The 144,179-nt window shown below is 34.3% G+C and overlaps 3 protein-coding genes across 3 annotated transcripts; all 3 read left to right on the top strand.

Annotated features, from left to right (window-relative positions):
* The first annotated feature begins 10,508 nt into the window (after positions 1-10,508).
* On the top strand, positions 10,509-11,776 carry LOC149940518 (uncharacterized). Its single transcript, XM_090178397.1, has 2 exons — positions 10,509-10,873; positions 11,568-11,776. Exons 1-2 carry the CDS (start codon positions 10,525-10,527, stop codon positions 11,579-11,581), a joined length of 363 nt encoding a protein of 120 aa, XP_090034523.1. The 5' UTR covers positions 10,509-10,524; the 3' UTR covers positions 11,582-11,776.
* A 41,742-nt stretch (positions 11,777-53,518) lies between these two features.
* Positions 53,519-130,280, top strand: Ret (protein kinase receptor Ret oncogene). Its single transcript, XM_090179287.1, has 21 exons — positions 53,519-53,731; positions 94,140-94,439; positions 94,962-95,219; positions 101,629-101,861; positions 102,854-103,034; positions 104,657-104,757; positions 105,140-105,244; positions 115,428-115,650; positions 115,770-115,805; positions 117,195-117,410; positions 119,482-119,712; positions 121,657-121,907; positions 122,358-122,505; positions 122,577-122,684; positions 122,802-123,019; positions 123,091-123,213; positions 126,078-126,189; positions 127,695-127,791; positions 128,890-128,989; positions 129,390-129,495; positions 129,893-130,280. The coding sequence occupies exons 1-21, from the start codon at positions 53,644-53,646 to the stop codon at positions 129,955-129,957; spliced, it is 3,300 nt and encodes a 1,099-aa protein (XP_090035413.1). The 5' UTR covers positions 53,519-53,643; the 3' UTR covers positions 129,958-130,280.
* A 2,750-nt stretch (positions 130,281-133,030) lies between these two features.
* On the top strand, positions 133,031-134,149 carry LOC149940516 (sex peptide receptor-like). Its single transcript, XM_090179286.1, has one exon. It carries the CDS (start codon positions 133,031-133,033, stop codon positions 134,147-134,149), a length of 1,119 nt encoding a protein of 372 aa, XP_090035412.1.
* Positions 134,150-144,179: the final 10,030 nt, after the last annotated feature.

Here is a 144,179-nt window from a genome sequence, read left to right as displayed (position 1 = left end):
TACAGTCAACAATTCAGAACACGATAAATTTATTGAAATCAACCCTTCGAAGCAGTCTTGATATTTTAGAAAACAGGAACTTGTTGGTGTTTTCAATTTCTTTTATTACGATATGCGTTTGGTCAATGGAAAGTGTTCGGGGCCAACGCTGATTACTTTTATAAAAGCACTGTAAATATATCACTAGAATGTTGTTCCCGACTGAAGGCAGTAGAAGGAATTTAAATGAAAACTCAGTGCCCCCGCCAGAAGTAGGCACAAGTAGGCACGTGCCTATGTTCAAAAATTTTAGGCCTATTTTAGGGGCCTCTAAAAGTTTAAAAAAATTGCCTCTGGGGCCTCCAAATGTGATTTTTAAAGAGTCCTAAATGGCCCTAACAAAACGTTCCCTTTTGAACCACCTATACTCGAAATCAATATTACTTGAGTACACAAACAAAGGCAGCGAACTCTGTGGTTTCTGCTTTTGGTAGTGTACTCTGTTAACATTGATATAGAGTATATGACAAAAGACTGGCCCGGGATGGGGAAGTCCGTCGTGCAAGGAAAGCAGCAAAAAAAAACCACCTGTTCGCCTCGGTGATAACTTAGCTCCAACCAACACAATAAACATAAGTTTAGTTTCTAGGTATTCTACAAAAGGGGGCATAAAGTGAGAAACTGCATTTCTTTAATACGACTTAAACCGTTGCAACGCTTAAACGAAGGGAAATCCCAGCGGAGCTGAAGTCGAAGCGTAAAGCATCGTACCAGTCACTACTTTGAATAGCGAGCGTCCTGGGGATTAGGGTTTTTTCTATTTTACTCCTTGTCCCTTTTGCGAAATCACGTGATATCAGTGACCACTGATCGTAGAGAAAGGACCTAGACTTTCGGTGGTCGGACTTGTCCCAGATGACGCGCGTTTCTTCATTTCGTTTTCTGCTCCTGAACAAACAGGTAGTTCTCAATTTCGATTCTCTCCCAGTCAAATTGTTTCTAAGTCTCTTCCGAGACTAACTTTGCCAATGCAGCCTTTTTAAAGGCTAATTAGCTATTCTAGCTAAATTATTCAAAAAGCCCCTTTCAAAGCTAATTAGCTATTCTAGCTAAATTATTCAAAAAGCCTTTTTTAAGGCTAATTAGCTATTCTAGAAAAAATATTCAAACCGCTTTTTTCAGGGCTTTGATATAGCTGGTATTATTAAAAAGTCTGATTGAAGACTACATAGCTTTAACTAAGCTTTATTTGCTTAAACCTTTTTAAGGTTATTTCGCTATTAGTATATAATAGTAGCATTTTCAAATATGAGTACCAGAAAATTTTTATCTGGTTCCCAAAAATGAGAAAAATGGAAAAGGGAAGATCGTTTCGTTAGTAATCAGAAAGGTGCAATGGCACGTTTTTTGAAATCGTCGGCGCAAAGCCATAACTATAGTTCTGAGAAAAACCTAGTCAAAGAATTGGGAAAAGGTTTAGAATCCTTGGAGACTAATAACAGTCACTGTTTTAGTAATACTGCTCAAGTTCTTCCAAACGTCAGTACTGATATGGAAATGGAACTGACTCATCAAGGAGAAATTGCAGAAGTAATTGCAAACCCCAACTCTAACCATGCACAAAATACATCAAACAACGTGTCCAATTCAAAATAAATGGGCTTACACGCGTTGAATAACTTGGATATTAGTCGAGATATAGATTGCCTTCCAGTTCAGCCTAAACTAAATCATTTTCCTAAGAGATTAATTGGCGGTAAAAATCGAGGTTTCAATTCTTCTTGGTATGACAAATATCAAATGATTGAATATTCAGTTGCAAAGGATGCAGTGTATTGTTTTTGTTGCCGTCATTTTTAGACAGTAGAAACACTGCATTTCTAAAGGGATTTTCGGATTGGAAAAACATGGGGACACAATTCGAAGAACACTTCACTTCCAACAAATCTTCTCACCAACTAGCCTACAAAATGTACTTAGACTACATGGAATACAAATCCCGTGGATCAATAGTTTGCCAGGTTAACGACCACCATAGACTAGACGTTATTAGAAACAGAGAGGTCCTATCTACACACGTGGAAGTGATTATATTATGTGCTCAACAAGATTTAGCACTTCAGGGGAACAGTTACACATCCGCCGACAATATTGGGAATAGGGGAAACTTTATTGCAATATTAGATATTTAAAAAAAATGTCATGATTTAAAAGCAAGTTTAGTGAGAAAAATTATTGTTCAAGAGGTCAACTACTATAGGGTAGTTTGGGAGCTTGCCCAACGTGTTTAGCTCCGGGGGTCCGAATTAAAACGTAATAATTAGATTACTTTGAAATTTAAAATTGTCAAAATTATTTTAAGCACTAAACAAGAGGCTGTTTTACACATCAATATTAATTTAATAAGTTAAAACACAACAATAAAACAGTTCAGCTTGAAATAGCGCGAAACTAGACAATGGCCACTGTAGTCTTCCCCCTTAACATTGGGGGAGACAAGCCTAAATAAGTAGTTGATGAATTTGGGTAAAGAGGTAATCGTAGGGTGGAATTCTTCGATTAAAAGTAAAGTTGGTAATATTTATTTGTAAATAATATAGTTAATAATAAAAAAATTATAAATTTGATAATAATAAAACTTTTATTAATTTAATAATAATAAAATTTTTATTAATTTAATAATGATAAAATTTTTATTAATTTAATAATAATAATAACATTTTTATTAATTTAATAATGATAACATTTTTATTAATTTAATAATAATAAAATTTTTATTAATTTAATAATAATAAAAATTTTATTGATTTAATAATAATAAAATTTTTAAATAATTATATACAATTTGGCTAGTTAAAGAACAACAAAAATTACAAAGGAGTTTTTTATGGGGCCTCTTAATCACGCCGTGCCTACTCGCGAAAAAATCCTGGCGGGGTTACTGTGAAAACTACGGACGTTATGGCTACAATAACAAGTATTTAGAGCTAACACCAAAACGACACTGGAAATGCATCAATTGAACCCAACCATTTGGTCAACACCCATTGGAGGGAACGGTTAATATTGGAACCCTTTGACGGGCTACAGAAAAACCTCTAAAGGTAAACAATAATATAGTAAATATAAATTGAAAATATTTTATAAATTTTTTCCAAGACCATTTTATAGTAATTTCAAAAAAAAAATGTGCAAGAACTCCCCATAAAATAGAAATAACATTTTGCTGTATCGTTTAGATTTTCTTATATTAAAAGCGAATATCGAAGGGTAGATCACTGCTTTATTATTAAAGGGGAATGGCCAAGCTTTTCCAAATATCGCCTTATTTGCATATCAAAGGTTCAACAAGACGTTCAATATATTTACACGTACCTTATTTTGTCTTGGAAAAATAGTTTTTGGCCCAAAAAGTTGAAACGCAAAATAACGCCCAGTATTTGGGTTTGAATTTTCGCCGCCATCTTAAGGTGTATCGCCAGCGCCAGCATCACCTTAGTGAGTGATTTGCGAACTATCCTAACTTTTAAAATAGCGCAATTTAGGCTTAGGTTTCGTATAAATGGTACGCACCGCGCGTGCAAAACCAATCTTTCGCGTCTTCAGCAGCGCGCGCTATTATTTTGTATTTCTGTCTCACCGATTTCTCACCAGGCGTCGCAACGGACGCGCGCTTCTCAATTTCCTGAAATTTCTTTATTTTATTAAAAATAAACCACTTGATTTTTTTTCTGCGGTTTTCGACTTAAATTTTAGATTTTAACGGGCTATATGGATTTCTAGCTGGTTAAAGCTTGACCGTTCCCCTTTAAGAGACCCTCACAATATTAAATCTGATTAAATAGTGATTAATAGTTATTAAAATTTTCTGATCATTATTTGGTTACATAAAAGTATGATCTGCATCTCAAATGCTAATGATTTTTATTTAGAGTAACCCATCAAGGCATATGCATGATCACTAAAATAAGTAAAATTTCTGGTGTTGGAGCTATTTTACTGGATTTTAGACACAATCTACAGGTGCAGGATCGCTCTATTTTCGCTTCTGAAATAATCCATAAATTTTGTACTTTACAATACTTTTTAATTTTTGAAGTTGTAGAGTACACTTTAATGATTTATTTGTGGTTTCGGTTCACATATCATTATTTTTAACTATTTTCAGTATACAGCTTAATGGAAGTGCTTTGTAAGCAATATATAACTATTATATCTCCGACAGTTTGCCGATTTTACTTAGTGCATTTCAGTGACACCTTGCACGCGGTTCATTTTCCTCTATTAGATAGGAACATTTTATTTTTGATATCGAGTAATAAATAGATGCTTTCTACGTAAAATTCAAAGGCTCCATTTATTTCCAGCATTCATTTAGGAGAACCATTAGTCACAGATTGTACGGTTTAGAAACTCGACAAATCAATAAATATATTCCAGTTTCGTATAATGAATTAGGTACCTTTTATATTAATGGATATATAAACTTCGAGGAAAATGTAGCTAGCAAATCGCGCTCTTATACAAGTTTAGTTTAAAAATACGGCGATACTTCTGTGGGTGGCAAAGTGGTTAGCACTTTCGCCTAGCAGCAAAAGGAGACGGAATCGATCTCAGCTTGTGGCAGTAGGTGAAAACTCGGAACAACTCCTTCGGCGTAAAGTTTGTAATCTCTCTCCATACTGGCTACGAGTTCTTCGGTCTCCCCTTTCCTTAAAAACGGTAATAGTTAGTGTAGGGAGCTGTTTGCTCGCTAACCTCCTAAGCAATTTAAACCAGCCACCTGAATTAAAAGACATTAAAAGTCGCTAGATAATTTGGGCTCCAGGAAGTACTGATTATTATAAAGTATAACTCTATCGCCTGTTAAAAAATCATTTTCCTTTAAAAAAGTTTGAAATCCCGTACAGAAGTTATTAGGTTTTAGCGATAGTTTTAATATACATATTTACTAGCCTTTTGTACCCGAGCACGTGGCGCAAATTTCAGCATCCTACCCATCGTCGTTTAAAAGTTATTAATGGGACGGACATACATACATACATACATACAAACAAAAAGTTAAGTTAGAAGAAACCACCTATGGACTGTGCAAAGGATGATAAAATTCGCGTATTTTATCATACATACATACATACAAAAGGACAAACATTGAGAAATATCGTATAGAAGATATAGTATAGATGAATAAAGATTTTTGGGTTTTGCTGTGGGTGTAATAAATATCAATGGTAACAAAATTGATTTTAACATTGAAATTTTATCGCCAAAAACTTCACTCTTTTGATATAATATTAGTTTTATAAGCTAAATTATTCCAGTTTTTAGAAATGAAGCTAATAAAATTTCCAAAAACTAAACTATTTAGCTAACTAAATTTCCATAACTACACTTTTAAGCTAACTAAATTTCCAAAAACCCAATTATTTAGTTAACTAAATTTCCAAAAACTAAACTATTTAGATAACTAAAATTCAATTTACACTTAAGAATCAAAATGTTAGGGACATTTAAGGTGAACACAATCCTCAAATATGTTGGGAATATCTTTGAAGTATTTAAAATTTCCAAGGGCTAGAATTATCCTATCGATTGACGTATCATTTTCGTTCCTATCGGTATCATTTTTCATTATATCGCAATAGTATATACGTACGGGGCTTTGTTGGGTCCCGCGAATTGGAAAAAAATAACTCTCAAAATTAAAAGTTCTTGATACTACCATAAACGTAGTGCGAAATTGACGAGGACTAACTAGAAATATAATGTTCAACCAAATTGAGCTAAATTTAAGAAATGTACGTTATTTCAAGTTGCAAATCGCCGAAAGAACTGATATGGGCAAATGAACAACTTCTTGGTCTCCGATTTCCAAAATGTCAATTGGGCTGTATCATTTGGAATTTTACCACAAACGGTTCGACAGTAATGACAAGCGATTTTGTGTAAAATCATGAAATAGTTCAAATCATTTGATTAGATAATAATTATTTATTTGATTTCTTGTATAAATGACAAATAGTCTTCTTCGTTAAAAGGTAAGGTATTCCTTTATCATAAGCCTAACTGGCATGTTGATTTCGTAAATTAATTTACAGTATTTTATTACATTATATTGATCTCAATTTAGAAGTTATGTTTATTTTTTGATTTATGTACATATCAAGTGAAAAGTCTTTTCCACCAAATCAACAGACGTCTACACATCCAACTGAAGTAAAAATAACAGTTCCACCGAAATGTTGAATTTTTAAACCGTTTTTACGTATCATTATTAATTTTACACATATATATTTATATTTATTTTGGTATAATTATTTAAAGGTAGTATAAAATGTACAACCCTTTAATTAGATTGAGAATTTTAAAGGTTAATGGAAACATAATTTATTTTTATTCAAAGTTTCTTTTATGCGAGTATATTTTTGTAACGCAGCTCGACTGCTATAAGACTGCCGAGATCCTATGGTTACATCTTAAGCATCCAGTAGCCACGTTCGTCTGTTGTTTATTGTCCTCGACGATCTAATTATCTAAGCGGCCAGTGCCTACCGTCTCTTTTCGCGGTGCGGGAAAGATTTAAAGCGGGGTGGCCCAGAAAGCAGATTCAATCCCAAACCTCTTGCCTGAAATGCATCTCAGTTTCACCATAATCAATAACGTTTCAGATTATATTACGATGCCCTTAGCGTAAGACAACAATTTCCCTTGGCCAACGAACCATTAATACGTATAGTAAAGTATTTTGGGACTCTGAGTTCTACCGCAAGAGCACATAATAGTAAAACTGTACAATCTGGGATCGAACCCGGTTCCTGTTGCTTCGAAGCTAAAATACCAACCATTCCGCCACCCCCCTAAAGAAAAGTCAATACGTTATTAAGTAATTAAGATTTAGTTTCAGAAGATTAGGAGGTTCTCTGGGAAGTACCAATGGTGCATGGTATAAGCTTCCTTAGGACTCAGGTCAAAGCTTTTTTTCCTTACGTCTTTTTATATCTTGTCCACTACATCTTGTCAACGATTTCATGATTTAAGTTATAATAATAATACTAATAATAATAATCAGCTAGGCTAGCACCCAAGACACCATTTTAGGCCTAAGTCATCAAGCGACTTTTAAAGCTATTAATTCAGGTGGCCGGGTTAAAATGCGTAGGAGGGTGGTGGCAAGCCCTTCACGCCCTTCAGCTTTATTGATGTGAAGTATTACTTCCAAACTAAAACGGCAAAGATAAAGGGATTACAGAATTATTATTTCACATATCAAAATTCTATACCGGAAGTCCAAACCACTAACCTTCAGTGAAGCTGTGGGTTCGATGCGGATGGCCATCATTAAAGAAGGCTTTCCCTCGAACGGCTTAACCGAGGCAGAAATGGGCACCATCCAGCGTGGAGTTCTGGAGAGGATTGACGGGATACCTTCGGGTAACCCTCTTCCTCAATTCCTGCAATTCCAGCTGAAAGGAGGTGCCCTGGTTTACCTGTGTAAGGATGACTTCACAGGTAAATGGTTAAGTCAGGAGTTCGACCGCAACGAACAGGTTCTCCAGGGAACGAAGCTTTTGGTAACAAAAGCCAGTGACCTGCCGAAACCTTTTAAGGTCGCTCTCCGTACAAGGGATGTCTGGACGAAGGACCCTAAAGTGCTCCTCAGGCGTCTTCAAGCCTTCAACGGTGCGCTGAACACCAGCCGCTGGAAGGTGCTGGGCAAATCCGAGGAACCGGCTGCCATCCGTTGGATTTTTCTAATGGATGGTGAGTCGGTCAACGCCATCAAAGCGGCAGGATTTGCCGCTCAGACAGGTTTGGATAGGGGTATCTTTAAGATACTCAGTCAACCAAATCAAACCTCAGTCGTAAGTGCTGTAGAGGGTGTGGATAATTCTACACGTATTAATGATTCCAAGTCTAACGACTCGGTAATTTCAGGACTAGAGGACCTAGAGCCTCTGCTCAGCGATTACTCGGAAGGGGATACGCTGACAGAGGACATCAAGAACCTCAGTGTCTCGGACGGTGAAGAGGTCCAAGGCATGGTGGCTCAGCCAGATGGAGCAGTAGTAGGGGAGACTGGTGGTACTAACCTAACCAGCGGGAGTGGTGTGGTTTCCACACCCCCCACTGGGGGGGGGGCGGTGTCACTGGTCAACCTCCAATCTAGGCCCGTCGCCATGAGCATTAAGGTGGTGCAGATAAATCTTCATCACTGCAAGGCAGCCTCCGCTGTACTCTGTCGAAGGCTTGCTAAAGAGCAAATTGATGTTGCTCTTATTCAGGAGCCTTGGATTGCCAGGGGTAAAATCCTTGGTCTTAATAGTGCAGGTAATATCTATTATGACCATAATTCCGTTTCTCCTAGAGCTTGTATTTTGGTACGCAAGGACATTCAGGCCCTTCCGCTCTCAATCTATCACTCTAGGGACACTGCTGTGGTTAAAATCATCTCCCCTTCTGCTGATGGGAATGATGAACTCACGCTGGCTTCTGCTTACTTTCCCTACGATGATGCTCTGCCCCCACCATCACAGGAGGTGACCAATCTGGTCAACCACTGTGAGCGGTCGGGAAAGAAACTCATTATAGGTTGTGATGCAAACGCTCACCATGTTATCTGGGGCAGCAGTAACTGCAACGATCGTGGTGATAAACTAATGCAATATGTGATTAGTACGAAACTCCATATTCTTAATAGGAACAATGAACCAACTTTTGTTACTCGTAACAGAAGTGAGGTCATTGATCTCACGCTGTGCACAGAAAATGTCGCAGCTCTTATTAATGACTGGCATGTGTCTAGTGAACCATCACTGTTGGATCACAGACACATTTGCTATACAGTCAGGATGAAAGTGGTTCAGGTTTGTACCGAACTTCGTAATCCCAGGCGAACTAATTGGCCTGGTTTTAGGGATGATCTAAATCTTCATCTGAAGGATGATAAGCCTAGGCTGTCATCGGTGCTGGATTTTGATTTGGCTGTTGATCGCATGCAACATGCCATTATCGACTCCTACCACCGTAACTGTCCGGTGAAGTCTGCCAACCAGCCAAGGCTAGTTCCTTGGTGGAACCTTGAGATTGGCAGGCTTCGCAAAGAGTCTAGGAGGCTCTTTAACAAAGCTAAGAGGTCGGGTGACTGGGTTGCCTACAAGCAAACCCTCACTGCGTACCATAAGGCCATCCGCGAGGCCAAGAGGGACTCGTGGAGGAATTTCTGTGAGAATATCTCTGATATTCCTAGTACGGCAAAGTTAATGAAAATTATGGCCAACGATAAGACTAAACATCTTGACACTATCAAGTTGAAAGATGGCAGTCATTCTTCGTCGGGTAAGGAGACCCTAACTCATATGTTAGATGTACTCCAGAATTACAAACAGTACTGATTCTGACCCCCTTCCTATTAGGATTGCACGTACCAAAAGGGAGGACTGGGCGGTGGCGAACAAAATTGTCACGCACTCGCGACTTATTTGGGCTATAAAGTCTTTTAAGCCCTATAAGTCTCCAGGGCCGGATGGGATACTTCCCATTCTGTTGCAGGAGGGCATTGACATTGTCTGCCCAATGCTGAGTAGAATCTATAGGGCTTGTATTGCCTTTGGATATATTCCTAGCACCTGGAAGCTTTCTAGGGTGATCTTTATTCCGAAGCCAGGGAAATCTAACTATCTCGAGGCTAAGGCTTTTAGACCAATAAGTTTGACTTCTTTTTTTCTAAAGATTTTGGAGAAATTGGTAGACAACTATATTAGGGAAGAGGTTATTTCTCATACACCTCTCTCGACGGCTCAGTATGCCTACCAAAAAGGCAAATCTACTGAGACTGCCCTTCATGGCATAACCAATTGCATTGAAAGGGCTATCAACTTTAAGGAAATAGCATTAGCTGTGTTCCTTGATATTGAGGGCGCCTTTGATAAGGTGTCCAGCGCAGTCATCATGAAGGCTGCTAAGCGCTTTGGCATTAATGACACTCTGTGTCTCTGGCTCAAAGCTATGCTTACGAATCGTGTGGTGGTATCCTCCCTGCTCGGTGAATCCCTTATGATCTCCACCAGCCGTGGTTGCCCGCAAGGTGGTGTTCTATCACCTCTGCTGTGGTGCCTGGTTGTGGATGAGCTTTTGGTGAGGCTAGACAGGGATGGGTGCCGCTGCTTCGGCTATGCGGACGATATCGCCATCATCTTTACGGGAAAATTCCCCAACACTACTAGCGATTTAGTGAGAAGGGCTCTTGCATCAGTGGAAAAATGGTGCAGGGAAGTTGGTCTTACGGTTAATCCTAGTAAAACGGTACTTGTTCCTTTTACTCGTAAAAGGCTGCAAAACTCTTTTAATGATATCTCCTTATTTGGGACTATTTTGAGGGAAAGCACGGAGGTGAAGTACATTGGTGTTATTCTTGACAACAAACTAACGTGGAAGCCTCACCTTGACTGTGTAGTTAAGAAGGCCAAGATGTTACTTTGGAGGACTAGGAGTGCAGTTAGCAGGTCATGGGGGCTTAGCCCTAAAGTGGCCTTCTGGCTGTACACCATGATTATCAGACCACTGCTCTCTTATGCTGCAGTGGTCTGGTGGCCAAGAGTCCGAATTAAGACTGTGCAGAGCGATCTGCGCACCCTACAAAGGCTGGCTTGTGTCAGCATCACAGGAGCTATGAGAACAGCCCCAAGTGCTTCTCTAGAAATTCTCCTGAACATTCTTCCTCTTCATCTTTTTATAGAGGAAGCTGCTGCTATGGGAGCCTATAGGCTCAACCAGAATGGTTGGTGGAAGGCGAATACTTGGGATAATAGCCACACCAAGATCTTTCGGGAAATTTCATGTCAGTTACCTGTATATCTCATGGGTTCTGATTTGATGACTACGAAGCTGCATTTTAGTAAGTCCTTCAATACTTATTTTCCAAGCCGTACAGAGTGGGCCAATCATAGTACCCTCGGGACCAGAGGAGAAATCGTCTGGTTTACCGATGGATCTAAGACCCGCTCTGGCTCAGGTTCGGGGATGTATTGTCTCACTAGCAATCTTGGCTTCTTTGAAAGCCTTGGTGTCTATGCTAGTGTTTTCCAGGCGGAAATTGCCGCTATCTGCTTCTGTGTTGATTTTTGTCTTAAGAAGAAGCTTCATGGCAAGGTTATCCAAATTTATTCGGATAGTCAAGCAGCCCTCAAGGCTCTCAACCAGTTTCAGGTCTCTTCAAAACTGGTTTACAGCTGTTTGAACCTCCTCTCGGAGCTAGGCACCAATAATAAAGTTCAGCTCTATTGGGTTCCTGGCCATCGGGGGTACTATGGTAATGAGAAGGCCGATGTCTTAGCCAAGAAGGGGGCAGAGGCTGGGTTCTTTGGTCCTGAACCTGCCGTTCCTATCCCCTCTAGCATAGTTCGCGGCCTTATCTCTAACTCCATGACTGACCGTCAACTCAAGCTTTGGCTTGAGATGGATGGCCAAAGGCAGGCTAAAGAGTTTATCTCGGGCCCCTCTAGGCAGAGAGCTAAGGAGCTGCTCTCGCTTTCCAAATCTAATATCAGGTTGGTCATTGGCCTACTAACAGGTCACTGTCTCCTTAACAGACATCTTCACCTGATTGGAATCAGTGATGATCCAATCTGTAGGGCATGTCAGGCTGAGGAGGAAACCGCCTCTCATGTGCTTTGTAGGTGCGATTACTACGCGGCCCAAAGATTCGAGCATCTTGGTATGCATCAACTGGAAACTTCTGATTTCTATAATATGCCGGCCAAGAGGATTCTCCGTTTTGTGTCGGATATTGGACTTTTTAAGTCTTAGGGTTCGGGTTTTTGCACAATGGACCTCTGGTCGACGTGCGCGAACGGGCATTTCCAAAGCTCTTCACCCCTTCATCAATAATAATAATAATAATAATACCGGAACATATATAATCAACTATTTTAAAATTCAATAGCAATTAAAAATTCATTTCTCAATTATAACAAATTGAGTAGGCTATTTCCAATTGTTAGGTATCGTTTTCATAGTGGTAGAGGAAAGATATCAATCGCATACCTGCGAAGAGAAATTGCGTACCATCAAGCCGTCACGTGGATTTCGTCTGAAAGTGAGGCCAGCGAATGTTGAGGTTAATTCTTCTAGTTTTCACAAGGTTGTGGACAATAATCGAAATTGCAAATACCGGTGAAACGTAATCGCATACGGTAATGTCATAAGTTTATGATATACTAGCTCCCTATAAGTTAGAATCCGCCATAGATCTAACGATAAAGGGAGTAGAACCCTCCTTGTTGGGTAGGGTGCGCCTTCGCTTCTCTCTTTTCTCGCTCATGGCGTTAGTCTAGAACGATAGTAGAAACACCAAATTCTTCTTTTAGAGGAAGCGTGCCCGCCCTGAAGAGGTTTTCTCTCTTGAAACCTTTATTGTTTCGTATTTAGTGTTTATTTTTAAATTTTCCCTTAATTAACATATAAACAACAATATCCGAGCTATAAATTATTAATTATCATTATAGTTTGGATATTTATTCAAATATAATTTCTTAATAATGAGGTACGTGGTTTTAGATTAATGAAAGGTGTTCTAGTAGATATGAGAAAATAAAGCACTACTAAAGCGGGGATACTTTAGTGGGATAATTCCTCAAAAACCACCGTATTTCACACTACGTATAACACGTGGTTAGAAAATTGACGGGAGGAAATTATGTATTGGCCCAAATTCCTGAAAAGGTTATACTCCCTTTAAGAGCGATTTCTCAGACTCATCAGCCTTTCTTTTTAGCTTCTTCAACTTCCGTCGCTAGCGGAAACAGCTTTCTCCATGAAAACGATACGAACAGAAGCGGGCGGAGCTAGCCCTAACGACGCTTTGTTTTAAATTTTACATGGGCGCCTGGGCGGCGTTGGGTTTGTTGGCTGGTGAAATCCTTGATTTGGGGGAAATTTCAACGAAACAACTAATGTGTTCACGTTTTGCAATTCTATTTTATTCATGTACAATATTCGTAGTTTAAAGCTTATTTCTTCGTGACAACTCGCGTTAGGCTTAACGAGATTCGATCCCGTCTTCAAACGAAACCGGATTTCACAGGCAAACTCATATTTCGATTTTTCGCCATCAGATGGCGACAAACCACGACTTCGACGTCTTGGGAGAGATCGCTGTTAACGCACAGCCTATGTACGATTCGGACTTATAGCGAGCTAGTACATTAAAGACTTCCGGTATTACTAGATGCCACGCTTTTCTATTTAACCCATTTTTTATAATTTTATATAGCTAATTTATTTTAATCAATAAACTCAGTAAATTATTGATAAATAGTAACTTATTCTCGAAGTTAATTATAATTAAGGACTACTATTATAATTTTATTCCGAAACTCGAAATTTGTAAGACAATCTCCCATAGATGCTGTTCGAATCTAATCATAAATGTGTTAGCTGACTTCGCTCAACCGACTATGAAATCTATGAACCAATCTAAGCCTGAGAAAAAAACTCGAAGGTTGGTAATAGAAAAAAAGCTCTTTATAATAAATAATCACTTTTAAAGGCTTACGTTATATCATTAATAACAAAAAGTAAACATTTTTGTTTCAAATTCTTTAGTATAATTATTTATATTTTAAGTGTATTCCAGTGTTATTGTAAGATTTAAAGGCGACTTCTTACCGACCCTTTTAAAGTATAGAAATCACTCTTCAATTTTTAGTCGGTTTAGTTTCCTATAACTGGCTTACCGACCATCAATCTGTAGTAGATTTTATGTACGTTGTAGAGTCGGCACACAGTCCATAGAACCATTATCCCCGTCTCAGCCGACTACATAAGCCGCGGTCACACATACCTTCTGCAACGTTGGCAGCGATTCGTGACGTCATCGGGTCCAAGTCGGTTTTTGTGAACCAAGAGCCTTTCTTTTTTTTACAATCGTGACTTTTTTGCGCGTAAAAACTTTTTTATGCCTATTTTAGAAGAAAATGTTTCGCAACTTTTCGTCTATTTGTTTAAAAAATACAACAAATTTCTTCTGGGTGCATTCATTTTAATTAGAATGTTTTGAAACGTCACTCAAATGCGTGAGCAGACGAATTCCTAATTATATGGCTATACTACGCATGCCCAATTTTCTTCAAAACTCACTGGAAATAGAACGTGCACAAAGAGATTTTCAATAGTCGGTAGTCATCTCGGAATCGACAAGTCTTAAAACCGTTTCTCCGCCGGCTACTAAATAGTTAGTCGGTTTTTTAAGACACCGAGTTGCCAACGTCTCGGAACCGTTTCCCGTCCTACTACGAAATGGGAAGTGCTTTTCTAGTCGGCTAACAATTTGCCCGTCTGTTTAACGGCTGTTCATAAGACCTCGAGGTCAATGGTCTGACTATATAAATACGCATGCCAGACGACAGTGTTTCCTTCGTAACGTGGCCCGATGGCTTTTGGCTACTGGGGAACAAGCCGTCATGTTAATTTGGGTCCCTGCCAATTTTAACGTTAATTCGAATAATCTTGATTTCATTTTAAATATCTTAAACTTTTTTCATCGTCGAACCGTTTTCCATCTGAACTAAAATCAGATGAACCTCCAATAGTTTTGGGTATGATGTTCCAACAACTTGAAACACGTTAATATTTTTAAATATTTCCGTAAAACCCTTGAAGCACCTCGCAGATTCCTAAGATTCCTCGGGAAACTTATTTGCAAACACTGACAATTTGTGAAATAGCATCTCAGCGAGTTAAAAGGAAAACTATTTACTTACCTCGTGTTTCTGCATTCACCATTTAGTCCGTGCAGCATTTTGATGATAATATGTAGAGGACGCTATACTGTATTTGTAAAGAAAACTGAGCTGAATCCGAATTATGATGGTATTGGTTTGTCGGCGGCGTTAGGTGGGCGCCAGACCATTTAATATTTAATTATTTTTTTAAATACATTACTGAAGTAAAAGTATGTTAATTACGGTATAATCTATCTTGTATAATTGTTTTATTTAAATAGGAGTTGTATTTCACCATCAGTTGGAAAATGTAGTAAATCCGAGCACCCCCTTGAATATAATTTGATTAAAAACTGCTTTTTCGAAAATATGAATTTTTATTTTTTATCAAGGAAGGACATTTTATCTTGTATGAGAAGATTCACAACTTCTATGGTACCAGGTCGCGGAGGGGGTCAGGTGAGCATCAAGTATTATTAAATAATTAAATTTATTTTATAATTGCATTAATTAAATTTAATCATAATATATTTATGATAGTATAATCCACCTTGATATAAAGGCTGAACCCATTTCGCCACCTCGGGGAATATACTCAGCCCTCTACTGTGTTAATTATATATTCCAACCTTTTTTCATGGTTGGTGATGCTAATGTAAGCAAATTTAAAACTTAACACAATTAAATTTAAATATTTAAGCATTTAGTTGGACTCTACGGAAGGAAAATGTCTGTTTAAGACAACACCTACCGTTGCAATTTGATGTACGAATGAATGAGTTAATGAATTAATTATTTATAATTCTCAGTTAACGTTACTCTTTTAATACAGGAAGGAGCTTTTATAAGCGATAGTAGTAAAAACAAGGATAAATAAAAATAATACTAAAAGTAAATAGATTGTTATTAATAAAAATATCAGAGCCATTAATAGAACATTAACATTAATGCCAGGAATTTATAATAAAATAAAATTTTCCGGTTGGTTTTGTCAAACGCAGCAGCGTCCGCTCTGTTATAAGGCTCTTTGGTAGACAGGATAATAACTCCTCATTTGGCAAAAGCGCCGGATTAACTCGAAATCGAATGTTTTCAAAATGAAGAAAGTTTGTGGCCAGTGGCTAGACATTTATCCCCGACGGACCACAGCGAGCATCTCTCTGACGATGTCATTCATCCCACTCGCGGTTTGAAGCGAACCGGTCTGAAAAAAGGTTTGGTTTAGTCTGTCGTTTTCTGTAAAATTATAAAAATATTTACTTAATCTTCAAACATTAACACGGAAATCTTAATTAAACTATATGACTCCAAAACTTCATGACTAGAAATCCAGACAAAGAAAAACTAGTTCTTCAAACAAAATCAGCTTTCATTTAAAACGAGCTCTTCCAGCGAAGATAAATCCCTTTTCAGCCGCGATATTTCTCTACGATCGATGTAAGCGTCTGCTTACGATAACTAGATTCAAAGACAACCGAAAACTATATATTTCTAATGTCATCGGTTGAAACGACGTCTTACGGCTTGTTGTTACGCGATTTCTCTTCGCCGATATGCGATTTCGAAAATTTCCCCAACCTTGTGAAAACGAATTAACGTTAATATTGGCTCAGATCAAAATAAACCCTTTTGCAAGTACGGTTAACTTAATTTTGAATCAATAGAAATAATCTATAATGGGTAAATTTTGAAAACATAACGTGAAAAATAAATTGAAACGCATTTTGTATATTAACCAAGTTCGCTTCTATCTTTTCTAACTGGTATGCTTGGTATGCGAAGTATGCTGGTATGCGTTTTAATAGCGCCCTTTGCTAAATGTCAATCCCAAGAGTAACAGTAAAGTTTTATATTATTTAGTTAAAAGGAACCACCTATGGACTGCATTGTAAAGGATGATAAAATTACCGAATAAGTAGATTAGTCCATTATATTATTTAGATTGGAATCACGAATATTTTATTGAACCCGCATTTAAATTCAGTAAAATGCTAATGATTACGTTATAAAGTAAACCGATATTTTAGCAGCACTTTAAAGTTTGATTTCATGTTTGAAAATAGTCTTTTAACCACGATCACGTTTCAACTAAAAGCTTGTTGCTTGAGGTGGCCTCTTCCAAGATGAAACGTCATGGAAGACGTATAATTCCTGATATCAAATTTGATACATTGGTGGCCAAGTAGTAATTGTCGCCAATGGCAAACATTTCCCATTAGAGAAAATCAGTAATCGGAGTTGAAATGGTCTATCCTAACTTGTGGCGGCTATTTACAAGTTGAGGGAAAATATTTATTTGCATACTGAACTCGTAATATCTTTACGGTCTCAACGATGTCCGATTTAGGTCGCTATAGTGAAAATAAATGTCACGCATTCTATATGGTAGCTTGATGAACATTTTTGAGGTGTTCAAATATACACTAATGTTAAAAAGAAACAACGAATTTTCAAGCAATTTAGAATCTCATGTAAAATTCGCAATTTAGAATCTCATGTAAAATTCGCAATTTAGAATCTCATGTAAAATTCGCAATTTAGAATCTCATGTAAAATTCGCAATTTAGAATCTCATGTAAAATTCGCAATTTAAAATCTCATGTAAAATTCGCAATTTAGAATCTCATGTAAAATTCGCAATTTAGAATCTCATGTAAAATTCGCAATTTAGAATCTCATGTAAAATTCGCAATTTAGAATCTCATGTAAAATTCGCAATTTAGAATCTCATGTAAAATTCGCAATTTAGAATCTCATGTAAAATTCGCAATTTAGAATCTCATGTAAAATTCGCAATTTAGAATCTCATGTAAAATTCGCAATTTAGAATCTCATGTAAAATTCGCAATTTAGAATCTCATGTAAAATTCGCAATTTAGAATCTCATGTAAAATTCGCAATTTAGAATCTCATGTAAAATTCGCAATTTAGAATCTCATGTAAATTCTGCTCTTTTTATTATGTGAGGCCTACTAACAACGAGACATCCCGAAGTGTAACCCACCGATTTTGTTCACACTCGGGGGATTGGTAGACCTTCGTGTATCATGAAAAATCCTAAAGGGAATTTATTCAATGGGCAACCGTTTTGCCATGGCAACGAAAAATGTTTTTGACAACACAAATATTAAATTTTCCCATTGAAAATAACATGGGATTTTGGCCTCAAATTGATCCAAAGTTGATCAATTTTGAAGGTTTTTTAATTAATTTTTATCTATTTTTAAAATTTTTGGCATTTTCGAAATTTTTAAATTTCTTAAACTTTTTCACAGGGGGGGGGGTCCTAGAAATCGGTCAGAATCCCATGTTATTTTCAATGGGAAAATTTCCATTTGTTGTTGTCCAAAATATTTTTCGTTGCCATGGCAAAACGGTTGCCCATTGAATAAATTCCCTTTAGGATTTATCAAGTTACACGAAGGTCTACCAATCCTCCGAGTTTGAACACAATCGGTGGGTTACACTTTGGGATGTCTCCTTGTAAGTTTTATCTCAGGTGATAGCGACAAATTCAAATATACGTAATTTACCGTTAAATATCGGCCCGTCACCAGTGGAGGCGCCCCCTGTACTGTGGATTTTTTAAAAATTCCAATTCAAACCTTTGGTCCTACCTAAATTATTAAGTATATTGGTTAAAATAGAAAATAATTTTATAATTGTCAGTTTTAATTATTGGTTTAAAAGTCATCTAATTTTACTTTTACGCGAAACTGACACGTCAGTTTACCTTTGAAAAATATGTATTTAAAAAGTGTTCCCCACCTTGTGCATTTTAAGGCTGGTGACGGCGCTGATTAAATCTATCTTAGAATTTGTAATATAATCAGTTTATTATGCAAAAATTTTCCCACTACTTTGAATTCTTTGAATCTCGAGAAGAGCCTAAATTTTACCAAAAAATTTAGCTTTATCGATTTATCCATTCCAAAAAAAAATAATGGAATTACACTAATTCAGTTGACAAAAGGTAGTTGGGACACTCCTCCAAAATGAAGAAGAGTCGGCTGATGTAAAACCTAGCCTACTTTAAAGAAATATTGTCGTATAATGTAAATTTATACAGTAAAATAATATACGTAGATCTAATGCCGGTGTTCCACAAAAGCATTTGTGCAGCCTATGATTTTAAAAAACCCTTCGTTTTAAGAAGGCTGATTTTTAAACCTTTCATATTGGCTCGTTACGCTCACTGCGCCAATCGATTTAACCTAATACAGCCATTTGCATTTCCAATGGTGACCTGCCGTTGAGATAAACTTATTTGCATTACAAACCGATAGTTTTAACCCCTTTATTGGGCTAGAATTGAAATCTAAAATAGCCAATATTAATGTAAGCGAATCGATTAAATACATTGTTTTCCAGTAACTGTAGTTCTCTTTTCAATTATTTCATATCTAAAAAAAATTAAGAGTAATCCTCTGTACCTCTTTTGGCTTTGGTCAAAGACTTCGTTTAAATTGAACGTTTATAGAATAGTGGCATTATAATACGCCCTTTTCATAAAAATATAATATTTGTTTAACAAAAAGGTATAAGCTTTTTTACAATTTGATGACGTTTACAGAGGCAAAACTAGAAAGACCTACAAAAATAAAACTAAATGTATAATTATAAATTATTTTAGTTTTCATCTTGTTGTAAACGAACCTTTGAGTGTACTGCCAGCACCTCTTACAAGTCCCCCTTCACGTTTATAGGCCATTTTATGGTGTTGTCTTCACCTGTCACTCTCAAACTTAATAGTAAGTTTGACAAAGACAATAAAGGACATTAGGGCAGGGGATATAGCGAAGCACTTTTAAATCCAACTCATTGAACTTGCTCTGTTGAGCGCTTCTGATGGTTTTGCACAGTTGAAGACTGCATTTCTCTACGTACCTGATGGTACTTGTACTGAGGTACATCCAGTAACGCAAATCTGGGGAAAATCGGTTTTACTTGTCGTCATAGTGACGTAGGAAGTTACTGAATGGTGTTATTTCTAGCCAGCATTGTTTTTTTTAAGATAGCGGCGAAAAATTAAACGTGGTGAGAAATATAATTTTCAATAATTAATGAGATGGTAAATGACGAAATCTAAAGCAAACGACAGTAAACCAAGGCATACCATTTTTTACTGATAAGTTCAATTAAATGGTAACAAACTTGAAAAATAAGCATACCTGTAAAAATTTCGTAAAGCAAACCAGTAGAATTGTTGATTAAAACTACAGTATATAATTTTCTTGATTTTCAGCGATTTATTCGGAATTCTCCTCCCTCCAGCTAAACTGTAAACCGCTTTCCTCCAAGATTGTTTTTTGACGAGCATCATATGGCCAAAGTGACGTTAAATTGGAAACGCGAAAATGCGTACAATAACAAAATATTGGCATCGATTATTCATCGATGTTTTTGATGAGCGTTACCGAATGTGCACCCTTTGTATCATATTATGAAAAGCCGCTGTACATAGCCTACTAAAATCCGTTATAAATTTTGAACAATGATAATAAAAACTAATTTTTACATTTTACAACTAAAATCATTCTTAATTATCCAATATTTGATCTTCTAAATTATAGGATAAAATTTTTCGATAAGCATATTTATTTAATCCAAAAACGGATATGATATAAAATCATTTAATTAAAATATAATCCGTTTTATTCCTATTTCAGTATATAATTTAAAACCGAACTTAATCCAGTTTAATGACGCAGTTCTAAAACCCGTATTTGTGTTGTCAAATATTAGCCTTTCTTCTTAAACCAAAATGTTTGAAGATCCATCGTTGGCCGTCCACAGATTAATTTCAATCTAATTGGCACGTTCTCTTCGTCGGCTTGTTTGTCCTGAGCTTTCACGAGCGGAAATCGTTCCCCTTAATTAGTATTTGCGAATGCTCGCTCCCTTAATTGAGACCCTTATTACATAATAAGCCTCCAATTGAAATAGAGTGGATAATCTTTACAGGAGCGAGTGTATAGCAATTAGTATTCGAGTGTTATAAAGTGTGCATATTTAAATCGAGATAATTCTCCCGTAAGACCTGATTAGAAAACTAAAGTTCAAGAATTTTTCAAACTTTAGAAACGTTTTACAAAAGCAATTTTATTTTAAGTTTTAAATGTTAAGCTAAACCAAGTTATAATATAGTGTTTGGTTACCAATTAGAAGTATTGGAGTTCTGTTAATCTACATTTGGTTAATGTATTATTTTGAATAAAAATTAAATCTATTTGATTTTGGAGATTTCCGAAATTAATTAAATGAAATGCTTTATTCAACGTAAACAGCAACAGTAAATAAATACCTAAAGGATTTACATGACAATGTCACAATACTTACGTCAAAGTTTAAGAAGTTGTTATAAAAATATACAATTATACACGTTTTCATCCTCGATTTTAAAATTTTGGGTATTTTCAATTAATGCTATTGGTTTTCATAACAAACATACAATGAACTCTATAAATTAATAAAATGTACAATGTAATACAAGAAAAATAAATATAAAAAACTTTATTGTATGCATGGACTTGTTAATCATTTAGCTTCAAAGTATCGGTGTATTTACAAGAAACAATATCACTTTTGTCCGTATATGCGTTACGCGTTTTTTGAAATCTCTACATCGGAGTAAGAATCTTACATTTGGTAAATGAGCTGCCTTAACAGGGAAATAGAATAATATATAACACTAAATTTTTAGTAATATTTAGTAAGAAGTTTCAATTTAATAAATTAGAGGTTTTGGTTTCTTTAAAGTCAAAGTTAAGGTAATTGAAATTAACGTTCCAGTAAATCTAAGAGTTGCTTTAGAAGTCGCCAAAAAATGCAGTCTAGTGTTTCGGCAAATATTCGTTGCCACTTTTAGCATACTTTTGGAAAAATTTAACAATATTTTACGGCGGTCAAAGTCCTTTTGAGGATCGCTTCCTGGATATCAATATGAAAAGGTAGCTCGGGGAAGAAACGTCTACGGGGACCAAAAAGAGTGCTCGATATTTGATTGAATTACGGTCAATTTGTATGGGCAAAATCGAAAAAAAAAATTTCCAGGAATCTCTCAAAAGGATCTTCACGCCGTGTACCGAGTATCAAGTTTGCGAAGTTGCCAGCCTTTTTCAGAAGAGTTAGAAAAATCGTTATAAGCGGTGGCTTTTATTTTGAGGTCAACAAAATGAATAATTTCTCGAAAATAACTTTTGACCTTACGATGTGAGCATTAAAGGAGAACTGTCACCACCCTAAAATTGGTTAAAAACCATTTAAATGGATAGAGGACGTCCGAAAAGTGTTATACAAAAAATTTTATGTTAATATTTCCAGTATTTGATTTATTATAAGCAACCAAATTTCGTGTTTTATCCCCCCGACTCGAGAATGTCAGAAACGCTTGGTTGAACCATTGCCTTCTAAATACTAGGCCTGGAGATACAAAAATAAAGGGGGTGTAAACATAGATTTTCTAAAATTCCCTAGATTTTGCTCTCCTGCGGTAAATTAACGCGGTAATTTTGAATTTCTGAATGAAGGGGATGTGGTAGTGCACAGCAAATTAGAAGGGAATTTTAGGTACATGGATTTTATAAGTCTTAGTTGATTTTTGTTAATCCAATATGCTGGTTAATGATTATTAAAAGGGAGTAACTTTGTTAATTTGCATATTTAATTAAAATCAATGATATTCACAGTGATTAGTCTCACCAGTTTCAAAGTGTTTAGCACTTTGTCATCAGACGATGAAATGCTAAACACTTCGAAAGCATTTAAACTAATCACTGTAAATATCATCAATTTTAATTAAATATGCAAATCTAACGAAGTTTCTCCTTTTTAATAATCATGGAATTTAGGTCAAATAAAGCAAAAAATATTAAAATTCATTAATAGTTTATTTGTTTAAAAAATGGCAATGATTTTACTTGTTTTTCAATTTCCTCTGGGGTTATGTTTGGTTTCAATGGCACCGATTCTTTTTTATAAAAATTTTATTGGCTTTATAAGACCGATTTTTAGGGTATTTTCAATTAAATTCGTGCAAGACCTAGCGTCCATTATATCATTGTAGCCACCTTTGGGTCTAAGGTGACTGAAAAACCAACGACAGGGACAAAGCTCGGCTACTCTCGGCCAGCTCCGCGGACTCTGGGTGTTGGCTAAACGCCCTTCCTTCGCCGTCTTTGGGCACGCTCTTAGACGACGACTCCTTCCGGATCGCTGTCGGCCTTCGGTTGGGTGCCGACATTTGTGTCCCGCACGTTTGCAACTGTGGTAGCCGTGTGGACTCCTTGGGCACCCACGGTTTGAGTTGCAAACGAAGCTCTGGTCGGCTGTCGCGCCACGGCGCCGTCAATGACCTACTTAAACGCGCCCTCATTTCTGCCGGTGTTCCGGCCATTCTTGAACCCCCCCGGCCTGTCGCGGGACGATGGGAAACGTCCCGATGGCATGACATTGGTCCCATGGTCCGGTGGAAAATCCCTGGTGTGGGACTTTACGTGCACCGACCCTCTAGCCCCGTCCTACTTGGCGTCTTCCTCTTTAGCCCCCCTCTGGGCGGCAACCCAGGCCGAATTACGGAAGAACTCCAAATACGCGGGCTTGGAAAATCGGTTCATCTTTACTGCTGTCGCGGTTGAAACCCTGGGCTCCTTCGGGCGGGATGGTCTGGCCTTGATCCATTTGATAGGCCGTCGGATCAAGGAGGTCACAGGCGAGCATCGGTCGGTGACTTTCCTCTTGCAACGGATCGCCATCGCGGTGCAGAGAGGCAATGCGGCCTCAGTACTAAACACTTTCCCTCCGGGCGCCTCCCTAGGTGATTGTTTGTACTCCCTGCCCTAAGTGTTCGTCTGGGTGTTTTTTTTATTATTATTATTATTTTTGTACCGTATAATTTAAAGTATTAAAATTTGAGTATTAAATATTTGCTAGTGAGAACGAACATAAAATCAGTCTGCAGGAGGTATTTCACCAAAGCTACTGTAGATTTTGAAGTTAAGATTATAGCCTCGAATGTTTCCTCACTTAGTTTCTCCATTTTGTCCATTGCAGTATCTTGAATCATGGTCATTAATGGGATAAAATCATCTTCGAGCCAATCCAGCCTTTCAACGGTGATATAAAAAATGGCAATTTATTCTCGTTTCTTTTTATAACACCTTGTTTCAAGCTCCGCACATTGTTGAGGTTAACGGTAATAGTTAGTGTAGGGAGCTGTTGGCTCGATCGCGTGGCATGCAGGGCTTGCCACCACCCTCCTACGCATTGTAACCCGGCCACCTGAATTAAAGGCTTCAAAAGTCGCTTGACGACTTAGGCCTAAGGTGGTGCCTTGGGTATTAGCCTAGCTGATTATTATTATTAAAGCAAAGAAGATGGGTCGCCAAAGTTTCTGATACACCTAATTCCTCACGTGAAAAGTCGTTTCCTCCAAAGAATAAATCCATCTTCCGATCATAAAGATACTTTGTTTTATGGACATTTCATAAAAAATCAATGATCCAAGACGTTGATGTTGGCTTTCTAGACGTTTAAATTCTTCTTTAAGTCTAAATTTCACAAGTGAAGTTACACCTGTTTCTCCGGTTGTAGCTCCGAGGTATTGTTTTAAGGTACGGTAGTATGGTAAATGCGAAACGCCTAATTCTCTAATATAACGATACGCAGCTGGAAACGTTTGATTCCATAAAACACTGACTTTCAATGTTGATTCTTGGTATTTCGCTTTCTTTTTTCCAAAACAAAACAGTTGCTCAATTAAAAAGTTTGCTTTTAAATTTCCTTCGTTAACGGCAGCGTTAAATTTTACTAACTGTGGTATTACACCTTTCCCTAAAATTGTACTTTTGTTTTGCAATGCTGTAACTTCTAATTCATGTTTCTTGGCTGGAGCTTCTGCATTTTTCAATTTGTTTTTTCAGTTTTTCTATAATTCGGCCTTGTTTACGAGATGATGTTTTTGGTGTGTTTCTGTATTTTCTTCCTGAGCCTGAAACTTGAATACCTATATCAACAGGTTTAGGTATGCTTGACGAATTTTCAAAAATAGGAACTTGTTCATTAAGGTCAACATAAAATTGGCTAATACTGTCATTGAAATTATCTTTGCCTTCAGTTATAGGATCTAGACATAAATGAACATTCTGAATTTCTTTTATCATATTAGGAACTTTTCTCTTTTGATTTTCAGGAAACAAGAAAGCTAGAATGCTCTTGTATTTCTTTATTGTTGTAGGGCTTAGATTGATGCCCTCTGATTGAATTAAGTTTCCCTGGAAAAGCCTTTTCCGTGATAAATTATTAGAGACCTGCTTACTAGAAACAACTGAAGCTTTGATTTGAACTTGGGCGATTGGTGACCTCATCTTGAGTGTTGAAGTTTTGATCATTTGAGGTGATTAACTTTCCTTGGATTTTGTACATTGGACGGGAGTGTTTAACTTTTGCACTGGAGAGGACCCATTATTCTGAATTCTAGAACTTGCAACTTGAGCGTCTTTTCCCATAACCAGTTTTGATGTTTTAATAAGTTTTTTACCATCAATTATTGATGGTATTGCGTTTGGTAATAGTCTTCTATTTCTGTTCGTTGAGATATTAAAATCACAGTCGTTAAAGTGTTTACTACAAATTCTTGCATAATCGGGCAGTTCTCTTAAAAGAACAGCTTCTCATTTATCACGCAACTGCTTATTTTTAGGAACTGAATGATAACTTAGTACGTGTGACGTTGTACTTGTACTTTCAAATTTACTATTAGAGTCTTATAGAAGAACAATTCTTAATGAAGCAGGAATTTACAATTTTATCTAATAAAATCAGGAACTTTTTAAAAGCATTTAAATATAGGAACTTTCTATTTTAGATTAGACATATCAGACGGAGATCTAAAAAGAAAAAGGGAAAAACATTAAATATATACCATCTATTGCCAAGGCTTAAGTAAAACATCATGCCTAGACAACAATTCTTAATAAAACTTGGTGGATTACTAATAATGAGTAACCTTGCAGATACAAATATTTAATTTACGCGTTATTTTCCAAATGTATTCTAAATTATGGAAAATATAATTCATAAATACCTGAGAGTTTCTTCGGCCGTATTTCTTCCACCATATTAGAAGGACGTCACGTAATATGATTTTAACCACGTGATCGTCAAAAAATCCGCAAAAGAGAGACACCTAACGGAGCATAGATGCAGATTCAAAATGTCATTTAAAAATCTCAACCGTCTACATTTCCAGGCCTAGTATTTAGAAGGCAATGGTTGAACCTGCCTGTAGTGCCATCTCGTGAACGAAATATTTTTTCCCCGGTTTTATAGTTTTTCGGTCGGAACTGCCAGCTGCTACGCCATTATCCTTGGCTTTTTAACTTAGTTCATTCTTTTGGCGCTGCACGTATGTTCAACCGCGATTTCTGAAATTTTTTAAGCCGTTTGATGTAGGTTGCGGAAAAGTAGCGTAACTTTTTAAATACTTTTCCTATAACTATAAAATTTCAGGGACATAATTATTAATATAATTTCTATCTTTCTGTAAAAAAAACCTCGTAAATTTTGGTTTTGGTGACAGTTCTCCTTTATGGAACCGATCTAAGCTAATCTTATCACTTAAATAGTAAAGGCTGGTATCACTAGAAAAAACGTCAGGGTAAATAATCCCGTGAAGCATACTTGGTTTCCACTATAGCGCGCGTTATAACACATTTGCTCTACGCCCTTCAAAACGTCTACGTACGTTCGAATTTCCTTTTGCGTTGACGCTCGCCGTCGTGGAGGTTTTGCCATCACGGATTTCTTATGGGCCTCGGTTCTCTTCTGCCGTTTTTCCTTTAAGCTTACTTCCCGCCGCGCAAATACCCTGGTGGTAGGCCAACGTGTTCTGCGGTTGGCCTACCACCAGGATATTTGCGCGGCGGGAAGTAAACTTAAAGGAAAACAGGCAGAAGAAAACCGAGGCCTTTAAGCTCATTTCCACTAAGGCGCGTCGTAATGTATTTTTCTTTACGCACGTTAAAACGATTGTACGTCCCAAAGTTGATTGATGCGCTTTTACGCACGTTGGGAGAAATCAAGCATTAGGTTAAAATACGGAATAATATCTCAAATCTCCTTGCCTGAACAAGCTTTGTATTGCCACTCATTGGTGAGTATGAAGTGACGGTCTCTTATTTTATTGATAATAACGGTGATAAAATAATTAGAAATACAAAAAAGACTGTTTTCCAATAATAGTTCTTTCTATAAAATTGGGGGGCAAGAAAATGGGGTTATGGAAAGCATGTACCCGACGCGTCACGAACGACGTCAAAAGCCGCGTTTGCCAGAAATTTTTTAAAACTCGACCAAATGTGACCAAATTCTTAGAAAACTTTCTAAGCGGCTTAGCGGGGTATTTCAATTTTTTGCCTGTTATAGTAGACTAGACGAGTAGTAAATGACGTTTTCGTGACGTGTCGGGACCCATCTCTAACAAGCTGGGCAAGCATAAAAAATTTATAGAAAGAACTATTCTTGTCCGCTGATGCCTCAGTAGAAAGATAAGCCATAAAATGGTAATAAAACATCATTAGGGTAAATACCCGTGGTTATTCGGACCATGCAGGACTGAAGACTTATAACAGTATCAGGGTTTCGGTTTTAACAAAATAAATTGTCTACTAGTGACACATAATGGGAAAGTTACCCCAGAAAAATATAATTACTTTATGGAGTCCAATAATCTCTATGTAATAATTTTTTATATTTAGTGCTTGACCACTTTTCATATCAGAGTAAAACAGAAAACGCCTAAGTATTACTTTCTCAATTCATAGCTTGGTCGATCTCATATTGAGCAAGTTAATTTTTATGGAAGGTTATGTTTGCTAAGGTTATAAAAGCAATAATGTACATGTGCTTTTTTGCTTTCCAATTCAAATAGCTAATCATAAGTTAAGAAGAGATAAAGTAAGTTATACGATTCATAGTTCTAAGAAAGACTGTCACACGACTACACTTTGCAGGTTTCTAAAGACGAATACTGCCGTTTTTCTAAGAAACCATCTCATAATAAAAGCTAGACTAATCGAAGCTCCAGACAAATTGGGAAATTAGAGCTGGAAATAACGCCTCGTGTAATTACATTACTCTTCAGTGGATATTTAATATTGGAAAAGAGCACCGTCAGCTAGAAATGACACACCAATAAATATTATTTTATCAAGTAATTAATTCAATTTAATTCACTCCCGAAACAGCATTGTAATTTTAGTAACAAATTATTTTAGTACAGAAATAATTCTTCAACTTTACGGCTTCATTTTGACATCCGTAACTCGGTAATGAAATTTACATAAATTAATTTAAATTATTCTGCTTAAAAGTTACAAAGTACGCTGCTTTTATATTTCATATCAACAATAAAGTTGATTAATTGCACCTCTTTTTGTTAAGAATCCTGTTGAGTCTACATCAAACAATTCGAACTTTGTTTTCTATAAATAACGTTAGACTATCGAACTTTTTTTTTAAATAAAACAATGTTATTTACTTTAAGATTTGTAAACATGTATTTAATTTTCGAATATTGTAAAACGTTTGTTACGATAATTTACGGTGGGTTTTTTTATATTATAGCAAAGGGTCAACGGAGGTAAGTGTAATTTCAGTTACTACATCAAATTTGCAGGCAAATTTTACTTCTTAAATTACAAATAACAATTGATTTGTATACCACTTAACAAACGAATAATGTATATTAAAAAAAATCATTTTTAAATACTTAAATTAAGATTTAGAAAATGTTTATTTTCTTATTCCAATTTTAATGTACGGTATTTTAAATAATTGGTTAATACGTTGGTGAAAAGATTACTATTTCGGGAGAGTGGTCGATTTTACATGGATTGTCATTTGTCCAATTAACCTTTGACCTTAGTGAATGCTGCGACCTATGTTATGTCTATAATAAAAAAATATTGTAAAATGTTTGGCTAGCATTGAAAATTGTATTTACGGATTGTTTCCCTTTTGCAATGCAAAGTACGTTAGCAGGGATAAATACTTTTTTCTTAAATTTCAACACGAATTCATTTATTTAATTACACTTAGGGAGAATGACAATGACACGTGTGGGGGAATGAATCGCGTCGTACGACATAAATTTGAGAAAGGCAATTAGGTTCAGAGATGGTTTGATCTTTTAGAGGGAAGCGTGTGAGTGGGAGCAATGCTAAAAGTCGTCCCAACGTAGAAATAAATTCAATAGGTGGTTAAATAAACCCATCTCGGACTGTCTTGCCCCCCTGTTGAAAAATGCTGCCTGATCTATGCATAGAAAATTCACAGCTTTGACAGTATAAAGAGAAAACATAAACAAACCAGTTATATGTCCAGTCGCAGCAGCGCAAACTCTATAATTGGCTATGAATATTCTTTTATTTAAAGGACTATTGTGAACCAGATTAATAAATATTAAAGAATAAAGCTAGTGAGCTACGCTCCATTTTAGGGAACAAAAAAATCCTAGTAATTATTGAAACAAGTTTATATTTAAATATTTATAATATTATGACATTCTAGGAATACATCGTTAAAGACTTTACAAGGATTTAGTACATACTTATTTTTATATATTTTAGTATTTGTATTATTACAATATTCTAATACGATAAATATCGCTTAAACATTCTGTCATAAGTAAGTATATGATCTAACATTATGGAATAATTAAAAGCGTCACTTAGGCATGATTAACTCCAATCATTTCTTCATAAAACAAACAGTTGTTTTGATTTTTAAGATTGTGGACCATAGTTTCACTCCCTTTTTAACGGCAATGAAGGGCCGCGTCATCTAGGGGCTTCTAGTACGATATTTTCAATCCCGATCGCCATGGCAACGTGGTTGGTTTCTGCTATCAATTTTCAACATTGCGTAGGGACATTTTCCCTCACTAGGTGGAGAAGAGAACGGTTAATTTTTCCTTTCGGGGAAGCTATTAATTAGTCCGTGCTATCGTAAAGAGTGCCGTTGACACTTGCGGATTAATTAATGATTAAATACGGTTAAAACAAAACTGTAGCTATTTCTGTATTGCTACGTAAATTAGCGGGTAACGAGTAAAATTCAAACGATGTTAAGGCCCTTTAAGAGTGATCTGTAATCCCAAACACTTTTTAGTATGGTAATTAAAATATATTACATTTTAAAAGGTTTCCTATGTTGGTGTTTAGAGATTAAAAATTAAAATATTAAAAAACTGCGACATGTAGTAGTTTGTGGAAATTTTATTTTAATTTTTTTCTTTAAATATATCTTCTCTTTGATTGAACTTATACGACATCAAGAGAGCGGAACTATTCATATCCTTTTTTTTTGGTAAATAATAAAATTGTTCTATTTTTACTCATTTTGTGTGGGCCTTCTTCTTCTAGTCTAATGTAATCCATTATTCATATCGACCAGAATAGTGCCTTTACTTACCATTTTTACGTCGGATTGCTTGAAAGGATTTAGCTATTCTTTTTCACTTCTTGCAAATGGAGTACATAGCTAGTAATATAAATCGTGGAACAGAATAAACCGTCAAAGAGCTAGGACAGAAATTAATTTCCTTCAGTCATTGGTTTTTCAATTAATTTTTGTTTGCGTTCTAATAAATTTCAATTTCGGAAGAAAAAACATTTGTAACGGACGAAATGAAATAATTTAGAAGCGTCAAAAAACGTCTCTATTGTTTGGGCTTCAATTTCCATTCGTAAGCTCAATTCATCGACGTGTCACAAGCGGAAAACCTGTTTCCTTAGAATTTCAATAAGCTCTATACACTGTTAAAACTAAGGAATCATTAACCCCGTTTCGAGAAAGGAAAACCGTTCGAAATCTTTGAAAAAGTTATTTAAAGGTCCGTTTCATTTTAAATTATAGTAGAATGATAATATATTTCAATCAAACCGGGTTCGATCTGCAAATTTTCATATATTAGATGTCAAATTACACTTCTATAGTCGGTTAACGGTTAACCTAATTATCAAATCGTTGTTTTGTTAAGTCATATTGAATAATTAATTTATAATCGTTGCGCTATGCGGAATATTCGAATGGTTTAACCTAATATCTAATAGTAATTTGAGCTTTATTGGCCCAATTTCTGGATTGAAAGGCGTCAGTTTTAGGGAACTAATGAAATAGCGGACTGATTTGATTTTAATAGGGAGAAGGAGCTTACTGCTAGAGTGTGAGGTTGATTGGGGGAAACGCTCAAGTTCGTCTGAACAAAGTCGTTCCATAAGAATCTCAAGGCCCCCTAAGTTGGAAATGAATGGGATTTTAACGTCAGGCTAATGAATGACCCAAACTTATGAATAAATCCGCCAATGCATGCTACCGGAAACTGCTTCGGAGATGGCTAGTGCCTGAAGTAGTATAGGTGGTAGGGGTGAGAGGATTTGCTCTTTTTCTCCGCCAGATAACGTAGATCTTAATTTTGATTTCTCCCGCGCCTGTCTAGTGCTGAATAAATGTACCCTTATGCAAAGAATAAATACGAAAAGTCAGGCCGGCGAATCGTGTTAATCTCGGGTGGGTAGTCAGACGGAGGGGGGGGATTTATTGGGTTATCCTACATAAAAAGATAGACCTATATAATACTAATTAAGATAAATTGATAGTGGTAAAAACTACAAAAATTTAGTATTATTCAAATTTATTATTACATAGTAATAATTGCGCAATGCAAAATAAACTCAATTATATAGAAAGGTAGAGACAACGTTATAAAACGTAGTACTGACAACTGTGGGTACTTTCCCTACCCCAATTTGTGGTAGAAGACGTCGTTCCTTAAAATTAGGCACCGATTATTTAAATTACAATTATTTAAAAAATAAATGGAGACTTTATGGCTTTGGTGTCAAATAAGCAGTTTTGGGATAATCCGTTATTTATTATTTGAACACTTACATTAGAGCCCACTACACTGCAAATCTTTATGACATCTGAAGAGCGCCTAAAAACATCGGTTGAACATATAAAATGCCTACATATGTCTTACAGATATTCCTTACGTATGACTTAGATGCTATTTACTTATTTACAAATGCAATACAGATGTCCAACGTGTACTCTAAGTGGTCTAATCCGTACTCTTTATGTCCTTAGGACATCTGTTGAACATGGAACATCTATGTTGCATCTAAAGGGTCGTTTAAGGGGCGCCTGTGTTACATATTAATACCAAATAACCTATGTCTTGCCCTCTTGTTGAGATAGCTGACAGCGGTTTTCAAAAAGTAACGGTAGTAATATCGGACTTTGCCAGAAATTGCACTGAAGTTTGTTCAATGCATAACCGTTAATTTATGCAAATTTTTCACACCGAAGCAGAATTATTGAACTCAAAAACAATTTCACTATTTTCATTTTAACCTACACAGCGATTCAGACTTGGGGAAGGTGGTTTTTAGTGAGGGTTCAATCACATTTGAAAAAAAAATTACTTGAGATTTTAAATAAGTGATATAGGGTGCAGAGTGTTAAAATCTCAACAAAGCTCAAGCTTTTTGTTTCAAATGTAATTGAACCAGAGGGGTTAACCACTTTTGAAATCAGGTGTACAAATCTGCAGTGAAATCACTTCAAATCAATAGCTTTCATAATGTTAAATCAAAAGTGAAATCACGTAAAATCTGAAATCAGGTGTACAAAATTTTGCAACAGTGAATTGAACCCTCATTAAAAACAACCTTCTCCAAGTCTGACTAGCTGTGTAGGTTAAAAAATAAAGTGGTAACATATATTTGGTGGAAAATGTGCATTAAAGTTTTGTGTTGAACTTGCAGATTCATAGTTTCCAGAATTAAATGAAAAGGTAGTTGTTATTAAATATAGTAGAAAATAGGCATTGTTATTCTACGTTCACCCATTGTTTATGGTAGGAGATGGAAAATTTTCATTGAAGCTTTCTTTTATGTGATAACCTTTATATATACAAATTTGAACCCAGAATCGCAATTATTGAACCCAAAACATATTTAACCACTTTTTTTTTCACCAACTATAAGCTTCAGTGTTTATAGCCTGTAATTTAAGGGAAATTGCCTTTAAATATAGTTCTTTATTAGTCTGTTATCACCTATTGTGTAAGGCACCATTTTAAAAAAAAATAATTTGAATTTTTTTATTTTGAAATTTTAGCAGTTATTTAAATCTTTTCTGTATTTTTTGCAATTGCATTTAATCATAACTGTTGGAAGACAAAAAACCCGCCTTAAACCCTAATGCTTAAGGTTCATTTATTAAAATTATTAACATATGCTCTAATTTTGTTACGATCTCGTTCCATAGATGTTACAATAGAACATCTGCAGAAGCACGTAAATTGCACTTAGAGTGCATCTGGAGTACATATATGTTACACATAATTGCATCTTCTGAACACTAAAAGTGCATATGTTCATGTGTTAAACAGGTGTAAGGTGCTCTAATTTTGTTACGGTCTCGTTCTATAGATGTTACAATATGACACCGGCAGAGCACCTAAAATGCCTTTAGAGCGCATCAGGAGTACATCTACCGTGCACATAATTGCATCTGATGAACACTAAAAGTCCATATATGCAAGTGTTTAACATGTGTCAGGTGCTCTAATTTTGTTACGCTCTTTAGGTGTTTTTTAAACGTGCTGTAGGTGTCATAAAGATTTGCAGTGTACTATCCGAACAATCAACTCAATATCATATATGTAATAAACATTTAGTATCGTTTACCTTCTAAAAGTTATAGTGTATGCACTTATCAATCCTACTTCACAACGCGAGGTAGAAATGTAACCGCTAATAACTATTTTATATAAATGTTTGATACAGAGAGACTAATGACGAAAAACATTAACGTTTAAATACACTTATGAAAATTATGCTTTTGTCATTTTATGTATTTTTAAAATTTTGATTTTGATGATTTACAATAATCTATTTTAATCGGAAAAGTGCTTTTTCACTCTCCTTAAGTACCAGCGTACGTACTCTATAGGAATCATAGATGACACCATTAATGAACTGCTCCAATAGACGCTTTTCTTACGTTTCGAAAAAGGGATCACTGAATGAAATATTTTCGGTTCATCATTAAATAATAATAATAATCAGCTAGGCTATTCGAAGAAGGTTCAAGAAGCTACCTACAATACATAATAATCAAGTCAAACCAAGTCAACAAGGTTTGACATTCATTTTATTAACGCAGTTTTTTCCTTAACTTTAATTTTTCAAAATGAAAAACGACTTAAAAGCTGGTATCGACGCCAAACATCTCGCTTAGGCTTAAGACAATTTTTCTCTTCGACGCAAAAATTATCCGTTAGGCCTAACACGAGGTTTTCCCGTCAACGCTTACCACCTTGTCCTTTTTGCCCTTTTACACGGACCATGTTTTGAACATTGAGTTGGGAATATTAATCTAGAGGTCCAATCAAAACGTCGGATTTCAGTATTTCGCGAAACAAGATTTTTAAAAATAAGAATACTGCCGTCTGCTCCCAAATGATGAGAAAACTTTATCATTCTACCCGTGGCACCGTCTATCTCTCAATGATTCGTTCAAATAAGACGCGTTTTCCGGCAAAAATATTTTTCTTCAAAAATAATGGATGGCGCCACGGGTCATATGATAACGTTTTCTCGTCATTTTAGAGGAGACAGCACATTCGTAATTATCAAAAACTTGTTTCGTGGGGAGCAGATTTGATTGGATCTCTAGATTAATATTCCCAACTCAATGGTTTTGAATTGCTCTGACTGGGCATTTTTTTTTCAGAAACTGCCAGAGATAGAGTTGCGAAATTTTCAGGGTATTATTTCTAGTGCGGGATCGCTTTAAATCCTAAATTTCAGAAAAACCGTAAATAATTTCGGGTTTTTGTAAAAAATATTTTTTCACCGGTAGGTGCTTGAAAAAAAGTTTAAATGAGAAAGTTGTAGAGTGCTGTCGAAAATGTACAAAGAAATTGGTTTCATTGGAAACACCTTTTCACGAAGATATGAGGTGATGAAAAAACAAGCCATCCATAGCGTCCAATAGCCTCCGCATTTTTGTACATAAATTAAACAAATGTCTGAAAGATTTAATTGAACATTTTATCGAATAATCATAAGAATTTTACAATTGAGGTTCTATGTTACCTCCGTTTGCCGCGATACATGTTTGGCACGATGAACCATGTTTTGAAACGAGCGTCTGATCATATCGGGAGTGACAAGTTCGAAGGCTGCAATGAATCGGTGTTTTCAACGGGCGTCACGTTAACTTGTGTTTTGCTGAGCCCCCACAAAAAAGTCCATCGGAGTTAGGTCCAAAGACCTCGCAGGCCATCGAACGTGACCGTTCCTGCCAACCCAACGCTGATAAATTCGTTGTTAAGATGCTCCACTACACATCTAGGTACGTGGGGTGGTGCGCCGTCATGTTGGTACCTCATCTGTCTGTAAGCTTCCAGCGGAATATCTTCTAAAGCGTCTGCTATTTCGTTACTCAAAAGTGAGAAGTAGCGTTGTCCATTGAGACGAGCTGGGAGGAAAAATTTGCGAATAACTCCTTTTTTTAAGGAATTTAATCTTTTAACGTGATGTCTTTCATTTACGTACAAAAATTCGAAGGCTAATGACCCCTATGGACAGCTTGTGTTTTTTCATCAGCTCATATCTTCTTGAAAAAGTGTTCTTTTCCATTGAAACCAATTTCTTTGAACAATTTCGACAGCACCCTACAACTGTCTCATTGAAACGTTTATTTTTTTACAAAAACCCGACAATATTTCCGATTTTTCTGAAATTTAGTTTTTAAAGCGATCCCACACTAGGAATAATACCCTGAAAATTTCGCAACTCTATCTCTTGTAGTTTTAGAAAAAAATGTCCAGTCAGAGCAATTCAAAACACCCTGTATACTATGCATTAATACTTCCTAGCGAATCGCTGAATTGTTTTTATTGGAGCGCCTATTGACCGATTTCAAAATAACGTTTTTGCGCGTAACAGTATCTATTTATTGTGAGGTATAGCAGGCTTATTTACCAGCTTTTATACCCTAACATGGCAGCTTATTTTCACGCGCAAAATGGATCTTAAGATCTCCAATTAAGTTTGTTATGGTTCTCATATGTTTAAAGGGTTTCATTTTTATCTGTGAAAGGAACGAAATTTAGACAGATTTTCATTTGCAGACCTGACTTTCTCTAACGGTGCTAACTTCTCCGATGTTGTGCCTATGATCTAGCGTCTGCTAGAGACAAATAAACAAGTCACGAGAACGTTTTTTATTAAATAGTCTTATCAAAATATAAGCAAACCTTGCAGAACTATATTAAAATGCCATTATCATTATTTATAAAGTCAAATTCACGAATATCGACGAGGAAAAACTAATAGCGTCCTCTTTAGCTGATACCTATCTAAGGCCCCGTTGTAAAAGTCTGCTTTTCTAGAATCGCACATGTTAAATTCTATGGGCTAGCATTTTGGCTAGGGCTTTTGCAACAGGCCCTAAGTTTCAATGGCGAACTAAAGGGGGCGTAGCGATAGTTTTCAGTCACGAATACTCTTTAGAGATTATGAACGTGAAGTTAACATCGAGATTACGATTTGAAAAAGTTACGTCTAAGGTTAAATTTTCTAGTTTGTAGATAAACTGAAGACTTTAGTACAACGGCCAAAAAACTTATCATTACCTTTAAATGAAAATGTGCTGGGAGTGGTTCTATAATTACCTGCGGCTATTCAATTCCTATTATAGGTCAAACTAATAAGAAGAGAAAAAGTAATCAAGCGAGTATGAATATCATTCTCTTTCCCGGTTGATTGAGTGGGGCTTAGCGAAGCCCTTTTCGGCTTCCGAAATTAGAGGCGATTGGGGTCAAGCATAGATGTCTCCCATAATGAATGCCGCCGCTGTCTATAAAATCCTCTCCAGAGCCAGCTCTGTTTTAGTAGAGAGTTTCAGCAAACCCATATCTAGGAGTTTACTCGAACGTCTGAAACGTTCGTGACATTGGCAGACGTTCGCGAAAACGCCTAGAAATGGGTTTGCTGAAACTCTCTAGTATCACGGCTCAACCAATGCAGCCAATAAAAAACTAGGCATCAATGAAATTCTTTTTTATGACTCGCAAGGGTTCTACCTCCCAATTTATTACGGAACGTAGTTCTAATCTCAAACAACTATTTAATCTTTTTTTGATAGATAAAACAGTGTAAGAATCTCCACTATACATTGAACAGTATACTGAGAGAAAAAACCGTAGTTTTAACAGAACATTTTTACATGAAAATATGATGCAACACGTTGACAGAATAGTCCTGTAAATATTACCGGGTTTTGGTATTTTTTTAAAGAGAATATTTACAGGAATAACGTGTATTCTTTAAGAAAGGTATTTACCGTAAAAAGTACCGAAGAGGTACGTAATAACCTTTAGCACACTTTAAATCTGTATAAATTACAGGGAAAATGTCTGTGAATTTGTCAGTGCACATTGCAAAATTAACATAAATATAATGCTTTCGCTAAGTAAGTTAGCTTACGTTAAAAGTACAGTTTGATGTAGTAAATACGTTTTGGCCCATGGTTAAACTTAGACACCATCTCATAATTCCTTAACAATATTCTGCAATGTAATAAACGTGACTACCCGTCAAATATGCAGTACTTCCAACTGTATATATTACACATTCTTCAATTTAATACACATATGAACCCGTAAATTATACAATACTTAAAACTGTATATTTCACACATTCTACAATGTAATAAACGTGACTACCCGTCAAATATGCAGTACTTCAAACTGTATATTTTACATATTCTTCAATGTAATAAACGTGACTACCCGTAAAATATACAATACTTCCAACTGTATATTTTACACATTCTTCAATATAATACACATACGTACCCGTAAAATATACAGTACCTCAGACTGTATATTTCACATATTCCTCGATATATTAAATATATCTTACTGTATAATATACGGTAATTTGAGCTGTATATTTTACAAATTATTCAATATAATAAACATAACTTACGGTAAAATATACAGTACTTCAGAATGTATATTTCACATATTTTTCCATAAAATACAAATAACTGTAAAATATACTGAGGGGCGAACTGTAGTTTAAACATTTTTAGCTAGAAACTGTACTATAGTGTATGTAAAATGTATAGAGTTACCTACTGTTATGTTTACATATTGTCCTGTAACAACAAAAACCTCTACCGTAAACTTTTAAATGTAAAATCTACATTTTGTTTATGTACATAAATTTCACGAAATGATCCAGTTCAATCTACAGTAACGACATGGACACCCGTGGGTCCAAAATATACCTGTAAATTCGACAGCATAATTTTCTCTCAGTGTATACATATCGATCACTTTCGACTCTCGATATCATGTATGCTTTGTACGTATTTGTTTAAGCTCATTTAATTATTTAATTCATTACATAAGATAGACAAGTTATCTATAATATATTTTCTTCAATAATGTGCATTTAATGGCAAATTTAATGTCCCATTTTATGTAAAAATCAACTTATAAACTAAAGAATTATAATGCGCAGTGTACCATTTAAACCGGGCAATATAATTATAAGCATTCAATTGGCACGATGTTTCCCGTTCAAGAGCGACCCTAAGAGCAACTGTCGGTTCTATCATGTTATGATAAGGCCCTTGATATTAGAGATGGCAATGAATCTATGCGATTCTTTGAAAAAACTACTATTCTGGAGAGCGTGGTGCAATCTATTAATGGCAAAGGAAGTTAAAATTCAAAACTGGGAAAAAACAAAGTCGTCACAGAACCATTGCAGAGTATTTTAATAGACAACTTTTACTTTACTTACAAGGAATGTACCCGAGGTGTTACCCACCGATTTTGTTCAAACTAGGGTATCATGTACACCTCAATGTAACTTGAAAAACCTGCGAGGGAAAAGTTACGTTGGGCTTTCGTTTTGCTATGGCAACCGGAAATGTTTTTAACAACACGAAATGAAAATTTTCCCATTGAAAATAACACGGGAATATGACCGATTTTTTTATTTAAAAAATAAATTTATTTTATCAAAATTGACGAAAAAATATAATTGATCAACATTTGATAAACAATTTATATTTCTAAGGAAAAACGAGCACTAGGGTTAAAGTTGGTAACAGTGGCGTAACTAGGACCTCCGGGACCCCCCCCCCGCGAAAAACGACTCGGGGCCCTTTTAAATAGCACCGGTTTTAATCATAAACGTTGGGGTCCCCTAGTTCTCGGGGCCCCCTCGCGCCACTGGTTGGTAAAATATCTCAATTTTGATAAAATTTAGCTTTTTTGAACAAAATTGACAAATTTTAATAAAGAATTATGAAACTTTGATTTATTAGTGTAAAATTAAGTAACAATTTGTGAAATTGACATATTTTATCAAATTTTGGTTACTCTTGGTCAATTTGATTAAAACAATTAAAATTCTGATCAAAGTAAGATTAAAATCAAAAAAGTAAACCGAATAGGTTAAAAAGTATTGTAATTGGAAAAATAACACAAATTTTAATAAAACAAATTATTGAACGCTTAAAATTACCAAGATGATCAGAATTAATATTTTTGATCAAAATTTAAAATTAATTAAAAAGTGTTTAGACTTTATTAATTGGTTAAATTTCAAAAATATTTATGAATTTGATCAACTTTTGATTAGTTTTGTGATTTTTTCGTAACAAGTAGATAAGGATAAAAAAAATAGAAATATAAAAGAAAATGGTTAGGAAAGCCTGTAATTGAAAATTTTATATAAATAAATTGTTCATTTCTCTAAATAAAAAAAAATTAAATTAATGAATTTGATATAATTTTTCAAATTTTAATGACTTTGATAAATTTGATCAAAATAAGTAAAAGTTAATCAGAATGGGTTAAAAATATAAGAGAAAACTAGGCGCTATAATTAAAGAAAATTTTTTAATAGTTGATCCTACACAGATAAATTTCTTTTGATCAAATTTGACAAACATTCTAAGTACTGAATAATTAATATTTATTAGAAAAAATGGGAAAATTAGATGTAAATAATATTTGATTCATTTGATCAATTTTTAAGAATTTTGTGTAATTTGATATAAAAAGTAAATTTGTATCTAAAAACAAATAGACAAAAAATATTGAAAATAGCTAAAAAGGCTGTTATTGGAATATTCTAGTGTTGTTAATTTTCCGGAAAAATAAAATGTGGAAAATTTTCCGCAAATCGGAAAAATAAAAAATTGAAACATAAATTACTTTTTAAGGGTTTTTAATGTTTTTAACTTTTTATCGATATAAAATGTCTAATATCATTAAACATACTACAAAACATTAATAGTGTTACATTGTTAATCAGTTTAAACTAGTCTAGAGGTTTAGTTTTACTTTTAGATTCGAAACAATGAGGCGAAAATGCCGCATTATTTCAATTTGCAAACAATATATTAGACTAATCATGGAATAAGATAACAAAGAGTAAAACTACTTTAGTTACACAGTTTTTACTGTGTAACTAAAGTAGTTTTACTCTTTTTTATCTTACATCATATACAGGTGTCGTTTGTTAATTTAAACTTTCTTTAGTTTAATTAACCCTCTTAATTAATGGGTATATTAAAGGTAATTTTACTATCGTGTCTGTCATTAAACGTCAAATTGTTTTAACCTTTTAACCACCAAGAAATTTCAACTTGTTTGACCAACCTCGTCCGGTTCGTTATAAAAGATACTGATTTTTGCTATTGTAGTTAGAAAAAAAATTTACCCAAATCGCTAGAAAAATAAACAGTTAAACGTAAAACCAAAGTTAAGAATTTAGTCGTTTGGAGTTGAATGTGTTATTGAACCCACAAAAATGTTGTAAAGTTAATCAATAAATGGTTCTACCTGAATTTCAACCGTCAAAAACAGAATGGTTTAAATTTAAACCATTTTCGATAACAGTGTAAAAGAATGACAACAAATGAAAATTAAGATAGTAATAAACAATACCAGAAGTTTATAATATATCACTTACGAGATAAAGTGTTATTCACTTGAAACATGTACCTACTTTGGCTCCATTTGATTTTTCAAAGCTTTTTTTAGGAAGAAAAAATAGCGTGTGGTGAATATTTATATTTTGATTGATTTTCTAATACTTTTTGATAGGGAAAATATGCTTCATCAATAGGTTAATATCCCTACGCATTGTAATTTTGAAATTTGACACTACGACTGAATCTGCAGAGGCTGCGAAGGTACATGTCTCCATGTAATGGTTAAGATGGATCTTATAATCTTCTGACAATCTGATCGTACGGTTCGTTTGACATTTGCGCAGCTTCGATTTAAAACAACTAATTGTTTGACAAGATATCTAATTAGAACAGACTTTCTTTTAAAAAATATCGTTTAAATATTCCCCTTTTGCATTTTACCAACCGGACAATAACGCAACACTTCTCCGACTCCTGTTAGTTCTTATTTGTATGTTTATATTTTTACGATGACTTGTATCGTTGATGGGCTCCATTCAAAGCAGAATTTTCCTAATCTAATGAGATTCTGCTAAAGCAAATATATCATTGCAATCTTTATAGAGTATAAATATTCTTTCTTTTCATAACGCATTCACCTATCTGCTCAGAGGCTTTGTTTCACTTCAAACGCGCAAAACGCTCATATACTAGCTTATGATGTTGAACTAATCAATTTACTTTTTAACTCCAGAACTTGTGATTTAAAATTATATTTGGTACTCCCACGCAAGAGTTGGCTTCCGACAAATTGACGCCGAATAAACTTAAACGCAGAAACCTTCCAAAGGTAAAAGCTAATGATGAAACATATTTCCCGAGAAAAAGGTTCGTAAATGGGAAAACATTTATTAAATGATTAATTAATAAAATTAATCTAATATTTATTAGAATCTACGCTCAAGTAATGAGTGGAGCGAAGGGAGTAGGTACCGTATGGAAAAGTCTTTTATACGAAAAAATATTTACACATAAATATTTCATTTCAGATTTTCATAAAAGATGTTACAGGAATAAAACAAAAACGAAATAGCAAAGAAAAGCATTTCAAATGATGTATTGGTAAAATTTAAACCTTTCTGAAGAAATCTAGCGTTAAATATCGCGTCAAGAAAACCCAAAAAAATAAAAGTTATTAGTTCGGTTCGCTAATTTGTTAACCAATAATTTAAAATATATTTTCTGTCCACAACGTTTGAAGGGTTTCACCGTTTGAAGTTTGAAACAAAAACAGTACTGTTCCTCAGAAATTAAAAAACAATCAAAAATAAATAATTTTCATTATTACGTTATAAAACAACCGTCTAATTGAATCAACTTCTTCGACGTCGTATTAATATTTTTAAACCATTGTATTTTAGTTTAAACCGGTTGCATTCAAGCGGAGCATTAACTGACCACAGAAAATAAATTTGCAAAATAGACACCATTACTGCTGAAATTTTAGTTAAAGGTTCTAAAAACCGTCTTAAAAATAGTGAAACGGAACGTCCTAACAACATCGTAGGTTTCGGCTTCTAGCCGCAGACGCTAAAGCCTAACACACTAGACGGAAATAGCTTTCGTACTCTATTCTTAAGCAACTTAAGCAGAGTACTCAGATACTGGGAATCAGTGAGCCAGCTTGGTATTTTGGTCTGTGGAGTTAACCTCCGCAGATTTCTTGGACGTCTAAGATGGGGATGAGATCATGAGAACTCCAATTTGCTCCGAGATTGTGTCTGGCTAAAGCTTAGTACGTCCAAGTTCCCTCAGAACGGGAAAAAATGTCTCAACGTTGACACGTGCGAAGAGGTTACGTGCGTGACGGAAACCTCGCGAGTGGAAACCAAGCTTTAGATTGATTAGTGTCTTCCACTAAATATTCTAAGCTATAACGGGCAAAGTCAGACATATGCATAATCATTGGTTGGCCTTGATTGTCCCTCAACAATTAAAGGCTACAAGTATTAGGAAGCAATGGGAAGCTTCACTTCTAAAGCCTTTCATACAAATTTCTACAGTAATTTAAATCAGTATAAATTAATATCTTATTCTTTTGTAAAAAAGTATGAGAAAACATGGTCCAAATTAGGTAATTATTAGATTCGCCCTTTTATATTTAATTGCGATTTTAATTTTCTTCTCCAAAGATTAATAATTAAAATTATTTGCCGTAAATTGTAGAATTTAATATACTAATATTGAGACCACCGAAAACTTTCAGTAAATATCATAATGACTTAAATTTAGTACATTTCTTTTTATTATATAAAATAAGCATAATTTTGTAATTACAAACCCCTTACCGAAATTGCACATCCGTGGGCGAAGTGAAGCATTTTCGATTTATGATTTACAGACCAGTTTTGAATATTTTGAAATATTTCTTAAAATCACCCGTAAAATAGTTTATTTGGTGTTTGCTTATAAATATCAAAAATTAAGTACAAAATGAAGTTATAATCAATATTTTTTAGATCTAATTTAAATAATTTTTAAATATTTTGCCTCTAATAATTGAGTCCTTTTTCATTATAAATTACAATTTGATTTTTAGTCACCAAAAAAATTGTTAAACCAAAATACAACCTTGTCAATTCTCTGTATATAATCAACATTTTCCCCTCAGATAAAGTGTTAAAAAGTGACTGTTTTCAAACAATGGTTTTCCTTTAGGGAATTTACAATGAAAGATTTGTCTAGCAAAATGAAATACCCTAAATAAACTACTGACAAATTAGGACTGCTTAATGAGACGTTTCGTAAGACAGACATAAAAGTAAAAAAAGTCTTCCTAATTAGAAAACACGTCGCAAAATAGCATATCCGATTTTTCTTTCTAGCGAAACGTTTACCCCCCCCCCCCCCCGGCCAACACTTTAATTAATTTTTGTTCTCTACCGAGTTCATTCGAGAGTCAACGAAAATATAAATTAATCGGGTAAGGTCATGGACTCATAAATGGTCGGTTCCTGGAAATCTCAGGAATCCAATTAGTGATTTTCAGTACCTCTGAAACGGTCGAACGTATACAGAATAATTGTTTTGTGATAAATAGAGTCGCTGTACAATCCTGGAAGAACAAATTGACCTTTGATTTTATAGCACTCCTAGTCAAATGCGAGAATTAAAACAAAGGCCCTTTCCAATTGCTAGCTTTCGAGCTCCAAAAAATCTTTAAATAACTGAACTCATTGAACTAGAGTAACTGTAAATTTTGCCTAATGAGAATTGCTTTTCGAAGTACGTTTTCAGGTATACTTAGAAATTTAATTGACTGTATTCTTTTAGAAATGCATAATGATCTTCTTTGATAATTAGGTGAACAGATTTACAATAGGACGAAATTCGTTCAAGGGCAATAGTAGAGTACTTCGTATGTGATATATTGTTACCGTTGCAATTACAAACACGAAAATCGTAAGCATAAATCGAAGTCTAGCTGTACGTTGCTCCAAACAGCGTATTACATCGTCGCGTACTCTGCTTCACTCAAAAATGAGACAATACAACTAAAGTGCTGCCGAGAGCTCTGCTGTAAGCCCATTCGCCGACAGCTGTAAAATATAGAAAATAACATCCTTTAATCTAAACCAGTTGTTCAAAATGTAATATTTTCGAATCTTGGTATGGCCATGGGTCGTAATTTCCAATTTGGAAAACTAGCCCTGCTTATTACTAGCGCCGCAACTGGTTCTCTCTCATATAGAATAGGTTTAATATTATCAATGATGATATTATAAATATTGAATATTTAGCGTAGCATCTATGGTGCCATTATAAATGAAGTTACTTTACGTATTCAAAATAGTGAGAGCGCATGGTGCATTGGTGATAAATTGTTCGGAATTGGTATACAGCCCTGAAAATTGATATACACGTGCCTTTAACTATACTCTCTACTACCTAATATTTATTTTTAAAACCAACCTACTGGGAAAAAGTTTATAAGCATAAAACCCGCTTGTTGCCGAGGACGGGCGCATCTTCGTCTGTGTATATAAAATAAAAATCATATAATAATCAGCTAGGCTAATACCCAAGGCACCACATTAGGCCTAAGTCATCATGTGACTTTTGAAGCCCTTAATTCAGGTGGCCGGGTTAAAATTAGGAATTGTAATTTACATCGCATCTCGGCCACTTTACTCGGATGGTAAAGGTGGTAAAGTTATGTTTTTTTTATGGTGATACTTTTCATAGTACTAGTTAAAACCTGATATGGAACCACATCAAGACATTTTCGTTACTTGACGTTTTTAACGATTTTACCTTTTTCTCTATAGGGAAAAAATGGTAAATCGCGTGAAGCTCGGGTGGTCTTGGTGATAAAGTTATTAATTTATTTATGGAGATACGAGTCAAAGTACTACTTATTAGCTGATATGGAACCACAATACCACATCGAGATATTTTTTTATTTTTTTTCTTAAATTTCTAGGTTTTTTTTTAATATTTGAGTATTACGTCTACCCAATAAATAAAATTCAACTTAAATTGTCTAGGTTTCTTACATACTTAATGCAATATGACATTTTTAAATCAATTTATAATTATAAAACAGAAATATTAAAATATTGAAATAATTATCTTGCAATAAAGGAAACTGTAAGACAAAGATTGAGGGAAATTTCCCACTTCTAGGGAACTTTTGACTTCTAAAAACGGTAAAAAGTTAAAAGGGAAATCCGAACCAAAATTAGCTAATTCTAGGGAAATTCGAGAGGAAGAATTATTTTAATCAAAGCTAACATAAAAAAGGGCAAACCTTAATTAAATTGACTTTTTATGAAAGAATAAATTAATACAATCAAAAGTATTTTGACGGATTCGCTCTAGCTGGCACCTGTGCAATTTTTTAATGGCAATTTGGAAAGTCGTCTGCTAAATAACTAGCCCACAGGATCGAGTTCGAAGAACTTTTCCCCGCTCCATCCCTGTACAAACTGATTATTGTACTGATAAAATTGTTCCTAGTTTTTATTCATTGCGAGATGAAAATAAAAGTATTATTTTCTTCAAGACATTTGTTTTTTTCGTTTTACATCGTCCGAAGTAATTGTTTTACGCAAATATCATTGTTTTTACAGTGTTTTGGAAAACTAGGGAAATTTTTGTCTCAAAAGGGAAATTTAAAGGGTCGGAAAGGGAAATCCCATTTTCGCTACCTGGCATCAAAATTACTTGACACGTGCACATAATGGTACATTTGAGGTTAGCCCTCGCACATCAGAAGAAAACGGGAAAAAATGAAAAAAAATAAATATCTCTATGTGGTTCCATATCAGGTTTTAAGTAGTACTATCACACGAATCACCATAACTTTACCACCTTTACCACCTAAGCTACACCGGATTAACGATTTTTTCCTATACAGAAAAAGGTAAAATCGTAAAAAACGTCAAGTAACAAAAATATCCCGATGTAGTTTTAAAAACAAAAACAAACGAAGATGCGCGTGTCCTCGACAACAAGAGGGTTTTTTGCTTATAAAATTTTTCCAGTAGGTTTTATTTGAAAAAAAAAAACAAAATTAACATAGTCGAGAATATAGTTCAAGGCAGGTATATACCAATTTTCAGAGCTGTATACCAATTCCGAACAATTGTAACCGTGCGCTCTCACTAATTTTTTGGGGGAAATAATAACGCAATCGTTATAAAAGTTGAGGAGTAGCCAATTCAAATTCGGTCTGCACTCGCTACTGCAAACTGGACAGGTAGACTTCTGGTAATTGGCAGTCAACACAAATTTACATTTTACCCGCAAATGTAGCGATATTTACGTTTATACCTGAAGGTGAGATAAACCAAACCTTGTTCAAACTGGTTTAATAAATAAAAGTTAATTCTTAATTAATTTCTTTGCTCTAAAATCTCGGTTGTTAAATCTAGTGACCGTAGAACTTAATAAATATTTTCATAGATAAAAAAAACTAAATATCGTATTAATGGCACATGGAAAAAGAGCAGGAGAAAATGAGGTTTTATGGGAAAAATTGCAGACATAGGTCTTCCACGCGCTTTAATTAAGACTACGTTTCGGCTTGAGCCTTTTCGTGAAGAAGCCTGGGCTCGAAAAATCAATGGTCTCATTGTAAGTTTTGCCATATAGATTTCCCAAGTGGTTATACATTCGCTATTTCTGTAGTACCGCGTCTTCTATTACATAAACCCTTGAAATATTAATAAAGTCATCAGTTACTAAGAATGCAATCTGTTACGCCTGTTGCCATCTTTAGATAGTTTTATACTAGTTATGGCGTCTACAGCGATAAAATTTTCTTATCAAATTACCCAAAAAGGATATTGTGATTAATTAACCCAAAGTGAAATTAGACGCATTAATGGTTTAAATTCGCAAATGATTTTATTAATAGCAGTACTCAATCCCAGCTAATTAGCTTCTTTAAAATCTTACTTGAAGTGATTTACTCGGGGTCACTTACCTCCCCGAAATGGATTACTGTATCTATAAAATTAGGATTTTTAACTGTTTCAATGCCAATTGAGTGGTCTTTGGAACAGAGATCTCCTATATATGTATTATTGATATTTTATTGCGAGACATATGCCTATCTCAGAAGTCCATTACGACTAAATTAATTTTTATATAAATTGTTTTATTTCAGAAAACTTTCAGAAACATGCATGTTGACATACTTTCGAGAACCATAATTACTACTCTGAAACAGTGGCGTAGTGAGGTTATCCAAAATTTTATAAGATATATTTTATGGATTTTCTTTACTTTTATATTTTTTATGGGCACCCATCATTTTTGAGGAGGCCATGTCCTGAACCTCTTCAGTGGCAAGTATTTACTATTTTTAATACTTATTCTGCTAAAAAAAGAACAAATCAGCTGGATAATTTTAATATTAAATAGAGTGTCGTGTTCAAGTTCTAAAATATTGAACTAACAAAGTTCACTTTAAACACATAATAAAACTTTCAAAAAGATCACGTGATCTTGAAAATTGATTTTCATAGAAAACCTGCTCTACTTTATATTTAACAAAATAATATCAACCTTCTATCAAATCGGCTTACTAGAAAACCTGGAACAAGTATTGTAGTTTAAGATCTAAAAAACGATTTTTTAAGCCCGTAAAACTGACTACCAATTGCGATAAAATGTCACATTCGATGATTTCCAATGTTTACCCATAAATTTTCATGTTTCCGATATCCGCTTTAATAATTTAGGCCCCTCTTTGGCGCCCCCCGGACCGTCGGCGCCCGGAGCGTATGCCCCCCCTGCCCCACCTCGCTACGCCTCTGCTCTGAAAGATGTTCTGCTCTTGAAAAAGGAAAAATAATTAAGTAAGATTAATTTTATTAATAAATAACAGACTTGATTTGTTTAAGGGAAAGAAGACTCTTAAAGGAACCAAGTACTTAGAGTTTCAAAATTTACTTAACCTGACTGCGAGTATCCTTTGGTAATCAAAAAATCTTTCAAATCGGTAGAAAAGGTTAGTAAATGGGCCAACAGAAGTGGTGATGAGTGAGAAAGGGGTGAAAAGTTGTAAGATTTACTTCAAGGTTATCCGCCAAAAGGTACGAACAAATTCTACAACAAATTTGTTTTCATTTGCAACGCCACTTTTTTGCTATTCAGTTTCGAAACATTTTCCCTGATGAACCGTTAAATTTGAAAGTGTTGAAAAATATTAATTCGTTCAAAGAAATAAAGAAAAGTCAGTTTTCAAAATTCGACAATTTCTTTATCGCGCGACGAAAAAAATGGTGCCATCGAAACGAAAGCCTCAAATTGTTCAAGCTAATAAGTTGGCCGTTTTGATCGAAGGTTCGAGACTAAAGCCATTATTTTCGAAATGAGACGAGAAAGTAGGTGGCGCTGTCGGAAATATAGGATTTAAGACAAAACCATTTTTCTTCGACAATATAAACTATGGAAATATATCTGATATGTCTCTTTCTATTTTGTCGAAAAAGTAGTTCTCAAAAATAATTGGGTTTAGTGATGGGCACTTTAGAAAAATTCCAGTTCCCTTTCGCTCATCTCATATTCGCTGCTAAGAAAGAAGAACTCACGTCCTCTCCTCCCACACTTAAAAGTTCCTAAAGGTGAGATTTTTTCTGCACGATTCAATCTTTTTGTTAAAACTCCGCCTTATCTCATTTTCCAATGATTATCTCTAAGCTAATACCAATGGCGTCACTAAAGCAGTGCACCAATGCCACTCATTAGGGCCTTCGTTATTTATAGGAGCGTATAGGCCCCGGATGAAGCCGTCTGCCTCGACGTGTTCACTATCCGTTGCATAAGTATAGATGGGTGCACGTTTATTCGTTGTGCTTTAGGGTCCAATGTTTCTAGCTATACGCCACTAGCTTACACACACACACACCGCTGGATTTAAAGAATTGGAGGCCCGTCTATACATTGCGCTTTAGGGTCCAATGTTTCTAGCTACGCCACTAGCTTACACACACACCGCCGTATTTAAAGAATTGGAGGCCCAGTGCTAAAGCAGGACTTAGGCCTAGACCCGTTTCAATATTACGAGGAGGTGGAAGCCCGGCTCTGCAGCACACTAAGTACATAGATAAATCCGAACTGCTTACATAGTTCTATTCTCTCAATCATCTTTTAACTCCTATCTTCCTCTTTTAAATGATATACTTAATACTTATCTCAATATATGCTCTCCAAACATTTATTCAGTACATAGAAACTCCACACCATCTCGTCTGATAAAGGACGAATATTTCCCGAAGCCGCATTTAGAAATCTATACTAAAAAGTTTAGATTTAAAATACTATTAATCTCTGAAGATTTCGGCTATCTCAGTTAATCTCAATTTGTATCTACGCCTCTTCTCACTCTCCACTAGCTATCATTTTATAAACAGCATCTGCTCTCCAAAGGGTTTAATTCTTCATCTTAAATGCCATTCAATAGGGTAAAAATATTCCAGCATATACCGAAGAATACAATTATTATTATTCTTGCAACATTTTTGGAAAGAATACAGTTATATTAAGAAATATGGTGATAACTATCTTTAAAAATACTTCAGGAAAATTTACATATTTTTAATATTTGACACGGTTTTCGAGATAGATCATTGAGTTTTGTATCTTCTAATAACCCTCTGCGCGTGTTATGCGATCTGAAAACGTCCAATTTCTAGGGAAATAGTTTTTCAATTATTAGCTAGGGCTTCTAACGATGATCAGAATAAGGCAATCTGATTACTATTTATCATATAAGATATATCGCCGATAAAAAACCTGAATTCACTGGCTACCTGTTCCTTTTTTATCTGACCTGCGGCAATCTAGTTTTGTTATCTCGTTTCGGTAACCGACGAGGCCACAGATATAGAAAGCAGTTATTTTATCTGATAAGCGCGTAGATATCTGTCTATATGATGTCTACTTTCCGACATCTAGTTGAATGTTTTTTATCCTTTTACATTTTTGTATAGCAACAAAAAAAATGGCTTAGTTCCAAGAAGTCAATATAAAGATATACTAAAAAGGTATATCCGCCGTTATCGCGGGTTAAAGATACAATTTAAAAAACAGATCAACCCGTGAAAGTCATATAGGCTTGTCAGACAAGCGCAAAAGCGTATCCGCGTACTGCCGTTAGAGTAAAAAATCTGTTATCCGCTAAAGGTATCGGATTAAAAATAATCCAGTTCATCTGTGAAAGCATCAGACACCAGATCAGCGTTAGAAGCCCTATTATTAGCTATGGATCGTTTTCAGTGGACATTCTGTTTATTTCACTATTTATTTTTCCATGTACGTTATAGAAAAATGATTTTGAATATTTCCTACTCCTAAGTTTCCGAAAAAAAGGCGATTTTTCATTTATTTTTGCGAGGTAGTTACATGGGTTTTGGTTACTTTATCTATAAATAACATATTCTATGTTGTTAAATATATATCGTTAAATTGTCTGGCTTCAAACTACTTTATTACGTCTTGATGCTAGTACAAATGAAATCAAAATGCATTTTTGAAATCCAACCTTCCAATTCTAACGAGTCTTCGTTGGTAGCATCATTACTATAAATATCGTCTGAAAAATCATCTTATACACTGTGATAATGTTTTCCATTCATTTGGAAAGATAAAGTCTTTGAAAGCCTAAATTGTTATATTAGAGGTATTATGATCCCTAACATTTCATAACTACATTTGTGAATGACGTGGTTAATACTTATATTAACTAATTTTGGCATAATGACTAAACTTGGCAATCTGTCTTACTTTCACGACTCTAAAATGTCCAATCGAATATTTTTGCCTGTATGTCGTACTCCAAAATATTTCAAAGCCTTTACTGATGTTTCCATTTTTCCAGGATGCTTTTCTACCTCTAGTTCTCACATCAGGTATTAATTTAGGCAAAAAGAATATTAAATAAACCTACTTTTTGGAAATTTATCTTTTATTATTTGATTCTTCCTTAGCGGGTAGCAGAGCTCATTGAAACTGGAAAGACCGTTATGCAGAATTAAGAATGTAGAGAACAAGAAAAGATACTTTTTTAATCAGCTAGACTAATACCCAAGGCACCACCTCTGGGACAAGTCAATGTTTCTTTGAACTTCACTTACTAGAAATTAGGACGATGGGGCGAATAGCGAATAAATCAAATTTGTTCACTTTGGGAACTATGACATCGTGTTAGGATTATCTTGGATATATGGGGTATGTTTATTGCTTATAGATATCTATATTCGTATATATATATTCATTTATAGATTTTTTCATCATCCTAAACATAATTAAGACCTTTTCAAACGATACTTATAAAACCAGTAATTTTTGACACACAATCGAAGAGATTTGTGGATTGGTTTCACGTAAAGTGTAGCCGATGACTCCGGTGCCACCGTGTCGTACATAACTCTTTACCAGTTAGGATTTTAAATTTCCATGATATCTAGTTTGACACTACATTTACCGGCCTCGGTATCCCAATATATATTTTTTTAATCTGAGCCCTAGACGTTTTTGCATTTTAGTGGTTTTGGGCGATTTTTACCTTAAAATCTACATACTTTTTTTTAATTAGGAGCGACCTGATTTAATATTATATTTTTAGTTAGTACTGATCATTTCCGAACTACTCGCGGTTGCATTAAGAAATTTTATGGCCAATTCGCGGGACTCCACAACCCGCGTACGCACTGTTGTCATATTTGAATTTCGTGCCAATTGATACCGGCGCTATCTCATTTCAAAACCAGATAACTCGAAAAATAATTTCGATAAAATTCCTCTTAGGTTTATTAAGTTAATATACAAGATGATTGGAAATTTGTCCAAATTTAAATTTAATATATAAAATATAGTTAATACATCGGGAGGATTGTGTGTACTTAAATGTCCGTGACATCTTGTTACACATAATTGAGTAAACTAATTATAAACCCGGTTTTTTAATCATGGTCTGAAAGGGTGTAAATTCCTCTTAAATAAGTTACTACGATATCAATCTCATCTCTTATTTTCGAGCTTAATCCATCTCGTGTTCTCTCAAAATTCGTTCACTGATCTCATGATGACAGGAAAGTGCCCACCATTGTTTGGAAGTCAAACCATGGGCAAACTACTACAGGACTCGCAATTTCATACTAAGCTCCCATAGAGTATTTCTCTTCGAACTGTCGCGCTATTCGACTGGAGCGCTACCGTGCGGAATTCGCGAGAGTTAAAAATCTGGTACAAAATGGCGAGTATCTCCCTAGCCTGATTTACGAGTTTATAAATAATCTTTTTAGCTATGGCCCCGAAAAAATGTTATTTGAAGATAATGCCCATTTTCATGGAAAATTTAGCTTTACCAGTAATTAATAAAGTTAATATTACGTCTTGAGCTGTACTCTTTCTATTGAATATCCATTCGATATTATGTAATCCTTTTAGAAGATTCATTACGAAGGCTATTTTGTGCCTCCTCTAGTATTTTAACCGTTTCGCAAAGATTAGATTGAAATATATTCTCAAGAATATCTGATATTCAAACATTCTTATTATATTAGTTAATAAAATAGATTAGTATAACTTAACATGAAAATTCGGCGTCAATTTTACCTTTCAATAATCTAATCTCCAACTCGATGGACGCTGCCATCTTGTCCCAAATTTTTAACTTCAAAGAACTTCACTAGATGGCGCTGCCCGTCACGTAAAATTTCAACGCGACATTTGGAAGACGAAGTTTTATAGGCTTACATTACAAGTCCTGTAGTAGTTTGCCCATGGTCAAACAATACGGTCTTCACCGATTAGCTCACCAACATAAAATTCATTAGCTAGACCAAATTTTGGCGGGTTGCACCTTCCTTGAAACCTCTTGACCCCAAAGGTTTACTATAGTGTATTTGAGGAAATGTGATAAATTCGTGTGAAGTGACCTTTTGAAAAGAAAGCTTAAAAAGTGACCTACCTATTAATACAGTGAAATTGGGGATTTGCGATAAATTTATTTGAATAGAATACTAAAGCGCTTTTGTCAAAAACGATAGAAACGCAGGCAGTCGCGTATGAAGAGTATAGTGTGGAGGGCGGGCGTTTACTGTATACATGTAGTTATCAGGCCATCGAATAGAACAGCTGCGCTTCGGGGCGCAAATCGGTGTATACGTTTCATTTTGGCTTTGGCGGAAAGGTGACGTCGGGGGAGGGACGCGCACCAGTCGGCGATTCGTTGGAAGCGCTCAGTTCGTCGCGAGTCGAGAGAGATGCTGCAAGGAAGCGCGGGATTTCCAGCAAGGAGCGCGCGCTTTTTCTCCTAAACGCCTCGAATTTCGGCTTCTCCGTAATGCTCCTTATCGGAGAACGGCTCTTCGGCTCCACATGATTTCTCGGAGGGACCGCACGCCTCAGCATGGACTCGGACATCGCGCCTTTTCAGCGGATGAGCTGGATTTTACTTTTTGCCGTTCTGTCGATCCGACAATTCGCGTTCGTGACAGGTTAGTGCTTTCATTTTATCGCTATGCGCGCGTGGCAAACACCACTACCCGCTTCGTTAGTTGTTTTATCGCTCGCGACAAAAGTTCCAAATACCGGGTTATGGACCGACAATATTTGCTTCGTTTGCGCAAATATTTCAGAACTGTTTTAGCGTCATTTTTAAAATTTAGTCTATAAGCTGCGTTGTTATAATCCCAGGTTAAATAATGAATTTGGGGTCGGTAAAAGATTAATTCCCGAAAGGCTCAAGCGGGAAACAAGGTCGTGGTCGGGTCTGATCTCTGTTTTAAATACTCTACGATTAAGCAAACTTTTACCACAAATTACAATGCTATTTCAGTATCTTGGTAGCGTTATTCAATTTATCGTACGAAATATATTTATTAAATTAATATAATATATTCTGCAAAAAAAATTATATTTAAATTATGGTTTAAAATTTCGTTTGTTATAATTGATATTTACATATAAATATGCCTATATAAACTGTTAATTAGTCAATTTCTGATTCCAAAATGCCAAAGAATTAGTGGCACTTTTCCCTTAATTAATAAACAAAAGTGGCGTTCGACGTCTCTAAATTTTGTTTTAATTTTACTTAAATAATATTAGTGCTTTAATGCTAGTGTTAGTGTAATATTTAATATTCGATGATTAACACCCAATGAAAACCAAAGTATTTCACTAATTAATCTACGTAAATTATACGTAGGTGGTTATTTGCAAGAATAGGAAAAGGTCAAAATTCATAAGAACGTACTTTTCAAATTTAAAAGGTTAGCTGTTAATAAATAATTTACCTTTTACCAATGCTTAAAATACGTTGTTGCACAAAACTTTAAAACATTACACATCAATACTTAACATATCAGACATAGCAATAATATTTATATTTATTTATTTATTGGTATTAAGAAGGATGGTCAATTCTTTTTGCGAAATTATTTTGTCAATTATTGCCGATTTCCAATTGAGCAGAACGCTTTCGTTTCAGTGGCCTGTTTGTACGTTTACAGGTGGCGTTACAACATAAAATTACGAATATTTCAGAGTAATTTCATGGCGCACAGAGAATACCGACAATATAAAATCGATTATCCCTTATCATATAACCGTATGTTAGAACAAATGTGTATTATTTAATTATTATGTTCAGTGAAAACCCACATCTTTACCATTTTCTAACCAGAAAATTTCGGAGGACTAAAATCATAAAGATATATATACTAAATATTTTACTAGTAGCAAAATTATCTTTTCTTTTTTTTAACATCTTTTACACGTTACGCGTAACCTCCAATGCGTTTATTTGTATTAGAAACAGATTAACTAATTTATGTAATATATCCAAGTCGCTAGCTGACTTGGGCCTAAGGTGGTGCCTTGAATATTGGCCTAGCTGATTATTGTTATTATTCAACATCTGCGCTAATGCAAAAAAATACTGTTGACCATGTCAGGCGAGTTTTGGCAAGAAACAAAATATACACCTTGCTATATATTTAAAACGAAATTACTTAAATATCGTTTTTCTTTTCTATTGAAATTTAAAGCTATTGAAATTACAAATTATTCAGAGATAAATAACCTCGACATTTTTTGTGTGATAATTTACCAATAATATACCTTTGTGCTGTTAAATTTACAGTTATTGAGCCCAATATCCTAGAACTCTAGAAGGTTAAATTATAAACTGTTTTTTTCTTTACATTAGCATATATTAATTGATTGAATAACATCATGTAATACGATGAATATATTTTTAGGAAATAAGGAAACCTGTAATTTAAAATAAATTCGAAATTAAGTAAAAACGTAATTTAAAAATTACAGTAAATTAGGTAAAAACGTAATTTAAAAATTACAGTAAATTAGGTAAAAACGTAATTTAAAAATTACAGTAAATTAGGTAAACACGTAATTTAAAATCAAAGGAAATTAGGTAAACACGTAATTTGAAATAATAGGATATTAGTTAAAAATGTTATTTCAAACCATTATTATTGGCGATATTTATTTGACAACATTTTTCGACGCGTGTTCAGTTTCGAATGTGTAATAGATCGTTGTTTTTATTCCATGGCGAAAATCCAGGAAATAGATAGGTTGACCCAATTGGCGACTGGGAAGCGCAATCAAACTGGGAATCCCGGGTCTGGGACCAAAAAATTCATCACACACTTTGTTGAAACATACTAGTTCAGTATGGGTAGTGTAAATTCGCCTATTTATATTAAATCGTTAATTAAAATATTCTTTTATTTTATGCCATCCATACAGAAACTATTAAAGCAGAATATAAGATTAGAGTTAATACGTTTGATAAAATATTTTAAATGTAATTTAATCATAACTTAAATATCATTGGGACGACTACATGAACCAGCAAACGGCTTAGAAAACTTAATAATTAATATTTTTCTAGAATTTTTTAACACATTAAGCATTAATTAATTTTGATGTTATTTAGCATTTTCTATATCCGATAATCTTGTTTTAGAGTTTTAAATAATACATAGATTTATCATGTCATAGTCCAATTAAGATAGATGGATAGATGTATAAATACATTTTTAAATAACGGTGGTAAAAGATTATTTACTCCTTGTTTTCAAATATTTTTCTTCTACTGTTTATGTTAAGAACCGAGATAAAATGGGGACAAAAAGATGTTTTTTCTTGTTACTTAAACAATGAAAAACCTTCGACGTAATATTAATAACTTTAAACTCAATAATCGTTGACATTTTATGAAGCTTCAAAACGGGAAATCAATGATGTTTTTTGGCGATTTTTACTGACAGTATTCCCCAGAATATAATGTTATCTTAAATGAAATTCGTCATAAATTAGCCTCACAAATGATGACTTCCATGATCGGTGTTTTCAAATTCGATCAAATTAACTCATTAAATACGATGTCTACGTCGATACTTTGTTTCCATTTATTTTCACGTATTTCGACTGAAGTAGCAGACTTTAAAATATGACATAAAATTTGACCAACGATGATTAAATTTCGAAATACTTAAGTTTGTACATTTCTGCTCCAAGCCCAAGTTTCATTGAGTTACCTTAATCTGTTTTGGTTTTCATATTTAGTTAATTTATAAAATCTGTAACAACAGCCACCTCACGAAGGTAATCCTAATATTGAACGCTTCTTGTCCGCGTAATGTCTATTACTGATTTAGTTGTACGTACGTTGCTACACCTAGGATTTCAATCAAAATACTAAGCGTATAATTCAATTGGGTTTTGGATTTTCAATGGCACGGTAAAAACGTATTCACTTACTTGTAGCACACCAATGAAAACAAGAAGGACATAATTCAATTTCTTAGTATTGAGTTTTTAAATTGAAATGCTGTGAACAAATTTCTTTTTATAGAAAGGTACCAAATATGAAAAATAAGTGTATTTTCCCGCTAGGAGCACTGCAGACCACATACCGCGCACGATTGATTGCTTCTGCAACCTACATATATTCCCATGAAAGCTACATGTGTAACGCACGTGATTAAATAGAAATTGGATATTCGATAATTCCGAAAACACATTCAGAGGTGTACCGAGCCCGGGGGGCAGGGGCAGCAAACAATTTTTAAGTACCTTATCGCCAACGAAGTAAATATGTCAAATTTATATTTAAATAAATATAAATCATTCCCCCTATACGCCACTGAACACATTCGCAATATATAACTGGGAAATTTGTTAATTAGGCTTACAGATTAGATTTATGTCTAGTGACCGCGTCAACAATTAGACGTAGAGAGAGTTGATCAGTTTAACGGTTGTGTGATCATTTCATTACGCGGCTTGGATGAACCAAGGTATATCCGGTTAATATTTGTCTTTAAGACCGTTATACTTTAAGGACTTTAATTGTTTTTTTCGAAACTTCAATATTGGCTCAAACCATTTCCTAGTAAAACTAATACCGAAAACATAATATGGACTTGTAAGTACTCTTTAGGGAGGCCCATAAACTGGCCAGTACTGACTGGAATTTTAATTAATACTGGGAAAAAATTCCGAGTGCTATAAACAAGTATTCAGTTCCACCGGTCATAAAAATAACATTTATTATTTTTTATTCCGAAAAAAAACCGAACACGAAGAAAATATTTTTTTTCTATTATACATACATTAACCTAGGAGTTAAATTTCTTTTTTTTTCATTAATATATGTTTAAAATATATCTCGTTAGTAAAAATTAAACTTGAACCTAAAACTGAAATTTCTCACGGCATCAAATATCCAAATCTTTCTATGGGAAATTAAGATTAAGAAAATCATTGTAGACACATTACGCACCACAATAATTTTTTATAACGAGAGCCTGCGAAGATACCAAACGAATAGCATTAGCTATAACTGCAAATTAATACTTATTTCCAAAGATTTATGTTATATACTTCTGATAAGAACTAATATATTGTTTTTTCAAAAATATATCAAAAGCTTAGTTGAAAAGGAAAAAATATTTTCCGTTTAATGTCCAAGGTGCTGATTAAATGTTGATGATTCGTTAAAAACTTCACTAAATTTACTCCGAATATGAAAAGCTAAGCCTTACGAAACCGGTCAGAGGTCGGCGAAAGTTTCGTCTGCTAAGCAGTCATTTCGGTAATTTATAAAATAGGTTTGATTAGCAGACGAAAATCCAACAGGCTATGAGTTTCTCGCGTTAACCGTTACGTGGCTCTATGTTTTATGAAAATGCTAATTCAGCACACAAAAGAACTTTCCAAAATGTAAAAAAATATCTAAAAATAAAATATCTTAGCTATCTCTTTCTTTACAGAACATAATATCAAAATTGGAAAACAGAATCACGAAATGTTCTCAATAGATTTTTTTAACAAATTTATACATGTATATTTCAATTTTTATAGAGGTATTTTCTAAAAAACGATTCAATTAGTCCACGCAATCAATAATACCTTTAGCTTTAAAGACTGTGGAGGTTATACAATTTTCTATACATTGGCCTTAACATTTATTTGCTGCGCAGTTGCTCTACTTCTCAGTCAACACATACATACCGCGTACATGTTCTCTCCCACGTATTTCAATACCTTTTGTACATTGAAAAAAATGATTAAAAAATGCGTGAAAAAGATTTATACAGTGTGTTTCAAAAGGTTATGCAAAATTTTTAAGGAGTTGTAGGGGGGCTTGGTTTTGCGCTTGTTACAGCCTACTTCCAGGGGCTAGTAGGCCCCACTTTGAAGCTCTCTGGCGCTCTTGTAACTCATCGTAGGAAAATGGGTAAAAAACAGGCATACTTCTCAACTCACCCCCTACAACTCCTTAAAATTGTTGCATAACCTTTTGAAACACCCTGTAGATGCAACTTTTTTTAGTTTTAGGCAACTGTACCCTAAATTTTATTATTACGTTTCGAGATGTGCCATGATCAGAGCAGGAAGTCAGCAAGATAGGACTATTTAATTGCTGACGCCGGCGCGATACATCGTGCTAATTGAAACGTTCGAAGAGAAATCTGCTGTCAAGCTAACGTGTAATTAAAAATTCAACCTTTACCATGACGCTAACCATCGCGTAGAGACTAAACAAAATGGTCGCGGGTAAATGTAATGAAGGCAACTAAAATAAAGATAAATATGAAAATAAACAAGTCAGAGCCTTTATTCTGCTCCAAACCTTTTAGAAGGGACCTTTAAATTTTACCAATAATCAAACAATCATAAGTTCTTGTTTACCTAGTTTTAATTTTAAAAGGTTTCGTCTTATCCAACAGTTACTGTTCAAAGTTCCTCACTCCTATCCTGATCATAGAACAGGTAATTAAGAAGAGACATTTTTCGGTAAACGAAATTACGTTTCCTTCAATATTGAACTTCTTCTTAGAATCAGTCCTGGCGATTCTGAAATTCCGTTGACTTAAAACTATACTCATACTTTCAAGGTAATTTATCGATTAAAATGAAGCAATTTAATCTAAAATGTTAGAAATAGTTAAGATGTTACCAAATTATTTTAATTGTTATCACGATGTGAAACGCTTTCGAAATTTTATCATTCTAATAAATGAATAAATATTTTCTGAAAAATTAAGATTTTACTTAAATATGATACATTAAAATTACATCCTTACCGTATTAAAATAAAAATAATGTAATTTTTAAGTACCCTTTTGTTCAGTCAGTGTTTTCTTTTGAATTGAAGGCATATATTTCCACCATGTTTCAATTTCGTTTACCGAAAAATGTCTCTTCTTAATTACCTGTTCTATGATCAGGATAGGAGTGAGGAACTTTGAACAGTAACTGTTGGATAAGACGAAATCATTAAAAATTAAAACTAGGTAAACAAGAACTTATGACTGTTTGATAATAGGTAAAATTTAAAGGTCCCTTCTAGAAGGTTTGGAGCAGAATAAAGGCTTTGACTTGTTTATTTTCATATTTAACTTTATTTGGCCAAAAAGCTTTGGGTAAAGGCTACTTTATCTAAAACTGAAAAATTCCAAGTAATATAATAAATCACTAAATTATCTAGATTCAAACTGCCTTGTGTAATTTAGTATAATGCCACTTTCTCCTATATCACTACATATAGAGTGCTAGCACTTGATGCGTTTTTAAAAGTTAGTGACGTCACAGCCGTAGCTTCCGTAGTGGTTGTCATGAAAACTCGCGTTTTTTCTCTAACATTGGTGACGTCGCAGGGTTTCAAGCTGCTGGCACTCTATTTAAAGTCCTTGGACCCATTATCATACGGAAAAAAAGCAGTTTGATATATTAAATTACTTGGAATGTATCAGCTTTAGAGAAAGTAGCCACAACCCCAAACTTTCTCGCAAAATATTTATAAGAATGAAAAATTGAGGTACCCCAGCGCCGCCGAGTGAGGCGTATTAGAACGTATGTCTACGAGCGAGTAAATCGAAGAGAGATAATCACTCCAGACTATAGACTAAATATAATGTTGCTAGTACTACTCCAACTAGTAGATTATATAGTCTACAGTGTGACTAGGTCTCACTAGAAATTTTAATAGGCGCGAAGGTACAGCTGACACACTTTTGGGTCTTATGCTACATTTGCTCGGACCAAATAGATCTTCGAGTGAAAAATTAAATTAAATTAAATTAAATAACCAGAAAGTCCAACGGTAGACCGGTTCGTCCTATTTGGGACTCGTCAGTACCGTGCGGGAAAACTGGCTGGCGACTATAACACCGAATAGAGAAACTAAGCCTAAATATTAAAAATTTCAAAACGAGTTGCATAGCAACGGAAAGCCGAATAAGGGAAAGTGGTGGAGATTTGTATGTACGCAATGTTAAGTTAAAAGGAACCACCTATGGACTGCATTGCTTACAATGCAGTCCATAGGAGGTTCCTTTAAACTTAACATCACTTTATTTAGCAGAGTATATTTCCGGCGGAGGCGGACCAATCTTCGCCTTTGGTAGTGGTCGAAGGTAACAGTGATTTCATTAATAAAAATAATAATAATAATAATAATCAGATATGCTAATAACCAAGGCACCGGGAAAAAACCACTTTAACCAGTGGGGAGAGAACTTGCAAACTTCACGCAGAAGGAGTAGTTCCGAGTTTTCACCCAGCGCCCAAAGCTGGGATAGAACCAAGCTCCTCTTGCATATTTGGCTTATAATTTTTAGTGCATAATTCCATTGCAAACCTAACCTGTTACTAATAATAAGGTTATAGATGTATTATCTGTCCAGTTCTAAAATAAGGTTTTTCAAATCATTTAACATTGACACCGAAATTACGTTTTTCTACATGTAGTTCGACCTTTTCTCGAACTTAAAAACGTCTTATTAATTAATTTCAAATTGATTATTTCACGATTTATAATAATATAACTCAATAATATTTTCACAATAATCCAGCCCAATTACGCTTCAACTAATAACAAATTGAATGTAAAATTTGCAATTAAGTGGTAGAGGAAAGTGTAATCTATACGTGGAAATGTGTGGAATGTAACTGCACGACATATTCAATATTTGCATCACTATGTAAACAAAAATAACGTACTTTATATAGCTTTATAATCGACAGGTTAATCCACTCCTGGAAAACGTGAACAGGAGATGTTGTTGAAGGGTTGACTTCACTTTTTTCTGTAAAATCTAGTATTCTTTTTTCACTATAAAGGGGAGTCTCTTTCCAATTTTCAATCACTTCTTCCCACACGGAAAATTTCTTTTTCTGAAAGCAGGCTTAATTTCGTAGGGGAAGCGGAATTTGAGCTTTTTACGCGCTACTAGACATTTTTAAAATGGAGCTTGAGACTGTCCATTAATTATAAATTTACGAGTGTAATACATTTTGTACGAGTCAAAGTTTAGAAACCAAGCGTATAAGTAGCTTCGATGAAACTAACATAAACTGGTGCCCTAAGCTAAATTATAAAAATACATTTTTCCAATTACCTCGCGTGCTATGAAAACCTTTCCTATAAGAAACTCTATTTCGGAAACAACCGGTAAGACTTATTTTTTACATCGGTTCAAGCGTAAGTAAAATAATACCAATAAGTACGACAAATCGCAAAATGATCGCGGAACGGACGGAGTTTTTAGCCCTCTAAAACGTGTAGATTGTACGCAATACCAGATTTTTCTACGTGTTTTTGAGGGACAGCTTAAACTATCTATTGCACAATCAAGGTTAAATTTAGCACAGAGCCTCCTGGTGTCTAAAATAAGCTCAAGGCGAAATATACTACTGCCAAAGACGTTAATTTACTACTCTGCTCTGTTGCAAATCCAAGTCGGAGCTAAATGTATGGAGCTACTGACTCACGTGGCATGAAGGGCTTGCCAGAAGTGGCCACCATACTCCTTTATAAAACGGCCACCTGAAATTAGGGTATTAGAAGTCTCTAGATGATTTGGTCTAAGGTGGTGCCTTGGGTATTAGCTTAGCTGATTATTATTATAATGATTAGTGTCAGTGTCGAAAAAAGGGTTCGGAAATAAATTTAGCGGTAAAACGATAGTAAGTGTCATACTTACGGGTCTTACGTTACTTGTGGTTTACGATAAGGAATAGTTCAATTAACTGGGTTTGAACTCAATGGACGTCTTTTGAGACGGGTGTGATTGGAATTTTTCCAAGCTGGCAGTTTTTTCTCGCAAAGAATTTCATTTTCTGTGCGCGGTTGACGACGCCGGTCAGGGAAAGTGAAAGTGTACAAACATTTCCAAAGAAAACAGCTCTATACTTATACGGCAGCACGTTCTTGCCTATCCTTAAATAAATGGGAAAATATCCCACTGAAAAAAAGCGCAGTTTCCATTTTCTCTCCTGAAGATCGTCGAGCTGAATTCTCTCGGGGAAGAAATTCTATCAAATAGAACCGTAAGTGTCGTCTCCACAGGCTTCGTTCCAAAACAAATAACTAATTTTCTAAGTGATTATTACTTAATTACTTTTACAGACTGATATAACATGGTTTTAAATAATAATTTTAATTATTAAAAGCACCGTAAAACTAAATTTTTACGGTTAAAAGGATACTTATTCTGTGTGGGCGTTCACCATCCGAGACAAAAGTCTTGTGCTTTATTAGAGCCCCTCCTGACATTGATCTAGCTTTTTTAGGGCCCCTCCTGACGTTGCTCTAGCTTTTTTAAGGCCCCTCCTGACATTGCTCTAGCTTTTTAGGGCCCCTCTTGATATTGCTCTAGATTTTTAGGGCCCCTCTTGATATTGATCTAGATTTTTAGGGCCCCTCCTGGCATTGCTCTAGCTTTTAGGGCTCCTCCTGACATTGCTCTAGCTTTTTAAGGGACCCTCCTGACATTGATCTTGCTTCTTTTAGGGCCCCTTTACCTTTTTGGAAAGTTCTGGGCCCCTAGGCTTACGGAGGAAATCTAAACAAATTATTGGAAAAAAATTTTAATTTTTGTTTTAAATCTACAAATATGACAGAAGAAAACTACAAATTAAAGTACGCGAAAAGCCGGCCAAAATTACTTAATTAAGTAAAGAGTTAGCCTAATTTAAAATCACTTATTGTTATTTCGTATTTCTTTCAAAAGTGAAGTAACTCGACTTGTTTAGGTAGCGATCTATTCTACTCGTGTTACCTGCGAGCCCTGTAGATGTTTTCATGGTCACGCTGTAAAGAAGACCAAATATAAATTACGTAAATATTTAAATTAAATAAACGTTTGTGTCACAAAAATTACGATTTTTACCAAACTTTTGTCGCTACCAAAAACCATTAAGAAGACTTACGTTTATCTTGTTTCTTTAGTGCAGTTTCGAAAGAACATTCCAGTCATCAATTATACCGAAATATTTAAATAGTACCAATATTCGTTATTATATAATTGTCTGTTTTGAAATAAATTTACTCGTTGAATTTCTTGACGTATTTAGAATCGTAGTGGTTGTAACTTGGTAAAAGTACGTTTATAGAATCGGTAAATAATTAACACGTTTGGCCGTTTTGTAAGAAATGCAAAGATTTTTTATTTTGAACATCGTGAAGTTTCTACATTACTTATTACACAACTATAGAAACAAAAGACAGTTCAAGAACCTCTACATATATGTATTTTTATTACATACCAAATGGACTTTAATATTTAATTGAATAAACTTATTTATTTAAAATGTAGAGATATTAACCTTAACGAAATTAAAAAAAAACCACCATCATTCAGTAGAGAAAGCTAATTAAAGAAAATCTGGGCGCCTCGTCGTTTGGTTTAACAACCAACAAATCATTTCTTTCGACAAAGAAAACAATAGACCTTCTTTGATGTAACGTCCACTCGAGAGATAGCACATAATGCCCACGACGCCAAATCGACTTTTCTTTATTTTTGACCAAAAACAACATCTTAAGCTTTTGAAAACGGTCATAACGGCTTTTTGGCCGAATTACGGAGCTTGTAATTATTACGTTCCAAACCATTACTGGCATTAGCTTTTCTTATATGTTCAATCGTGACATAAGCGTATAATTTTCTTTTATTGTCAACTACTCTACAATTAATTTTTATTCCTTTTTGAGATATGTGTCCATCAAATAAAGTTCAATGAATGGAAAACATTATTCCGATTTAAACTATAATGAAATGAAATATGAAATAGTTTATTTAGAGTGTAAAGCAACAGTACAAAGGGTACCTACAAGGCGATACACTGAAATAGGGTTAACATAATAGTAACGTCAATATACATCAATATACAATATTTACAAGATGAGGCTGTGATTATGGCAACGATTTTAGTTTCAATATGTCCGAGATTCTACAAGAGAATATATCGATTTGTTCGTTGTATTTATTACATGTATCTTGGAATCTAGACATTGGAGAATCTAAGTTGGATTTGGCGAAAGTTTGTTTTTGCCTGGTGTCAATTATTGGGACGTGGAATTTAAGTGAATTCATGAGATCAATTGTGTAGATGTTGTTTAATGTATTTTTAAGAAAGATTAGTTCCCGTTTTTTGTTAAACGATTGTATCGTTTCCAGGCTTAAGTGGTTGCTTAAGTAGGAGAAACTGTAGGGCAGGTGTTTGAGGAAATTAGTGTGTGCTAACTCCAGGAATTTATGTTGCACGTTTTCGATCTTGCATATCAAGTAACTTGCACAGCCTCCCCAGGCGAGCATATCGTAGGTGAGCTTTGTTCTCACTAGGCTTAAGAAAAGTGTTTTGAAACAGTAGGCAGAATTTAGTTCCTTGGCTAACCGTAGGATTCCGTAGAGCGTCCGTCTGGTCCGTCCGACGACGTTCGCTACGTGTTCTCTAAAATAGAGTCCCGAGTCAAGGATAATGCCCAAGTCTTTTAAGTTGTTAGTGCGCAACACAGCCTTGTCATTTAAGGTGTAATTACTCATAAGTTTGTTGGTTTTGCGTGTAAAGGTAGTAGCCAGGCTTTTATTTTCGTTTATAATAAGATTATTTTTAGTGCACCAAATATTAATTTTGTTAAGGTCGTTTTGAAGGTTGTTGCTGTCATTTCGAGCTATAATAGTATTGTAAATTTTGTTGTCATCTGCGAATTGTATAATTTTGGAATGTTGTAGAACGCATGGTAAGTCGTTAGCATATATGTTGTAAAGTAGTGGGCCTAATGAGCTGCCCTGGGGTACACCGCAGGCTGAAGGGAAAGAGATATTGGTGACAGTGCCGTTGCATTTCATTACGTTAGTGCGGCCGCTTAGATAGTCTTTAAGCCAGTCAGAGGCCATGCCCACCATACCGTATTTTTGCAATTTGTGGATCAAAAGAGGGTGGGAAACCCTATCGAAGGCTTTCGACAGATCGATCGAGATGACGTCGACCTGACCACGATTTGCGACTTGTGGCATAACATCATTTAGAAATGAGATGTGATTGGTTTCCACTGATCTTGATTTTACAAATCCGTGCTGACTGTCTGCAAGATTTGGTTTAAACCAGTTGTACAGAATGGTTTGCATTACCGAATCAAGCACTTTGGCGAAGCAGCAAAGTAACGAGATGGGGCGGTAGTTCTTCACATCGCCTGCGAACCCACTTTTGTAAACCGGAGTCACGACGACTGACTTCCACAACATGGGAAATTTTCCCGTGGTAAAAGATACGTTAAAAATGTGGAGTAGTATTGGCACTAGAATGTCTTCGCAACCCTTGATGATAAACATAGGAATGTTATCAACTCCGGTGGATTTGGTAAGTTTTAATTTTTTTATAGCTAGACGAATATTTGTTTCACTGACCTTGACGCGGTTGAGGGTGCCTTGGGAGACCTCGGGGCATGCATACGGGTAGTTGCTGACGTCAGTTAGAGTGTCTGAAGCAATGTTTGCAAAGTTTCTAGAGAATTCCTGTGCTAAGGTGGTTGGGTCAGAGGTTATTGTTGAGTCGACCGCAATCGAGATTGGAGGTGACTGGTTCTTCGTTCTATTGTTGACAAAATTCCAGAGCGACTTAGGGTTTAGTAGCGCTTGTTCGTATGTTGATTGAGCTTGTTCTTTTCTAGCTATTGCAAGTAAGAGTTTGGCTTCTTTTCGGAGGGCTTCATATTTGTTTCTGTCATCAGGACAGTCTAGTCGTTTAGTTTTGCGGTGATAGTAATCTTTTTTTTTTTAGAGTTTGAATCAAATCGGCAGGGTACCAATGAGGATACCTAGAATTTCTTTTAGGTTTTGATTTGGGAATGTGTCTTGTCATTGACTTCTGAACACGATCAGTTAGGAGCTCTACGCACTTGTCAACATCCTGTGAGCTATAGAGTTCTGACCAATCCATAGACGCTAAGTCTCTATACAGTTTTTCATAGTCACCGCGACGGTAGTTGAAGTTAGCATCAGTACGTGGTGCTGAGCAATGAATGTCACTATGGTAGGTTGCAATAATTGGTGGATGATATGGGTCAATCGAAACTAGGGGACTAGGGGCTAAGCTGGATGTCACAAGATTGTTGTTGACTAGAATGAGATCAAGTACGTTCCCCTTAGAATTCTGAACCGAATTTAGTTGTGAAAGATTACATTCCGCGCAGAAGTCAATAACTGCTTGTGCTTTCGTGCGAACATTGGGATAGCAATCAATGTTGGAGTTGGTTGACCAGTTAACTCCAGGGACGTTAAAGTCACCAAGAATTAACAGGTCGTCACGAATATCGTTGAGTTTAGATGATAAAAGTGTAATATTGTTAATGAGTTCGACAGGAGTTAGTTTGGGTGAGAAATAGAGATTACCCACTATTAGTGTGGCTTCGTTAGAAGTCTTGATCTGCACAAAAATACATTCCTTCACGACTTCAAGATCTGTGCGACGAAGGAAGGTTAAATTGTTTTTCAGGGCAACTAGCACCCCTCCCCCCATAGTTGTTGAGTCATCAATTGAACATTTATCAGAACGAAGGACAGTGTATTGGTTGGGTATAAATTCTGCAGAATGATGTTGCGAGGAGAGCCACGTTTCAGTTAAACATATTATATCAGAGTCATTTAAAAGTACATTTGTAAATAATTCATTTGATTTAGTTCGGAGACCGCGTACGTTCTGATAAAATATCTCGGGGCTGTGTTTATTTTTGGTGCTCCTCATTATTGGTTTTGAGATCAGGAATTGTAGTATTCAATGCAACTGGGCTGTTAGGAAGAGAGGGATTGACACTCTGGGCGCTGTTTTCATTGAGCTTTGGTGTGGGGTCCTTGAAGACCATGGCAGCGGACTCAGACTCGTGCCTTCTCTCCTTGTAAAGTGGTCCCACAAATTCCGCTAGAAGGCATTCCTCTGGCCATGTAGCAACGTCCAACAGTGTGTCGAACTCAGATTCCTCTGCCGATACGTGGAAAGAAGAATAGTAGGGGGCGCGGGTTTTTAGGCGGACGCAAAGGATGGTTGATAAGGAATTTTCAGATTCAAGGCATTCCTTGAGTTCCTTAGAAGTGAGATCGGGATGCAACCTGGTAACAAACACCGCTCGCCTGCGAGGTTTAATTACCCTTGGGACGGCCTTCAGGGAAGTATTTGAATTGGAACCCATTAATTTGGATTTTAGTTTTTCGTCAGACTGTTTGGGCCTACGTTGACGCCCGTCGTGATGACTGTTCTTGTTGGAATTTTTTTCTTTTGTTATAGTTTGGTCGCTCTTGGTGTCTGCGTTGATTTTGGTACCCTGGTTCGAAGCCTGGGTGCCATCTCCCGCCGGCGGCGCATTCGAAACGTTGTTTCTAGCGACAATAGCAAAGGAGTTATACTTTTTAGGATTTGTGCCTTGAGAGGCCTCCGGTTCGTTGTGTTGTGGTTGAATATTTCCGAAGGTGTGGTTAGTAGCGTGTTTGTCAAGTAGGAGCTGTTTAAGCTCATGGTTCTCCTGTCTTAGTGAATCGATATCAGATTGCATGACTAAAAGTCGATTTAAGACTTCCGTCATGGTCGCCTGTAGGTTGGTTAGAGCTGAGTCTTTATCACGTGTAAGACTATCGGTCTTGTGAAATTCATTTAATATTTCATGGAGTGTAGACGGAGTAAGTGAGCCGTCTATATCTGAGACGTTGCTGGTGGAGCCTGGACCAGAGTTCACAGTTGCGTTAAGCTGTTTATCCTTAGCTTGGGGAGACTGCTTACTTACGCGTCGACAACCAACGCAGGTGTAGCTGTTGTTGCACTGCATTTTTTCGTAGGTTACATCATCGTACTTAGTGCAAGATAGGTGTATTTTCTTGGAGCAGGTATTACAAACCAGCCTTCTTTGTTTGCCCACGAAGGACTTATCACAATGCAAGCATGGGACAATGGAGCCTGCCATGGCGAATTTACCACTTAAGCGAGGAAACGACTAGGGTAGTGTAAATTTACATTCTTAAAAAAATTGGAATATAATAAGATAAATTAAACAACCAAGGAAAGGCAGAAATAAAGTAAATATAAACAATATTAATGGGGTGTTACACATTAAAAATATTCAGTACAATTAAAGATATTATGAACAATTGCAAAATACCATATACACACGATAAATATTATATGCGCTCAAAAATTCAATATAATACATGAGAAGAAAACGTAAAATACACTTGCATTAAAAATAAACACTGATCATAAATGAGCAATACACTGAAAAATAAACTAAGATGACGAAATATCAAATAGGCAACAACTACAATACAGCGTCATAGGATAAAGTATACCACATCCGAGACCTCCCGGACGAAATACAAATAATAGAATACGACAAAAAACTTTATGAATCAGCCCTTAAATGGAATAAAATACCAAATAGCGGCAGAGGTTAATTTGTAACACAACTTGAAACTTTAGGACGAAATAAAATCTATTAAAGCGCGTCACAAAAAATATCAAGAGGCAGCCCTGTTGCAAAGTCATAAAAAAAAAGCGAAACGAGCTGCAGCCCTGTTACAAGGGAGCAAAAGGTCAAAAAATGGAGGGAAAGTACATAAAATACGCGGGGAAAATTCATAAAATAAATGAAAAATGAAAAGAAAGTTAATATTTAAAAATAATTAAAAGTTCTTAGCCAAATTCGACAAACAAAGTAACAAAAAAAAGGTGGCGAAGAGACACAGTCGATTATGCAAAAAGAAATTGTGAAAAACCAAGAACAGGTGTAGGGTAAACGAAAACACTCGACGGTGCTCGTTTAATTAACAAAATAGTTAATTAACCCTAGCGCCCGAACCACTAGGTTTAAAAAAATAACATTTACACTGAAATGAAGAGGAGAACCAGTAGATGCAGAAAAAAACAAGAAACGTAGGTGTCGTAGATCTTCCGAAAAAGATATTGACGTATCCCGTGTAGCCGGTGACGCCGCGCACACACAAAAACGCACCTCAAAAACTCCGAGACACTAATTACGGTTATAACTCTTGAATTAATTAACCGATGACAAAAATAACAGCTCCAGTGGAACCAGCGTACATTTAAACCCTAAGAGAGTTTAAGTAATTAAAATTAATCCAATAAAAACTAAGGTTTAGAGCGCATACGCGAGGAGCAGAAATAGCTCAAACCGTCTTTGATGATGATGATGATAATAATGATAATGATAATATCTCTAAATATTAAAATAAATATAATATAATTTAATACAAATATAATATATAATATAATTTAATTTAATATAAAATAATATATAATATAATTTAATTTAATATAAAATAATATATAATATAATTTAATTTAATATAAAATAATATATAATATAATTTAATTTAATATAAAATAATATATAATATAATTTAATTTAATATAAAATAATATATAATATAATTTAATTTAATATAAAATAATATATAATATAATTTAATTTAATATAAAATAATATAATATAATTTAATTTAATATAAAATAATATATAATATAATTTAATTTAATATAAAATAATATATAATATAATTTAATTTAATATAAAATAATATATAATATAATTTAATTTAATATAAAATAATATATAATATAATTTAATTTAAATTAATATATAATATAATTTAATTTAATATAAAATAATATATAATATAATTTAATTTAATATAAAATAATATATAATATAATTTAATAGAAATATAATATATAATATAATTTAAAAGAAATATAATACATAACGAATTTAATAGAAATATAATATATAATATAATTTAATAGAAATATAATATATAATATAATTTAATAGAAATATAATATATTGTACAATTTAATAGAAATATAATATATTGTATAATTTAATAGAAATATAGTATATAATATCCAATAAAAAATTATAAAAAAATCCAAATAATTTTTCACTCATAGATTTAGTACATAACTAATACGTATCCATCTTAAAAATTCCAGAGATTTGGTAATATAATTTTAAAAGAGCCCCAAAATCGTACCAAAGGGACCCAAAAATTGAAACGAACCCAATGAAGCTTAACTTTTAAATTTCTTTAGAATCTACCGAAAATAGAAGAGCATAGAAATGGCGATTTTGAGTATGAATTACCATATTTTTGCTTGCTTTAGAAAATCAAGGGGACCCAAATAACAAATAGGGGGCCTGTCCTAAACCTAACCTACCTAAAAACTTAATATATTTGAAGGTGCTTCGTACACGGTGGTATTCCTGAAAAGCAAACAACACAAAATCTGATATTAGAATCGGACGTCCATTTTAAATCTTCTGGGTCACGAACCACCTCAGATATCCAAGAATAATATTCCATAGATTATTGGGGGGGGGGGGGGGTCGACCGTAGCCTGTTGCCATGGTGACAGACTCGAATCGAGGATCACTCATGAAAAGCTCGAGATAAAGCTCTTTTGTCTCTCATAATCTTAAGAAAGTCAAACTATAACAGTAACAACTTCTCTGGAAAAACGCTGTTCCGAGGTTCTCTAATTGTGCTCTTAATCTTCTTTTTCCGCCAAAGCCTACATAAGCAACTATAGTCAGCTTCTTACTAAAAACCTTGTTGTATCACATTTAATTAGAAAAATATTTGGTAAAGGACTTACGGTTTTCTAATGTTAAACTCACATTTATTTATTTATTTATAATATTAAATATATTTATATTTTTAGTAAAAGTGTATTTTGGTATATAATCCAACCCTGTGATAATTAATCGAATATGACCTAAGTCTAAATCGTAATATTTTATTTAGTTTCGATTTAAAATGTGAAAGTTTACTCAAAAGGGTAATTCCATGTCAATTTTTAATTTTAATGATTTTTTCTACGAATAGACTAGATTGAGAAAGTGAGGTTTTGAAAGACTTAGACTTGTAATTAAATTATTTCCAAAGTTATATATATATTTTTGGTTTTAAAGCAGAAAAACCTCTCTAATTTTACAATAACAAAATACGAAAGGAAATAATTGACCATTTAATAATAATAAAAAAATAAATCCAGATTCAGACTTGTACTCCATCTTCAATTTTTAATTTTATCCCAACAGGCTCGCTACATTAAATTATAAATGGCATCAATGAGAAATGATTTTAAAGCAAAAGTATTTAAATCTTTCAAAACCAATTTAGAAGGAAAGTAGAAAACACAATAAACTTTCTTTTGGAGATGGTACTTTGCAAGTTCCTTTTCCACGAGACCATCGGTACAAATGAATGGCGTCCTGAAACCGTTTTTTCAAGGGTGTACAATGAGCTTATATTTCTTTCTTTGGAGTTAAGATATGGTTGGCCAAGGGATTTTGTAGGCTTTGTCTTGCTGTGAGTCTCTTAACGGTGTCACCGGCACCATCCCAAAAGCGCTTTTCCCATGGCTAGTGGCTAAAAAGTTCCACCTAGTCTATAAGTCTCGAAGAAAAGGAACTTGCAAAGTACAATCTCTAAAAGAAAAATTAAAAATTTGTAGTTTTCTACTTTCCTTCTAATTTTTTTTAAAGAATTAAATACTAAATTAAATACTGAGACTGTTGTGCTAAAAAAATTAAGGGTGGAGTACAAGTCGAAATTTAAAAGTCATTTTGATCCCCAAGTAGACAAATATTTCACATCGTTTTATTTTGTAAAATTAAATAATTTTTTTTGCTTTAAAATAATTTATCATTGATGCCCTTTATAATTTAAAGTAGCTAGACTGTTGTGGCAAAAAAACTGAAATTTAATTTTTAATTTTAATTTTCCGCTAGTCAAATTGACATGGAATGACCCAAGAGGTATTTCTATTTTTATATCAAACGTGCAAATTCCAGATTTTTAGAAAAATCCATAAGGTGCAAATTAAACTTTGATCTCTATTTTGACGGGCAGAAATCATTAATTTAGGAAAACCAGTAATTTGGATCGTATAAATATTTTCATTATTTCGATATCACAGCGTTATTTTCAATTTATTTAAAGCGTATAAAAAAGGCTGACCTATGACCCTTTAAAATCTAATTGTAATAAAAATATTATTATTTTATCTGAATTACCAGCCCATGATTTGCCGAAATCTCAAGTTTTATCTTTAGTTTCTGAATTTGTTCTGGTTCAACTCCGATTAAAAATATTATAATAATTGTTATATGAAAATTAAATTATCTATTACGATTTCTCAACGTTTTAGTACAAATCGCAAACAAAAATATATTATATAATATTCCTACAAAATAAAGAATGTGGGTCAAGGTTAAACTTCATGAAACCAAATATACTGTACCTCGAAAACGGCAGTACGGATTTTCTTAAAAACCGGAAACTTGTTTTCTTTGATCGAAATTACCCATAGAGAAATTTAGAGCCCTTCTTCAATATGCGCAATAATCCTTTGAAACTAGGAATTGCAAAAATATTCGCTACATTCTCTCCAAACAAGTTAAACTTGGGAAAATGTCTTACTCTAGTTTTTTCTGCCTCGGAGACTACGGATTCTGTGTTGCAGACAGAATTTTAAGTTGGTACTCAACAAATGTTTTGCCTCCAATATCTCCACCGACTCGTCGAATATAACACCGTTGGAACAGTGGGTTTTCTTTTTGCTACTTCTGAATGTTGCAGAAATGGTAGTAGGCCAGAACTTCAATTCGTTTTTAAGAGAGTGTCCCATATGAAAGGGCAAACAAGTGCTAATCCCGAGCAAAATTTTAGCCTAGACTTAAACCTACTAAGCCTAATGTTTAAAGCGCCCGTGATCTTTCAAAATGTGTCATTCTCACAATGCTTTGAACTTCCTTAAACCCTTCACTCTCTTTTTATAGATCCCTTCCTGATACGCATTACTTTTTCTAGACAAAGCCTTTTGTATTATATTATCTTTTTTTCTACCAATAGAAAAGAATCTGGAACAAAATTTGCTTTAGGGAAAAAATTATTTATTTGTTATTAAATTTTATCAAGTTTTACGAAGTTCAAATCACCGTGAGAGAGACACCTTTGGTCTATATTGCCATCAAGATTTGAAATATTTATCTTTGAAGACGTATTAATTAGGCAATTTTGGACGTTTTGCGCTAACTTAATTTGTTTCTGTCTGTTGGAAATTCTATACTCAGATAACGCCACTATCGGTAATACCATAAATAACATAATATCTATAAGAACACTTCCTATAGTCTTAATGCTATATTCCTGACCGAACCTATTTTGACACTGACATAATTCTCGAGAACGCTCTGATTTGAGTAGGCGTGTTTTTGTCCTTTTTAGTAATATATTTCGCCTTGGGTATATTTAGCCACTAGGGGCTCAGTACCGAAAACTAGACCTTGATTGAAAATCAATTCGGTGACATTTTCCCAATTGAAATTCTTATAATTATTATGTTACTTATGGTAATACGCGTATTATATTCCATGACCAGCTCTTTCAATATAGTTTTAAAGTATTCTATTAAGTTATTTAACATTCATTAATTTATTAAATTACTACTAAATGGTGATTATCAAATGCTTCGTAAAGTGGATGATATGATAAAATTTTATAATTTTAATTGGTTCTTTCTGGTAGAGTTGGGGCTCGTATTAGTTCGGTAAATGAGAAAATGCCTCTTGGGATTTGTAGGTCAAGCTAGATCCCGCCGTCAGTTATAAGTTAATTAAGGCGGTGACCAGAATCTATTTCGCATCTGCCAGTGGCATTGATCTTTTCTTTGAACTAAGTTACTGGGCTCTAAGACTAATTTACTAGCATCAGAGGAACTTCTCCAAGACGAAGGCGCCATCTTGAAGCGCAAGCAAAATCCACAGCCGGCTCCGAAAATTTTATTTACTTAACTATTTGGTTTTATTTCATCTCGCACTTTATGTCAGCAAAGACAAAGGACGTCCTGCGAATCGAGAAAATAGGTTTACTGGTTCTGCTCAAGATCTTGGCCCAATTTCTAGGAAGAAAGGAGAACAATCATAAAATTGGCTGGTGCCTCAACAGGCAACTGTCAGTAAACGCAATGAAGCTCTTTAAGTTTCGGCAGCTACAGGATATGTCGTTCCGTTAATTGGAAAAAATAATGAATACACATATTTTGATGCATTTTACAGGGCCTTAAATCAGTCCTATCAAAGGCCAGAGTTCACTTTCTGAATTATTATTACCTTACGAAAATGGTAGTATGATTCCACTATTCTATCCAAATTTGCGCAGATCTTAAATTCCACTTTATTATAGTCTATAGAAAATTACAATAAAAAATGTATTGTATTTGATTCAACTTTATCAAAATTACATGATCCAAACAGAATTATATTCAAACTAGTCGTGTCTTCATTTCGGAGGGATCCAAACTTGAACTTTGGAATAAGTCATTTTCGTAAGGAAGGTGAAAGCTTAGTAACGGTTATACAGCAAATAGGACTCGTATTGCGTACCTCTTTTAAATCAGCATCAATTTAGCTTCACGCAGATCTTACCCAAAAAGAAAACGAACTTTTTTTCATGAGATTTCTGTTTAGTGGCAACGTGTGAATTCTACAAAAGCATTGATCATTTTTCCTTCAAAAGTGGGGACGTTAAGATGACGCGGCAGGGCAGAATGTTGACCAAAGCCCAGCTTTCGCGTCTTTCCTTTGTTCTTTACCTCATCAGGGTTTCAGACTTCCGCCTCTCCTGATGGTTTTTCCCTAAGTCCTTTCATCAGTCTACTAAGCTGTTGTGCTTATCGCGAAGTTGGGTTGTATACTCATCTCTATTATGATGATAATGTATATATTTCATTGTAACTAAGTTAAAAATATTTTCCTTATATAAAATATATTATTAAATATAAAGAAACATAATTTGATTGTTCAGATATCATCAATGAAAAATTGAAGACCAAAGATCTAAATTCTCTGCGTTCTTTGATTCTAGTCGACATCTTTCACCTATATAGTCTGTCGGCCAGACAAAAAGAGAATGAACTTCAAAGATCAGACGCTTATTCAAATCTGAAAACAAAAATCTAAATCCTCGTAAAATACGAAAATATTCTCGACATTGTCCACTAAATTCTATTTTTGATATAAAAGAATCAAACTTTTTCGAAATAATAAGTTAGTATTTGAAGTTTAAGCAGGTGCTCGGAATTATTTAAGCAGCATAAAAATGGTTTTCAATAATTTATTTTTATATAACACTTACAAGGAGACGACCCGAAGTGTAACACACCGATTTTGTTCAAACTCGGGGGATTGGTAGACCTTCGTGTAACTTGAAAAATCCGAAAGGGAATTTATTCAATGGGCAACCGTTTTACCATGGCAACGAAAATGTTTTTGACAACAACAAATGGAAATTTTCCCATTGAAAATAACATGGGATTCTGACCGATTCCTAGGACCCCCCTGTGAAAAATTTTATCAAATTTCAAAATTTGGAAAATGCCAAAAATAGAAAAAATAGATAAAAATTGACAAAAAAACCATCAAAATTGATCAACTTTTTATCAATTTGAGGTCAAAATCCCATGTTATTTTCAATGGGAAAAATTTAATATTTTGTGTTGTGATAAACATTTTTCGTTGCCATGGCAAAACGGTTGCCTATTGAATAAATTCCCTTTAGGATTTTTCAAGTTACATGAAGGTCTACCAATCCCCCAAGTTTGAAAAAAATCGGTGGGTTACACTTCGGGATGTCTCCTTGTTAGCACAGGAGTAAATAAATATATTAAAAAGAAAAAATTACGTCTAAATACGCCTTTCACAGAAAAAGTGTTAGGCAAAGAAATTATCTTCGTCCTTTATTGTTTGTATATTATCACGTCATAAGACACTTGTAGTCTCCAACATATTCGTCTACGTGCTATTAGAGAAGTGTTAAGCCTAAGCTTAAAATGCGTAAACATCTGGCATAGAAGGATCGTGTGCAATAAAGCTAAGTCGACACTCTTACGCGTTGCTAGTACTCGTTTTTTAGCGTGTTTTCTATTGTTTATAATTAGACAATAGGTTTTTTTTGGAAATTATTAGTTTTTTACTAATTTTTCTATAATATCATCCGAATTTATTTCACAATTTAGATTTGCATTCCTAACATTTTCTGCTTTCCATATAATATTCCTTTTCGCTTAGCAAAAATAAATTATCTTTGCGTTATATTCAACGGACTCTAAAAGTATTTATTAATGTTAACTGTATTGTATTTCCACCTTGTGTTATTCATTTCCCAAAAAAAAACTCAAATTGGTTTACTTACATTTATTTAGACTTTTTTTCTGATATATATAAAACCATCCATTAAGAAGGTTGGGTTTACCGCAATCAGAGGAATAAAATATCCTTTTAAATAAGTGTTATTTTGCTACGAGTCGTTAGCAACGAAACCTCTTCCACTTTGATCAATGAATTTATCCAAAGTGACGCGCTTTCCAATTTCCCTCAGGCTGGAGAATGATCTCCCAACATAAATATGATTTTTCCAATTTCGTCGTCAAAGATGCATGAGAAAAAGATACACCTATAGAAGTTTATCCTATTTAAGCGACTGAATTCGCTTACGGAGGTACTAAATCCGAATTCACTTCGAAAAAAACCGAGATTACGGTATTTTTTCTTATAAAATCAAAGAAAAACATAAAAAATAAATTATTTGTAACGTACATTTGGTATTCACCGCCTAGTGAGTATTGAATGCATATATAGTAATGCAAAAAAGTCGTAAATTTTGGGGAGAAATATACCTTTTTTCTTTTCTTCCGGTTGATAGTTTAGTCTTAGTAAACTGACGCGAGGGAGTCTTAAGTTAACAAAAACCACCTATGGACTATAATGCAGGTGGTTTTTATTAACCTTAACTTATCGTACATTTCATTATCCACCAACATCATCTACTTGGCTTTCCGTTGATTCGCAACACGTTTTGAAATTTGCAATGATTAGGCTAAGCTTCTCTTTCGGTTTAGCAAGTCAGAAGCCAGATTCCCTGTTCGGATGAGTTCCAAAAAGGCCGAAACCGGTCTACCGCTGGAAACTCTGGCTTTTTTAATTCCATTTTAATTGGTTTTTGAATCTTAGATCTATTTGGTCGCGTTTTGATTTTATTATCGAAGACCAATTGCTCCGATAATTTCGTAAGTTTCATCATTATTTAAATTTGTTAGCGTCTACCTTTTTTTCCCCCTTTTAATTATGAACTATTCTACCTTTTCACGAGGTAGTCTGTTTTTTGTGAAGTTTTCTAACCTATTTCCACAAAACTGTTTCCTTTTATAATTATATTTATATTGAAATTCTTAATATTTAAATGCACTTGCAAACAATTGTTTTCATCTATCTCTTAAGTCTCCAAAGTGATGGAAACGATTAATGATGCTTCATGTAGATGAATCGGATTAGTTGTCTGTATTTGAAAGGTTTCCCATTCAACCTTTATGGCTAGAAATCCGCGGAAGAGGCTTCTATCTTTTGTCCGTCTGTGTTGCTGCTTGAGGTAATAGGAACAAAGATCCTAGCGATATATTATGTCCACACCACCTAAAGAATAAATGAAGAGGTGCAAGATTTGTACAACTGTGGTTACAAGGTTTCGAATTATCCTTTTCTAGTAAACATATCATTGATTATTAAGTAATTACTTATAAAGTAAACGGATAAGTACCATTAGTCTTAATATTGAAGAAGTAAAACGTCACAGAAAACATTTAAAAATATCGACTTTTATGGGGAAAAAACTAGACTTCCTTAGTTTTAAAATATTCGTGTTTCTCTAGCTGTTAATGACGTCAAAATGTCTTAAGAGTTGTAAACGAATACAAATTATAAATCTTAAGTTGAAAAATATGAGATGAACACCCTGTTTTTTATGTTTGAATGTACTTTCGTTAAGAGGTTTCTGAAATCTCTGATCGACTTCGCGACTTTAACAGGAATTAGGAACCAAAATCACATTTCTGGAATAACCTGCTCTATAATTGAAATTCTTCGAACTCAGCATTAACGGCCTGGAATAAGTCTTACGCTTCTTTCGAAGATATTTTACTCGTTGTCTTATGGTTTTTTCATTTTACGCTTTTTCTACACTGTACAAGGACAAAATGCACACCTCTTTATTGAGTAAACAAGATTCGAAAAGTTCTGTTTGAGATTCTTTCCTAGGATCAATTTTTTTTAAGATTCAGGCATTCCATTTTCCTCTCGAGCACTTGAAAAAAAAATGAAGCTAATTCCTTAGGATTCCGAAACACTGCTTTTTACAGTTTTTGTCTACATCCTGGAAGGCAGTTTGCTGTAGGTATTGTTTTCGTCAATGTATGAAACTTCACTATAATTAGAATTAGTTAATATTATAATATATACTATTAACTTAGACCCGCAAAGACGTATTTCATTCAAATTACAGTTCACCTCTATAGTCGTAATTTTAAAAAATTCACAAATTACCACCACGAACATTTTTATGGAAAGCTACAGTGAAAATTAAAAAAAACGCATTATTATCATTTCAAAACACATTTAGAACTTTTTTGTGACCTAACTATAGTCTGAAAGTGATCTTAAACAATCATGTTCTGAGCCTGAGGTAATCTGACTATTACCAAAGAGGGTTTCTAATGAGCCACTAAAGTTTTGAATTATGGTAAATTTGTGGGGCACAAGTCAGTTAGCGATCATTATTGAGTGTACACGATTTACACATACTGTCAGAACACGTTATCTTTCGCTTTTTAACCCACTCATGGCCGACCTATTTCCAACAGAATATTAGCCTATTAAAAGGGATAGATATAATTAATTATAATAAATTGGAGGTCACGTGGAGGTGTTCTTAAAGTGCAATACATGTAACGAAAATGTGGAACACAAGGTTAGGATCACATAGGCTTGAACACATAGGCCTATTACAAGAATGCTTTTCGGATATATTAAGTACACGTACTAAATGTGTTCATAAATGATCTTATCCCGTTACGTTTTATTGGGTGATATCAATGCTAATTTTAGTGACCCTATTAAGATTTTTCAATTTCCAGTGTAGTTAGATATAACTTTGTGAGTCAATATAAATGTCACGTATATCTGTGATTTGTGGCATCAAAAATCTTTTAAACAAGGGGCATGTTTTCAATTGTTACGCATTGAATAAAAGGAATAGAACCGCGGGTATTTCGCGTGGCACATCAACACTGCCAATATTGGACGATCAATTATATGGATATATTTTTGACGCTAGTTAGTGAATTCTGGCTGAAATTGATAAGGGGCTTTCCATAAAGAATGCATTGGGGAATATTATATCCTTAAGGTTATCTATCTTTAGACTATTTGTAGATTTTTCGTGTATGTACGATTTCTTAGCATCACGACGTCTTTTACTTATAAAAACTAGAAATATATTCGTCATTTACAGTGTTATTTATCGGCGTATTTAATTAAAATAATAACTATATCGATAAATGTGAAGCTAACATTAACCAGCATCAACTTGATTTTCAAGGGGTTTTTTCTACTCGTAAGTCCTTGCAGAGAGTTCCGACAACCCAGACATATATTTCCCCCGCTTCCGACTAAAGGACAGAACAGAGTTCCTTCGCAAAAAGAAAAATATCACGCCTTTCGCGGTAATTCACTCCTTTTCAAATATAAAAGAAACGAATAAAATCCAATTTAAGCAATTTGCGGTACTGAATTTCGAGACCCTTTCCTTTTTCAAAAGCGAAATTATAGTTAAATCTTCATAGTAAAGGCCCATTTTATAAACCTTTTCTTGTTTCCGGCTTATTGAAAAGGTTTAGGCTAAAGAGTATGTAATCTTTTACGAACTAAAACTTTCTAGTTTAATAAAAGAAGTAATTATATCGTTAAATTGAATCTGTAAAATTCAAGGTTTACGCAATCATTCCATCGTAAACGCTTCGCTGAGTATTTATCATTGGCATTATTGTATTTGGCAAGGGGGAACCCTGCAAATGTAACGGTTTATATAATTTTAGATCAGTTTATCACTCGTTTGGTTTTTTGGAAGAATTGTTCCTTATTTTGGTATAAAACTATGATGTGTATTTTTGAATTAACCCACTAGTTAATATTTTAATACTTATTAAATTTGATGAAACTACTCGAAATCATACCTTTGTTCAATTTTATACGACCAATGGATTAGATTGGTTTAATTTGGTTTAATAGCTTAAAATATCTTTAAAGCACATTTCCAAATTATACCCTAAATTATTTTATAAAATTATTTTAATTAGGCGTTTAAAGTCACACTTTTGTCATCGTTCTCTATACCTATAGGGTATTATAGGGTCTGTTTTTATATTATTTATTACAGTTTCAACACTTTTAAATACATAATATTTTTGAATTTGCTTTTTGTGATCAAGATATAAATTAATTAAGAGAGGATGTTGTGAGGCATGCGCGCTTTTACTTGTCTCTAATTAAAGACTATTTATTTGAGCGTTGTTCTAGGCAATAACGCGCGATGCTGAGGGTGTCCTTGTCCCATCTGTTGAGAAAAAAAGTTACTATACATCCACATGGTTTTTACACACAATCCTAATGATTTGTGTGTATTAGTTTTACGTACAGTGTCGCCGATGCCGCAGTGTCGCGCATATCTCTTCAACGGTTAGGGCTAGAAGAGTCAATGATATCTTGTTCGAATGTACATACATCGCCATTGATAGCCTTTCGTAAATTTTTCAAATCGGAGCCCTAGAAGTTGGGCATTTGCCCAAATTACTATTTTCGGTGGTTTCGCTTTATGTGGTAGATATTTTATTTAAAATTAAGTCCGAAAACGTTAAAAAAATATTATTGGATATGTTAGGATTCAGCGGACCTACAACTTCGGTTATATCAGTAAATATTAAATTTAAGTATAGTTTTCAGTGTAATTTACGGGACCCCAATTTTCGTTGTTTTATACTTTCGCAGAAAAATCAACACACAGTTCCTTAATTTAAGACCGATTTTCATGAAAGTTATATTTTTGAATAGCTGTTGTTTACATATAACCTAGAATTGCAAATACGTTCCTTAATTTTAATTCTAAGTAAGGTTTTCTGGGCAGCGTATTTGGACCCCCGCAATTTCCAAAATTGTAAATCCGCGTGTTTATAGAAGTCTACGCGCCCGTTTCTCTCTAGCTTTTTTCAAGGCCGTTCAGAGTGCGCCGCGCTTTCAACGTATGGCCAGAAGTAACAATGAAGTATGACACTGATCGACCTAGTCTTCGGCGTATGACCAGAAGTAATAAGTGTGACACTCAACGTAACAAATAAGTGTGATCAGAAGTAACAAATAAGTATGAAACTGATCGAACTAGTCTTTGTCGTATAACCAGAAAAAATAAGTGTGACACTCAACGGCTGACTAGTAGTAACAAATAAGTCTGATCAGAAGTAAAAAATAAGAGTGACACTGATCGAAGGAATCTTCGATGCTTTCAAAGTATGACTAGAAGAAACAAATAAATGTAAATACAATTATGTGTGACCGTGGATATATATTGGTTGTGATACCGGCGTTGCAGGCTACTGTGAATAGCTCAAACAAACTTAACACATTAGAAGGATTGTGTGTATTCTGACCGTCGTACGTCTTGTTTTAAAATGTAGAAGTACACGACTAAGTATTACATCTATATTCGCTATCAAGTAACAATTATGATTATGAACAAATATGCTCACGCTAAATTAGAGGCTAAGAAATAAATAACAACCGAAGTGTAAAGTAGCTTGGATGTGTTTCTATTAGCACATATCATGGACTTATTAATTTCAACCATGAACATCGAGCACTATAATTACCCTTTCTACCATATGGATCTTGGATAAACGTTGCCTTTCTGCGTTTTACGTCATCACTTGAGCCAATCAGGTGACCGTCGTACACGTTCTACAAAACGTTTTCGGGATTGTGCGTTTTAACTGGCGAAGAAATTAACATGTAATTCTTAGACAAATTATACTACAAAATCAGTTGATAATCACAAATAAAGGTATTTGCTGTTAATATTTTTACCTATTTTCATTCCATCAAAAAGATTCGTAATAAAATAAATTTATCGCTAAGCCTTAGCAATGAAACTAGCCAAGTTTGAAGATGTTGCCCAACAAAACAATTCTCGAATGCCGGCGCGTGACCAACGTCATAAGAACGAAACCTTCCCATCCAAACGGCTGAGCCCAAACCACCTAATGCAGTTTGACATTCATGGTTCAAATGAATACATTTATGAAGTATAGGCTTATCTAATGATGTGACAAGTTTTGGTCTACTTTGGGGACCTAATATCTTTCAGTATTAATGAGGGAGTTATGCTTAAAAAATTGCTTACATTCAATGAAGCATTTCCTTATCAGATATCAGTTTAATGTTTGCTAAACCCGATAGAGCCAATACTTCTGCGAAATGGCGAAGATAAATTTTACGGCTCACTAACTCTACGTTTACCATTTCCAGCAGCATAAGTGCTGTAGAATGCGTGTATACGTTACTAAATTAAAGTAGCTAATGCCCCTGGCGTCGGAGTAACGAACCTCTTCAAGGGCAGGTGGCTATAGATAGAACAGATTGACAGCGTCGCATCGAGCCGTAAGATGGTAATACAATCCTCGGATAGTGCCGTTTTACAAGTTCCCCAAAACACGCTTTTATTTTGTAGGTTTTTGAGGAACAGCATGTGAAAGATTTTCTCGACTAAATTTAAATACATTATGAAATTTCTCGTCTTAACAAAATTACTGCATAAAAAAACGCTCTTTTTTCTTTTGGTATTACTAAGCTATGGCACTTTTAGCTTACATGTAGACAATTTTTGAAATGGAATAGGTTTCACATAATAATCGACAGGCTGGCCATCGAAACACATCACCTATTTTGTTAATTCAATCGCCTTTGGTAACCTAGCTTTACTTTTAAAGCTTTTTTTTGACATTGTAAACTATGCTGTAAATAAATTCAATTATTGATAAAAGCATTAATGTTTTCACATATGTACTATAAGCATAGGAGATAATTGTAAGTTATTAAGCCTAAATAAATGCCATATTGAATCTAAGATGGCGGACATTTCCTGTTTAAAGTAACTTTATATTAATACAGTATATCAATTCTAAGGTGTTGAGACCTTTAACAAAATTTTTGCGGTTGTCGGCCATCTTGAATCCATGCCTTAAGTGCATACATGTATGTGCAAAGTTTCGTGCTAGTGAAGTATTCTTATGGTAAATGTAGTAATATTAACCTGCTAAAAGAAATTCCTTCTGCTTGTTGACGGCGAGCTACCTTAGTGGAATACAGCGCCACCTTTTTTTTCGAAGCGAACTAGAATAAAATTATGCTCCTCCCAGAAATATTCCCAAGTCCCTCTTGATATACAGGGTGTTTCAAAAGGTTATGCAAAAAATTAAAGGAGTTGTAGGGGTTGAGTTGAGAAGTATGCTTGTTTTTCCTCCATTTTCCTACGATGAGTTACAAGAGCGCCAGAGAGCTTCAAAGCGTGGCCTACAAGCCCCTGGAAGTAGGCTGCAACAAGCACAAAACCAAGCAGCAGGGAAATTCGAACATTAAGGTTTGGGTTCGTGTGATAGGTAAAAAAGGACTTTGTAAACAAATCGAGGTAACCAGCGTAAAAAATGTATTTAAAGTCCCTGAGGCTTGGTTTTGCGCTTATTGCAGCCTACTTCCAGGGGCTAGTAGGCCACACTTTGAAGCTCTCTGGTGCTCTTTGCACTCATCGTAGGAAAATGGGGAAAAACAGGCATACTTCTCAACTCACCGCCTACAACTCCTTAAACTTTTTGCATAACCTTTTAAAACACCCTGTATTTCACCTTATACGAGAAAAACGAAAAGTTTTGAAAAGTTATATACTTTATACATTCCGATTTTTCTTGGGTTATTTTAATGAATAAATTTAAATTTCTAATGATTAAAAATCAGTATTCTAGAAAGTTGAGCCGCAAAGTGAAAAAAAACATTTTTTCAAATTTCGTAAAATAGGGTCGCATAGAATCTAAAATCTGAAAACAATAAATCGAAATCAAATATTTTGTACTCTTCACTTTACATTTTGATAGGTTTTATTAACGATGATTCTCAATCTATATTACCAAAAATATATTAAGATAAATAGAGAATACCTCATTTGCCTCGTGATTCCCGGAAGAGAAACCACGCCCCTCGGACTTTTCTTTATGAAATCTTTAACTCTCTCTCTCTCTCGGTACAATCGTAGGCTCTCTCTCTCTCTCTCTCTCTCTCTCTCTCTCTCTCTCTCTCTCTCTCTCCTATTATCTGTTACTTTCAATGGTAAAAAAGAGCCGTTTAAAATCCCTGTGTTGTTAAAGTTTTATCCAAAGATTTAAAACATTATGTAACTGATCAGATCTGTATACATCTACAGAAATAATCCCAATGAAAGGGTGTAATCTACTTTATCTACAAACACTACGATCGAAATAGCGGATTTCGTTCGGGTTTCGCAACCCTTACTGTTCTTCTTTCTTGCGAAGTAATATTTTTCTGGAAAAGCCTGAAGAAGATTTTTTTGGGTCGCGACGGTCACAGGGTTTTTATGTTGTTTGCGCTAAAACAAAGATGACCGAAGACAGGCTAACAACAAATCATAGAAAACGAAAAGAAATAACCCCCGATAACATTCATATCTTCGAGTAAACGGTTGAGCGCGTTTCGTTCGAGCTCTAGTGGGCTGACGGCGATATCCCAGAAAGCTGATAAGGCCCTTTGACCGTCCCTAAGGTCCGTAAAAATAAAAAGTTCCTGACACGTAGCGAACCCTTTTGTTTAAACATTTGCCCGCTGCCTATTTATCAAGCAAACCATTTATCGCGTCACTATAACGGATTCTGTTCTGTGAAGGACGTTTTAGCTTTAGGACATGCCAATTTTCGTTCTAGGTTTTTCAATAGCATCCGTTTTGAGATTACATCACGATACATTTATTTAGAACAATGACCAGAACCAATGTATGAATTTGGCAAGGGTTCAGACACTTAAGTAAAAATGGTACACCAGATTTTTTAATGCCATATATTTCCGTTGATTTCTAACAATTTCTTTGGAATCTCAGTGATTGAATTATGATTGAATTTTTTTTTTAAGATTTCCATATTTTTTTGTGAAAACCAATGATTTCCCCATTTTTTAAGAATTGTTTTGACTTTTATGATTTTGAAAATAATTTTAGTTTTCGATGAAAGATTTCGGCATTTTTTGTAGAAGTCATGATTTCCAGGGTTATTTACAAGTTACAAAAAAATTCTTTGGATGACAAATGATTTTAAGATTTATAAAATATGCTTTAAAAATTTTACAAGTTTTATAGAGATTATTTTCAATTATTTTTAAATTTCACGTCAAATCGGAATAAAGTTTAGTTTCATACATTTTAATTGCATCAAATATAACCAGTAGCGGATGATGTTTCTTTGAGACCCTATGGCCAATTTTGTCATTTGAATATATTTTTAAAATTATTTTGATTTGTATTTTCCTAGTGTGGCTATTGAGTAATCCGCCACTGAATATAATCACAAATCAAATCAAGCAAGTTTCACAAATCTTTTTTTAATACATCTTCGGTGGTGACGCAATATTACTTGACATTTGGGTTCCCAAAATGATTTGGGATCGGCCCAATTAAACTAATTTGATCCACTATTTTTGAACGGATTTCATATTCTTTGAACATGAAGTACTATAGAGGGTAGCGCAATACAGTTAGATAGATATAGGGCAAACCCTGGACTATAAGAAAAGTCACTGTTCACGTTTCTTTGACACGGAATACGGCCATTTTCAACTCATTTTTCAGTAATACTGGAGAAAATCGCATCAGAAGGTATTTCTTCAGTTTCCGGAAGAAATAAATAAGAGACACAAAAATAAAATAGTTGCTTTTGGCAACTCTGTCCGCTTAACCAGAAAAGCCACTTTTAAAGGTAGAACCGGAATATGTAAGACATTTTCCCATGACCATAGACATCATTGCCACAAACGAAATCTGGGTAAAAAAATATTGCTAGGTACACGATAAATGGGTTTACCTTGGTAGCTTTTGACGGAAATCGAACTCTAAGAGAAAATAGCAACCATTTTCCGGTACATTTTGCCCCAATAAATTAACAATTTTGCAAATAAAATCGCATTATTGGGTTATTTAAAATAATATTTTGCGTTTTTATATGACCTAGAAATTTTTAAAAGGTTATTTGAAATAATATTTTGTAATATTTTTGTGAACTAAAAATTTTGAAAAGGTTATTTAAAATATATTTTCTAGCCCCGTTTTAAGTGGTATTGAATGGGGTTACTGTCTTCCGACAGCGGAAAAGCACCATTCAGACACCACATACATTTACCATGAGATATTTTTATGGTTTCATAGACAACCTTTGAAATATACTTAGATAAGAATGAAAGATAAAGGCAATCAATAAAGGAGGTAAATATATATTATATAAAAAGTATAAATACTCAATCTAACAGTCAGAACATTTCTTAATAGACGAACATTAATAACAACCATTTGGATCGAGATCTAAATAGAACACAAATATTAAAATAAATCGGTGAAAATTCTAAAAGAAACCGATTTGATTTAAAGCATTGAAGTTTCTTAAAACGATATGAATTGAAACTTAGCGAAATGTAAGCTTTATAGTTATTTTATGAATGTTTTACAAATATTTTTCGTCCGTTTACCAAAGTTTAAGTAGGCAGATGTCGAGATACTTTTAATAATAATAATAATCAGCTAGGCTAATACCCAACGCCCAAGTCATCTAGCGACTATTAATGCCATTAAACAGGCGACCGGGTTAAAATGCGTAGGAGTCGCTCCGAGATTTCACCCAGTGCCACAAGTTGGGCTCGAACTCGGGTCTTCTTGCTGCGATTTTACTAATTAATTTTGTTAATTTTGTAAAATTGTTGATAAAAGAACAATTTTTGTGTTTTCCGTGATTACAAAACATAAGATATTATGTTTTATTTTCATCCAGATTAAGACCGTTAAGCGTAAATCAATTGTTCAATTTGTGTCAGTAATTATTTGGGTAATTAAAGCGTTCGATTAAAGAATGTGGGAAATGCACTCGTCCTGAAAATCAGAGATAGTATTGTTGGTAAAACAGGTTACATGTAGGTTAACTAAATTACTTAAAAGCTATCTACTTGCATTACCTCTGAAGCTCTGACGCCCAGACTAAGCATCTTATCAATTAACCTTTTCGTGTACAAATTACGTCAAACATCAATCTGCACTATTCATGTTTTACAAACTGAGAATTTCCGAAAAATCTGTAGCAGTAAGATTTTTCCTAGTACAGCGTTTTCAAGTACAAATTACAAAAATATTTTGGTGGAAAAAATGTCTGTGGGAAGAAAAGGTTTAAATATTTGTGAGAAAGAACTGCAATCTCTTGGGAAACATGTAGTATACAATGTGAGTGGTGATAATGCATTCAGCAGTTGCCAATTGTTTACCTTTTGATAAGGCTTCCTAGCAATACGCGTGTCAAGCAATGTACTGTTTCAATATTCCACTAATTATAGTCCTTTCTTTCATTAAAACTAAAACTTACTATGTAATAAACCTAGGAAACACTTACGCAACTGACGTCAGTGTAGGTTACTCGCTATTTCGTACCATTTTGAAATATCATGTTATAGTAAAAGAAATTTTAGTAGACAAATATTTCATTAGAAATTAATCGATTTATGGTCTTCTCGGACCTGATATAAAGAGTAATACTTGGTTTTGCGTTTCATAAATGTACATCTTTAAAGATAACTGAATTTACTTATTTTATTATGTTTAATTTATCCAGCAGTATCCGCCTTTCGAATAATTTCTGAATGTGCCTCTCCATTACTTTTTCGAAAATTAAAAGTCAAATATATACCGCAAACAAATAAAAATAGTTCATCGAAAGCTGATTTATTAAATATGCTAGTGTTTGAGATTAGTAATAAATATGAAAGTTGAATTTCACATTTTGGCTATAAAAATTTTATCTTCTCGAAAACCAGAATATTTTTTCTCAAATATGAATACGTTTTAAACTATAGCTTTTTTGTTGATTGAACCCGATTTAAATTCATTTAAATTGCTTAATGAGGATAAACCTTACACCACGAGTGCCAAAGTTTCCAATTTAGGAGCCCGCTATTTCGATGATCGGGATAATTGTAGCTTTTTTTTGTAATAAGATTTACGTAAATTTTCGAGATTTGAAGGTAGAAATAATTATTTTGAAGGTCGGAATCGACATTTTTAAAAGGTGGACTATTTTTGCAGTCCTGCATTGCGAAATTGACTGAATTATAACTGAATTAATACCGTACAAAAATTTTCTACAGAAACTCTACTAAATCGTATAGAGCTCAATAGGTTCTCAGTGGGGCTTTATACTGTATAGAGGGTTTTATAGAAAATTCTACAGAGATCGCACCGTGATTATTACGTGGGTTTTTTGCGTTATCTGTTCTAAAGACGTTTCTATAGATATTTACCAAAGACCGTGAAATTTCCATTGCTTGCCATGTGTAGTAAAATTCCATAATTATAGAGAACATCCAAAATATAAGAACTTAATTATTATCTGCGAATATTCGAAATTTCTAGATTTTAATTATATGATTTTATTCAATTATCGATGAAATTTTCCAAATGGTACGTACTTAAATAATGATATCTCATTGTGGTATTATTATTCTATTTACAAAATCTGCATATTTTGAAAAATATTATCTTCACGTAGATCACCTTAGCTATTTTCAAAAATCGTCCTTGATTTGTTCAGAATGGCGTTGCCTACATTTTGAAGCTAAACATTTTCCCAATTTATTAACATTTCCCATATATTTCTTACATTTCCCAATATATTAACATTCCCCCAATATATTAACATTTCCCCAATTATTTAACATTTACCCTATATTTTTAACATTTCTCCTATCTTTCCCAATGTATTAAAATTTCCCCAATTTTTTAATATTTGTCCAATTAATTAACATTTCACCTTAAATTTTTACATTTTCCAATATATTAACATTTCCCCAATATACTAAAATTTCTCCAATAAATTAACATTTTCCCAATAGTTTAACATTTTACCTATAGTTTAACATTTTCACGACAGTTTTACATTTCCCCGATAGTTTTACATTTCCCAATTTATTAACATTTCCCCAATTTTTTAACATTTCCCCAATTTATTAACATTTCCCCAATTTATTAACATTTCCCCAATTTATTAACATTTCCCCAATTTATTAACATTTCCCCAATTTATTAACATTTCCCCAATTTATTAACATTTCCCCTATATTTTCTACATTTCGCAATATATTAACATTTTCCCAATATAATAAAATTTCTCCAATATATTAACATTTTCCCAATAGTTGAACATTTCCCCAATATAATAAAATTTGTCCAATATATTAACATTTTCCCAATAATTTAACATTTTCACGACAGTTTAACATTTCCCCGATAGTTTTACATTTCCAAATATATTAACATTTCCACAATTTATTAACATTTCCGCTATATTTTTTACATTTCCCAATATATTAACATTTTCCCAATTATAGTTTAACATTCTCCCAATTATAGTTTAACATTTTCCCAATTATAGTTTAACATTTTCCCAATTATAGTTTAACATTTTCCCAATTATAGTTTAACATTTTCCCAATTATAGTTTAATATTTTCCCAATTATAGTTTAACATTTTCACAATCATAGTTTAACATTTTCCCAATTATAGTTTAAAATTTTCCCAATTATAGTTTAACATTTTCCCAACAGTTTAACATTTCCCCACTAGCAGTGGCGTAACTAGGAACTCCGGGGCTCCCCGCGAAAAACGACTCAGGGGCCCTTTTAAATAGCACCGATTTTAATCATAAACTTTTGGGGGGGCCCTAGTTCTCGGGACCCCACGCGCCGTGGGGTCTGCGGGGGCGCTATTTACGCCACTGCCACTAGTTTAACATTTCCCCAATAGTTTAACATTTTCCCGATAGTTTAAATTTATCCCGATAGTTTAACATTTCCCCTTTATTTTTTACATTTCCCAATATATTAACATTTCCCCTATATTTTTACATTTACCCTATATTTTTACATTTACCCTATATTTTTACATTTACCCTATTTTTTTACATTTACCCTATATTTTTACATTTCCCAATATATTAACATTTCCCCAATATATTAACATTTCTCCAATATATTAACATTTTCCCAATAGTTTCAAATTAGCCGACAGTTTAACATTCCCCCTAATAGTTTAACATTTTCCCAAAATTTTTACATTTCCCCAATATTTCAATATTTTAACATTTTTCCTCTGATTTTAACATTTTCCCTATATTTTAACGTATTCTCAATATTTTAATATTTTATTGTGCTATTTTTTACATTTTCAATACTTTAACTAAAATTTTTACAAAAAATTACGTAATATAAAAGCTATCGCAATAACCTAACTATAAAACCTAGGCTTGCATATTTCCATAGCTCGCTCAAAAATAAACAAATGCGACACTCTAGGTCGCTGGTGAATTATTTGTTGTATTTTTGGTATTTGGTTCAGTGCTTGAAATTCCCCGCATTCGCCGCTTAGCGGTTGATCGCTTTCAGGAATGAAAATCGACACTCTGCGAGTATTTCGTGACCATCCCATTGCCCGGTTCCTTCCTGTCAATCTGTTCTATCTTTAGCCACCTGCCTTTCCAGAGGTTCGTTACTCTGACGCCAGGGGGCATTCGCTGCTTTCGTTCAAGTGCGAATACGCGCATTGTATAGAGTTTCTGTTTTCCTAAATACGTTTTACGTGGAAGCTAGTGAGCCGTGAAATTTTCGCCGTCCATTAGGCGTAGGTGTTATTCCAGGCTTCGTTTTTAACGATAAGGAAATGATCCGTCACGTAAATAACATTCTCCAAATTGATAAGATCTATTTGAAATTAATAATAAAACGGTGGTTGAAACTATGGTCCCTGTGGAAAAGAGTTCAAGGCCGATACGAAGTAGTTCGAAGGTTATAAGCCAAGCCCCGTTGAAGATTATATGGAAACTTGAGAATGTTTTGATAGAACTTGGAAAATGAGCAAAGCACTGCTGGAAGCCTGCCACTTTCCTGGATAGGAAAGGTCTCTTCATTAGCTGGCATGTTGAAAGTCCGATTGAGATACCGGTGAATGACTCCGCAAATTATTTTGGAAAATTTGTTTTGAAGTAGAAATCTACAAGAGGTTTTTGAAATAATAATGGTTTCTATTTTTTGAAACTATAACTCTTCAAGAGGTTTTTGAAATAATATTTGTTTCTATTTTTTGAAACTATAAATCTTCATGAGGATTTTGAAATTATATTTCATCTATTTTTTGAAACTAGAAATTTTTAAAAGGTTATTTGAAATAATATTTTGAAATGTTTTTTTTTACTAGGAAGTTTATAAAGTTATTTAAAATATTTGGAAATGTTATTTAATAGAAATATTGAAAAGGTTATTTGAAATAATATTTTGGATATTTTTTATTACCTAGAAATTTTTATAGGGCTCCTTGAAATATTTTTGAATTTATTTATGACCTACAAATGTTGAAAGGTAATTTGAAATAAAATTTTTGAATTTATTTATGACTTAGAAATGTTGAAAGGTAATTTGAAATAATATTTTTGATTTTTTTTATCAACTAGAAATTTTGAAATGAAATATTTTTACCCATCCCAAGCATTTCCTTTAATAAGTATTGGAAACCTTGCTATCGCCAAGAAACAAAAACAACACCGTCACTGGCCTTGAAGATTGTTGTGCTATACGAAATGTATTACGAAAAATGTTGAAATTTATTTCAATATATTGAATTTTCGACCTAAAATTGTGCCAAAGAACTGCGATTTCACAAGTTTGTGGGAAGGTGATGTACGACTTCAGACTACAATAGAATTTATAGAATATAACTACAATTATTTGGCGCTGACAGTACAAACAATAATACGTAAATTAACCGCCAAAATTTCGATTATTCATAAAAATTTCGGTTATCTGTTAGTCATGGATATTATTTACGGTTATAATAAGATTTAATATGCAAATAATAAGTTTTTATTCGGATAATTTTCAGTTATGCATAAAAACAAATAAAGGGATATTTCTTCTCCAAACCACGAGCTCTAGTTACGATATACCAATGTCATTGCCAGGATTTTTTTGGGTCAGGTATTCCTAATAAGTAAGGCACCCTATTTCGGTTTTTTGAAGCCTTTAAAAGGAATTTTGCCATTTCTTATTTTTTAGCAAACTATGATGATTCAAAATTTCAACTTCTATGCTCCCTGTAATAAAATTCAGTAGAATTTTAAGAAATATAAAAAATAACCCCTAAAAGTTTCGAATAATTTTAATTCAATTGACCCCAATTGGTCAATAGGATTTGTGTCGACCTTGGTGCATCTGACATTACAAGACAGGGTTTTAAAAGCTTTCGACTGCTTTTTAAACAGTTTAAAAAAGATATGTAGAGAAGCCACCAATAAATTTTTAACTTCGGGTAGGATTTATCATCTTTTAGATATTCATTCCATAATTCATCAATGAGGAAAGTAGCGGGTAATGACATTGATTATTAACTTTCTCGCGCTTCCGTCCCGAAGATGGAAATGATTTTCATTTATGGTGTCACTGAAATCGCCGGAGGAGATTTACTGTCACGAAATAGGCGCCTAAGTTCCGCATTCAGCCAATGTGGAATGCGTATTTTCTCTACCGCACCACTTGATATTCACGATGGGATTAAAGTAATAGGTCATCTCGACTTAGAGCTGATATTCGTGTAGGTATCAAGATTTAGGCCTTTGGAACTGAAAAGGGACGAGCAATCGATTGGAAGAGATCAAAAATTTTAACAAAAGGAGGGATTTGTGGCGAAACAGATTTCGCGAATTGGTTTCTTTCGGAGGGATAATAGGGAAACCGATAATTCGCAATTTCCCTTCTAACGATTTCGTTTCTTCTTTCGTTGCAGCCGGAGACATTTTCATTCCTAAATGCCATTCCGAGGTCCACGTCCCGCTGGGATTGCCCCCCGAAACGCCCGTCTTTCAACTGGACATGGTCAATTTAACGGGAAGCGATTTCGGCGGTGGCAATATTACAATCGGTCGGCCCAAGGCCACCAAGAGGGCCTCTTCTTCGGATGATTCATTTCCGGACCAAACACCGCCGCTCGGGGTCATCAACAGAAAGATTCGGAACCTCTTCGCCTTTAACGAGTCAAACGGGAGCCTTTATATTAACAGAGATCCCGCCGGACTCTCCAATATAGGTGAGTGCGCGGACACCCCGAAAGAACAACGAAAATGCTTTTGGAGGGATACACGGATGTTTACTTTTGCCGCTTTGCTCGAAATCTATATCCGTTGCCGATGACTACGCTATTTTTACGTCCTTTAGATTATTAGCACGTATGAAGGATCAAAGAACGAGAACAGTAAATAAAGAAACCGACTGCAGACTTGATCGTCTAGACGTGATGTGGCCTAGGGTCCAACCCTCACTGGTTTTTTACCAAAAAAAGACTTAATATTTTTAGCATTTTGTTTAAGATCGCCCATACTGATAAAGCTTGTTTAGATTTTATGTTTTGATTAATTGCAAGATATAATAGACAGGTTAAGCCAGCACCTGAAAAAGTGATCGGGGGAATTTAAATATATGCCATTTCCATAATTATTCAGGAGCATTTAGCTTTAACAAATAATGTAAAATAACGTGTCCAATTGTACCGTTTAAGATGATAAAGGCAAACTAATGGGCCAATAAATCCGCGTGATTCCTTTTTCTATAGATCTGAGCGCATTCGATATAACGATTCCGCTGGAAGTGAAATATTTCGAAGGCTGCTTCATCCGCATTCGCTTTGAAAAGAATATCGACGAGTGGTGTGACATGACAAATCTGCCGCGCTGCTTCTCCGGATCGAACGTGACGTATTTGATCCCCGAGTCGGTGCCGCCCGGAACCACCTTCGACACTCTCTCGCCGGTGCTAGCTCACAGGATGTGCCAAAACAAGGAAACCTTTCCAATTTACGAAGTTGTAGCAGGTATATACCAGCAATTTTTTTCCTTTCAATATTTACGTTATTTGGACAAAAAGGTCGTCTGTTTATGTCTGCACAGTATTACTACGCATATTAATTAACTAATTTTAAATAAATTTAAATTATACTTTGAGGCACCAACCCATAAAATACGAATAATAAGCTAAGTGTGGTAGCTCTACCTTATAGCTACTGAGACCATCGACTACAAAGTCAACTAGAGGGCTATGTTCTGGAGATTCGTTCTAAAACGCCACACATGGTTCCGCTGGATGACCTATTTTTTACCCCCTCTCATACACTCTCTTTTTGCTTCGCTTCAAGTTCTCAGTGAAAATTATAGTGTTATGGCACACTTTTGGGTGTTAATTCGCTTTGAACCCATTTTAGTAGAGTGATAAGGCCCACCTCCCCACTAAGTCAGTCAGCCACTGCTACAAATATCATAACGAGCTAATAAAAAGGTCCAGGTTTCAAATATGGGCAGATTACCTTTGGTAATTGACGCATTATGTTAAAGAGGAAGCCGAGTTTCACTTTTTCACCAATTTTCACCGTTTACCGTAATTTTGGCCAAGCTCGGGGATGTTAATGGATGATTGACGTTGAAAGCCGACTGTACAACGAGTACGCAAAGTACCGCGAGCTGATTGAATTTAACTCGTATGTTTGATTCCGCCTACGCTCAATGTAAATGACTTTCATCACGTTCCAGCCATTCTCTTGAAAGGATGATGCTCAATACATTAGAGATGGAATTAAAATCTTCCACTCTATCCCACATTAATAGTCAATCATTACGCTCCCAACAATTCAACAACGTTTTTGCTTCAATATTTAGAAATACGGCTGATTTTCTAGTCAAAATTCTTTACCATTGTTGAAATTGTCATAATGGAATAATTGTTCGGTGGATTTTACTTGCTGGACCCATATTATGGCTGGATGTGGCTTTTATTTTGACCTGAAACCAGGGCCGGATAAACCAATAGGCCGAATAGGCCTGGGCCTAGGGCACCAACCCTACAAGGGGCACCAAGAGGGTTCGAAAAAAATAAAAGTACAAAACTTGAATCATTTGCTTTTCACAAAATATTTTCCGGAGTAATTTTAGTAAATGCGTCCACCCCTATGAACCAAAAACTTTTGATTGTCACATTCTCTGACGGACTGCCGTCTAGTCCCTGACGACATACTAAATCTGGCAGCAAAATGAATTTTCCTTCCATTTCTCAATTATAAATTGAGGAAGCGCTTAGCTCGCTATTGAAAGGGGGGCACCAAAATTAACTTGGGGCTAGGGCCCCATAAAGTCTTAATCCGGCCCTGCCTGAAACAACACGTCTATAGCTATGAAATGTCTTTCCGCGATCGACTTGTACGATTGATTAAGGCAGTCGTTGATCAACGCGAATGAGTTATCTGGAACTTGCGAAATTTTAGGTGTCACTTTAGATAATTGGCTAAAAACTATAATTTCGCGGCTTAAACCCAAATACAAGCAAGCAGAACATTTTAACTATTAAATTAAACAGGTATAATACATTTCCGAGGATTAATTTCACTGGATTTTCTAGATTAGCTGTACCCTGTAGTCCGGGTTATACATTCTTTGCAACGACTGTTTTATTACACATACAGTGTACAGATTCAGTAGATTGGAATTACTGTAAATCTGTTGGATTAATCAGGCGTCTCAGAAGTATATGACAAATGGTAAATCTATCACTCAGATACAATAATATAAATATAAAATATAAATTGTTGCAACACCGCAAATAAAGCATCTCCAACTTTAACCAGGATTTAAAATGTAACTCGAGGTTGGCGCTAGGTACTTCCGGCTAATATATTTTTCAATAGACAAGGCTCAATCATAACATTATCAAAGTTAATAGGCTTAAAGTACCCAGAGACGAAACGTTGCATTCCTAGATTTAATAATTTTAAAATAACACTTTTTCTTTGATATAAAAATCTATTTAATGTAAAATAACAGAAAATAAATATTAAAATAAATAGACGCTATTTTGGAATATAAGTTCAATCAGGAAACTGTATAGGTATACACTTGGAATGTCTAAGGAAGATTTTTACGGCCGTGATGAAGCTCGTAGAAATGGGCGTGTCTTAAAGCGGGAAAACTCACGAGAAAAACTCTCGCGCCTCGCTACCCTCATTCGACGGAAACTCGTCATTAAGCCTAGTCATGGTTATTATATTATTAGCTTACCTGATTGTCTCTTTTATAACCCTGAAATTAGGTATCATACACTTCTTTCGCGAAGAAAATTATAATTACTTCAAAATATTAAGTACGATATCAAATTAAGGTTTTTAAATCCATTGTTTTATAAGCCTATTTTGCGCGGGAAAATCGTCTATTTGTTACCATGACGACGCATTCTTTTCGCGTTAGACCTCGAGCCAATGAATTTGAAATGTCGTGTTACGTCTTACACTTGACGTCAGTGGCGTAGACAATGGGAGGGTTTCAGTGTCTAAACCCCTCCCTTGGTCCTACCTTTGACTGTACTAAATTTCCACCCCTTCTCTTCCCCCTTCTTAAGATTCACATACTTCGTCCCTCCCCTTGATGAATTCCTGGCTACGCCACTGCTTGACGTAGTTAAGCCCCGCCTTTTTCTCGACGCGCTTTCGTATCACCGTCCCAATGGAACCTTAGACATTCCAAGTGTATACCTCTATAGTTTCCTGGTTCAATACTTTATATATTTTATTAACGGTAAATAAAATTAAATTTGGAATATCAGAATGTGGATCGTAATTAGAGGTCTGGGCCGATTTGATATGGGTCGGCAGCGGCGTTTGACCCAAAATATACCGGCGGCGGCGGCTTACGCGGCCGTTTAGGCCTACGGCGGCGGCGTCTTCGGCGTGGCCAAAATGACCGGCGGCGGCGGCGTAAGCCGGCGTTTGTATAAATTTTAGAGCTATTTCTTGTAGCGACAGTTTAAAAAACACGCGACCAGAAGGGCACGGGCAAATACCAACTCGTACTAGTCCTTCCATGGAATAATTAATGTACTTCGCACAGGGATGCCCCGTTCCCGAATATTTGCTTCGGGCAATTGTTAAATGTGCGCTCTGGCGGAACTAACTAACTAATGATAACCGGGGAAGAAGGAAAAGGGGTGAGGGGAGGGAAACTACAAATGTAGCTCAGCAGCTGGAAATCACGTGGGACTGGCTCAGTTTGTAAAACGTTTGTTTTAATGTTTTAATGTGCGAAGTACATTAATTAGTCCATGGTCCTTCCGAGGATGGCCACTGGCCTGACGTCAAACGACATCCAAAATTATTTGCAGTTATAACGGGTCGAAATTCGGATGAAGGCTCGATATTGGCTTTTTATTTTTTTGGTCGTGCTCCACGATAACGCTCTGCAGTGGCGTAGACAAGGAGGGTTCAATGTCAACCCCCTGGGCCTACCTTGACTATACTAAATTGACATCCCCCTCTAGACACCCCTCTTAATATTAACATTCTTGGACCCCTTTGAAGAAATTCTGGCTACGCCCTTGACGCTCTGAGCCTTCCAATCAGAAATAAATCCGAGTTACGAATAATATCATTTTTGCTGCCGAAGGTTATCATCGCACGGTGAACATACATATTGCTATTTTGATATGTTATTTTCCATTTAAATATAATTTTAGGTATCATGATGTGATTTTATAAACGTATTGGACGTCTAAAATGCAGTATATCAAATGCTTCATTTATTGAATTTAAAGTAAGTCTCGGATTGGCCATAGAGGTAACCTGCCCGATGGCGTGGATCCCATGGACCGTTCACGAAGTGGGCCTCCGTAAACATGGTAGCGTTATAGTTGTTAAAGCTGGGACCCATAGTCTCCGAGCAACCAAAAAATATTAGACCCAGTCCGCCACTGATTATTATAATGCAATTTTCGAAAACATATCGATAAACCAAGCAACATTTAAATTTAAAGATAATTAAAATGTGGATAAGCCTTGGTTATATTAGTGACTCTCTCTATAGCCAAGATAGCAATGCTGGAATCTATTGACGCTAAGTGAAAATGCTATTACTCTGCGTCGACCGAAATCCGAAAACTAAAATTTGACGTTCGACGTCGTGTTCAAACGTAGTTATTTTCGCGTAAATGAAAACCAAGCTTAATATACCAAATAAAAATTGTGTAAAGAAAAAAAAACGGTGGCGCGCCGTTCTTTGAATCGGCGTCGGCGGCAGCGCGATCGGCGCGTTCAAAATTATCGGCGGCGGCGGCGTTTAGCGGCGGCGCAAGCCTCTAATCGTAATAACTTTACCGAATAAATAAATTTTTGTCCAAAGACGTTTTAGTAGTCCTACATGTACGTATACAGTATAATTTAAACCATAGGTTAGTCTATAAATATGATTATACTATTAACTTTTATTTGATTAATATTAATTTTTAATCATTTCAATTCATGTACGAGCTCGTAGTAATGCGTTATATATATATATATCTCTCTCTCAGGACACAGCGTCCTATTTCAGGGTTCATCTTGATTTTAGGTCTAGAGCGCCATCTCATGAATGGAACACGATACATTTTTCATAAGTATTATTGTTATAATAATTATAATTTTGTAAATTTTTTATAAAATTAGCTATAAATTTAAAAAAAATTGTATTTGTGAAAGCTGCCATTCTTAATACTTTCGATTCCGCTCGCTAGATGACGGCATCTGACTCTTACAAAAATATAAATAAAAATTGTATAATTATACTCACAAGGAGACTACCCGAGGTGGTTATCACCGATTTTGTTGAAACTCGAGGGTTCGGTAGACCTTATGGTAGTATGAAAATTGCCAAAGGGAAAAGTTGCAATGGGCTTTAGTTTTCCTATGGCAACCGAAAATGTTTTTGACCTCTCCATTTAAAAAAGCATGGGATTTTCTCAGTTACCCGAATTTTGTAAAATTTAATCAAAATTTATCAATTTTACCCAAAATCATTGATCAATTTTACGCAAAATAGGTCAAATTTATCTATTTGGGTAAGTTTGAAAATATATATTTTTTAATTTTTTTAAGTAAGTAAAAGTACCCTGTGAAACCGATAAAATCCCATGCTTTTTTAAATGGAGATTTTTTTGTTTTGAGAGATCAAAAACATTTTCGGTTGTCATGGGAAAACTAAAGCTCATTGCAACTTTTCCCGTTGGAAATTTTCATACTACCATAATGTCTACCTAACCCCCGAGTTTCAACAAAATCGGTGATAACCACCTTGGGTAGTCTCCTTGTCAGTTACCGATTATGAAAGGCAAAATATCTATTACATTAGGCGGAAAGATAAGAGTACGACTTTTCGGTAAATAGTTGGCGGGTATTTCGAACTTCGCCAACTTTAGTTTTATTCCTAAAGGTTCCTGCACGTGTTTTATTAAACCCTTTTAGAAATGTCTATTGCGTAAATTTCAAATAGATATTAACGTAGATTATAATTTTTAAGCTTCATTATAGATTTTTTTGTATTATGCAACTAAACAATCATCAAATCGCGAGTTTATGTACGTCAACGAGGTAATCTCGGCAGTACCCGTTCTATACTTATCCTGTAATCGCCTAACTGAATGTTTTTAGGTATGCCTCAGTTGTAGTACTAAAAATAAATTATAACTGTTTTTAAATCTAAACTATGTTAATTAATTTATTATCACTTTGAAATATAACTCAATAGTTGGTATTTTCCAAAATTATACTACGCGCTGTTATGCCGGAAATTCGTGCTAGTATCTTTCCGAAAAATGTACCAACTATTTTGCCTTTCTTGACCACTGACAATGTGAGTATACATGGAAATGAAAACTATGCCGGTACCCAGTTCTTCCTGTTCTTGACGGTTTTGATATTATAAAGAATCTAACCGTTCCAGGAGAGCTTTAAGCTTCCGCTTTTACGTCTTCGATAGACAAATTTTATTCCGAAGATTTAAGAAAATTATGCAGAATTCTTTTAAAAAAGGGATATTACTTTGAAGTTAATAGTAAGCGTAGGGAGCTTTTGGCTCGCGTGACATGAAGGGCTTGCCACCAACTGCACCCTCCTACGCGGTATAACCCGGCTACCGGAATTAATGGCATTAAAAGCTGCTAGATGACTTGGACTTAACGTGGTGGCTTGAGTGTTAGCCTACCAGATAATTATTATTATTATTATTATTGTCAACGATCTAGGTCAAAAGGTCATGGAGCGTGACTGAAGTCTTATGGACTTTTGATCCAGCTAATTTTATTTTATTTTTACATATTTATACATTTTTTTTTGATGAAGTAAAACCAAATCCTGTATGATAAATATTTACAAACCTTTCCTTATTGCTATTAATTGACGATTAAGCATTTAAGCGAAAAACTTTGAATTCCCGAAGGATCGAGCCTGTTGACGGTGGACAGAAAAACTGGTGCCTTATCTCTTCTTTCCCCTCTGGACGCTGAAACCAACGTTTCTCACAACTTCATCATTACGTGCACTACTAGAAATCTTCACGGTGGATATACGCATCATTCCATGAACGGGACCATTGTCATAGTCGACATTAACGACAACGGTCCGCACCTTCAGCTGGGACAAGCCACTCTCCTCTACTACAACGTTACCAAAGTGAGGAATAGGTTTATTAAAAGTTCCTCATTGTCCACACGTTTTTTTTTGGCTATTTTAAGACCGACCAATCTGTTACTAAACTAAAAATGTTCCAAATTCTTTTTTTTTTAATGAAGCAGAAAGCTTTTTCAATACATTAATTGTTTCTTTATAAAGAGGGTCAATCCATGTGAAATAACCTAGGATCAGTGGTGGATTAACTACCACTTGGACTCTTAGGCTTCAGCTTTAGTAAGCCCATTCGGACCTTGTTTTAGCTACGTTTCGGCCCCCTAAATAAAGGCAAGATTCTGGGCCCCTATGTGTAAGCCTACTCAGCCTTTTGGTTAGCCTGGCACATTACCTTACCAATGGTGAAGTTAAATTTAATTAAATTTTAATAAATAAACAACTTTTAGTCATGAAGTATCTTGTCATTTTCATCTAAATTTTTTTTTTTAAATACTTTACCAATATTTACAGGGTTTTTGTACTTCATTAAAGTAGGCTTCAAATAAAGCCACACGCAAAATTTCGGTTTTCTAGCTTTAATATTGATGATTACTTTTTCATTTAATGAGCTTCCTGTAAAATTATTCAATACTAGTAAAAACTTCTAACCTAGTCACATTTTATACTATAAATATTGCTTCAAAATCTATGTAATATCTATGTAATATCAACCATGAGAAACATTGGCTAACAGTTTTAAAATCATTTTAAAATTTTAATTGCGTAACTAAACTAAGGGGTTCCGATATTATCTCCAAATAACTTGGAAAACGATGTTCAAGTTCATAGAGAATATCACTGCTCAATTTTATTATTCAAATTATATCCTTAATGGTGTGTGCAGCTTGCACCGACTACTAGTTGGCTGGATTAACCCGCGTATTATTTGCCAAAAGATTGATAAATTTGGTTTTAAAGTCAAATAGACTTCTATTGAAATTGACCAAGATTTTGTTCCTATTTAACTATATTTGTTAATTTTCATTTCTTCTATATAGACTGGACCAACGGAGATTTCCTTGAGCGTTCTGGACTTTGATTCAAGAAGAGTAAACAATATATCAATGACAAAATCCGGAGACTACCTAAACCTGTTCCGAATTGAACATGATCCATTTCATCATATTTTTGAAAATGTAATCCTTCCAAATAATTGGAAGGTTATGATGTTTTTTGCCTGTGAGTACGTACAATTTTTTCATCCATTTTGCAATATCATAGTTACATACGCGTTCAAACCTAGAATTATTGAAAAAAAAGGCATTGACGTGTTCGGAAACCTTTGCAGAAACCCAAAACAAATATTTTGAGACAATAAAATCATATGCAGATAATCACTGTAAGCTTGGCTAAGTGACCATTGGTTAACGTAACCATCGTCCCGTTTTGAACGAGACTGTCACTTTTTTCGGTACTCCGTCCCGGTGTCCCCGGGGAAACCTTCTGGACGTAGAATTGTCCCGTTTTCAGTGAAGAGTGTCCGATAGCATAAGTGAAGTAATCCGTGGCGCTTGCTTGACGGAGCGCGCGGGCGGCGTTGTTGGCAACGTCACCTCGCCCGCCACCCGCGTCTCGTCAACATCTACTTCACTGGCCCTTCTCTTGCGCGCCGTCTGACGTGATTTGCGATTCTTTTTCATTGCAATTCGTTCCTGATTTTTGCGTATTGTAGTCTGCTGAGGTTAGGAAGTGGTAACCTGTTGTGTTTTGAGTAGTTTTTTAACAATGTCCCGTTTTGAGTGAAAATAAAAATGGTCACGTTACCATTGGTGTCTGCAGTGGAGGAGACAAACGCCATGAGCTATGAACTCACTATTAAAGGTTTTAAGTTTCCTTCCGCCTTAGAAAACGTATGAAGATTCACCTCCCCCCAGTATATTGTCTGGTTGAGTCCATATCAACTTCTAAGCCCAGGTTTAAAAGCAAATTTAACCCTTAATATGTATGAAAAAAAAATAGTATTACCTAGACTGTGTACTAAAAAGGGTTTTTGAAAAGGGTACAATGGTTTAATAGCGTTTATACCATTACGATAAATTTTTTGAAAAACCACATTTTTGGGGAAAGCGATTCTGATACATGACAAGTAAGTTTATGAATAAATTAACGCAAAAAATAGCTAAAGAGAAATGCTGCTACAAACCTGTTCAACTTGCAATTTTTGGTATTGTTAAGAGAAATTTGTTGGAGTTATTCAACTCTAGATGGAGCTTAAGTCAACGATTTTTAGGAAATTTTGCGCGAAATATTTCAGATTTATATCGAGCATTTCTTGTTTCAAAATCTTGCTATCTTTTCTTGCATATGAACTGATGATAAATGTATGTCAATAGTTATCAAATTTGATCCCTAGCATAAAAAAAATAAAACACAATAAATGATGTATTACATAACAATCGCATTTGTTTTAGATTGAACCGTAATTTTCTTTTCATTTCGTTGGCTGCTTATTTAGTGATTTATTCGATTTTATAGAACTCAAGAAAGATGTTTTAGAAAGTTATATTCTACATGGCGCTACCTGAGAGGAGGAGTCAAGGGAGTCGAGAAACGTTACTTTTGAAAAATAATTAATAAGAGTTATCAAGTATTTTTACATTAGACTAACTCATTATTTAATTTTTAATATTAATAAATTTCAATTATTACATTATTAATACAATTATTATAGATATAAAACTGAAAATTGGTTAATTTAGACTCGCTTGACTTTTACTCTCAGTTGGCGATGTGCTTGTGGCGATAAATGGTTCTCAATTAATGCTACATGATAACACACAACATGTTTCTTTCTATTTCAGATGTGTATCCTCGTGGAAATATATCATTTCCCGGTCCGTTGTACATTTTCGACGTTATATTTGAAGACCAAGGCTTATACAGTAGCAATTCTCACAACCAGGTAATAAATATTTCCGATTGAAAACCTTTATAAAATATACAGTTTTCAGCTCCTACGGTAAACCATGATGTAGGCCCAAAATCTTAAGGAAAGTTTATTCTTTGGAATAATGTCGGTGGTTTTGATCAAAAACGAACATTCTATAGGGTCATCAACAACTTGAGGTTGAGGAATAAAGACCAACTAATTTCCGAAAATAAATTTCATTATAAAAGTGGTGAACATTTACTTAATTATCATGAAAATTAATTAATTGGTCAATTAAAATTACATTTAAGTTTTGTACCATATTCATAGAATTAAAAAGCACGTGACTCACCAAGTTTAACATATTATGTAATATTTGTTTAATATTTCTATTAATTTTTGTTTTAACTTTCAGGTGAAATATACAATTCAACTACATAATATTACTGCCGAAATAAAAGAACTTAATGTAACTGAAGATGTTTACAATGTTAACAAAACAGCCTCTCAATTTTATAAGGTAATTTAGTGATTACGTAATCGATTACAGATTTAGCACTACCAAAGGCAGTTCTCACTGTAATCGGTGTACAGAAAGAAGTGGTTAGAGGGGTTTTCTTTAAACTAATATCAATCCATTCGAAAAATCCGAAATTTCAATCTTATTGCGTTTTCTAAATGCGAACAATGGGATGGCTTAAGCTTATTAAATAGTTTTAATATGATGTACTCTTATAGAAAATCGTCTAATTTGATAGATAAACAACGTGGATTTAATACAATTCGTTAATATTAGTGAGAAAAGAGTGCGATTTTAAATAGTGGTTTCAGATATCATCATAGAATTTATATAACCACGTAATTCATGTTACAAAATATGTCCATTCTAAGTTTTCTAATTAGGCCTACAAATTTCTTAGTTAATCGTTTTATTTTGTAAGCAATTTTATTAAAACATTCAATTCCATTAAGCTTTTTAAGGAAAACAGAAAAACATATTTTCGAGTCAGCAAAGAGATTTTCTTAGAATTATTACACTGTTATTAAATGTTTAAAATATGAAGCCTCAAAATATACTGAGCAGCCTTAGAGGATCTTCGTGGCTTTTGTATACTATATAAGTAGAAGGAAAGTGAGGGTGTGGCTCCGATCCCGGGGTCGGGGTCAGGTTCGGGATCGGGGTCCGGGATTTAAGGGGTGAAATGAGGGTAAAATCGTCGAAAAGTCAATGTATTTAGGGTATTTATCGCGACGATTTGTTTTTTCGTATATCAACATATTGTGTCCAGGCCAACTTGTTCATTTATCTACGCTTATCTCGAAAGATACTTGAACGTATATCTTATCAAGTTTTATCGTACGGAATAAGTTGAAATGATGTAAAAATTGATAACCTAGGCGACGCGTGCGCAGATTACCCCGGGGGACGCGGTTAATTTGAATTTAAGAGTGTTTTGACGTCATGGAATATTCGTTGTTAAAGTAGAATGGAAATATTTTTAAACTTCATTTCAATATCATTGTAGTACTTAAATATGCTTGACACTTGAACCAATCTCACGAGTATTTCTTAAAACGAATATCTCGATCGCGTTTTATCGTACGAAATAAGTGGAAATTATGTAAGTTGTATGATACTTGATAACCTAGGCAGGAAGATAGCGCGCGCGTGCGCGGATTACCTGGGAGGCGCGGATTGCCCGGGCGCGCGGTTAATTTGAATTTAAAACATGGATTCCCTCTCCGAAATAATTCATGTACCCAAAATTGGACCGCAAGTTTTTTTTCTTTTAGGGGAATCTCTATGGGAGTTTAACATTACAATAAAGCTAATAGGTCCAGTTTGGGGTAATTTTGGTCCGAAATGGGGTACATAGGGCCGAAAATGGTGACTTTGGTCGTTTTAAGGGTACTTTTGGTCTATATTGGTCCATTTTTGGGTACATCAGAAAAGCAGTTGGAAAAACGAAGAGCCTTATTTTTTTTTCCACCCATCTCCAAACTCCAAAAATTTATTGCTATAATTTATTTATCCCTTCCGTAGGTATAAAATAAGATAAAAACCACTTACCTATATTTTAATTACGGTAAATTAAAAATACTTAATTAGTGTACTAAGTTACGTTTAAAAGAACCTTTTGTAACAATTCCAATATGTAAATATAGGTATAAGGATTGAAAAAATACTTAAAGTGGTTTTACTGATAAACTCTAAAGGAATTTAACTTTAAAGGGTATCTTAGATTATTGTTTTTAATTTTATTCAAGTTGAAAACGTATTAAGAGTCCTTCAAAGTACTATAAAAGGATTTTATTTACGAACTTAATTCATATTTTCTTCAAACTTTCAATTCGCTTTTATTACTATTTAAATACGGTAAAATATAATTCTTATACACAAATATAGTCAGAAAGATACTATAAAACACTAAAATTAAAATTAAATTAAATTTGTGTGGATAAGATTTGTAAATATCATTTTGAAACTAATAACTTTCACGCTTTATTTAAGTCAAGCCAATAAAAACAATTACCTATATTTTAAATACGGTAAAATATAAATACATTTCCGATATGTAAATAGGTAGAATAACACTATGAAAAGTTCCTTTTTCTTCTTTTAATACGACAACACACAACTCTGATACGCAAATTTATAAAGAAAATATATAAAAAAAATTACTCTACGTTCGATACGTTAAAATACATTTCCGATACCCAAATATAGATAAAGAAATACTATAAAATGTAAAAAGGTAGAAAAATACTACACATTAACCATTATGAATTTAAGCTTACAACATCCTTCACGTATAGAGCATAACATATATGTTCAGAGTTAACTTGTTTCCTCGTTATCTTTATCGCATGTCTTTTAAATAGCGTATGGAATAAGTTAAGAATGTACTGAAATTATGTATGTTTAAACCTCGTAGAATAAAGAGTAAAACATATGTTCAGAGTCGGCTTGATTACTAAAGCGAATAACACAGAGACGTTTCCGGTGTAGTCACGTAGGAAGAAAAATACTACAACACTCTCTATACTCTACATTCAACACGTTAAAATATACTTCCGAAATGCCAATATAGGTAGTAAAATACTACAAAATCTCTATACTTTACCTTCAATACGTTAAATTACATTCCAATATGTAAATATAGGAGGAAAAATACTACAAAAGCCTCTTTTCTTGGCGTTCAATATGTTAAAATAGATTTCTGAAATGCAAATGTAGGTAGTAAATACTACAAAATCTCTATACTCTACCTTCAATACGTTAAATTACATTCCAATATGTAAATATAGGTAGTAAATACTACAAAAGCCTCTTTTCTTGGCGTTCAATATGTTAAAATAGATTTCTGAAATGCAAATATAGGTAGTAAATACTACAAAAGCCTCTTTTCTTGGCGTTCAATATGTTAAAATAGATTTCTGAAATGCAAATATAGGTAGTAATTACTACAAAAGCCTCTTACTCTACGTTCAATACGTTAAATTAATGATATGCCTCCGATCGAATCGTTAATTTTTTCCTATTTAAATATACGCATTTAAATTAGAATTGCTTCTAGTGTTCGGCAGTCGATTAATTTTTATCCACAAATTTTCCGATTTATTTAAAAAACGTTGGTAAAAAGAATATCATTTTAACTTATTTAATTGTGTTTTTTACCCAACCAAGCATTTATTTGAATAAAAGTGGTATTTATTTAAATAACAATTTTTATTTAACTATTGGTTAAATGTTTAAATAATCGAAAGTGAACAAGCCTATTTTTTAAATAAAACAAACAGACTTTAGAGTTGATAAGATTTGTAAATTTCATTTGAAACTAATAATTTTCACGCTTTAGTTAAGTCAAGCAATTACATTTTTAAAAATGAAAGAAGTTAAACAATATAAAAATTTGTAAATATTGTAAATATTTTTAGGTAATAAAGAAATTAAGAAATGTTTTAATTAAAATATCTTTCATTTTCTACTACATTTTTAAAAATGAAAGAAGTTTAACAATATAATTATTCTAATATAATTTCAAAATCAGGTATTATTTAAAGTACAAATGCATAATTTAGTGAAGCAATTCTTATTTAAATACTTTTATTTAATTAATTTGTGTATCTGAAATGTATTTATTGAAAAATAAGTGGGTTTTACTATTTATCACGGTTATATATATATATATATATATATATATATTGGAATTGTTACAAAAGGTTCTTTTAAACGAAACTTAGTACATTAATTTATTTTGGAAGTTCAAAACGTATTAAGAGCCCTTCAGAGTACTATAAAAGGATTTCATTTACAAACTAAATTAATATTTTCTTCAAACTTTCAATTCGTTATAATTTGAATTTAAATGAAAACATCATGGATTATAGGTGCGTAATCTACTATTAGACCGAACTAATTAAAAAATACTTAAAGTAAGTGGTTTTACTGATAAACTCTAAAGGAATTTTGGAATTTTCTAGAATAGCAAAGTAAAACTAAAACGTAAACCAAGTTTAAAACGAAACTAATAACTGGGAGAAAGGTTGAAGTAAGTAATTTTTTTGATTTTTCGTTTTTTAATTTTTGAGTTCCCTATATTATTATAAACTAAATTAAATATAATTTTTGAAAATTTGTGATAAAAGATCTGCTCCTTCGTGTTTTACATATATTTAAAAACTCGAGATTTTAATGAATTGTTTTCAAAGCATGAAAAATATAGCAGATCCTTTGATTTTAATTGTAGTTAGTAGTTACTTAAAAAAAGTCGCTAGCTGACTTGGAGCTGGTGTAGTTAAATTTTAAAAATGTGTATTTTAAATTTTGTTTGTAAAAGTTTTTTTTTTGAAAAAGTTTAGTATTATAGTTTAAATTTATTAAATAAAATAAAATATAAATTATACATTTGGTTTAGTATTTTACTATTGCAAGTAAAATTAATAGTAATTTCAATTACTTTTTTAGTTTTTTTTTTGACAAATATGCAAACTATTTAGTTATTTCAAAAACAAATACGTCGAATTATTTAGTATTCGAAATACTATTGGTTAGTTTTTGTATATTTAATTTTATTTTTCAGAACAATTTCTCTTTGTCTAGCTTCTTGTAACTTTAATTTAGATGGCCTTAAAGCCAAGTATTTAACAAATTTTGTAACCAAGTAGATGGAGCTTTAAACAATTTTTCAGTCATGTAGTCAAGGAAATGTTCAAATATACGTGTATTTGGTCATTTTGATGGTCAAATAGCCCAGTATGGAACTGCGAGATGATAGTCAGACATTGAGACGCGGGTGGCGCCCGTGCCCCAGCGTCCGCGCCCTCGCCCTGATGGTGCCCCGAGCTTCCGTCGACGTCTGAAATGTGAAATGGGGCACCGACGGGGCTGGCGCGGACGCTGGGGCACGGGCGCCACCCGCGTCTCAATGTCTGACTATCATCTCGCAGTTCCATACTGGGCTATTTGACCATCAAAATGACCAAATACACGTATATTTGAACATTTCCTTGACTACATGACTGAAAAATTGTTTAAAGCTCCATCTACTTGGTTACAAAATTTGTTAAATACTTGGCTTTAAGGCCATCTAAATTAAAGTTACAAGAAGCTAGACAAAGAGAAATTGTTCTGAAAAATAAAATTAAATATATAAAAACTAACCAATAGTATTTCGAATACCAAATAATTCGACGTATTTGTTTTTGAAATAACTAAATAGTTTGCATATTTGTCAAAAAAAAAACTAAAAAGGTAATTGAAATTACTATTAATTTTACTTGCAATAGTAAAATACTAAACCAAATGTATAATTTAAATTTTATTTTATTTAATAAATTTAAACTATAATACTAAACTTTTTCAAAAAAAAAAACTTTTACAAACAAAATTTAAAATACACATTTTTAAAATTTAACTACACCAGCTCCAAGTCAGCTAGCGACTTTTTTTAAGTAACTACTAACTACAATTAAAATCAAAGGATCTGCTATATTTTTCATGCTTTGAAAACAATTCATTAAAATCTCGAGTTTTTAAATATATGTAAAACACGAAGGAGCAGATCTTTTATCACAAATTTTCAAAAATTATATTTAATTTAGTTTATAATAATATAGGGAACTCAAAAATTAAAAAACGAAAAATCAAAAAAATTACTTACTTCAACCTTTCTCCCAGTTATTAGTTCCGTTTTAAACTTGGTTTACGTTTTAGTTTTACTTTGCTATTCTAGAAAATTCCAAAATTCCTTTAGAGTTTATCAGTAAAACCACTTACTTTAAGTATTTTTTAATTAGTTCGGTCTAATAGTAGATTACGCACCTATAATCCATGATGTTTTCATTTAAATTCAAATTATAACGAATTGAAAGTTTGAAGAAAATATTAATTTAGTTTGTAAATGAAATCCTTTTATAGTACTCTGAAGGGCTCTTAATACGTTTTGAACTTCCAAAATAAATTTATGTACTAAGTTACGTTTAAAAGAACCTTTTGTAACAATTCCAATATATATATATAAAAAAAACCGTGATAAATAGTAAAACCCACTTATTTTTCAATTAATACATTTCAGATACACAAATTAATTAAATAAAAGTATTTAAATAAGAATTGCTTCACTAGATTATGCATTTGTACTTTAAATAATACCTGATTTTGAAATTATATTAGAATAATTATATTGTTAAACTTCTTTCATTTTTAAAAATGTAGTAGAAAATGAAAGATATTTTAATTAAAACAGTTCTTAATTTCTTTATTACCTAAAAATATTTACAATATTTACAAATTTTTATATTGTTTAACTTCTTTCATTTTTTTAAAAATGTACTTGCTTGACTTAAATAAAGCGTGAAAATTATTAGTTTCAAATGGTATTTACAAATCTTATCAACTCTAAAGTCTGTTTGTTTTATTTAAAAAATAGGCTTGTTCACTTTCGATTATTTAAACATTTAACAATTTTTATTTAACTATTGGTTATTTAAATAAATACCACTTTTATTCAAATAAATGCTTGGTTGGGTAAAAAAAACAATTAAATAAGTTAAAATGATATTCTTTTTACCAACGTTTTTTAAATAAATCGGAAAATTTGTGGATAAAAATTAATCGACTGCCGAACACTAGAAGCAATTCTAATTTAAATGCGTATATTTAAATAGGAAAAAATTAACGATTCGATCGGAGGCATATCATTAATTTAACGTATTGAACGTAGAGTAAGAGGCTTTTGTAGTAATTACTACCTATATTTGCATTTCAGAAATCTATTTTAACATATTGAACGCCAAGAAAAGAGGCTTTTGTAGTATTTACTACCTATATTTGCATTTCAGAAATCTATTTTAACATATTGAACGCCAAGAAAAGAGGCTTTTGTAGTATTTACTACCTATATTTACATATTGGAATGTAATTTAACGTATTGAAGGTAGAGTATAGAGATTTTGTAGTATTTACTACCTACATTTGCATTTCAGAAATCTATTTTAACATATTGAACGCCAAGAAAAGAGGCTTTTGTAGTATTTTTCCTCCTATATTTACATATTGGAATGTAATTTAACGTATTGAAGGTAAAGTATAGAGATTTTGTAGTATTTTACTACCTATATTGGCATTTCGGAAGTATATTTTAACGTGTTGAATGTAGAGTATAGAGAGTGTTGTAGTATTTTTCTTCCTACGTGACTACACCGGAAACGTCTCTGTGTTATTCGCTTTAGTAATCAAGCCGACTCTGAACATATGTTTTACTCTTTATTCTACGAGGTTTAAACATACATAATTTCAGTACATTCTTAACTTATTCCATACGCTATTTAAAAGACATGCGATAAAGATAACGAGGAAACAAGTTAACTCTGAACATATATGTTATGCTCTATACGTGAAGGATGTTGTAAGCTTAAATTCATAATGGTTAATGTGTAGTATTTTTCTACCTTTTTACATTTTATAGTATTTCTTTATCTATATTTGGGTATCGGAAATGTATTTTAACGTATCGAACGTAGAGTAATTTTTTTTATATATTTTCTTTATAAATTTGCGTATCAGAGTTGTGTGTTGTCGTATTAAAAGAAGAAAAAGGAACTTTTCATAGTGTTATTCTACCTATTTACATATCGGAAATGTATTTATATTTTACCGTATTTAAAATATAGGTAATTGTTTTTATTGGCTTGACTTAAATAAAGCGTGAAAGTTATTAGTTTCAAAATGATATTTACAAATCTTATCCACACAAATTTAATTTAATTTTAATTTTAGTGTTTTATAGTATCTTTCTGACTATATTTGTGTATAAGAATTATATTTTACCGTATTTAAATAGTAATAAAAGCGAATTGAAAGTTTGAAGAAAATATGAATTAAGTTCGTAAATAAAATCCTTTTATAGTACTTTGAAGGACTCTTAATACGTTTTCAACTTGAATAAAATTAAAAACAATAATCTAAGATACCCTTTAAAGTTAAATTCCTTTAGAGTTTATCAGTAAAACCACTTTAAGTATTTTTTCAATCCTTATACCTATATTTACATATTGGAATTGTTACAAAAGGTTCTTTTAAACGTAACTTAGTACACTAATTAAGTATTTTTAATTTACCGTAATTAAAATATAGGTAAGTGGTTTTTATCTTATTTTATACCTACGGAAGGGATAAATAAATTATAGCAATACATTTTTGGAGTTTGGAGATGGGTGGAAAAAAAATAAGGCTCTTCGTTTTTCCAACTGCTTTTCTGATGTACCCAAAAATGGACCAAAAGTACCCCAAACTGGACCTATTAGCTTTATTGTAATGTTAAACTCCCATAGAGATTCCCCTAAAAGAAAAAAACTTGCGGTCCAATTTTGGGTACATGATTTATTTCGGAGAGGGAATCCATGTTTTAAATTCAAATTAACCGCGCGCCCGGGCAATCCGCGCCTCCCAGGTAATCCGCGCACGCGCGCGCTATCTTCCTGCCTAGGTTATCAAGTATCATACAACTTACATAATTTCCACTTATTTCGTACGATAAAACGCGATCGAGATATTCGTTTTAAGAAATACTCGTGAGATTGGTTCAAGTGTCAAGCATATTTAAGTACTACAATGATATTAAAATGAAGTTTATAAATATTTCCATTCTACTTTAACAACGAATATTCCATGACGTCAAAACACTCTTAAATTCAAATTAACCGCGTCCCCCGGGGTAATCTGCGCACGCGTCGCCTAGGTTTACAATTTTTACATCATTTCAACTTATTCCGTACGATAAAACTTGATAAGATATACGTTCAAGTATCTTTCGAGATAAGCGTAGATAAATGAACAAGTTGGCCTGGACACAATATGTTGATATACGAAAAAACAAATCGTCGCGAGAAATACCCTAAATACATTGACTTTTCGACGATTTTACCCTCATTTCACCCCTTAAATCCCGGACCCCGATCCCGAACCTGACCCCGACCCCGGGATCGGAGCCACACCCTCACTTTCCTTCTACTTATATATTTTACGTAAAATACAATTTAAATTTCTAAATTTAAGAAAAAGTAGATTAGTCCATAATTAAAAGGGATAATATAGCTAAACCCTAAACAAATTAAGAAATTAAAAAACTTACTAATAACTCGTACCAATAGGTTTTCGAGCAAACAAAAAACACGAATCTCGGATCAAATAGATCTTCGAGTAATAAACTACATAAAAACTAAATAAAATAGCCAGAAATTCCAACGGTAGACCGGTTTAGTTCTATTTGGAACGCATCATTCTGTACCGTGCGGGAAATCTGGCTGGCGACTGTTATATCGAAAAAAGAAACTAAGCCTAAACACTAAAAATTTCAAAACGCGTTGCAAAGCAACGGAAAGCCGAAAAGGGGGGAGTGTGGTGGAGAAAAGTATTAACGATAAGTTAAGTTAAAAGAAACCACCTATGGACTGTGGTGGTGGTTTTTTCTAACTTAATTTAAGAAACATGTATTTCTTTTAAAGAGAAGCAATCAATTGATATCCTGGTAACGATCAACGCTATTGGTTATATGCGTGATAAAGCACTTGCCTCACGAAATAATAACACCGAAAGAAAACAGTGTATTTTGAAAAATGAATATTACCTCTTCTATATGTCAATGCATAAGTTAATGATGCCTCTAAGTACACAAATGGCTATGCTGCCTATGGCGGAAATGCTTGTCCATATCGACTTATGTATCTCCGTACTGCGTATCAAAGTAGCCTTAACATACACTTGGAACTGCCGAATCTTACGTTTCTTTAATCCTGTTTGGTGCAAGGCTAGCTTGAACTTCCCCAAAAGAGGTAAATTTCGATATTCCCTTAGAAAATTCGTTCCCCCCGCAGAGGCAGAAAAACGTTTTTTTTTGCTATTGGTTTATTTCTCTCATGTGACTGAAATTATAACGAATGAACTCTCTCCCTCTCCCCCTCCACCCCGCTAAGGCACCCCCACTAAGGTCCGACTAGTAAAAGTAGCCCCTCCCAATATAGTTTCATTCTCGACCGCACAGCGGCGCTGGGTCAGAGATATTTTTCAAATCTTTCATTTTTGCGGGAATCGGAGGGACAAGATTTGACATCACATTTTCTGGACAAAGATTCCTCCTTGAAAGGGCTTATTTGTGTACTTAGAGGTATCATTAACTTATGGTCAATGGTATCTTTTTTAGGTGGCACAACCGTTTCTGGTCATAAAAGAATCGGGGTTCAGATTCATTATTTCCAATTTGAAGAAAGATGGCCCTTTCAACATTACTCCCAACACTGGGATCATTTATGTAAATAACAAAGAAAGTCTACTGAAGTATAGTTCTACTTACGTTCAACTGAACGTTACCTGGTTCATTCGAAACGAGTCCTCTCATCATATTTTCCGCATTAATATTCTAGCAGGTTAGTATGCTTCATATTCAAATGCGACTTTTCTCAACGCAATAACAGATTCCTTATTGATACAGTGTCATTGAATGTTCATACACTGATATTCTTTATTTATTTCTGTATTTGTTCAGATAACACAGAAGGACTGTCCGGTGTTGATAATTTAAGTAATGTATAATGTTTCACGTTTCTTTTAAGAATTTCTATATTTTTCTTCGCAAGTTATCTATTTAAGTAGCTGGTTTCGGTGCAGAGGTGGAACAAAGATTTATGAAAGGGGGGCGACGCTAGCTTAAAGTGGGGTGGTGGAGTAACAGTTAAAACCATCTTAGATCAGTTCTTTCCAGTCTTTGTCACTAGATTGTAGCAGCAGTGCACCATCTTAGTGAGGATTTTTAAGGGTTATTCTCTCTATTATGTCAGTGGGGTGGCGGAGTGGTTAGCACTTTCGCCTCGCTAAAAAAGGGGCCGGGTTCGATCCCAGATTGTGACTCTAGGTGAAAACTAGAAACAACTCCTTCTGCCTTGAGTTTTGATAAAAGGGATTTTCCCTGAGTTATTCGGTTTCCCCATTCATAAAAACTGTTGTTCGCTCACGTGGCATTAAGGGCTGGCCACCACCCTCCTACGTATTGTAACCCGGTCACCTGAATAAATGGCTTTAAAAGTCGCTTGATGACTTGGGTATTAGCCTAGCTGATTATTATTATTAAAAAGGGGTTTTTTGGCTTTCATATAGACCTTTTTAATAATATTTCGGATAATATTTCCCAGCCGCCGATAGAAAGTTTCTAGACATCCCTAATATAACAAAGGAATATTTACTTACTTGGAACGTGAATAGGTGTTTCAATTATAATTATAGTCTTTACTGAACTTCAAAAAGGCCATGTTACACTGAACAACAAACAAAATGTTTTGGAATGTTTCCTAAACCAATTGAACTATTTCTGACTATTACATAATACATAGACATTAATACATAATATATTATGGGCTGTTTCTGATGTTTCGAAGTAAAATGATAATCGGTATGAAACGAAGCAGCCGCACGCAAGGGGAAATAGGTCAGTAGTAGAGCATTCGACTGCATATATAAAGGGTTCCTTAGTTCTTAACTGAAGTTGGTGGTTTCACTTTCTTTTAAAAATCTTGATTAAATTAATTAAATCAATTCACTGATCAATAAAGAAAATGTTTCGGGCTCAAAATTAGCCGATATAAATGTATTTTGGTCTGCTGAACACGAATATGACAATAAAAAATGTTGGTTAGCTCTAGTTTTCATTGTCATATTCGTGTTCAGCAGACCAAAATATATTAATGTCAGCTAATTTTGAGCCCGAAACATTTTCTTTGTTGTTCAGTGTTATTTCCAGTGCTCAAACTGTTCAAATCATTTTTGAGAGTGTAACCATGAAATTATTCACATATAAATAAATTCATATCATTTCCTTAAGGTGTTTTACATGAATTTATAAATGGAAAACATAACAATTTTTTATGGTATGCAAAAAGTAATTTCAATCCAATTTACTAAGCACCATTTTCTTTAGATAGTATGTGTGCCAAAATGAACAATGAAGCATCTTGCGTGTCCTCGCGCGGTTTTGGAACACCAAGTGGACGTTGTCAATGGAGAGATTTCAATTTGGCCAAAAATCCAACGTTTGAATACGGAACGTGTTCGTCTAACTTGAAGGATTGCCCAAACAAGATTTGTGACGAGCTGGAAGATATGTTCCCCAAATTGTGCCCTCAAGACTGTGCAAGTAAGTTTGCCAGAAAATGTTAAGGTGATATTTCTGGGTTATTTGGGAAAAATCAAGGAAAATTTCTACAATTTTATGCAAAGCTTCACTGAAATCCGATATTGGCATAGCTAAAAATTCTAGCGTTAAGACTCGTTTTCACTACGCCAAACTTAATGTGTTAAGCTTAAGGTCTGGTTTTTCGTTAGAGTCAAAACGCTACTACGGCAAGTGTCCGCGCAAAAACAATTGTATTATAGCTGGTTTTTTACTGGTTCACAAAAAGCTACTACGGCGATCATCAACGGAAAAAACAATCGTATTATAGCTGGTTTTTCACTAGACCACAAAAATCTACTACGGCGATCATCAACGGAAAAAAGCAATCGTATTATAGCTGGTTTTTCACTAGACCACAAAAAGCTACTACGGCGAGCGTTAACTTAAAATACAATTGTATTATAGCTGAAAATATTATCAACATAATTCTCCCGAAGAATAAATATATTCATGATAACACAAATTAGAAAAGTTTGGGCAATAATCATAAATCTAAATCTATCTCGTCAGTTTGCGTGTTTGGAAAAGGAAATTTGTCGTATTTTGTTTTAATCTCCGTGTTTGTTTGAGGCGTTTATTTTGAATCTGACTCATTTAGCTCTCGGGATTCTGAGAATAAGATTTTCCCTCCAACACGTGGTACACGCGCGCATTGATGTAAAGCTCGGATTGATCCAAGGGGCAAAGTAGAGCCCTCGTAAAGTAATTCTTTCATATTTTCTTTATAAGTAGTCTTAAACAGAGCCTTATTTCGGTGACCTATCAGACAAAGAATAGCTCAGTGTCCAAACGCGTATTTGTACGCAAATTTCAAAACTAATAAGCTAAACGCGTCACCAGGTTTATATTATTTTCAAGTGTTAACTAACCTTATTTGGAGCTCAACTCAATTCAGTAAAATTGTTATACAGAGAAAGAAATGGTACTATTATATAGAAGTATAAATTTTTGGTTTGGTTAGATTTAGGTCAAAGGTCTTACTAGATGGCTTTATTATAAAGACTAATGGCTGAAAAGATGACATGGTTATACACAAACGGTTTCCGTTCTGTATTAAAAATCCATTATCCGTGACGCTTTAGGAACCATTCTTTTATATAACGACCCTCTGAGTGATTAGACGCCGAAATATCGCTTAAAGCGATGCGCTATCTTTACTGTTTTTTAAAGCTTTGCTTTTTCCACATTTTTAAGGATAAGGGCCATTCAAGTGTCCCTCAAGATATTCCCAATTTCCCATAGAGTGAAAAAACTTGGTCGTTTCTTGACCGCCAACAGGCAAAAGCCATTACCTTCCCCCAGCACTCCCCCGCCATCAACTATAGCCCTTAGCTACTCTAATCCCGAGTAAATGCCGACTTTCGGTGCTTTCACGTTATAAATACTTTTAAGGTTTTAAATGTATTTTTGTTGCTAATATTGTTCCGAGGAAAAGTAAAATATAAAATTAAAAATCAAAGGAAGCCTACGAATATACATGGTAATAACATTATCATAAAAATAATAATATTATAATAAAACATCTTTTGTAAAACGATTCTTGCGAGATTTTAACGCGAATTTGTCTTAACTCTAACGGGAATTCGTCAAAGTAGTAGTATTCAAATGCCATTTCATCAATATGATTTCTGTGAGGATTAGCATGATTTAAAAAGCAACTTTTTGAGCTACCTATCGTGCAAAAGTATAACTAAATAGGCCCCGGCAAACGAGTGGCAGGCTGGCAGCCAATTATTAATCAGATCATAACAAAAAAAATATTTCAGAGGCACAATCATGCTCTAAATATTTAACAATGACCTTTAAATTTGCCAATTTGGTCCATATACCAAAAGTGGCAGCCGCTTTGTTTACATAATTTGAATTTTGAACGATGTCGTATCGCTATACTAGAATCCGATAAAAGTTCAAAGTTGAATACTCTTATCTTGATGAACGAAATGAAGGCAAGTCACCACTGCACCAGACAATTTCCCATGTTCATGTTCGGAGATTACAAATTAGATAAACGTGTTTTATTTCGCATTTCCAGGTCACGTCGTCGGAGAGCTCGTGGAATCCACCGGAAGTCGAGGAATTAACATGGCCATGGGAAGCTGCTTCTGCGAAACCCCGGATGTATGCACTTGTTACGTTGCGGATCAATTCGGAAACGTATCTTCCAGTTACATGACCTCTAGAACGGATTTTCAAATTGCCAGTTCGACTTCCACCCACGACGTCCGTGAGCCTGAAAGTCACTCCGGTCTTTATCGACCAACAGGTTCGTAAAAGGTTTCATCCCGCTTAAAAATGTAAACGATCAATAAGTTTTTATAAAATGTAACGCTGCGTGATTTTCCCTTGAATGGACGATCGTAAAAATGTATTAATTTTTTTCTGTAGACGGAAGAGTGATTCTTCCCCAACTATTCCTAAGCGTTTCGATAGATTTAATCTAAAACGAAACGATAAGCGGATTTCATCGAATCCCTTAAAAATTACTCTCAATCAAAATCCCGTAAAAACTTACAGCAAAAATCCCTTTGGATAGTTTTGCTTACATATTTGGCGCGACTGTAGCTTATCTGAAGAATCCTTAGAAAATTTTACCAAACGAAAACCGCAGGTTGATAAATAACATCTGGACAGCAATTCTATTCTTATCGTTAACTACTGAACGAAAATTATCTTTCGTTAGCGCATAACGATATGAGTAGAACTGCTGCCCCGGACTACTCTTATAAGAAAAAGGGTTTGAAATTAAATTTGAGCTAAATTTATATATTAAATGAATTAGCAAAGATCAAATAAAATATTAAAATAAAATTTTAATTTTTTTAAATAAATGAAAATCAATAGAGTGCTGGCTGAACCTGTATATTAATTAACAGAAATTGGTTTTTTACTCAGGCTAAATGACTATAGATAATAATAATAATAATAATAATAATAATAATAATATTCTGAATGGTTTATATGAAAAGCCGAAATAGAGTAGCACAATTCTCCTAGATCAATATAATACTTTAAACGGAGACTCCATGATCCAACAAAAATTTCGTAAAAGATGGTCTTCACATCACCACTACCAAATAACAAAACATTTAAAATTCCATTCTCTACTGCAAAGGCTGTCTGCTGGCCACAGTATTTTTGGAAATAAGACTAAAGTGAATTATCTTACTTTTGTCTCTAAGAAAGGCATTTCCCGATAGCAACGGCTCACGTTGAGAAGCGAGTTAAACAAAAGTTGTCCATCTAGAAAATTCTTTTGTTTCGTCAGTAGACTCTTCGACTCGAAGGAGATTAAACCTTTTTGGTATCTCAAGACCATTCCAATAGCCTTCCCCGGTAGCAGTTGTATTATTTTTTTTTACGATTGCTCTCGTCTATTATAGCCACAAAAAATAACCGCTTTTTCGTGTAAATGGGAAAAGAGATGGTAAAATGTTTTCTTAAGAAGTTAAGGCTATCTTAACGACGTAAGATATATAAAATAAAAGTGCTTTCTTTAGGTTTAAAACATTCCATTGGTTACCAGATCTATCTTCGACATATTCAGAAGCTTAAATTTGTTATCGGCTTAAAGATATAAATGAATGTCACTGATAAAGGCATTTACTTTTACCTCAGATATTATTTGTCTGTATTTTCGAGAAAGAGTATAACAATAATCGAAAACCCTAATGTTAGATTGAAACATATATTCAAAATTTCGGTTAGACACATTAGAAAAATTGGCATATCTTTTTGTTTCTGACATTTTATTCAGTATTTCTAAAATATTATAAAACATTTAAATTTAAGAAATTTATTTCTGGCATAATAAAAAAGATAACTGAATGCCTGATTAAAACCGATATCCGAAATGTCCCAAGCTACGTTAAGACTCATAGAGTGATTTTCAATTTAAACCAATATAACAGAGGGAAGATGAATTGTATATTCACAAGACGATTTTGCGAAGCTATATTTAGCTCTATATCTTTGGGCGTTTTTCGTGAACATGGTATTTTTAATTAAGAAATTTAAAATTTAAAATTTATGTGATCATACACATTTTCCAAACTGATATACACCTAACAAACAAGCGAAGGTTTTTTAGAACCGACTCGTTGCGCGTAGATTCTATTTCAATTTAATTTTGAAATAACACATTGTGTGTAAGCTTTCTGTTGAATACTGTAAGAATTGTACTAATTGAAAAGTATTTTGATTATTACAGAACTTTCAAAGGAACCTGTTTGTGGTCCGAAATGCATTTTGATTTTCGTGATCGCCCCGTGTTTGATCTTGACAATCAGCGTTCTTCTTCTACTTTACTTGAAAAACCAAAGACAAAAAAAGAACTTGCAAAACAGTAAGCACGTGAACGTGACTCTCTCGGACGCTCCAACGGGTTACGTCGATGACCGATCTCTGTCTCTTCCCGACTCTCAAACCTTGAGCGAAACTTATTGCTCGACTAAATGTGATGTACGTCCTGCATGATAAGGGTTTTTGAATACCCTTCCTACATTCGTAATCATAGATTAGGAAAGAACTTCGTTAAATTTACATTTATTTTAAACACATTTTTTTTTAAGGCTAGGCCTGGGTCAAACTAGTTTCGGCTGGCTTAGCTAAGCATCTTTAGAAACAATGAATAATGTTGCAATATATCTCCGGATTTTGAAAATTGAATACAATTGGAGAAATAAATCATATATTAGACATATCGGATATTTTTTCATTAAAAATCCTATATCTGAGGTTATCAAATATCCGTTTTTCAAATATTATTAACTCTAGAGCGTACAAGGCTACAAAATTCAAACGTGTTGATTAAAAACGCTGTTATTTAACCGAAAACGCAAACATTCATATAGTTACCACAGTGTCACATTCTAAACCTAAGAAATACTAATTATAACTTTTACTTTACAGTACGAAACTAAATGGGAAGTTCAAAGAGAGACAATTATTTTTGAACAGACGCTGGGAGAAGGTGAATTTGGAAAAGTAGTAAAAGCTCAAGCTTGGGGTATTAATGGACTGCAGGCATATACAACCGTGGCAGTTAAAATGTTGAAGAGTGAGTGGCTTTGACTTCAATTAAGAAACTAAATATTCATTTGCTTATTTATACCCTGCTAAAATTTCCAGGCACTGGATCATCCTCCGAACTGATGGATCTTATCTCAGAATTCCAATTATTAAAAGAGGTTCAACATCCAAACGTCATCCGATTATTAGGAGCCTGTACAACGAAAGGTAGTTCTTTCGCTGTCATAGAATACTTATTTAATAAAAAATTAACCTGGCGAAATCATCAGGCAATATTTTCAATAGTAAAATAATAATTGCGAAAATCGGTATTTTATTGATCAGATGGGCCGTTGTATGTCATAGTGGAATACGCCGAGTTGGGATCTCTGAAGTCGTATCTGCGTCAATGTCGTCACACGGACTTTGACCAAACGGCTCAGTTACGAACAATCGACAATCCGTCTTACCTTTTAAACAATAGCACGGTACTAACGCAACAAGATCTACTATCTTTTGCCTGGCAAATTTCCAGAGGGATGGCATACTTAAGTGATATGAAGGTACTGGAATTTTCTGCTCTCGTTTGTTTAACCATCATCTAAAGCAATTTTAATTTCTTTTTCACTTCCAGCTAGTTCACCGTGACCTCGCAACAAGAAATATCCTGTTAAGTAGCGGAAAAATTGTAAAAATATCCGATTTTGGTCTCAGTAGAGATGTCTACGAAGGTGACACGTACTTTAAGAAGAGCAAGGTAAGGATGAATAAATTATCCCCGAAATGAAAATGTTTGGTCTTCCGGTCATTCAAATATAGTTATATCGTTGTTGAAAGATTTTGGATCTAGGACATAATCCCCCGACAAAATCCCCCCGATGTGCTTTTTTAAGACCAAATCCCCCCAGTAAAAGACAAAATCCCCCAAGTAAGTCCAAATTGATTTTAAAGTTTTGGCCTAATTTTTAAAGTTAAATTAGATTTATATTTCAATGCATTAATTTTATTTCCACGACAACCAAGAACATTTACAATATTTTCAACGACACGTCTTAATTGGGGGAAAAGGAAAATATAGGAAGAAAATTAAAGAAAAAATGTAAATATAAGAAGAAAATTAAAGAAAAAAATAAAATATAGGAAGAAAATTAAAAAAAAAATAAATATAGGAAGAAAATTCAGGGAAAAGGAAAATATATGAAGAAAATTGGGGGAATAGGAAAGTATAGGAAGAAAATTGGGAGGAAAAAATAAAATATTGGAAAAAAATTCGGGGAAAAGGAAAATATAGGAAGAAAATTAGGGGGAAAGGAAAATATAGGAAGAAAATTGGGAGGAAAAGGGAAAATATGGAAAGAAAATTGGAAGGAATTAATGAAAATATAGGAAGAAAATTGGGTGGTGGAGGAAAATATGAAAAGAAAATGGGATGAAAAAAATAAAATTTAGGAAGAGAAATCGGGAAAAATGAAAATAGAGGAAGAAAATTGGGGGAAGGAAAATATTGAGAGAAAATTTGGGGGAAAGGAATATATGGAAAGGAAATTGCGGGGGGGGGGTGAAGGAAAATATGTAAAGAAAATTCAGATAAAAAAATCAAACAGGAAGAAAATTGGAATGAAAAAAAATATAGGAAGAAAATTCGGGGAAAAGGAAAATTTAGGAAGTCAATTGAGAGAAAAGGAAAATATAGGATAAAAATGGGGGGAAAAGGTAAATATAGGAAGAAAATTGGTAGGAAAAATGAAAATATTGGAAGAAAATTGAGGGGAAAGGAAAATATGGAAAGAAAATTGGGATGAAAAAATAAAATATAGGAAAAAAATTAGGGGAAAAGGAAAATATATGACGAAAATTTGGGGAAAAGGAAAATATAGGAAGAAAATTGGGAGGAAAAAGGAAAATATAGAAAGAAAATTGGAAGGAATTAATGAAAATATAGGAAGAAAATTGGGGGGGGGGAGGAAAATATGGAAATAAAATGGGATGAAAAAAATAAAATATAGGAAGAGAAATCGGGAAAAAGGAAAATAGAGGAAGAAAATTGGGGGAAGGAAAATATTGAGAGAAAATTTGGGGGAAAGGAATATATGGAAAGAAAATTGGGATGAAAAAAATAAATATAGGAAAAAATTGGGGGGAAAGGAAAATATATAAAGAAAATTGCGGGGGGGGGGGTGAAGGAAAATATGTAAAGAAAATTCGGATAAAAAATCAAACAGGAAGAAAATTGGAATGAAAAAAATAAAGGAAGAAAATTCAGGGAAAAGGAAAATTTAGGAAGTCAATTGAGATAAAAGGAAAATATAGGAAGAAAATTGGTAGGAAAAATGAAAATATTGGAAGAAAATTGAGGGGAAAGGAAAATATGGAAAGAAAATTGGGATGAAAAAATAAAATATAGGAAAAAAATTCGGGGAAAAGGAAAATATAGGAAGAAAATTAGGGGGAAAGGAAAATATAGGAAGAAAATTGGGAGGAAAAAGGAAAATATGGAAAGAAAATTGGAAGGAATTAATGAAAATATGGAAAGAAAATTGGAAGGAATTAATGAAAATATGGAAAGAGAATTGGGGGGAGGGAGGAAAATATGGAAATGAAATGGGATTAAAAAAATAAAATATAGGAAGAGAAATTGGGAAAAATGAAAATAGAGGAAGAAAATTGGGGGAAGGAAAATATTGAGAGAAAATTTGGGGGAAAGGAATATATGGAAAGAAAATTGGGATGAAAAAAATAAAATATAGGAAAAAATTGGGGGGAAAGGAAAATATAGAAAGAAAATTGCGGGGGGTGAAGGAAAATATGTAAAGAAAATTCGGATAAAAAAATCAAACAGGAAGAAAATTGGAATGAAAAAAAAATATAGGAAGAAAATTCGGGGAAAAGGAAAATTTAGAGAAAAGGAAAATATAGGAAAAAAATGGGGGGGGGGACGTAAATATAGGAAGAAAATTGGTAGGAAAAATTAAAATATTGGAAGAAAATTGAGGGGAAAGGAAAATATGGAAAGAAAATTGGGATAAAAAAAATTTAGGAAGAAAATTCAGGGAAAAGGAAAATATAGGAAGAAAATGGGGGGAAAAGGATAATCGGGAAAGAAAATTAAATGGGGGGATTTTGTCCGAACAATCAATTGGAATGGGGAGATTCTGTCCATATTCCAAAGATTTTATAGTAGCACGAATTCCAAACTTAAGCTTTTATTTGAAATTAACCGGTTTGGCATCATTTCTTCGAATATCTTTTGAAATGGTTCAAAGAGCATTTTTCTGAACAAAAGATTTATAATATTGGGGTGCCTCTTATCATTTATTTGAAAATGAAATGTGTATTTTAAACAAATGAATCTATTATTATATATTACAGATTAGAATCTGACAGAACTATAAGATTTTAATTAGAAAATGCACTTTCAAAATTTGCAAAAGGCTTGAGACTATTAAACTTCGAACAAATGATACAGCCTTAAGAAACAGGGCTTTTATGAAGCTTATTTCGTGTGAAATGAATGCATATTAGTAGTTTGGAACTCGTACTAATAGGGATGGTAACAGTCCTTATATGGAGGTTCTGAAGCCGGAAATATCATGAATTAAAGTTCTTTTCCGTCTGTGACAGGGTCGAGTTCCTGTGAAATGGATGGCGATCGAGTCACTCAGAGATCATGTGTATACGTCGAAAAGTGACGTCTGGTCTTTTGGAATTGTGCTCTGGGAAATAGTTACTCTGGGTACGTTCATTTCTTTTAATGCAGTGAAAACCAAGTGACAGCGGTGACTCTAAAGGCGAATTCCTCTTACTCTCTGAGAGCGCTCTCAGATCACATTTCATTTCTAATTGAGATCGCATTACCGGATCGATCTCGAAGCGTTTCCGGATCGCTCCGGTAAAAGGGAAAATGCCATTTGTGCTCGCGATATTGATCTTATCTTTCTTACACTCTGAACCAAAAAAAATGTTTTTCAAGTGGTAATCAAACCCGAATTATGTACTTATATTCTAGTTATCCAATTGATAGTTCTTAAAATACTTTGCGACGTTAACTAGCTGACCCGATATAGCAATGTCAATTTCACCTGGATCAAAGAATGTTCGACCTTCATATTGTATAAATATACTAAATACTAAGGCGGTGCGATTAGTGGTTTTATGCAATCGAGTCGGTTATCGAATATCAAATTTCTTTCATCGAGTATTCGAGTCGAGTAATATTCAAGTCGAGTCGAGTAATCGAGTACTTGATTAAGGGGAAACTTACTCTTATTCGAGTTGAGTAACTAAAAAAAAACTCGAGTAATATTTTTAATGAGTCGGGTTATCGAGTACTTGATTAGCAGCTGGTTTTATTCACGTAATTATGAAATAAAATTTAAATTCTGAAAAATATTCCTTTAATTTAAATGAACTACAGTTTCCACAACTTTGTAGGTACCGTTTATTGCCCCCCAAAAAGTTGTAAAACCCCTCTTTAAACTTTGAAGTCACGAGGATAGGACGAGTTTAGAGAGCACCGTATTCGAGTAATCGGGTACCCGAGTATGCAATTTTTTGGTCCTCGGTAATCGACAAGTATTCTCTAATTACTTATTCGAGGTCGAGTTCGAGTACTCTACCTCAAAAAAGGCCGAGTACCCAATGATGTTCGTGTACTCACACAGCCCTACTATGTACTATATTCTATAACTATATATCTGAAATGTAAAATACACAAATGCAAGAATGAAAGCTTTAATTATTCGGGCACTTGCTCTTGACATTTCAGGGAATATTCGATTTCGTTAGCACTATGGAAATCAAAAACCAAGTAACAGTGGTGTCGCTAGTCACCGAAATGCCATCACTCACAATTGGTAGTGTCAATTATATCGAAAATCTCTTAAAGAAAGTTCAAAGTTCCATTTTTTAGTGGAACAACGAATTTCACATTACTACCACCAGGTTTAACGTAACAACCAGCGATTTTTCGAATTAAGATTTTATTAAAATCTTCATAAAATTGCCATCCTGAAAATGTCTGCCCAAATGGTCTTCCCCATAAATAAAATCCTAGTGACGAGAAGAGCACTCTAAATAACTTTATCAATATGATGGAAAATACAGAAAATTATTTAATCACTTGAGGAAAATATGCAAATGGTTCCTTCTAAAATTATTTCGTAGTTTTTCCAAGAGCACACTGAGATTTCTGTACGCACGGCATAGTCATTTACAAATTGCCTTCTCTTTTCCTCGTAGGAGCTTCGCCATATCCAGGATTATGTCCTGAGAGACTTTATCAATTGCTGAATGCAGGTTACCGGATGGAAAAACCGGAATATTGCGGGGATGCTTTGTGAGTTAAATCTAATTTTTTTTACTACATCGAAATAAAAATTTTGGTAAAAAGTTTTAAGGACTTTCTAGAAATTATATTTTACTCAATTTGAAATGATTGACATTTGTAAAGGGGGAAAATCTGGCGTAGGTAGTTTCCCTTGGAAAACGACGCATTTAATTACATTCGGTCCTATTTTCAAAGAGGTTTTTCCAGTACACCTTATACGTATAAAAAAAGATAACGAGAGATGAGCTAAGTTAAACATCTATTTTTATAAATTTGTGCGTTAAATATACGCAACGAATATACATTATACTTTGATCATCGAATTTCCGAGGGGCTAACCACTGTTAGAAAATCTGTACACCGGATTACGCTTAGATTACCACTGCCAAAGGCAGGGACTTCAAAGATTACGCGTAATCCCATTAGTACAGTCAAATGTACGGCTCTGTACACCGATTACTCGGAGTGATCAGCCCCTCGCGAATTTCGCTAACTGGGAGAGTTTTCAGGCGTGTTAGGAAAACATTTAAAAACTTTAAAACCTGTTAAACAAATTATGAATATTTGATATCTTTCCAATATAAATGTATTTTGCTTGAGCCTCATTAAAATATAATGGTTCATTACCAAAATAATCTCCCACATCAAATTTGGCATTATTTCGAACGTTCCACTCGGATGCCGTTCCCATTCATACAAAACCTCCGAAAATATAATGCCACGCAGCAGCTATAAACACATTTGTTTAAAACTGAAGTAGATTTACATATTTATAGTTCCTTAAATTTAAACAGCTCTTCAATTATTAATAAAAGTTTGAAATGTCGATTTCTTCATGAGTAACAAGAATGAATTTAAGGAGAATGACTGTGAGCATCGTGGTAAAATATCCAAAACAAAACGTCACCAGGCTGCTTTGATTTTTATAAGGGGACATTGTCAGATTTACTTTTCGAGCGTGAGCGAAACTGGTAGCCACGCTAAAGATTGTCTCATTAAAGTCATTCTCCTTAATTATACATTTAGGCTAGTATAAACATCTTCGGGGTTCCTATTTCGGAATTAAAATATGTTTATAACGAAGCTTTGTGTATGCTCACAATGAAGGTACAGAATAATGAGACAATGCTGGAGCGCAAATTCTTTCGAGAGACCTTCTTTTAAGGAACTAACTCAAAAATTCGATAATATGCTTCAAGATACTGCGGTAAGAAACATTTTTTGTATTCTTGTTCAAAGGTTTTCCGGGGTCATTAAGGATTTACCGTGCCTGCTTAAAGTGGCTTACAGAATGAACAGAACTATATTATGGTCCCAAAACCGCTTTCAAATGTTACCAGTAATTTTATTTTTACAGTTTTAAAAGGTCTATCAACAATAATTAACTATATCATTTAATTACAAATTGCACAAGCGTTTATTTTATATTCGATCTATACCAAATACTAAATTATAAGAATTACTTAATTTATGAATTGTAAAGGAAAAATAACGGTTTTTAAATTACATTTTTCAAAAGTCTATTAAATCTAAAGTTTATCTTAAAAAACATTAATACCGGAAAATAAATAATTCTTTATCATTTGGTGGATTTCAATTATTTTCAGGTTTACTTGGATTTAGCACTTTTCAACGGTCCTTCAGCGTCAGGACAAGAATGCGAGACGAACAATTCGGACTCAGATGAGCCAACCACTCCTCTTCGCAGTAGCTGTAAGAACCTCTTTACATCACACTTGATCATTGACTATTTCAATTACAATATACTCACTTTCTAATAACAACGAAAAAATATTTTTATCGACTTCAAATAATTTATATTCCTTTGTATGCTACGTGTATTAGCAAGTCTAATTTGGCTTGCCAGGCTTGATAATTTTCGTATTGTAAACTTCAGTTATTCGGTTTTCAATGTTGATCTGCCACTTTTAAATTATGATAACTGATTTAGTACCAGTGAATGAACTATTTTTTTAAAACACTTTCAAAATATAACGAAATTTTAACAAACAATTTTTTCTTCGGGTATAATTATAATTCATAATATTTTTGTAATAACGGGATTTAAGGAAAAGATAATATAAGATTTTGATCGAATGTTTCATTTCAGTTGCTGAGGAGAATGTGAATTACGGGCAAATCAGCTTCGCCTCATCGGTGTCATCACTATCTTAAATTGACATTACAAACTATTTAAAGTGCGTCGCCCGTGGAATTTTAACATTGAGTTTTATCACCCAAAGACACTCGATCTCTTGTTCGCTCGGTCATGGCCATTTTCTAACAAACAAAATAAAAATTTATGAATTTGAAAATTTCTGGTATCGTTGGTTTTTCTCAGTTTTCAGCTTTTTCTCGATAAAAAATTATTATTTTTAAAGACCTGTCAATAAACACATGTTAGGGGAGGGGGATGACAAAATGGTTTTTTTCTAAACGCCCTTTCGTAACTATTGGAAAAAGCCCCACCCCTAAACTACTCAAATCTCACCTCAATTATAATAGCATTATATGTCAAAAAATTAATCAATAATCATCTTATTTTAAAACTAAGCCTATTAATTTACTACTAAATTGTAATCGTGAGTTAATATCATTGATACTTTACATTCTGGTATAAAACTATGATTTTTACATTTAGTAACCTAGAGTACAAAGCCCACTCTCCCCCCATTACCGCGTTACGTTATTTGTGAACGGCCCCTAATTTTAGAAAAAAATGAATCCAAAGACAAATTGCATAAACATTTTTTTTAAAACTCTACCTATTGTACATGGTTTTTGAAAATACCAAATATGTCATTCCGTTAAATTTCCTTCTCATTCTTTTATCTAGTCTCGATCAAAAATTAATTTATTAATACTTCGAAATAATGAACATGTTTAGACGATATTTAGCGTTGCTCCGAATCCCTCTCATGCCTGAAAAGTAAGCTGCAACCCGCTAAACAAAATCCATCGGGATTGAAGCCGACGTCGGATAATTTTTTCCTCTCGTGCCGGGGGTAAAATCGATCTAGTCATACTCCCTTTCTTCGATCTAGTCATTCTCCATAAATAGAATTAAATACATTACTATAATTCTACGTAATAAATCAATACAGAAGGTTTTTCTTCAAGGAAAATGGCTTCGAATCAGTTTTACCTCTTCTTAAATTATTTATCTATACTCGGGTAATTTCTGTGTGAACCTGATCCATGATTTTTCCCTTCTACGACAGTAAATATATTTTCCAAAAAGACCAACCAAGGTGTTTCCCGATTATTTGTTGTAACCCGGCCACCTGTTTAAGGCATTATAAGTCGCTAGCTGACTTGGGCCTAAGGTGGTGCCTCGGGTATTAGCCTAGCTGATTATTATAATTATTATTATATAACTTAAAACGGATTAGGAATTTTTAAGTTATTTCCCTTCTAAGATAAGAATGCTACTTGCTACACAGATCAATTTAAGTGCTTTTATCATTTTGTAATTCGGATTAGATTGCAATTGAGTATGTTACATCTATTTGAAATTTCGGTTATTTTCTATGATAATTATATTTGTGTGTTTTCCCATTCCGTAACTTCTAACTCGATGGCCATTGAGAAAGCTACACCTATTAGAAATTTTCAAATTTTAATTAAATGTGTCAATGAGGAGAAATGGTCCGAGTCAAAAGAAGAGCCTGTATTTTGAAAAATAGACAAAATAAAAGCGACGAAATGTCTAAGTTTTAACCGTGTCTCCTCAAATTCACATATCGTTACGTGTTATTGAAGTCACTCCGGTAGTTATGACGTCACTACCACCTGCATCAAAGTCTTTTTCGAAAGATAAGATAACCTGACAAAAGGAAGTGATGTCACTCAGTCTTACGGGTTTGCGTTTTAATTTAATGAATAGGTGGTAGCTAAATATTACTGGCATAGTTCTGTACAGCTCAGATAGGTCAATGAAGATAACGTTAAAAAAATTAACAGGTTTCAGGTTGGACATGTTATAGACAGGACAAGACAGAAAAACGGGAGTGGCAGGTTGCAGAGGTTAGAATGAACCCTTTGATATAAGTCTGCTTTTATGCACCTTCATTCTTGAAATAGCTTGCTCGATTCAACAGATAGAAACCCTTTATTTTTTGAAAAGGTGAATTATTGAACCTTTAAACACCTTTCGTTTTGACATAGTGAAATGCGGGTCTGTGTGAACAAAATGCCACCAAAAACGGATTTCTGCTGATATCTACGTTCGTATAAATCTCATCTATTACATAACGAAAAGGTGAATTATTGAACCTTTAAACACCTTTCGTTTTGACATAGTGAAATGCGGGTCTGTGTGAACAAAATGCCACCAAAAACGGATTTCTGCTGATATCTACGTTCGTATAAATCTCATCTATTACATAACTAAGGCCCACAAGAAGGCCCATTCAAATTTATCAACCTCTTTTTGATCGTTATATATGAAACGCACCTTAAATTTACCCTTTGTTGACCAAACTCACTTGATAAAAATGACACGCCAAATCCTAAACACCACCGAGAACGTACTTCAATTACAATATAATTGTTTGGATTATTGCGCGAAAAAATGGTACTCATTCGATTTGTGGTATCATAATTTTATCTTTTAATAAACAAACAATATTTGAAAATATTATTTATTGGACTCTCATCAATATTTCATGGACCCTACGTAACATTTGAAAAACAATATTAAATGAGTCATATTAGACAGAAACACGTATCGAAAATTCCCCCAAACCTCGGTGACGTGTTGCGCAATTGTCATTATTAATTCTATCTCAACTAGGACGTGAAATAAATTTGGAATTTCCCTGATCCGGAAGAATCCATTAGTCTCTCATTCAATATTGGTCTATCACATGAAAAGGTGATTGTTCTATTCCGTGTATTAAAATATGCGGTGGATTTTCACTGCAGATTATATAATTATAAGAAAACCAGTTTTTCCACTTTTCTAGAACTCTTCTTTCGGTTATCAAGTTTGAGTTTATAAAACAGCGAGCGGACTTCCCCGATGAAGCAGTAATCAATTGTCACCCGTCACTTCAATGATCCTGAGATAGCGCTCGGTCTCGACCTTTTCTCCAGGTCGCTTCGCCCGAGTGTCTTCCCAAAATCGTTCCAGGAAAACAACGGACCAAAATTCCGCCGTTCACAGAATCAATCAGCTCTCGCGCTCCTTTAAGTTTAGAGTCAAAGACTTCTTTTACTCAGTTGTTACTTTGGAACTCGGCTTGCCATGTCATTCGACAATGTCAGTGGCTGTTATCTCATGAAAACGAGAAACTTTACGGAAGAAGCTTACGAATCTTTCAAGGTAATTCGCCAAGAACATTTTATTGAATTTTTTGCGTTCGGTGTGCCATGGTTAAAGATAATCTTCTGCATTTTCGGTGTTTTTGCGAATATTTTAAACATTGTCGTGCTGACGAGACCCTACATCTCCAGTTCGATAAACATAATACTGGCCTCGTTAGAAACGGTAAATTTACTAATCTACCCAACGTACTTTTACGAATTTGCCATGTTCTATAACAAGGATTATGGGATTTTGTTCTCCGAGACCACCAGTTTATTTATGACTCTTTCGAACTGCTTAAACAATCTATGCATCTGCATTTCCAACTGGTTGACAGTATCCGTCGGGGTTTGGAGATTCATCGCCATTACCTTCCCTTTCAAAGCGTCGATATATTGCAGCACCTTTAGAAGCAAACTAGTGGTGGGATTGGTGTCCATCCTCTCGTTGGCCTTCTGGTTCTTCTACTTTTTGTCGTTCGAGTGCTTGTTGTACGTTTTTCAAATTATGACCGAGGAAGGAGACATCGCCTACGAAATCCCGGTGCGACTAACTGGTAACTGGAGATACATCAGTGTCTCGCAGGCTTTCAAACATTTCTATCCGATAGAAATCTTAATGAGCACGACTGTTCCGTGTGTCGCCTTGGCTTTCATTTCAATCTGTCTGATAGTACAGCTGTGGAAAGCCCGCAGCGAAAGAGTGGCCGTGCGCAAGGAACGGTCATCCGTCAGTAAATCCGACGTGGCTTCGGACAACAGCACGGGAGAGAAGCGACTAACGATCGCTTTGACCGCTATGATTTTAATGTATTTCTTGGCCTTCTTGCCTGAGAGCACCATTAGTGTGATGTATTGGACATCCTCGCCAGCCTTCATTGAAAGTCTCTTCATCACGCGCGTTGCCTGGGGCCGTAGCTGCGTACTTTTGTGTAATTCCCTCACGATATTTTTTTATTGCGCGATGAGCGCCAAATTAAGGAAGACATACGTGCAAAATCTCTGTTCCGTCATTTACAAAGAACCTAAAAGCAAATTGAAACCCGTGGCTGGGATCTAGCGCTTCGAATCGCGATGGTTAATCTGTTATTTGGTATGATAACAAGATCTTTTGAACTATATATATTATCAACTGCTAATCTGATAAGTTTTTATCCGTAATGCCTAAAATAAAAATCTTTCATTTTAAGTTTTTATTATTTACTTAGATAACATAATATTGTTCTAAGGTCTGTAGCGAAAAACCATTTGATTATCTGATTTTTTAAACCCTAAAGTAGATCTTTTAAGAAACTTAAAAGATACGAAAATTAAGGTTTTTGCATTCAGTGTTCGTTATTTTTAAAAATGGCGTTTGTATGCCTATGACAATTCAAATATTTTGGAGAATTCAGTTATTCCTGTATCAGTCTAACATAAGCCCCACTACTGTATAAAGCCAGAGTATGAGAATCAAATATCAGAAGAAAAACAGTGCGAAGCGGTAGCTCTTTCATTTTCCAAACGGATATTATTTAGTGCTTTTGAAAAGTGTTTAAGCTGAGAATCAATAAAACAATATTGTTTTATAAAATCGTTAAATATTTAAGAAATGTTTTATTTCAAATTATACTCGATACTTAAACCTCGCGTTGAAACAAAAAAAAGGTAAAGACTTTTATTATAATTTTGTAAACATTTGTTACTTAGCTTCGGTCAACTTTTAAAACTGCCCCAAAAAATTACCGTTACTAGCCATTATAATATTTTAATTATATGAGATTTTAACGCGGACTTTACTCTGTGGGAAAACGAAGAAGGATGATTGACTTCGAAAAACTGCACCTGAATCATTTTGATATTAAAATAATCTTCACATTAATAAAAACATGTATTATTATGTTGAATAAATAGAAGGCATAATGTGTTACATAATCAGAATCGTACTTTTTTATTAATTGATTATTTCAAGAGTATTATATACACATTTCAATATTTGATGTGTCCAAAATAGTCCGCCTAACGGTCCGAATATTTAGACAGCCTGGAAAAATAGCCGGCTTCATGGCTATACTAAAAAGGTCTAATAGTTGTAGGGTTAATTCAACTTAATTGAGGTTTTTGGTTATTTTACATGTTCGAATCAGGTGATGCCATATTTACAATCTATATTTTAAACCACGGTAAACGTAGACCCGCTCGCTCGAGAGTTATCCGTGTTTGAACGCACGCGCAGTGATACCCCAGCAGTGGTATTTGAGTTATTTTCAAAATCACTTTGCCTGGTTTGCGTGATAAAATACCCTAACATGTCCATGTCCAGAAAGTAGATTGAAAAAGATTGATTGATGTAGAGATATTTAAAATAACCTGAATTCATTTTTAATTTTTATCATCTTCTAAGTCGCAGATAAGGAGGTATTTTGCGAAGCCAGAATTTGTTTAAATAATATTCGAGAGTCTATACATAAAAAGTACAGAACTAATTATATCCTTTTGAAATATTTTTAATTTATTCTTCGTTATCACACAAGAAAATTTTATTTTTAATTACCTCTCTTGTTAACTTCCTCTCCACAGCCCTGAGATAAACGCGGTTTCTTACTGTATGAAAACTAGGAACAAAAAACTCCCCACGTACTTATAGAATAGCTAAAAACGACATCATTCTTTAAATTTCGATATAAATTCCATCAATAAAACAGTCGCTTTATTTGGGTCGACTACAGGCGTCAATGGAAACGTCTTGGGTTACCGAGCGGCAGTGTCCGTGGGACGAGTTTCGGGTCGGCTTCGAGTTAGGTGATAAGGTTGAATGCGTTTTGTTACAAGAATTCAAATGCAGTCATTTTATCTTATTTTTATATACTCTGTTCAAATTCTATCAAGCAATTACCAGATACCAGTGGCGCTATCTGAACCGCTAAAATACATGTGATAAATCAGATATCACATTATCCACATAAACACCCCGATATAATAATTTAATCGGAATTCATAATAAACATGCAGAGTGCCCTATATGTGAGCAGTCCATTGCAACTTATAGTGAAATCCTTCACAAATGATTGCATGGCGGTCGCTATTCAGCAAACATCTTTTACGCTCGGGCTTCCGATGAATTCCAACGTTAAGATATTTATATCAAAAGTCAAAATTTAGGCCCTTCGAAGGGTTTTATTATTATATATATATATATATATATATATTAATATAATATTTAGTTTCTGAGAGTTTTAACTATCTGAAAAATTTTCTCAAGAACTCTTTGGGGAGAGATAATCGTATACGGACATTGTTTGACAATATAAATTTTTTAGAAACTTTAAATAAATTTGTTATATCACGAAACCTTAATTTCCATCCAAAACCACATTTAATTTAATTAGAAATTGTTTATTACCTTTAAATACCAAGATTCACCATTCACCAAAGCTACGGTTCTAAACGGCGGGCATTCCGCCATAAGAAAAATCGTTCTAGTTGTGAAACACCTAAACATGTCTGGTAGCCCTGTTATATTATCGTCTGCTTCTTCCAAACCGCCGCTCAGAAGAAATATGAAAAACGCGCGTTGTTGGTTCGCATTTACTTATACTTTTAGAACGTTCACAATTAACCTTTTACAGTGGCTAAACCCAAACTAACGGACAAAACGATAAAAGAAAACCTGAAATCGAAGCAGTCGTTGCTAGTTAGAACGAGTTGAGCGCGTTGAGACTTATTGTTATTTTGCTTTTGGTACCTAAAACGTTAGTTAGAAATTATTAAAATTACTTTGCGGAAGCTATGTCTACAAAAGAAACGGAATTAGAGCTATTTTGAAGAATTGGTCCCTCTACTATATATTTGTTTTGATTGTGCAAGGAATCTATTGCCATTAAAATTAATTGTCGGAAATGAATAGTTAAGGAGATATAAATAATTTTAAATTATATATAATTGGTCGCGTGCGCATGCGCCGAACGTTGTGGAATTTCATTTGAAAACTTTTTGGAAATCCTTTGGCATTTAAAGACATCCTTGGGAAAACCTAGGAATACTTGGAGAGTTATTTGGGAAATGTCTTGGTAATCTGTGGGGAATTTCTTGGGAATACTTTGGGAAAATGTGGATATGTCTTAGGTATTTCTTTGGGAAAACGTGTAAATATCTTGGGAATTTCATGGGAAGGACTTGGTTATAGTTTGGGACTTTCTTTGGAAAAACTTGGGAATTTCTTTGGAATACCGTAGGATTGTATTTGTGAAACCTTGGGGATTTCTTGGGAATACTTTGGCGAATTTCATAAGAAAAACGTATGATTTTATTTGGAAAACCATGGGAACACCTAGGGGATTTCTTGGGAATACTCTGGGAATTTCTTGGAAAAACCATTTGAACACCTAGAGCATTTCTTGAGAGTACTTTGGGAATGTCTTTGCGAAACCTTGCAAATCCCTTTGGAAAACCTTGGTAATTTCTTGAGAATTACTGCGCGAAACCGTGGGAATATCTTTGGAAAACCTTGGGAATATCTTTGGGATTTTCTTGGGTATTTGTCTTAAGAATATCTTAAGAAGTGCTTGGGAAAAAAGTGCCAAACTTCCCAATATTTCCCAAAAAATCTCTTACGAAATTCTATAGAATTTCCATTTACAAATTATTAAGAATTCATAAGAAAGTTTTTGTTAGGGTTATTGAGAGAGGGCTACTTTCAAACACCCTAGTTAAAAGTTGGTTCCCAATTAACTATTTTTCGATGCGACCTCGGCTTTTAAAGTCACTGAAACGATAGGAACGCCACTTTTAATTGATATAATAAAAAGTCACCTACCAGTATTTGTTTACAATAAACTTGTTTGTTATTTTAGAATAATTTTTAAAAATAAAAGTAAAATTAATAAATATTATCTTTATGCCGAATATTAATTGTTATTAATTAAAGTAATTCTTTACGAAATACTAACAATCACCAAAGAAAGTATTTCACACATTTATCTGAAAATCTCAAGGAATGTCTCTCAAGTCATTCCGTAAACGTTCTGTAGTATCCTGAACGAAAACTTTAACCATATTCCTTAGAAAACCTTAAGGTATGCCTCCAAACCAATTCTTAAGACACTCTTAATAAAATTGTTGGTTCATTTTTACCTTAAAAACGTTAAAGAATTGCTGTTTAAGGAAGCTGAAGAATTGCTTAAGAAACTCTAACGAGCATATTCCCTGCAAAAACTTAGGAGATGCGTCTTACAAATATCTTAAGATTATCTTAGGAAACCATACTGGGTATTTTTCCTTAAGTATTATAGAGGATTTATCTGTATAGTTTCTCAAGGATTATTTCAGAAAATGTTTTAAAAATTCAAATAATTGAATTTATTATTATTTAAACTTTCTTAAGAATATTTTAAAGATTTCTTTAGAATATTTCCTTTGATTAAGGTTCCTTAGACCCTCCTAAATCTCCATACGGTTTTCTTAAGAGTCTTAAGGAAGTTTTTGTAAGGGCAGTGACAACGATCCGAAGACTCGTTTCTAGTGGCTATGGTTTCGCATTAGCGATGTTTGTTGAGTGGGTCCGATATGAGGTCGCACATTGCGCGTTGATACTGGTGTAGCGCGGCGAAGTCCCCGATTTGACAAACACATTTTCCGTTTTATTTAATTTTCATCGATTCGGATAATTTTTTTTCTATCCTCTAAAAATATTCGAAGTCCCGGTTATAAGGTCAGAGGTCACGTGGTCATTCGTTCGGACCAATCGTAACCGTTGACAGGAATCCCGCGCTCGGAACTTCTTCCAATCGACCTCAGTGTCGCGCACCATCAAAGGGTGACCCGCACATCACCCCCAAATTATTTATGACGAGAAATGGTGCCAGAGTAGCGGCCCTCATAAATTTGGGAAAGTTCAGCAGAATGAACAATACCAAAACAAAATAAGTTGACAGGGCGAAACCAATTATATTTTCGCCATGCCGAATGGATAGTGGAATTTCCACGAATCCTCACAAAAATATGTAACATGGCAAAAGGAATGTATTGACAACAATATATTAGCCTGTCACCTGGACGGCCAGCGTACAGGTAGGAAGATGATTTTGCGGATTAAAATTCGTAAGCAGAGCCATAAATTTAAGAATGTGAGAAAAAGTAAAAAAAAAAAATCATCTGACTATGAAAATAGAATACTTAGGCTTAAAAATTGTTAGCGTTACAATTGGTCATATGTTGTTTCTTAGTTCTCCTGATATCGGCAATTTACGAGGATAGCCAGAATTCCCACACAATACTGATGAGCTCTTAATTTGCGAAAGCGGTCTATTGTTGGAATCTATGGCTAAAATTTTTATCTTATTGTTTTTCTTATTTGTTTAATGCACCACTGTCGTCTAACCCAAATATCGTTGAATGTGACCACTGTCAAAAACCGCATGTGCTTCCAGGTTTTTGAGATTTTTCATTTGAACCAATGTCTAAAATTGTGGGAGACTCATAAAATAAAGTTTACTTATACGTTGTTATAAAAAGTGCAAGCTTCAAATGCCTAATTTCACTAAGCTTTACAAAAGTAGCTAGCCTAACGCTTGAGCTATATTCTTTATAGCAAGAATGAATTCCTCTGTGTAGTCTTTATTTAATTTTTTAAATTTGAAGTCTTGTTCATAGCTTTTATTGGCTGTGTCATCCTTTATATTCTAGCAAAGATGTGAAACTGATACAGTAATATTTATCTAGCTTCCTAATGGATTTTTATATTAAGTTTGTTACATTAAGACATCCCATGCTGTGTTGTCCTTTGTGTTGGAAAGGAAACTATAGGCTATTTATTATTTTTTATCTTAGCCCAACCAATCGTTCCGACCAGAAGTCCATTATGCTAATCCAGACATTAGATTTGAAAAGGTCCTGTCTCGAAAACGAAGGGTAAAATTTTCTTCGCCGAGATGTTGGAAAGGTCATGCGTTTCCAAAAGGTCCATACCAAAATGCGTAAAAATCACAACTGACTCATTGGCCAATAAGTGGTAGCAAGAACGACTGTAAAACTGCCCATAAATGCAGAGATTCATGAAATAAGTCACACAATCCCCACGATGAGTTAAATATTTTTTAATAGTAAGCAGTAAGAATCAAAGAGTAATTTTACTTGAAAGAAAAATCGATGGCCACGCTTTATTAATTATGAACAATATTTCATCACTTTGGACAGTAAAAATATGCGAACTATAACAACTTAAGTGTTAATTTCACCAAAATTCAGGCGCACAGGCAGTGCCGGATTTACGTATGTGCTAACACAAAAGTGTGTTGCAACACAGGGCCTCGCGATTTGAAGGGGCCTCGCCGGGGCTAGGTTTCTACTCTCCTTCAAAAGATCTTACATTAAATAATAGATCCTAGCCAACTACAAAATGTTTATAGTAATTCGCACAATTTTCCCGGGACTACATGATTTTCCTCTCCCCTCCTGTGTGAAGTTAGTTCATAGACTGGCTCGTAGTTTTTGGTCTTCGTTGTACCGGCCACACAAATAGAATCGTCACTGAGGGACCTTGGAGTGATGAGTTGCGCTGTCAAATTCAGTTCCTTTTCAGTATAAAAACTGTAAATTTGTTAAATATATTATTTCCACTGACATAATCAAGAATAATAGAGAGATAAATCTACAATCTTCACAAAAAGGCAAATCACAATTTAAACAAGCCGTTTATAAGTATTTTTTATGTATAAGTTTGAAGAAGGGCTCACTATCTTTATCCTATTACTACGACTCACTTATTTTCAGATTTTTTTTGGCTCGTTAATCTTTATTTTTGGATTCTTCGATTTAAAAGAGTAGATTTTTCCGCGGAAATATAAATTTCGAAGAGACGCAAAACGGTCTTTGATGTATTGCACCTCTCCGTCGTAGTATAAAAATTTATATTAAGTAGGCTCTTCATTCAGGGTGGAGAATACGTAACGTAGATCGTTTAAGTGCTTTTCCCAAGATGGAGAGGCTGTTCCTATGTCGTCCAGGTAAACTCCTACTCCGTGATTTCTTCTTATTGAGGTTGGAAAACTTTTATCCATGGCTCTCTGGAAGGATGAAGGCGCGGAAGATAAACCAAAGGGCATTCGTATAAACTCATGTTTTCCATTATGACAAATGAAAGCGGTTTTAGGGATGGATGATTCTTCCATGGGAATTTGCCAATATCCAGCTTTCAAGTCCAAGGTAGTAATATATTGAGGGTTTCCTGTGTTGTCCAAGATTTCATCTATGCGGGGAAGTGGGTACTGATCTGGGATTGTAACGGAATTTAGTTTTCAATAATCTACACCAAATCTGGTGTCTCCAGTCTTCTTTGGAACCCAGACTACAGGTGCAGCCCAGGGTGAAACAGGTCTGATTATGCCTTGAATTAGCATGTCACTAATAATTTCTTCTATCTTTTCTTGTTTGGAGATAGGCAGAGCATTTCCAGTCTCTATTCTATGTTTCACTGTTCGGAATCTTCCTGGTTTAACTCCAAAAATCCCTGGAAATTCATTGAAAAGGTTCTCTAAATCCTTACGTTGTTCTTGAGTTATTTCTGGAATTTGTGGTAGTAGCTGTGAGGGTTGTATTTTCTTAATGTTATTGGCTTTTCTTGAACCGAGAAAAGGATAAGTCCACCTAGCTCCAGCTATAGTTATGGATATGTAGTTTCTATGGAAATCTGCGGTGGCTTTTGTTTCTGTTAAGAAATCTCGTCCTAAAATTATTGAATAGTGGGTGTTTTCCAGAATGAAAAAGTTAAATTTTATTTTGGGCCCTTGTAGTGTGTCAATGGAAATTTCTTGAGTTATTGGTCCCTTTCTTTCAGCCTTTGATTCTCTGGTTGCCATGGTGATATCGGAGCTTTTTAGTTCCTCAATTGGATGATTGGGTAGAATGCTTAAAAATGTTTTCTGGTTAATGAAACTATTTGTTGCCCCAGAGTCAATTAGTGCAACAAACTCTTTATTTTTACAAAATATTGTGATACAGGAGTCTCTGATCGGGTCTGCGGTCATCATTTGAACTGGAGTTTCTTGATGAATAATCTTTGGACGAGTTGGTCCTCCATTTTTGGGGGGAAAGTTGGTGGTAATCTGTTTGGACAGCTTCTGGCGAAATGATCCGTAGATCCGCAATTGTAACATTGAAAAGGACTAGATTCGGGTTTTCTTGGTGGCATTCGGGGAATTTCGTTATCTCGTCTGGGTCCAGGATAAGATTATTTTTTCTTAGAGTCTATTCTCCCTAAGTCATTTGTGGAATTTTTCAGGAGGGTGTGCATTATTGGCTCCATCTGGGAAATGGCAAGTTGTAATTCTCGTAGACTTCGTACATTACGCAGATAGACCAATGCTGCTACTTCAGGCAAAAGTCCTGTTTTCACTTGTTGTAGAATAAGTTGCTCTGGAGGTCTAAGATATGGAGCTAGCTTATTGTACAGTGATATGACTCTCTGTACATATTCTTCCGGGGTTTCATTTGGGGTTTGGCGACAATAGTTAATTTGTTGCCAAATTTTTTCAGTATAAAAATAATCTAGGTAGGTCTGGTCAAAATAATATTCAAAATTATACCAGGAATTAAATAGATGGGCATTTTCCCTGTACCAATGTTTAGCTACACCTTCAAACAATAAAGGGAGAATTACCAGTAAATCATCTTCTGTCATTCTTGCTGCGCTTTGATATTCTAGTATACTAGCCTTAAAATCTTTAGGATCAGAATTACTCTCACCATTAAACCTAAATGGTGGTATTTTTAATGGTTTAAGATACTGTCCTGGCTGCGCAAATACGGGCTGACTTGGAACAAATGGTGGTGGATTAGTCACACCAAGTGGTGGGTGGTAAGAATAAACTGGACCTATCCCAGGATAGGAAGGTGGGGAGTTTGTGGTTGAGGTGGTACAAACGTAGGATTAGTTGTAATGTATTGGTATCTGGATAGAGTTGGTTGACTCCCAGATGTCCATACCGAATATGTACTAAATGTATTTGGGGGTGTCCTGGTAAAGGTTGCACTAGTTGTAGTAGTCAAGAAAGTAGGTGGTTGCAGAGGGTATCCGAATGATGTTGAAATTGGACTATCAAATTGGACCCGACTTTCTCTATCCATATTCAATGTTTGAAAACTTTGACCTTGATCTAATTTTTCTCTCCCATTAGAATTTGTATTCCTTTTGAAAATCTTAGGTCTAACGTCTTATAGTTTCGGAGGTGGGAGGTCATTTTCTTGGTTATTAGGATTTCTATTGTTGGGTGAACTAAATACTAGGGGAGATTCAAAGTCTAAGTCTATTAAATGGTTAGGTCTTTTTGCTTCAGTTGTGGGAATTTTATATATGGCTTCAAATTTATTAGATAAATCATCTAATTCATCTTCCGACATCTGGGTTTTCGATTCTCGATATAATTTAATCATATCATTGCGTCTAATAGGGCTACGATGAATATGGTTTAATGAGTTGTCGGACTTATTCAACATTTGACTCCAAACCATTTTCTCAACTTGACACACTATTTTCAACTATACCCAAAGTTTAATTAATTAATACCTATCTACGATCCTGCCGACTGCGCCATATACTACGACTCACTTATTTTCAGATTTTTTTTGGCTCGTTAATCTTTATTTTTGGAGTAGACTTTTCCGCGGAAATATAAATTTCGAAGAGACGCAAAACGGTCTTTGATGTATTGCACCTCTCCGTCGTAGTATAAAAATGTGTATTAAGTAGGCTCGTTGTAGGGGTTAAAAATCAATCTCAATAAAAAAAACATGTGTTTCGAATTTGGTTTACTTAGTTGAATTCAAATTCTAACTTAAAGTTTACCTTAGTTAATATCCAGCAGAGGATGGTGAAAGTGAGCGTGCCGATTGTCACAAAAAAAATGAAAGTGAAACTGAAAAGAGGGTTTTCTCCTCTAAGGGAACCGCGTAACCGATAGAGGGCATCAAAGGTGATCATTTAGGGCGAGTCGTAAGCTTAAAATATGATATATCAAATAGTCTACGGCAGAAGTTTTCAAAAAAAATGTATTTATTTATTTATTTATTATAAGTGATGAAAAAGGAAGTGTCTAGACGGGAAGTTACAATTTAGA

This window comes from Leiobunum rupestre, chromosome 6 (genome assembly GCF_980474605.1).
Source record: "Leiobunum rupestre chromosome 6, qqLeiRupe1.1.hap1, whole genome shotgun sequence".
NCBI classification, from domain to species: Eukaryota; Metazoa; Arthropoda; class Arachnida; order Opiliones; family Sclerosomatidae; genus Leiobunum; species Leiobunum rupestre.
Note: the sequence above shows the minus strand (reverse complement) of the source record. Positions and strands in the feature narration are given on the sequence as shown.

What these genes read in the sequence shown, in the direction of transcription:
- Ret (XM_090179287.1), top strand. Translation starts at nt 53,644, where the DNA reads ATGGACTCGGACATCGCGCCTTTTCAGCGGATGAGCTGGATTTTACTT. An exon ending in GTAGCAATTCTCACAACCAG is followed by an intron (nt 104,758 to 105,139) that starts GTAATAAATATT and finishes TTTAACTTTCAG; the next exon opens with GTGAAATATACAATTCAACT. An exon ending in CAGCCTCTCAATTTTATAAG is followed by an intron (nt 105,245 to 115,427) that starts GTAATTTAGTGA and finishes TATCTTTTTTAG; the next exon opens with GTGGCACAACCGTTTCTGGT.
- LOC149940516 (XM_090179286.1), top strand. Translation starts at nt 133,031, where the DNA reads ATGTCATTCGACAATGTCAGTGGCTGTTATCTCATGAAAACGAGAAAC.
- LOC149940518 (XM_090178397.1), top strand. Translation starts at nt 10,525, where the DNA reads ATGATTATCAGACCACTGCTCTCTTATGCTGCAGTGGTCTGGTGGCCA.